At 40.6% G+C, this 128,607-nt stretch overlaps 1 protein-coding gene and 1 pseudogene across 3 annotated transcripts; both read right to left on the bottom strand.

Moving 5' to 3' along the window:
* Nucleotides 1-39,407: 39,407 nt before the first annotated feature.
* On the bottom strand, nt 39,408-119,660 carry CUNH1orf87 (chromosome unknown C1orf87 homolog). 3 transcript variants are annotated; one of them, XM_073896013.1, is made up of 12 exons: nt 119,212-119,660; nt 118,030-118,162; nt 100,154-100,388; nt 84,317-84,457; nt 83,485-83,748; nt 80,978-81,099; nt 77,150-77,336; nt 70,485-70,582; nt 56,858-56,922; nt 48,443-48,522; nt 44,713-44,920; nt 39,408-39,803 (listed from the first exon to the last, which is right to left on the bottom strand). In XM_073896013.1, exons 2-12 carry the CDS (start codon nt 118,134-118,136, stop codon nt 39,643-39,645), a joined length of 1,668 nt encoding a protein of 555 aa, XP_073752114.1. In that variant the 5' UTR covers nt 118,137-118,162; nt 119,212-119,660; the 3' UTR covers nt 39,408-39,642. The 3 variants fall into 3 exon arrangements, with proteins under 3 accessions (XP_073752114.1, XP_025727677.2, XP_073752115.1); XM_025871892.2 differs by having other exon boundaries at nt 77,150-77,312; XM_073896014.1 differs by lacking the exon at nt 83,485-83,748.
* On the bottom strand, nt 114,983-116,238 carry LOC112824045 (SWI/SNF-related matrix-associated actin-dependent regulator of chromatin subfamily E member 1 pseudogene; annotated as a pseudogene).
* Nucleotides 119,661-128,607: the final 8,947 nt, after the last annotated feature.

Here is a 128,607-nt window from a genome sequence, read left to right as displayed (position 1 = left end):
GAAATACAAAGAAATATAAGAATATATTATGAGCAACTCTATGCCAGCAAATTAGATAATCTGGAAGGAATGGATGCATTCCTAGAGATGTATCAACTACCAAAACTGAACCAGGAAGAAATGAAAACCTGAACACACCTATAACCACCAAGGAAATTGAAGCAGTCATCAAAAATCTTCCAACAAACAAAAGCCCAAGGCCAGATGGCTTCCCAGGGGAATTCTACCAAACATTTAAAGAAGAATTAATACCTATTCTCCTGACACTGTTCCAAAAAATAGAAATGAAGGAAAACTTCCAAACTCCTTTTATGATGCCACTATTACCTTGATCCCCACACCAAAGACCCCAACAAAAAGAATTACAGACCAATATCCTTGATGAACACAGATGCAAAAATTCTCACCAAAATACTAGCCTATAGGATCCAACAGTACATTAAAAGGATTATTCACCATGACCACGTGGGATTTATCCCTGGGCTGCAAGGTTGGTTCAATATTTGCAAATCAATCAATGTGATACAATACATTAATAAAAGAAAGAACAAGAACCATATGACCCTCTTAATAGATGCAGAAAAAGCATTTGACAAAGTACTGCATCCTTTCTTGATCAAAACTCTTCAGAGTATAGGCGTAGAGGGTACATACCTCAATATCATAAAAGCCATCTATGAAAAACCCATGGCGAATATCATTCTCAATGGGGAAAAGCTGAGAGCTTTCCCCCTAAGGTCAGGAATGCGGCAGGGATGTCCACTATCACCACTGCTATTCAACACAGTATGAAAAGTCCTAGCCACAGCAATCAGACAACAAAAAGATATCAAAGGCATCCAAATCGGAAAAGAAGAAGTCAAACTCTCACTGTTTGCAGATGATATGATACTCTATGTGGAAAACCCAAAATACTCCACCCCAAAACTGCTAGAAGTCATCCAGGAATTCAGTAAAGTGGCAGGATATAAAGTCAACGTACAGAAATCAGTGGCATTCCTATACACCAACAACAAGACAGAAAAAAGAGAAATCAAGGAGTCGATCCCATTTACAATTGCACCCAAAACCATAAGATACCTAGGAATAAATCTAACCAAAGAGGCAAAGGATCTGTACTCAGAAAACTATAAAATACTCATGAAAGAAATTGAGGAAGACACAAAGAAATGGAAAAACGTTCCATGCTCATGGATTGGAAGAACAAATATTGTGAAGATGTCCATGCTACCCAGAGCAATCTACACATTCAATGCAATCCCCATCAAAATACCATCCACTTTTTTCAAAGACATGGAACAAATAATCCTAAAATTTGTATGGAACCAGGAAAGACCTCAAATAGCCAGAGGGATGTTGAAAAAGAAAAGCAAAGCTGGTGGTGTCACAATTCCGGACTTCCAGCTCTATTACAAAGCTGTCATCATCAAGACAGTATGGTACTGGCACAAAAACCGACACAGAAATCAATGGAACAGAATCGAGACCACAGAAATGGACCCTCAACTCTATGGTTAACTAATCTTCGACAAAGCAGGAAAGAATGTCCAATGGAAGAAAGACAGTCTCTTCAACAAATGGTGTTGGGAAAATTGGATAGCCACATGTAGAAGAATGAAACTGGACCACTTCCTTACACCACACACAAAAATAGACTCAAAATGGATTAAAGACCTAAATGTGAGGCAGGAGTCCATCAACATCCTAAAGCAGAACACAGGCAGCAACCTCTTCGACCTCAGCCGCGGCAACTTCTTCCTAGAAACATCGCCAAAGGCAAGGGAAGCCAGGGCAAAAATGAACTATTGGGATTTCATCAAGATAAAAAGCTTTTGCACAGCAAAAGAAACAGTCAACAAAAGCAAAAGACAACCGACAGAATGGGAGAAGATATTTGCAAATGACATCAGATAAAGGGCTAGTATCCAAAATCTATAAAAACTTCTTAAACTCAATACCCAAAGAACAACTGATCCAATCAAGAAATGGGTAGAAGACATGAACAGACATTTTTCCAAAGAAGACATCCAAATGGCCAACAGACACGTGAAAAAGTGCTCAACATCGCTCGGCACCAAGGAAATCCAAATCAAAACCTCAATGAGATACCACCTCACACCAGTCAGAATGGCTAAAATGAACAAGTCAGGAAAGGACAGATGTTGGCGGGGATGCGGAGAAAGGGGAACCCTCCTACACTGTTGGTGGGAATGCAAGCTGGTGCAGCCACTCTGGGAAACAGTACGGAGGTTCTTCAAAAAGTTGGACATAGAGCTACCATACGATCCAGCAATTGCACTACTGGCTATTTACCCCAAAGATACAAATGTAGGGATCCGAAGGGGTACGTGCACCCCAACGTTTATAGCAGCAACGTCCACAATAGCCAAACTGTGGAAAGAGCCAAGATGTCCATTGACAGAAGAATGCATAAAGAAGAGTGGTATATATATATATGTATATATATATGTACACACACACACACACACACACACACACACGCACACACACAGTGGAATATTATGCAGTCATCAAAAAGAATGAAATCTTGCCATTTGCAACGATGTGGGTGGAACTGGAGGGTATTATGCTGAGTGAAATAAGTCAATCAGAGAAAGACATGTATCATATGACCTCACTGATATGAGGAATTCTTAATCTCAGGAAACAAACTGAGTGTTGCTGGAGTGGTGGGGGGTGGGAGGGATGGGGTGGCTGGGTGATAGACATTGGGGAGGGTATGTGCTATGGTGAGCGCTGTGAAGTGTGCAAGACTGTTGAATCACACAGTACCTCTGAAGCAAATAATACATTATATTTTAAAATAAAAAGAAGATGAAGAAGATAGCAGGAGGGGAAGAATGAAGGTGGGGAAATTGGAGGGGGAGATGAACCATGAGAGACTATGGACACTGAAAAACAAACAGGGTTCTAGAGAGGAGGGGTGTGGGAGGATGGTTTAGCCTGGTGATGGGTATTAAAGAGGGCACATTCGGCACGGAGCACTGGGTGTTATATGCAAACGATGAATCATGGAACACTACATCAAAAACTAATGATGTATAGTGATTATCATAACATAAAAAAAAAGTGACGTGATCTGATTTTTTTTTCCTGTTAAATGACCCTATACTGACCCTTGAAGAAAATGGGTTGTAAGTGTAAGAGAGAAGAAGGGAGACTGGCTCGGAAATCATTGTGGTAAGCAAACTGGGGGATAATGGCTTAGCATGGAGTTGTAGAGGGGATGAAGAGAAGCACTTAGGATCCAGGGTATATTTTCTGGAAGTAGAGTTGATAAGATGAGCTTGGTGATGGAAAAAGAATAATCCAAAATAATGATGACAATATCGTTTGGTATTTTACTCAGTCCTCAGTCCACATTACCACACTCTGAAATACATGCTGTTATGAACCCCATTTTACAAATGAAGAGATGGAGACGCAGAAAGGTAAAATATCTAATTTTTAACAATTAAGTAAAACTAGCTTAATGTTTTGATTGTAGGTAGTGGTATTATTTGTTAAGATGGGGAAAACTCAAGGAAGAACAGGTTTATAAAGAGTTCCCTTTTGGTCATGTTAAATTTGATGTATTCATTGACTATCCAAGTAGACATGTCAAATAGACAATTGAATGTTCGGGTCTGGTGTTCTGTGAAGAAGTGCATTTAAATTGTGGGATTGGATGATATCACTGAGGAAGAATATGTCTGGAGGAATTAAGAGGTCCCAAGAGAGAGTCTTGGGGATGCCAATGCTTAGGAGTGGAAGAGAGAAGGAGCAAACCAGCGTCCCAGAGTAAAGACCAGCCAAGTGGAGAAACAGAGAAAGGCTTTCATAATTGCTAGCATGAGGGAAAGTCTGAAAGGGCAAATGGTGGTTAAGAGATATTTTACCAAAAAAAAAAAAAAGAGAGAGAGATATTTTACCAGCCCATAGGCTGGTCATGAGAAAATAGGCATGGAGGAAGAGGGATACGAGATTAGGGCAATAGAGAGGGGAGCCAGTAATTCTTAGAAGTAGGGTAAACAAATCTGGAAAAGCACAGGCAGAAGTTGAAGTTTAGTAAGTAGCCAGAGAGTGTGTCAGCAAGTCTGGACTTCATTCCATGATTTCAGGTTTAGCATGAAAAGTTTGTAGGCTTCTGCCAATGTGTGGCAGCGGAGATCCTAAACCTACACAAGAGGTGGGAGGAGAAAGAGGAGATTGGCCTCAAGAGGACCTGAGAGGAAAGATTTTCCATAAGGAGGGAATTGTCAGTGTATTGAATCCATGGAGGTCAACAGAGAAGTGATACTTGGAGTAGTCATTGTGGAAATCATTGCTCATTGCAGCGTGTCCCCGGGGAGGGGCAAGAAAGCCTGATTATGGTGGAGCTGGAGGAGAGGAGGCAGTGTTCAGTGTTCAGAGTGAAGTTGCATATGTCCATGCATCTGTATTCCTGGTGCATACTTGTCTCCTTTTAATGTACATATTGTCGCTTACCACAGACAGTACTTGTAATTTTCAGGTACTAACATGTCTCAGCAATCATTTAATCTAAGTATGTGTAGATCTAAGTAGTTTTTAAAAATTACTCCAATGAACATTGGTGTTGTTTCTAGCAGTTTAATTATAAACAATGTTTCAGGGAAGGTGCTTGTGGTTGCGTTTTAAACATTCTTGTGTGAATATGTCTAGGGGATAAATTCATAAAAGTAAACTAATTGGATCAGAGTATGTTCATTTAAATACTGATAAGACCAGTTTTTCCAGTCTCCTCCACCTTTGTACAAGGGTGTCAGTTTACCTATTGACTTGTCAACGTGGAGCTAATTGTTATTTGCTAATTGAATTAATGAGGAATGATTGCATTTGACTTCAATTTTATTATTTATTATTTTTTAAAGATTTTATTTTATTTTAGACAGAGAGAGAGAGAGAAGGAGAGCATGGGGTGGGAGGGGCAGAGGCAGAGGAAGAGAGAGAGAATCCTCAAGAAGACGCCACACTGATGCGGGACTTGATCCCCGAGGTCATGACCTGAGCCGAAATCAAGAATCAGATGCTCAACAGACTGAGCCACCCAGGCACCCCTGTTATTTATTATTTTTAACCTTGTAAGAGACATTTACCTTAATTTTTCTCTGAAATCATGACCTTCACCCAGTTTTTTTTCTTATTGGTTAGTTGGTTCTCTTCTAACTAACTTGTATATACCAAAATGCAGTAAGGGAAGTAGACTTTTATCTCTTATTTCCATTGTTAATATTTTCCTCACATTTTTCCTGGTCTTTTGATTTTGGTTATAGTATTTTTTTTTATCATATAGAAATGTTTGTTTTTTTAATGTACACAGTCAGAATTACCAATCTTTTTTTTCAGGGCTTCACAGCTTCATGTCATTCTTAGAAAAACCATCCCAACTGCAATAATATAATATAATTTCCCCACTTTTTCTTTGAATTCTGCTGTGGTTTGATTTTTACTTTAACATTTTTGATCCATCTTACACTTATTTTGCTATGAGAAGGAGGTGTAGCTCTCACTTCATGTTTCCCTGGAATGGCTATCCAATTTGCTAATTAATTTATCCTCTTCCTACCAATTTGAAATACTCTTTTTTTAAAAAAGTACAATACTGTTTCTCCCTCCCTCTCTTTTATTTCTGTGTTTACCTGTGACTATCTAAGACTATGTGGGCCCTCCATCTGTTGTTCATTCTAGATAGAATGATCACTCATGATAGAATGATAGAATTAGCACTCACGTGCTAATAGAAGCCTTTGTTTTTGAAATTATAGAAGCTTATTTATTTTCTTCAATAAAGTTTTAGTCTTATTCCCCCTACTCCACAAACTTTCCTTTATTTCTTATTTTTCTGGCTATTATTTTCATTTTGATCTTGATTATGGACTTGGGAGTCAGCTGACCTAGCCGGTTACATATTGAGCCACACCTCTTATAGTCTTCCTGACTCTCAGAAGTGAGAAGTCCATCCTTCCAGGTTCTCAGGCAAAGAGCTTTTGAATAATACTTATTTTCTCTCTTTCTTATGCTTCAGATGTAAATCAGGATATCCAGTTGAGTCAATCTTCACAATACATCCAGAATGCAACCATTTCTCGGTGCCTCCACTGCTAACATCCTTTCAGAAAGGTTTTTTTTAAGGAGCTAGAAGTTTATTGAATACAACGCAAAGGAGCAGCAAGCAGGAGAGCAAAGGAGAGACTGCCAGGAGGCAGTGGTGGGGGGCTGTAGTTAAAGGGGGGGGGATGAGGAGGTATGAGGATGCATGGAATTTTCCTTCTTTGGTACCCATGCCTGGTTTTAAGCAGCCCCTTGGTCAGCTGGGGCTTATGGCTATTTTGAGGTGGATCACCTAAGAAGCCTGTTTGCATTCAGCTCCACGGTCGCTGTGGACCCTTCTACCTTACTCAGGTTTCCATGGCTCAAGCCTGTTGCCTAAGAGTGGCCTCTATGTTCCCCCCTGACAGATCCATAATGACATTTCTTTGGCATTTGGGTGGAAGTCTCAACTTTAGTAGCCACTTCATGCAGGCAGGGTGCAGTGTGCTGTCCCTGCCTAGACCTGTTGGCCCATCAGGGGTTCTGTGCAGTTGCAGACCAGAGCATGGTATTGTATTAACATGCCCATAGGTGATTTGAGTGAAATTCCCTGGTGGCCAGGTCCAAGGGATTTGGGGGAAGGGACCCTCCAATGTTATGGGCTTGGATCCTTGTTGAACCATCATTTGTATATGGAATTGTTAGACTCTGGAAGAGACAGATTTAACAGAGAGATTGGAGAGAAGGGGACTAATAACTAGGAGTAGGAGTATTGAGGCCAGGGGTCCTAAGAAGGGAAGAAGCCAGGAGACACATGACCAGGTTTCTTTCCAGGAAAACCATTGCTGTGTTGCATGGTCCCAGAGAAGGAAGCTGCTCAAATGTGTAGAAACGCATTTTGGCTGCAGATCAAGGTGGCCACTGGATCCAAAGGCACAAAGTAAAAAGGGAGGGTTGTGCAAGAAGCAAGGGGGCTGGGAGTCAGCCAGGGTCAGGAAAAGGTCCCAGTCAAGTCCATAACGTGTGCAGATTCACCCTGGATGAGTTTCTACTGCCAATTGTGCTGCACATTGGGAATGGAGGCCTCAGTGGGGACAGAGTGTGAGAGGAGAGGAAAGGGGTCTTTCGCCCTCATAGGCACGGGCAGTCTGGCCTGTTGGTCCTCAGAGCTTCTGACCACACCAGGGAGCCACCCTGGCCAGAGATCTTCAATTGTCTGCAGAGTACTAGGGTTAGGCCTCTAAAGGGCCGAAAACAGAAAGGAGAAGGAGGGAAGGATCCCTCTGAAGGGCAAGAGGTGAAATCCCTCACCCTTTCCAGCAAGGGTGGTCAGGCTGTTCCCCCCTGGGGCTTTAGATCCTCACCGAAGAGTAAGCTTGGCAGGAGGGAGTCAGTTCCCCGAGGAATCCTAGAGCCGGTCCACTGAGGGAAAGTCCTGAGAAATTCCTGGCGAATCCCCACAGTCTGGGGCAAGGCAGAAGTTCCCTGTGAGGGCCACCAAATGTGGGGGGACCTGATCGGGTGGAGGCCCATGGTGTGGGCAGCGAAATAACTCACTCAGGGCAGAGCAAAGGAGATGGAAGTTTATTGAATACACCGCAAGGGAGTAGTGGGCGGGACAGCAAGGGAGAGACTGTCTGCCCAGAGTGGTTCTTTAAAAAACAAGATCAGGTCATGTCAATCCGCTGCTCAGATAGCTGCTGACTGGCTTCAAGTCTCATGATGTCCTGAAAGGCGCAATGTCATCCGGGTCTTGTCATCTCCCTGACCTTCTCTGTTACGCCCCTTCTTTCATTCTGCTGCAGTCATGCTAACATCTGTGAATGTGCCAGGCACACTCCTGACTCAGGGCCTTTGCACCTGCTCTTTTCTCTGCCTGCAAAGCTCTTCCCCAAGATACCTGCATGGCTCTGTCCCTAACATCCTTCTGGTCTTTGCTCAGAAACTATTTCAAAAAAGATTTTTCTGACCACCCTATGTAAAATGACAACTTCTCTCCTTCCTGTTTCATTTTTCTTTAAAGCACAAATTCTCATTCTGTGTGCTACATGCTCTGATTTGTGCTTATTCTCTCTCCCTCTCCTCCCAACTAGAATGTTAGTTTGTTTCATTCACTGTGATATCACCAGTGACTAGCACATAGTAGATGCTCAATGAGTATTTGTTGACTGCGTCAGCAGATGAGGAAGAAGAAGAAGAAGAAGGAGGAGCTGGTGGTAGTGAAGAAGAAGAAGAGGAATTCACATTCTTGGAAATAGAGAAAATAAAGCAATCTGAAGGAGACATTAAGGTAGGTAGGTCAAATATTCAAAAAGATGGTGAAAAGACTAGCTCTCATAACGTAGAAATAAGATTTCTCATACATAGCAAAATAAAATAACAGTTATATTTACCTTAGCACCTGCAGAATTTCTAAATACAAAAACATAATCTTTGACTTAGTAACATCTAATACACGTGGTACTTTTTAAGTACTGGCATCATTGGAAGCATTTTAAAAAGAGTTGTCAAAACTAATTTAATCCGAGGAAGGTGAGATGGGGAGGCTGAGGCACAGAGGAGAAGCAGCTTGTCTAAGGTTATTCATCCGTAAGAGGTGAAGACAGGATTGGACCCAGATGACCTGTGCCCTTAATCTTTCTTATTGCTCTGCCTCTCCAGTTACTTGCATTTCCCAACTGTACTGTTTTCCCTGGCCATGGACCTGCTTGGGACTTAACTTTCTTATCTATAAGATGGAGGGAATGGGGTGAGGTTACATGGTGTCCTGAATCTTGTAAAGCAAGTGGTGTTTACGAGGTCTGTCCGTGGCCACACTGTCTAGTCTTACGGGATGCCATCTGTGCACTTTGAACATTAAAAGAACAGATAAGAATTTGACCTGGGGAATCCCAAGGACTATTAACGAAAATCCTAAAACACCCATAATTTCTGAAAAGTGCATTCTCCCAAAGACAGGCAACACAGAACAGCACCAGAGTGTGTGATTATTGGGGAGCTCGGGTGAAATCTCATCGAACTTCTGAGCTGAGCCAGAGCACTTCTGATATGCAATGGGTGGAGTCCGCCCCCATGTGGTCATAAGGTGAAATTACAGAAGCTTAGTTGCTGGGAGAACTCTTGCTCTGTCCTTGTCTCCTTCTAACCACCAAGTCCCCTGATCTAAGGCTATTGGTGAGAATCTAGCCATGCCAGTATTCTTTCAGAGAACGTCCCTTGTTTAAATGCATCACAGGATAAAACTTCCGTAGGGAGCTTAGTATTCCTAGCCTTTTGTGATCTGAGGCCAGCTAACTTTTCTATCCTCGGTTCCATCTAAGGGTATTTCTCTGTGTTCTCTGCCCATGTCAGGCATACTCCTCACTCTGGGCTTTTAAATGTATGATCCCAGGGCCTGGAATGCCCTTTGCCTCCCTTTATACTAGAGGAAGTCTCCATAACCTTTAAAAACCCAGCTAAAAAATTCCATGGGACCCCTATGTCCCTGTTACCAAGAGCCTGAGTTATTTTTAAGGGATGGAGTACTTCTTTGACCTTGCATACCCTAGACCCTAGTGCCACATAACCCACTAAGCAAATTGGTGCCCTCACTTTCAAATATTCTTAACTGCATTTTATCCTAAGAGTTTTAAACCATGGAAAAAGAATAATTCAGCTACCCTTACTTTCCCCCTTGACTACTGAAATATCCTCTTAAATGGTTTCCCTGTTTCTTTTCTTTTTCTCCTTCAGCCAGAGTGAAATGTCCAAAAATTGACATTAATAGGCTACTAAGTTACATGAAACTCTCTGCTGGCTTTCCGTTACTTGCTGGAGTGCCCTTCGAATGTTCTGATTATGCACATTTATTAGTAAAATGCTTTTCAGTGTGCACCCAAAACATAGATTTATTTACATATTTATAAATCCTATTAGGTACAACTACAGTCATAAATCATGTATGTTATAAAACACATAAAAATAAAATTTTAAAATAAGAACACTTCTTACAATGTTTTAATTAGCAGTATAAGGCTTCTTACTGTATTAATCACATTTTATTGTGAGAGCAATATGATTGAATGTACTTGATTATTTTTGAAATTTTTTTATTCAACACCATTATTCTGTTTTGGTTTATTTGGGTACTCCATTTCATGACTATTGTTAGCAAAATAATAGAAGTTCAAACAGTTTTTTCAATATCCCAGTGGAGAGCCTTGCGCAACACTTGGTACAAATGAAAATCCATTTGGAAACTACTGACCTAAAGAATGGGATCCGAACTCTCCCAAATGGCTTTCCGGAGTCTTTAAAGCTTGACACAACCCACTCTTCTGCCCTGGCTCTGAGCATTGTCTCCTCTGAAATACTTGATCTCAGACCTTCTGGACAACTTATGGGTCCCAAGCGGCACTGTACACTTGCACATTTCTGTGCTTTTGCATATGCATGAAGTGCCCTTGACCTCTTTTGTCTGTGGTGAATTTCTAGACGTCTTTCAAAAGTATGCATGGAAAAGTCATTTGTCTTTGAGCTTTTCCAAATTCCAAATTTCCTAAAGCCTAGAATCAATTGCTTCCTTGTTTGGTGCTTGGATAACATCTTTACATGCCCCCCAGTCATATTTTTTTAGTGTGTATTATAGATATTTGATTTATTTGCCCAATTTTCTGCAAGACGAGGGAAGAAACTTTATCTTTGACAACCTTCCTAGTTCATGGGAGGAGTTCAGAAAATGGTTTTATAGTGAACGAGTGAATGCCAATAACTACCATGAAGTCTGCAGACTGCCTATGTCTCCCAAATAATTCCATCATGAATAAACTTCAGTCACCTCCAATCACGAGGGAGGCAGGTCCTAATCTCTGTAGTGGGATACCTTGATCTCCCATGGCCAAAAGCCTTCATTACTGTTCCTTTGCAGGAGATTTCCTGTCAAGGACTTTTCACAGTGGCCCTAGTCACCAGGATTATTCTGCTCCATTGTCTATGTTCTGCCCTAGGACTGCTGCTATTAGCTGTGCTGTATTCCTTTCTCTCTCTCCCCTCTCTCTCCCCCTACCTCTCTCATTCCCTCTTTCCCTCCCTCCTTTCCTCTCTCCCCCCTTCCCCACTCCCTTCATTTCCCTTCCATCCTTCCTTCCTTCCTTCCTCCTTCCTCCCTCTCTCCCTCCCTACCTTCCTCTCTCTTTCTTTCTTTCCCTCTCTCTCTCTTTCTTTCTTGCTTTCTTTCTTTCTCTTTCTTTCATCCTGTTTTCTATCATCTAACCTGAGAGGATTTGAAGGGAGAGGGTAGGTACATGGTCGAATTCAAGAAACCAAACAGGAGAATTAAGACTTTCTAACAATTAAGGAACTGCATCTTGGGCTGCATGTACTGTTGTCAGCTTGATGTCACCAGCACTCCATCGAAGGACTCTAAGAAGCTATGGACTCCATTTGCTGGAATCCTCTTCCTAGGGGGTTTCTGATCAGAACTGACCAATGAGTGGCACTAGCAGGCGATTTGGAAGTTGGAAGAGAAGGAGAAGCAAAAGGAGAAGCAAGGGTCAGCTGCGGCCATAAGCAAGGGCAGATAAGGGATTCTTAGAGGTTTTTGGGCAAGCTCTTGGCACCATTTGCTATACTGCTACAGGCTGACACAGTTAGTGGGAAATTCCCAGAGATCTTTATCAACTTTATGGCAAGCTCTTTAGAACCACCCCTACAATTCCCAAGGCTGAGTCTTCAGTAACATTTGCTCCTCTAGCTGTTCCAGTGGATGTATACGTCCTGACTCCCATATTGAATTCCTTATAGCTGGAATACATGGAGTTGTTTCTGTTTTAATGACCAAACTCTGCCACCTCTTGTGGTAGTGTGATATATAGAATGAGTTAGATAGTTGGGCTGTTGACCAGCCATAGCAGGCATCTAAATCACCCCAAAACATAGGGGTTTAGAACAACAGCGTTTCATCACTCCCAATTCTGTGGGTCAGGATTTTGCACTTTCCAAGCTCAATGAGGATGTTCCTCTCAATTCCATGTGGTGCTGCCTGGGCTTGATTGAGACTGGAAGATCCAAATGGGGCCATTTAACACCAGAGGCCTGGATGCTGGCTGTCGGCTGGGGCACCTTGATTCTCATCCACATGGCCTCTCTCTCCACATGGTCTGCCACCACTCAGTAGTCCAGATTGAGTTTCTTCCCCTGATGGTTGGCTTCCAAGAGGAGAAAGCAGAAGTCACAAGTCTTCTTAAAGCCTAAGCCTTGATTGGCACAGCATCACTTTTGCCACATTCTATTGGCTCCTTAAGAAGGGAAGCGTGGCAAAGACACTTTATAGGGAGTAGGGGAGGGAATGTTACAGCCACATTTGAAAACAATCTCCACACTAGCTGAGAAACCTGAGACATAGAGAGGTTCAATAACTGGCCCAAGGTCACTCAACTGGAAGTGGCAGGGCCAAGGTTTGCCCTTGATCGGTTTGACTCCCATGTTTGTGTTCTTTACCATTATACAATACTGCCTTACAAGTTCCCTTTTATACATTATACAATACTGCCTTACAAGTTCCCTTTTCCTGACTATGTGTTTGTGTGTCCAATTTCCATGGGGCTTTCAAGGCCCAGAAAAAAAAACGCGATCTTATCTATTATTCTAACCTTGAAATAAACAGAATCAATTTCTTCCTCATTTGGTTCTTGGATAACATCTTTGCATGCCCCCTCCAGCCATATTTTTTTTAGTGTGTATTATAAATACACAGCCTTGACAGCCTTTCTTTTCAGGTCCTTGTCATTAAAAAGATAAAGCAAAAAACCAGTCTCTATTTCAGATAACTAAATCAGAAACTTCTGAGTGTCTCAATACTTTAGTGTCTTTAGTTTTTACTTAAACCTGAAAGAACCCTGTGGCTGGGCTTGGTTCTTCTTTGCCTCTCTATCTCCTGGATCATATAGCATGAGGTCTAGTGTATCATAATTAATTAACAATACTGAATGAAGAAACATGTGAATGAGCCCACCCTGTTTCTTAAACACCATTCTGGGTGCATGGGGAAATGTTTAGTCATTAGGAGTAAGCTCTAAGAGCCTGGGCCCTACTCTTCTTAGTCATTCAGGACACTCTTGGCTTCTCCCCTAATCTCGCTCTTCTCCTGTTCCATATCCAGCTAATATCTCGCCTTCAGCTTAGTATCTTAGCTTTGGCTCATTTTTTAAGTGATGGTTTTGACATTCTTGGTCTTGACCTTTAATGACCTCTGAGAACCACTTTGGATTGGATCTCCTACCTTGTTTCCCATGTCTGTCATTGAGACCTTGGTTTCGATGACTCCATTATAATCTCCATGAGAACAGGGACAGTGTCTGTTTTGCTCACCATTGACTCACTACACAACACAAAGTTCTAAAAAGTATCATGTATTTTGAACTAACTGGTGCCCTGAACCGGGCCCACCCTGGTCCCTGATGAGACTGTGCTTGAGACAGAGTGAATGACAGAAGTACATAATGAAGTGCCCTGGGGCTGCTTTTGCACTAGGGAGGTTCATGGGGGCAGATTTATCAGACGGGCTTCCCATGAGCCAGTAAGCTGAATAATTTCAAGTGAAGCATGCTTAACATAGCCATAATGAACCTTGTGTCAGAGGGGCCAACCGGTTGCCAATTCTCTATGCATATGGTGCTCTTTTTTGCTAAACTTCCCTGGAGCTCCTTTGCTTATTTAACTTTACTTAATAACCAGCAGATGGCTTCTGTCTGGGCAATCATCAGCTGGTACTTAGCAATGGCAGATTCAAGAGGAGGCATGGGACTTGTTAGGGGTGGGGGAATCCAGATGCCAACATGCAGAATGCCAGGTGAAGTTATCAGGCATTGTCTAATTGGTGTTCGAGGCAGTGAGGACAGCTGAGAGGGGTATTAGAAAGAACCCTAACCAGGGAGCCAGGCAGAAACAGAGAAGGCTATGGCAGTGGAAATCAGGAGAAACTCCAGAGCAGAAACTAGTTCTTTTCTTTTCTGAGTGCTCATTGTCTAGCACTATGATTACACATACAGGTATGCAATCAATGTACAGGGAATATGAACTGGGACCCGCCATTTATTCACATATTCTTCCATTCAACAAATATGTGCTGAGATCCTAACTGGGTACCAGGCCCCATCCAATGCAGCCAGGCACTTGAGATATAGAAGCGAACAAGACATTGATCCCTCTTGTATCTGTGACTGGTTTGCATGAACATAATTAAGTACACGCATGCAGTATCATAAGCAAACAAATGGGTCACTTAGCTTTAGAGGAAGAGGTTCAGGTAGACAGTGCAATTGGCATGGAAAGGATATTCAGCAACTGGAAGAGACTCAAAATTTGTGTTGTCAGCAGAATGAGAGAAATAAAGAAGATCATAGAGCTGGCAAAATCCTAGGAAAGTCCAGGAAAAGCTCTCCTCTGGTTGGTCCTAGTTGCTCTTGCTGGAGGTAGAGTACAAATGATGGCCAGGATGTATGTAAGCAAGTCAAACCCCTTACAATAGTGGGAGACTGCCCTTTGTCTCAGAGTCCAGGCCCGCTCTCCCCTGGAATGTTTACTAAGCCCCTGTAACCTGTCTTACTGAGGCTTATGTTCTGGTGCTAAGTGGGGGAGGCATTCATTTATGTGTCCAGCCAATGTTTATTGAGCATCTTCTCTGTGCTAGACACTGCTTGAAGCCCTGGGGCTACCATGATGAATTATATAGATACAATAAAAACAGACTGCCCTCATTCTAGAGGAAAAAAAAAAGAAAAAAGCAACAAATGAATGTCTGATATCATTTCTGGTACTGATAATTGCTGTGAAAGAAAATGGAGGAAGTGGCTAGAGAGAAATCACAGAGGGTATAGAAAGGGTACTTGAGTCAGGGATTTGAATGGGGCATTGAGAAAGTGGCATTTGAGAAAGTGGCATTTGAATGGGGACCTAACTGGACTGAGGCAGGAGGCCATGTGAAGGTCGTGGGGAAAGCATCCCAGGTGGGGGAAATTTTGTGTAAAGTGTTTCTGATGTGGTGAAAATTTGGTAAGTGTTAACACTTAGCAAGGAGACCAGTGTGGCCAGAGTATAAGCCAAGAAGGAGAATAGAAGATGAGCTTGGAGTAGCAGTCAAAGTTATATCTTGTAGAGAATTGTAAGCCAGAGTAAGGAGCATAGATTTTATTCCAGGAGTGACGGGAAGATGTTGGAGGGTTTCACAGAAGGAATATTGCAGGTGTCCGTAGTTCTGTGTGTTTCTGAATGCAATAAATGCAGGCATATTTTTTGTGACCTATGTTACATTTGAATTTAAACACATGAATAGAGCATTTTGGAAAGAGCACAGCACTGTTTCTTGAATGTCCAAATTTTGGTTATGTTTTTGTCTTTTTATCCAAACTAATTTTAATAGTTGAAATAATTTACAAGGAAAAAGAGGCATTTCCTCCTCTGCATTGGTGTGATACACCGTACAGGTTTTCTAAGTGCTAATTTATTCCAACTTCATTTTACCTGCTGTTTCAAAGGCTGGCAGCTTGTATTCATTATCCAAATGAATAATTGAATATTGATACAATTGGCCTTGCCCAGCGACAATAGACAATGCAGCACAATGAGCAAATGGTCAAGTTGGGGTTAAATTGGGTATTGCCTGAGTTCAATGTCTGCCAAAACACCAGGCTGACACTCTATCCCACAGGTTTAAAAGTGATATTGGCTTCAGTCTAGGTTGTTTCAACCATCTATTCTGGGGTATTTATCCCATCGATCTCTGAGAAAAGCCTGTTCCAGCTCTTTGCAACTATTCAGCTTTTGAAAACTTTTTTGTTCTCCCCTGTGAACTCAAAAGTGGTTCCAATGAGTGAGAACTGATGAGACACTATTATTTTTAATGTTCCAATAATTTTTAAAATTGTTTCATGTTATCTGGACATTTTGTTCTTAAACAGTTTTATTGACATATAATTCACTTACCTATATGTGTATAATCTCAAATTGAGATGCAATTTTCTCGTTGAAAGTATATGGTTCAGTGTTTGTTGGTATTACATTATCAAATTATATAAAATTAAGTCATATATAAATATAATATTACATATATTACGTATAATATGTATAATATATATTTTTAAGTGTACAATTCAGTGCAACCATCACTGCTAATTCTAAAATTTTCTATCACTTCAAACAGAAACTCTGTGAAACAATAAACAATAACTCCCCCAAACCTCTACAATGTAGTCCTCATTAACCTCTAATCTACTTTCTATCTTTAAAATTTTGGCTATTCTAGATGTTTCATATAAGGAGAATCATACAGTATTTTTCACTTGTGTCTTATTTATTTCACTTACGATAATGTTTCCAAAGTTCATCCATGTTGTGGGTTATACTAGGACTCCATCCCTCTTTAAGACAATGATATCCCACTGTGTATATGGAACCACATGTTATATATGCATTCATCTGTTGGCGGACGTTTGGGTTCTTTCCATCTGTTGGCTATTGTGGTTAATGATTCCATGAACATGGTCATGTAAGTATCTGTTCGAGTCCCTACTTCCATTGAGAAACCATCTTGAATTATAACTTACATGGAAGTGGGAGACAGGGGGCCTCAAGCCTAGCCCTGCAGCTGTCTATGAATAGCTATAAGTTCCTGAACAAATAACTTTCTCCTTGGGCTCAGTTTTCTCATCTATAAACAAGATAGCTCTAAAATTTTTTATTAGAATACTTTTAGATACTAGGGTTTAACATAAGATTTCACTTGAAAAATAAACACATAAAAGTTGTATTCTATTAGTAAAAGCATATTTTATAAATTCAAGTTTATAATGCAAAACAGTGACCATAATTTGTGCTGTTTTGATACCTAAGAAATGAAATCTGAGACTATTAATGGCAGTTTTTATCTATTTGGCCCATTGATGCATCTTTTTCTGAAAGCACAAGACCATCCACCTAATTTTTTCAAGTGCTAAGAGATTTGATCTCTGATTAATCATGGCACTAAAGAAAACCCATCTGAACTGGTTTAAGCAAAATGTGTGAACAGTATTAGGTAGGTCAAAGAAACTCCAGGTTGGATAGAGAATGGGGCCTAAGCTTGCACAGACAGAACAATATCCAAATGCCTTCTGGAATGCCTTTAATTGCCACCTTACCTCTACCAAGCACTGGCAGTGTGGGGGCTGAGTACTACTTGGAGAACTTCTGGCACTGATGTACATGGAAGCTCACATCAGAACTTTTTGCCATGAATTCAACCGGTGCCTGCTTCCTCACATTTTATACTATAAATGAAAGTCTTGCCAAGGTAGCAATTAATGGGCAGGCCTACGTCACATGCCTATGTCCTAGTTTCAAGGGAGACTGGAAAAATTGAGTTCTGGCTTCTACTTTGGGGAGATGACATGCATAATATGGGGAGTTCCCCAAATATAAGAGATATACTCAAAGTTCATGTTTGGCCACCAATTGGACTCATGTCCCCTGAAGTCCTGATTTCTTTCCTCTGGAAAATGGGATGAATATTCCATATTATGAATTTACTTTAAAAATTAGAGTTTGATTAATTCAGCAAAATTTGAGTGATGATAAAGATTTAAAAAGTGATTACCTTTTAAAAAGTGTATTTGTCTTTTATTCTGAATGCCATGGGAAGCCAATGGAAGGTTTTGATCAAGAAATAAAATGATATGGCTTATAGTTTAAAAGAATAACTCTTCATGCTATGTGGAAAGAAGATTTATATTGGGAGGGGTTGCTGTTGAAGCTTGGGGTCTGTTAAGACTCTATTGTAATAATGTATGGGAGCTTTGGCTAGAATGATATTTGGAAGGTCACAAGAATAGGTCAGAATGAAGATGTATTTTGAGACGGGAATTTATAGGATTTGCTGATGGAGTATACAGAGAAATAGAGGCATCAAGAATTATTCTGAGGTTTTGGCTTGATCAACTGAGTTGTCACATTTTTGAAAGAGGGTGGGGCAGGTTTGGAGTTGTGATGGTGGTAGGGAATTAGTTCATTTTTGGAACTGTTAAATTTGAGGTAATTCTTAGACATGCAAGTGAAGATACCAAGTAGCAAGTTGGATGCCAGCAGTGCAGAGGAGAGGACCGGGCTGGAATAAATGAGAAACACCGGATGTAGGTGGTATACAAATCCATGGGCTAGATGGAATCAACTGGAGGGTGTGTGTGGAGAGAGAAGAGCAGTGTTCAGAGAGCGGACACCTGGGTTCCTCCAACTCTATGCCACTAAAACTTAAGAAGAGAGTTATTATGCTTGTGAGAAAAGACACAGAGCGTGAGAGACCCTGTGAGTTGTCAGCCACTGCCACAGTGGTCTAGCTTGTCTGTTTGGCACATGGACTCCCCAGATACCCTTTTCCTGTGCCTGCTGTGTGGTTATCCTAGCATCAGCATCTCAGTGGAATGATAGCAGTGAGCTTGGTGTTATAGTGTAAATCTGATCATCACAGGTATTATGATTTTTTTAGTTGGGTAACTAGTGAGTTGTGTTAGCTGGTAACCTCCCATGTTTTTGGTGTATGGCAGGATTAATTTATTTTGGAAAAGTTGCGATGTTCAAGATCTACCTTCTGACATGTATTGTAGATCCTTACTTGTCCTGTCATTAGTTGACCCAGAAGCAAGAGGGTGGAAGATAGAAGTAGCTCTGGTTAAGCTTGACCCTCGGCCTGGGAGTAATGTAGGCTCAGCCCAATCTTCTTATGATGGTACCTCAAACCTCTATAGCAGTGCTCTTCTCCTTCCTCATTTTTTCCTGTATCCAAAGTCCTTCCTGGGCAGTCTTTACTTAGAGTCCTTCATGAAGACATTTATAAAAGGCATGCTACATCCTGGGTACCTTAAGAATATTTATTATTTCATTTAATTGAGAATCACCGTAGCAATCCTATGATATACATTTTCTTTAGTTCTTACTATCCCCAGTTTATAGATGAAAAAACTGAGACTCGGGTGGATCTTGCATCAAGTAAATGGCAGAACCAAGAACCAGGTACAGGCCTGTTTGACTCCAAAGCCCATGTTCATCTTGCTTTATTGCACTAATGACATACCTAATGCATTCAGTGCAGACGTGCAACAAAACTGTTAGTGGTTGCTGGTGAGGACTAAGTAGGTTTTCCCAGGAAAAATGCAGGTGGGGATGATAAAAAACAAACAAGCGAACAAAAGCTGGATTTCTTTAACAAAAAAAAAAAGATTTATTTACATATTTATTTTTAGAGAGAGAGAGTGTGTGAACAGGGGGAGGGGCAGAGGGAGAAATCTTTCGCATAAACTCCCTGCTAAGCAAGGAGCCCGAGGACATGGGGCTTGATCCCACAACCCATGAAACCATGACCTGAGCCCAAACCAAGAGTCAGATGCTTAACTGACTGAGCCACCCAGGTGCCCCAGCTGGATTCCTTCAGTAGGAATATCTTTGCAAAAATAGTGAGCGGGAACGAAGGCAGATGAAAACTCCAGTTGTGATTGTCTTCACACACCAACCAAGTTGGCTGAATTCATATCGGAAGAAAGGTAAATAGTGTACATTGTCATCCATGTCACCAAACCAAACACGTGGGATGGAGTTTTTTACTTTCTGGGTGATCGTTAATGCACTGTGAAGTCACGGTGTTTAGTCTCAGGCAGTGTTTGCGGTGGGTGGCTGAAAGGGACAAGGTATTTCGATCAAGGAAACCTGAGGTCTTCAGGCAGAAGTACTGCCCAAACCAATCATTTTGCATTTCCAATGTCTATCTCATCTTCTCCCTTTTTCTCCCGTTGAAATGTGACCTTGGCCTCTGTCTCTGAACCAGCCAGCCTTTGAGCAGATGCAGCTTTATGGCTTTGGTTGAGAACTCCAGATACAAAAGCTTACACAAGTTTTAAGAATGAGCTGTGATAACTACTAAAGAAAGCTCTTGCTGGAGGAGCCACAAAGCCAGGAACAAATCTCCAGGCCATGTAATCACAAGGGGTTTATGCAAACCTCTTAAAAGGAGGTTTACACAAATACACAACCAATTTCGTCTTTAGAAAGGGCTGTTCCTTTCCAATGAGTCAGTATTTAACAGAGCTTGGCAAAGCATAAGACTGTCAGCTGGAAGAAGATGGGGTTTTAAAACTCGACCTATTCTTTAAAGGAGAAAATAACCCTTAAGCTGCATTAACACGGCCTACCATGAGCAGCAGGGATGGGGATTCTGTTATCAAGGCATCCTCTTGGGCTGGCGTTTCGTTTCCAGGCTGTGGCAGCCTTGCTTGCCTGCACCTGCCTTGTTATCAGCCTCCTGCAGAGGAGACTTGCGTTTGTGTGCGCCGTCTCTGGGTATGTATCTGTGAGCAAGGCTTGGCTTTCTGGGCTTTAATTTTGAATGAGATGGAAAACACACTCAGCACAGCCTCTGCCTCCTGTGTCTACGTCGTGGGGCAAAGTTCACGCTCATGTTCGCATCTTGGGAGAAAGAATGGGCTGCACTGGGTGTAGACATGATGGGATTGTGCTGCAACATCCTTTTTTTGAGCGCTGAAATACTGGCCTTTTGGGGTAGTATCATATTAGTTTATTGGTATTTTTACAAATCTGAAATCTGAATCATTTGTGTCTTGAGATCAAGATCAAAGACTCAACTTTTTCAAGGCGTGTGAAAAGATACATTGCCAGACAGTTTCCCAGCCTGGCCAGGACTGCATGGCTCACATCCCCAGGAAGCCCCCAGGTCATATATCATAAAGCTTCTATTGAAGGAAATGATTCTTCTGGGCTTTCCCAAATGGGTGGAATGTGAACTGAAAGTGATGCAGGGAGTCCCATGCTCACTGGGATCTCCACTGGTAGATGGTAGCATTGAAGGAAATAGACACGAATCTAGAATGGCCTATCTGAAACCCAAACTATGCTCTCAGCAAAAACCTTGCGCGGCTGCCCCTCCTTGCCCCCTCCTCCCAAATATTTTTAAAAAGATCTCTAAAGTCATCAAACAAGAGATGGGATTATCTGAGTGGCATCACATGAAAGTATTTGAAATTATGTTATAACCCCATCTTTTCATCATTCTCTTTCCCCTTCCCCTGTTCCCCTCTTCTCTGTCCTCTTTTCTGTCTTGCATCCCCACTTCATTCCTTGCCCTTCTTGGTCCCAGTTGTCTCCCAGAAGGAAGTATCTAGACCCTCCTAGCGGAGAACAGCTGGGAGGGTTGGTGGAGAACCAGGGAGGACAGATGGGGAAGGGGGACAGGGCAGCTAGTTGCTGGCTTTCACTGCACAGGGTTTCTCCATGGAGGGTCCCAGAAGAGCCCTGGGGCACCGCAGTTCTGGTCTTCAACACTGACTGCATGGATGGGGGCCGTGTGTGTGGTTCCATGGACTGGTTGTCACCAGTCAGAGGACGGATCTGTGGGAGCGGCTGGGGAGTCATGAGGGGCACAAGTAAAGGGACAGGGCACACAAAATGCAAAAAGGGCAGTTACATGCCATTTTTTGTGATGGGCATGTACCTCTCCCCCTGTGGCTGCATCCAAGGTGGGACTCAGTGGCTCATGCTACATTCAAAAATTTTGAAACCACTGAAAAGTTTTAATCAGGGAAAGCTGATGCTCTATAGCCCTCTAGATGAGGGATAGGGCAGTTGTAATTTCGAGTTCCTTTCCTACGGGTAAGCTCCCTTGGTTGTAAGGATGCTCAATGAAGGCAATAAAAATCCTTCATATTGTTGTTTATTCTCAGCTTCTTGAAGACTGACCTGCTTCCATGAAGGAAGAAAACCATGGTGTTAACACCATGTCTGTTGAGTAGTGTAGATGCTCAATAAATATTTGATGATAGTTCATGTTCCATGGAAGTTTTGTTTTGCTATGAAAGCTAGTAATCCCATGGCCCAGTCTTTTAGGAGTCTGCAGGATGCTTGAAATTGATCTGGTGATGATTCTGTTAGAGCTCATTCAGTTTTAGAACTGAAGGGACCTCTGACACCACCTGGCACAGAGGAGGAGAAATGACTTGCCCAATGGCCCCCAGAGAGTTTTTGGGAGAGAAAGGAATGGTTCCTTGACTTACTGGGCAAAACTTCCCATATAACATTTGCATAAAGCAGGAGATGGGACCAGTGGTGGGTATTTCCACAACCCTGAGAGCTAATTTAAGGAGCTCTCTGACCTCAGCTTGCTCTTAACTATTCCCCATTACTGCCTCAGATATAGACTTCCTCACCCCATTTCCCTTACTGCTGTCGCTGTTGGTTAGAAACCCTCTCAGGAGCTTCCCAGGCATAATCTGAAGCCAGGCCCCCTACGAGTAGGGCAGGGAGAGCTGGAACCGAGAGGCATACCACTCCAGGTTGGTAGGTGGCAGTTTTAATAAGCAAAGGGAACTTACATGTGAGGCTTGCCTTGGCCAGGAGCCAGACGAATGGATCCCTGCCCCCGCCCACCCACCAAATCTTAAAAGGTGATAAAGAGGTCTTAACTGGGTCCAGTCACGTATGCCAGGCAGATGTTCTCAGCACCACGTTACTGTCTCAAGGCTGTGTCCTTGCAGCAGCTTCTGGGAGCAGGAAAGGGAAGCTGAACCTACATTCCAAGGACAGGGGGAGGTGGAAAGGAGCCTCTAAATGCCCCAGGCTAGCTCATTGGTCAGGCAGGGGTCACATTTTTTTGATGATGTTCCCACACAGTCATCTCCCTGGCCCTACGGGTTAGAGGTGAGAAGGTCTCTCTACCTCAGATGCTTGGGCCCAGGCATGGCTACATGTCCTTCTCCTTACGTCCTTAGCATGGCTGAAGAAGGCTGAGGATGGGGTTTAAATGAGATTTTACTAAAGGAAGGGGGTGGGAGGGATGGGGGATAGACTTGCCTCTTTCCAGATAGACCGACATCATCAGGAGTCAGGTTTTCCTACAGATCCCTGCAGGGTAATCCCCCATCTCACAACAACCTGGTGGGACATTCAAGCCAGAAACACAAATTTACAGCAGCGGTAGGGGTGAGGTGGATGAACTGCCTTTTTCTTTTTTTTAAACCAGAGACAATCCCCTACTTCCTCTTCCCCCTGTATCCTGTGTTTATTTCCTGCAGATTTCTCTTCCTTTACACAAGAGGGCGCTGGAGCCCACGGTACCGCGCGCTTGGCTTGAAGACGAAGATCCAGGGAAAGGCTGAAAAGCGGCTTGGGTGTGTTCCAGGTGATGGCACCGGCCCTGCGAGCTCGAGGTTTCAGGTACTCAGTGTGTACCCGTGATGCAGAGACTGGAAGGGAGCATATAAGCCCCAGCTGGCATCCAGGAGCGTGGGGTCTGGGCCCGCCTGTGAGAGAGGCATTGGCCATAGCTTGCAGGGTATCCGGCACGGGGTTCCCTGCAGGAAGTGGCTCTGTGAGAACACACGGAGGGACTCAGAGCCTGTTGGTCCAGAGAAAAGGAGATTGGGGTGATGGGATCTGGCTCTGCGTTTTTGAAGGGCTTTGTCTGGGAGAGAGACTAGGGTTATTTTATGGGGCTCCAGCAGCAGAACTGGGACCTGTGAATGATACTGATCAAGAAGGAGATTTCACTTGACCACAGGAAGAACTTTGTAGGTGTGGAAGGCAGCATGGTTCAGGCAATAAGCACGGGCTGTGGAGGAAGCCCTGAGCTCACCTGGCCGGCTGTTACTAACTCTGTGACTTGGACGAGTCACTTCCCCACTTAGTCTCAGTCCTCTTCTCTGTAAAATGGGGATAATGATGTCTACCTTGCAGGGTTGTGGAGAATCAATAATTTGGAGAAAGAATTCAGCATAGTGCCTAGCATTTCTTCCTTCCTCCCTCCCTCCCTCACTTCCTTCCTTTTTTAGCTCAATTTTTTGACAGAAGATCAAAGTAGCTAACCTTGAATGCTTATTCCATGAAAGGCATTGAGTCATCTCCCATTCATGATCTCTGAGTCCTCAAACAACCCGATGAGGCAAGCGTCCCTACCCTTATTTTACAAAAGAGACAAGTGGGGTTTGGAGAGGATAAGAGATTGGCGCAGGGTCTCAAGCCCGTGAAGTTGCTACGCTGAAACCCGCAGCCAGGTCTGTCTTCGGAGCTGTGCTCCTGCCAGGACACCATGCTGCCTGCCTGTGTCAATGTGGGGTCTTCCCCCAGAGGGCTCCTGGGTCTGGCGAGCTGTTGGCGGGTTTATCTATCACACACAATGACGCAGGGGCACATATGTTGTTCTGGCAAAGGCGAGGCGCATTTTCCAATGTCGGTCGAAGCAGAGGATGAATAATAATACAGGGAGAGGGATCAACAGAAGGGGCAAGAGGAGGCCAGAACCGCATCAATTCCCCTGCCCCCAACAGGGGCAGCAGAAGGTGCAGTTGGCGGGGCCCCGGAGTGGAGCCGCCAGCCCAATCATCTTGCTGCTGGGTTTTGCCCAGCTTTCCCTCTCCATTCTTTCTCGTTTTTGACACTTGTGATTATTACCAATCCTGGTGGCGCTGACGCCTGGGAGTGCAATGGTTACCATGGCATGCTTAATAGTGAGAGCAGATGTTTGGCAGGCTAGCTCCATGCATTCTAAACACACAAGGCGAAAGTCGGTGGAGGGCGTAATTGATTTGCTGGCTGCAGTAGGGAGCCTGCCCGTGCCCGTGCTGGGCCAGGGCACCATATACTTGAACATCACACACGGTCTCATCAGGAACTGACCCCTTGCAGGCCCCTCTGGCCTCACATGTTCTCAATTCCCACCTGCTCTCTTCTCTTCTGCCTTGCTCAACACCTGCAGCCCCACACACAAGCTCGGGTCTGTCTCCTGCCTGGGTCTTCAAATAAACTGTTGCCTCTATCCAGGCCCCCATCCTTCGTCACGTGGGCAGTGCCCACAAGCCCCTCAGTGTCAGCCTAGACATCACTCTCTGGCATGCCTTCATGAGGTCCCACTTGGCAGGATCACCCCGTTCCTACCCTCTCACAGGACTTGTTGCGGTGCTATAATTGCTCGTTTGTCTACCTTCCTGATAGAAGGCGGGTGTCTTGAGTGCAGAAACCGTATTTACAGGAATGATTTTGACTATAATTCATAAAATTACATGAAATAAAAACTTCCATCCTTTATCATTCAGTATCACATTTCTTGCAAAATACATCACAATTGGTCATGACAGCAGGTACCCATGTCTTCCCCTCAAACAGGATTATTGTTATCTGCGCACAAAGTACACTCTCCTACCTCTGAGCCTCTGTTGGTGGCATTGCCTCCATCCAGAAATGCGGTGTCCTTCTCTCATTCACCTGTACCTTTTCAAATCCTGTTCCTCCATCAAGACAGCTCTCAACTGCTGTTTCATCTTCTCCAATATACCCTCCCCCAAGCAAATGTGATCGCCTCTCAACCACAGACCCCTTTCTAACACCCCCACTTCCACCACACACTAACCCCACAACATACTCTGTGCATCTCTTTCAGTATCTGTGACTTTACAGGATTCAGTCAAGGGCAGTGGAGAGCCCAGGCTCTGGCCTCAGGCTTGAGTTCCTGTCCTGAGCCTACCATTTACTTGTTATGTCTGACTTTGGACAGGTTGAATGACCTCCCAGCTTCATTTCCCCCCTTTGTTAAAATGAATATAATCACACCTATTTCACTGGGTGGTCATGTGGATTAAATGAGATACTGAAGAGAAAATATATAGCTCAGTGTGTGGAACACAATAAGAACTCATTAAATGGGGGAGGGTGCCTGGGTGGCTCAGTCGGTTAATCATCCGACTCTTGATTTTGGTTCAGGTCATGATCTCAGGGTCGTAAGATCGAGCCCCATACTGGGCTCTGTGCTGAGCCTGGAGCCTGCCTAAGAGTCTCTCTCTCCCTCTGCCCCTTTCCCCCGTGCCACTCCTGCGCATTCTCTCTCTCTCTCTAAAAAAAAGAAAAACTCATTAAATAGTTGCTATTGTTAACTCACTATTTACATATTTGCCTAAAGCCACCAAGGGGAGTGCCCTCCTTGAGGTCAGGTGCTATAATACCTCTGTACACCCTGCAGCCTGATCTAAGCTCATGGCTGGGTGAGTGGAGCAAACTTACCCACGCTGCAGACCTCTACTTTCCTTGTCTGTAAATTGGGGTTATGAGATCATCAAGAGCACTAAATATCTGAGTCCCTTTTAAACTGTAAAGCTCAAAAGCAATTTGAATCAACTTAAAAGAGTAGTCTGAGAGGAAATGCATGGAGCAATTGGAGCATATTGATTTCTGCTTCACTTTGAAGATGTTGGGGCTGAGGCTAGTTGGTAGCTGATTATTGCCCTGGTGACACAGGTGGTTTGCGTTCACCTCGCCCAACCAGTTCTGAATCAGGTAAGGAAGAGGCAGAGAAAGGAGAGTGTGTGTGTTTGTATTTGTGTATGTGTTTGTAAGTGTATGTGTGCATTCATGTATGTGGTTATGTGTTTTGGGGAGGGAAATGGCAGAGAGAGAGAGAAGGTTTTCTGGGGACACAACCACTGAGAATTTGCCTGGAGGAAAAAAAGACACTTTGGTTTTGACATTATTTTCCAATAACCACAACTAAGAGTAAAGAAACTACCAGCTTTATGATAGTGACTCAAATATCAAATTACTAAAGAAGAGTCAGAAAGCCTTTCCAAATGGTTTAATGTAGGGTATTGACAAAAGTGAACATTTGTGAAGGTCACTGAGCTGGCCCCCAGCTGGGTGGTAGGATGGGGAGGATTGTGTCATTTCTGCTATACCAAAGTGTTCACAGCCTTTCCCCACCCCTATTTTAATAAAAATTCTTTGATTTTTAAAAACTGCTTCAAGAGGATATAGCCTGGCCATGGTCTCAAATTATGAAGTGGATTTTTTATGTCAAGTTTTCAACATTTGGCATTTCCACCTGTTTTGGAAAGTTACAGGGGATACATAGTCCTTCCCCACTAACGCAGTGCTCTCTCGGTTCTGTGCTTAGGTGCATGGACCTCAGGTGCTTCTGAGCACAGTGTGGGCTAGAGTTAGCTTCTTCTGACAACCTCACTGCACTGTGTCATGTGAGAGCTATGAACGAAGTCTCTGTATTATTGCCTCTCTCTACTTTAAAGGCTTCTCTGGCTCCCACCATGGCATGATAGGCCCACAGAACTCTGAGGTCCGGAGAGCTGGATTCTAAATCTGGATTCCTCAGATCTGTCATACCAGATTTGTTACACCAAGAATGTATTTTCTCCACCCCAGGCCTCAGCTTCTCATCTGGAGAACACCAGGTGATCATACAGTTTTTCTTCATTAGTCTGTTGATATGGTGAATTGCGTTGACTGGTTTTTGATTGTTGGACCAGCCTTGCATTCCCAGGGTAAACCTCATTTGGTATTATAGTTTTCATGTATTGTTGCTTCATTTGCTAATATTTTGTTCGGGATTTTTGAGTCTATGTTCATGAAGGATATTGGTCTGTAGATTTCTTTGCTTGTTATGCCTTTGGTTTGGTATCTGGCTAATTTAAAAAATGAATTGGACAGTGTTGCCTCCTCTTCCATATTCTGGAAGAGTTTGTATAGAACTGGTAGTATTTCTTCCTTAAATGTTTGGTAGAATTTTTCAGTAGACTCCATCAGTTTGAAGGTTTTCATGTTCTAAGCAGCTGCAGAATAAGTGAGGGTGCTTCCTGGGGTAGGTTTGGAGGGGTGGCCCACCTCAGGCCCTCCAGAAACTCCCTGTGAATAGAGGAATAGGGGAACCACTTTCCTCTAGACCATGCACGGAAGGCCCCTCTTAAGTCACTTCTGGTGCTCTCTCAGCTTGTAGGCCACGTTCTTCCCAGAATGATTTTGAGTCTTTGGGAGACAGCATGGTGTGGTGGGAAAGCTCAAGTCCTTGGCCCTGGCGTGTGCCAGTCATGTGACTGCAGGCCCACGCTCCTGAACCTCTCAGAGCCTCGGTTCCTGGGGCCTATAACTGGGCACGGCAAATTTTAGCTGACCAGGCTATTGTGAAGATTGAAAGAGATGATACTTAAAAATGCCTGGCAGAGTAGATTTCCAGTGAGTGCTAGCCTTCTTCCTGAGGAAATGGGAACACCCTGTCCCATTTTACTCAGGCCATGGGACCCATCTGGATATAAAGCCTGGTTACTCACCTCTGAATCTGGGAGAGAGATTTTCTTTTTTAAGGGAGTCAGAAATACAAAGACAGACCTTATTTTTATTTATTTATTTATTTGCCATCTGTTAACAAGATGAATGAGTTTACCTTGAAGATAGTCACATTACAAAATGATTGCTGGATGGGAACAATTTGTTATAATGCTCCAATTCCACTGCTTCTTTCCCAGTGGGGAGAATGCCCTCTTCAGTTACTGAGGCTCCAGAGTATTGCTTCCTAATGGGAACTGGAGAACAGGCAGCTATTCAAATTCTAACTAGAGCCTAGAAGGATGGTTCCTTTTGATTAAAAAAAAAAAAAAATGAGTCAGATGCTTAGGAAAATGCCTCACTGATGATATTAGTACATAGAAGCAATTTCATCCGTCTGGGAAGTGCATTTTCAAGAGGCAGATTGGCAGGGCAGGAAGGACAGAATATTAATGAAGCTGTCCGAGGGGACAATAGTGCTGTTTGCGTTCTGGGCAGCAGAGGGAGCTGTTGTTTCCCAATCCTGAAATACATATTTGGCAGGAAGGTGACCATCTTGGAGTCAGGGAGCATCCTGACCTCTCCTTGTTGGCTGTCGTAGAGTTCCACGATTTACTTAGGAACATTGCATTTGGATGGCTCTTAGACCTCACTAGGAAGAACCAGAGGGCAAAGGATGGTTAGTTACAATATTAGCTAACACTCTGCATAAAATTTGCTATGAGTCTGGCCCTGTTCTAAGTACTTCATGTACATTAACCCATGAAATTTTCACAACAGCAGTATTGAGGTAAGTAATAATATTACTAAGCCCATTTGGGGATGAGGAAACTGAGGCAGAGGGAGGGTAAGTGACTTCTCCAAGGTTACACAGCTAATAATTGTCTATACTCTTAGCCATTAATAACAAGTTGCATTTGCACTTTTGATTTTATTTGATCTTACAGAAGCTCTATAAGATAAGTACATTTTATTACCATTATTTTATTAGTGGAGAATCTGAGGCCAAGAGAGAGACAGACAGAGACAGACTGAGAGAATAAGGGAGAACGAACTTTGCAGACTTTGGGCTTGGAGTATTCAACAGATACTTTCAGTGCTAATATTCTAGGCTCCCTATAATTGACCAATAACACAGAAAAAGAGTCAGAGAGCAGGACTCAGTTCCAAGCCTAATTGTAAGTTCACAGCTTCTTACTGCTACCCTGTTTCCCACACACCTCCCTCCTCTGTGCTGGGCTCTGTGGGTGTGACGGGTCAAGAGATGCAGAAGTCTAGGCTCTGAGCTGCAGGTGCCCTGGACTATGTTGACCTCTCCCCTACTTGAGTTTCTCAGTCACTGGATCTGGAAACATGGGGTGGAGTTTTAGCTCTCTCAGTTGGTAGCCTGGTGACTTTGACCTTGGGTTTCTCTAATCAGTCCGGGGAAGTGTGTTTTCAGGAGGCAAGACTGAAAGACAGAAGAAACAAAACTATCATTTCCATCACTACGTGAGAGAGGAGACGGGAAGTCCTTGCCCCTCTGAGGTTTACTTTCGGTAAAACAGGTATTTGTACCACACAATGGTGACTCTTATGGTCAAAAGTCTCTTTTCGGGCTGATATTCTATGAAACCACAAGTTTATGTAAAGCCCGAAGTTTATTATTAAATCTTCATATGATGGCAGGAGGTCTCAACCGAAAGGAACGACTCTAATGCAAGATTCTTCACCTTGGCACTATTAATATTTTGGGTTGGATAATACCTTGTTGTGGGGGGTGTCCACAACAGAGGGTAGCCCTCTGCCCACGGGATACCAGTAGCACCGTAACCTCCTTGAGCTGAGTGGGTTGTACCACAACCAAAATACCACCCCTAATAGTGGGAATGTACACACTGTGGTAGACAAGGAGGACAGATGCTTTAGGTTGATGATGATGACAAATAACACTTTTGCACTGGCTACCCTCTCCCAGGCCGTTTTACAGAGTCACACCTGTAGTCACGGTCTCTTTTCATCTTCGTGACCTCCCTATGAGTTTGGTATTGTTGTATAGAAGAGGAAACTGAGGTACAGAGAGCTTATATAACTTGATCAAGGTCACATAAAGCTCATAAGTAGTCAGCTGAGACTGTATACTCCAGTGTTTACACCATCTGCTTTCCTTGAGGTAGTCTAGACGGCAAGACTCAATGTGTGGGCCACAGACGGGTGCTGGCCAATAGACTGTTTTGCTTAAGTCTCTGCTGGAGTAAATCATCTGCATCACTAAGCACACCATTTAGTTCAACTAATGTTTTTTTTGTAGCCAGACTTTCTCAATGAAGGAAGGATTGCATAGATTTATACACTGACGCAAGATCCTTATCTTGTTGCAGGCAAACATTTTGTTGCAAGCAGGCACAGAAATGAAAATGTCATCTAATACTTGCATAGAATTTTACCATTGACAAATTGTACTCCCGTCTATAATCTTACATGCTTCTTATAGATGTGCCTTTCCACACCCTTTGAGGTTCACTGAAGAGGCAACATAGGGTAGATTCACTTTCCAGTTGAGGAAACTAAGGCTTTGGAAATTAAGTGATTTGTTTTTGCTATTAAGATAAGTTTGGGGTCCAAAATATGAATCCACGTTTTCTAACTCATAGTTTACTGTTCTAAGTTCTAAGATAGGACTGTATTCTGACCATATCAATAATGACTCTCTTCCTCTCTCCAGTTCCATGTCATTGTAAGGACCTAAAAACGGATTATCTTTCCTTCATTGGGTACTCTTCTATTATAAGATGACATGGTTATCCAAAGAAACAACATCATAATTCTTTGGTCAATGTACTTTCCATTCAAAAAGCACAGTGCTCCCCTGAATATTATGGAATTGACATTATGGAATGAGTCTGAGTTTTGGACTCAGTCCTAACTCCCTTATTTACAAATTATGTGATTTTAGGCACTTTTTAAAGCCCCTCAGACCCTCAGTTCCCTCATGTGTCTGATGGACCTAATCACATTTACCTGTTGAATTGTTATAATGGTCAAATTACATGTGTGTAGTGCGTACAGCAGTGCCTATAAGGTCAAGTTCATGGTGGGAGTGAGGTCAATGTGACTTTTCTCTCCTTCCTTTTATCTAGCATGTTTTTTGGTCCACTTCCAGATCTCTAAAACTGTCTCCTAACAAAGTAACTAATAATGGTGGAAACTAATCTTTATTACTAATGCACAGTCCATCTGGGAGAAAACCATTCCTTCTTAAATCAGGTCTAATCAACGGGGCCTCAAGACCCAGCTCCGTCCTACCATGAGCTCCTAGGAACAGATGGAAAATGGACTGGGCAGATGGAAAAACTCCATTTTCCAACAGGAATTATTTATTTGTGAAGTTGGAACCACTTGGAATGAATATTTTGAATTAGGAGGATGAAATATTGTAAGATTCACAACGGGGCCATGAAATTAACTAATGCACTGTGACTACCAGCGTCACTGTGAGGCAGGGAGTAGGAATAATAATGGGGCCTTCAAAAAATGGTTCAAACACATAAATTATTTACTTGTGTGTGCGTCAGTGTCAGTGACTCCCCTGAAGCTGTTCTGCTGATGGCATTATCCTTCATGCCCTTCCTAAGAAAGGCTGTTCTTATTGCAAGGTCCTTTGTCTTTGTGATCAGGTTATTATAGAACATGAATATTATAAAATACATAACTATCACTTTATGAGACCTGTTTAGTGTTAGACACTGTGTGTGCTTTCCATATCTTATATCCAGCCTTTATAATGATCTTGCAAAATAGGTACTTTAAGGCCCTCTGTTTTGCAGATGAAGAACCTTAAATTCAGTGATATTAAGTGACTTAACTCAAGTCACATAATCATATGTAAGAGGTTTTCCTGCCTCTGTTCTTGCATCTCAGAACTTTCCCCCAAATGGCCCCTGAGCAATCGAAACATTCATTTGATCATACTACAGCCCTTTGTGCTTCGTGTGGAGTCTTGGCTGGGCATTAAGGGCCTTCAAGACCTGATTCTACCTTCTCCAGCTTTGTCTCCTCCACTTTCACCTGGAGCATCATGCTTGAAGTGTATGTAACCATAATTCACAGTTCCCAGAACAGAGGGTAGATTCATGTCTCAGGGGTTTTGTTAATCTTCTTTGGCCTACCAGGAGAACTCAGTCCTGCCACCCAAGCATGCCACCCCCATCCCCATTTTGACCAGTTGCTTCTCCTTTGCCAGAACGTGGCTCAGTCACAAATACTCTAGGAACCCTTCCCTGACAACAACCATGCTGCTATCACTGGGCTGAGCTGTGTGCCTCTCCACTGTGGCTGAGTACTCCTGGCTTTTCTCTCGCATGGCACTTACACTCTGTTGTACTCAACATTTTTAGTGTCTGCCTTTGCTTACAGACTGAGTCCTGCCTCATTCACCTCCATATGCCAGTACCCAGCACAGCTCTAAGCACAGTGGGGTGTTTGTTTTTGTTGAACCGATGAATGAGTAAATGAATGAGTGGATGAATAAGAATGACAAATGCTTCCTGCTAAAATATCTATGCGGTATATCTGTGGTTTTCATAATGGCCTCAGACCAACAAATAACTAAGTTATCCATATAGGAATAAATCACTAACGCGTCATCAAGATCCCAGAAAGGGCTGAGGGAAACCATAGTGTTGGCTGAGTGGTGTTCTCGGAGTGAGAAGGATTAAGTGGGGAGAGAGGTAAATGGGAATAGGCATTCATTTTTCTGATCTACTAAGAGCCAGGGAGAGAAGCTACCAACAGACCAATTCCAGACAGGGATCAGTATTAGAAGGAAGTCCAAGTCAGTCAGTGGTGTTTGGGCAAGGGCATTTTCTGGGAAGTCTAGAAATATTTTAGGAAATCCATGCAAACTGTTTATGGAGGCCTGACCATGGTAGGTGCTCAGTAAATACTTGTTAAATAAAAAATAGAGAACTGTACAGGTCTGAGTTCCTCTTTTCCCTCCCTAGACACAAATGACCCTGGGTTATTAGAAGCCCCAGAAGGAAGCAGCACCCAGGCCATTTCTGCCCCCCATAGGCAACCCAGCGTAGGGGTCATCACAGGATTTGGAGCTGGGAAAGTTTGTGTTAAATCATGTCTCTACCACTCTTTTGCTGAGCCCCTGAGCCTCAACTCTTCATTCATGAAGTGTGAATAATTCCCATCTCTAAAGGCTGTCATTAGTATTAGGTGAAATCAATAGTACCTGGCCCACAGCATGTGTTCAATACTGAGAGCTTCCTTCCCCTTCCCTTGGTTTCAGGGAACCTTGGTCATGAGGCAGCAGGACACAAATCCCAAGGCTTATAGTGTGTGGGAACACAGTTTCTTGCACCCTGCCAATCTGGCTCTTGGAATGGGGCAGACCTACAGCTGGCAGCTGGAAAATAAGCCAGGATGAAATGGAACTGGCAGGACTGGCAAGGAATAGCCCCTACGAACTGTGTGAGGGAAGGAGAAGTCTCATCTCTGTCTCCAGCTCCTCCCTCACCTTTAGCAAAGCCACAGAATTTCTCAGAGGCTCGGCATGCTCATCTGCAAAATGCTCACCATTCTTCTTGCATTTCACTCTACTCCTGGCCCGTTCTTCTATTTTTCCCCACCTCAGGATAGAAACTTTACCTGGAAACATACCCTAGATACTGCACAGGGCATCACAGCTGACCTGGGCAGAAATCAGTTCCTTCAGGAGGTGGGATAATGAGCCCCAAATGTGTCTTCCAAAGGCCGGGTATAGATTGGATCTCAGGCTCTGGAATCTCCCATTGTGCATAGGTCTTTGTTTTGGGTCTGCCTGAGAAATAGCAGGGGTCTGATTAGAACAGGCTTCCGGACTGCATGCGGGTCAACTGAGGAAAATATTGATCGAATTACAAGTGTGATGATGGTCACATAAGAACAGAGGAGACTGAGCCTGTCTAGGGATAGTGGTATCTTCTCTCTCCTTCTCTGCCACTGGGAGAAGGTGGCCAAGACCTGGCAACCTTTCTGATGCTTCATAATCCAAATATTCTGTCATTTGTGTTATCCTGTACTTGGAAGGGACCACTCCTCTTTTCCATCACTGACAGATTTTCATCCATCTCAAGTGCTTCTGCGGACAGAAAGCTACTGACCTTAGGGAGCAGCCCACCTTATTGTTTATCAGTTCTAATCACTAGCATTTTTTTTCTCTGGTTGAATCAAAATCTATCTACCTATCCAGTCCTCACTCACTCATGGACCCAAAGAGGGACAGAGTGCCTCTCTTACCTGCCTTTCTGTTTCTTCGCTCTCTGTCACATGCTGAATACAGGGGCGGGTGGTGCCACGGTTGAGTAAGGAGTAAGAAGTGTTGTTAACCAATGGCAGTGGGTGGGGATATTCTGAGGTTGAGATGACTTATTTGGGATGAGTTGTTTATTCAGAGGTACATACATAGGAAGGTGAAAATGGAGAGTGTAGGTCAGGGTATGGATTATGGAAAGCTTTATACAGTAAGGGCCCCTTCCTGAGTTCCCTCCCCAACTGAAGTCAGTTCTGGAAGAGAGAAAAAAAATCCCCCCCCCCTTTTTTTGTTGGTGCTGGGTTTTTTTGTTTGTTTGTTTTTAACTCCCTGATGCCTAGAAGGGCTGGACACAGGGTTAGTGCAGGTATTGCTGCCATGATTGATCAAACTTTACATCCTCTTTGGCCACAAGGGAGTGTAGAAAGGAGATTAAAATAGAGACCAATTTTAGAAGAACAAATTGGAGCTGTCTGGAGAAGGCATTGTCTTAGAGATGACAAGTAGTGAGGTCCACATCCTTGGAGGCGTTCAAACATAGGGAGTCTGAAGGAAACTCTGCTTAGGGACAGCATGAGAACGTTGAAAAATGGTTTTGTTGGTTGAACTCTCCCAGGGATTGGCCTATTGATCAGTATTTTGGAATTCCAGTGGGACAGAACCTGGGTAGGGGTCCCCCATGGAACTCTTGAAGATTGTATGGGAGAGCGGGATATGTGTTTCGAGCAAGGGCTTGGTGCAAGTCACCAATTGCTTGCTCTCCACCAGCTAAGTCTTCGTCAGAGCTCAATCTGCTTGTGAATTTGTCTGGAATCCATTCCTGGCAGCACCATCTGTTTGCGATTATCCTGCCATCTGACCATTTACCCTCTGTCGACTCTCTTCCTCTGGGCACTCCCACTGCCAGTTAGAGTCTACCCATTGTCCAATCTGGATAAACTGAGTCTGAGGAGAGCCTGGACAGCAGAGAGGGGAGGAGGAGGGGAGACCTTCCAATGTCTTGGCATTCAGGGCCATGACGTGTCTGGGAAGTCCCCCCCAGGACTTCACACAGAACCTGGGGAGAGAGCATGGGGCTGAGCCAGAGCCATATTGTTCCCCAGGCACTCTGATGGCTTCACAAATAATATTGATGCCTTTTGTTTGGAAACTTTTTTTGGAGGCTTCCCATTTCCCAACAAGGCATGCTAAATGCTGGGCCTCCCCCAAGCCACTGCCTTTTGCGTGGTCCTGCAGCTAACTGTGCAGGCAGATGAAGGGCCCTGAATGCTAATGAAAGGAATGGCTGGCATTCCTGAGGCACCCCAGCTCTGGGACCCCCGCCTTTGTTGCTAAGGAGCATTGGAACTGTAGCTGAAAAGCTCTAACGAGGAAGGGCAAGGAGAGAAAGAGAAGAAAGGCCAGCATTCGTTTGCAGAGCTCCACAGTTCTCTGGCCTGCTCCAAAGCTGTCCAGTTGCTGATTCCAATTAGAATATCAAACCCTGTATTGTTTCTCTTAATGATCTTGGGAAATTCCTCTGAAGAGTCAGGGAGCACTTAGCAAACTCTTTGGACGGTGTGATCTCTACAGTTGTGTTTCTGCTTGTGTGAACACACAATGCCAAGAATCCTGAAAACACCTTTCATTTCAGTCCCCACAAGGCAGTGATGTAGCTGGGAGAGCCGGAAGAGGACAGAAGGCCATGGGGCTTCAAAGGTTTGATTTGGGGGCTCCATTCTACAATGTTTTCCAGGTGCCCACTTGGGGGTGAATCTGTGCTCTGTGCTAGAAACAAGGCTGGGGAAGACCTTAGCCCTTTCTGGGAACAACCTCCAGACTTGCTGGGGAGACAGACCATGCCTACTAGAGAGAATTTTGCAGGTTATTTGCTCTATGACTTGCAAGCCACTGTTGGACTTGAAGCTGTGCACTGGGTTCTAATCCTGCCTCAGTCACTCAATAGCTGTTAGCTCTTAGGCAATTACCTTGACGACCCTGAGCTTCAGTTTCTCATCTGTACAATGGGCATAGTAGTAACACCAGCTTAGTTGGGTTACGGGGAGGAGTCAGAGCAGGTGAGAGAAAGAACAGGAATGTGGAGGGCATGGTCTCTGCCCTCTGGGACCACATGATCATTGAGCCATCTGTTGGCTTGGGAGGGGCTGTACTTAGAAAAGGCATTTAATGATTTGGTTCATTGAATGGGGTAAATTGAGATACTGTATAAGAATAAAATAGGAAGCCAGTTTCCCTTTATGGAGCAAGTCTATGTGATAGGTATAGTGCTGGGCAATTTGCACCATTATCCCCTTTAATATGAATGACTCTGTGAGATAAGTAGTGAATTGCTCAGGGTCATACGTCTGGGAAGGAGTCTGCCCAGCTGGTGAGATTCAGCCTCTGTCATGTCTTCAGTGATCCATCTTTAGAGGCTGAGGCTTTCAGACAGTTGAGGCAGACACAGTTGACCCTGAGTCTCTCCAGGGCATACTAGAGTTTGAACAGTCCACTGCACACAGACACCTATGTAGAAAGGGTCTGCTAGAGAAACCTGGTCAAGACCACAGACACCAGACCTTCTCTCCCTAGTGTTAGAAGTTCACAATGACACAGTCACAGAGAGTACAGAACAACATTGATCTGAGGGGAAAAGAGAGAGAGAGAGAGAAAGGTAAGAGATTTTCCATAAACAAATCATGGAGAAGTCCTAGGATAGAGATCAAACCAGATTCTAAAGCATAATGACCTCATAGCATTTTCCTGTCTGTGTCCAGTGGTTTGCCTCATGGCAAGGCCTCTTTTAACATCTGCTGTCACATTGTCACCTTGATATCTTAGCTTTATCGTTGACTTAAGTTGAATTTTGCTTCTTTTAATTTTACTAAGAGAAAAGCTAATGAGTATTTTGCAAAATGGAAGTCTTGCAAATATGTGCACGTGCCTGTGTGTGCACATGCACACACACACACACACACACACACACACACACACACACCTTTGGGTGAAGTAGTGGACAATTCCAGACAAGAGATGATCCAAGAACAATTGTCCCTTGGTTCTAGAAGGCAGATATATCTCAAAATTTGATTTTGCTATGGGGGTAGCCTTATGTCCCTGTGTCATTTCACAGAGACTGTTGTTCAAACATCCTGATGCTCAGCAGCTAAGGGAAGGGGCACAAGAAAGGTCCATCTCTACCATGTGCAAGAACTGTCCAAATGGCATGACTCTCAGTGTTTATAACACTTCTGTAAAACACTCAGTGTTTATATTATTCCTGTTACAGTTGAAGGAACCGAAGTTCAGAGAGATTAAACACTTGCCAAGGCCATCACCTACTAAGTGCCGGAGCTGGATTTGGGCTGGTTTTAAAGCCTTTTCTTTTTCTGCTCTCTGTTGAAGGGTGGGTAGTAGTGGTGGGGTGACTGTGGATCCAGATATGGCCATTGACACCCCACTTCCAGAAGCATTCAGTCAGCCAGCTCTACAGGAGTACAGGGTGTGCATGACCTATAGTCGCATTGCTCTGGGGTACCTTTCATGTTGCATTCTATGTCAACAGAGTCTCCTCCAATTGTGTGAGTTGGTGGGTGCTGAGGCTATCCATCAGGAGCCAATCTAGATGCTGCACACAAAGAATTGGGTAAGGTAAGGTTACACCCTCCAGAACCTCATGACTGAGTCTGATAACCCTGGCTTCATGGTTAGGGCTTCCCATCATCCAACCCTCTTTCCAGTCCACTTCCCCACAGAGATGTAGGGTGTCAGGGCATTCTTAGGTATGTGACCAGTGTTCTCCAGAAGGCTCTATCCCTCTGCCCAGTTATCAACAGGCACAGCCCAACAGCTTTTCTATCCTTTGCTTCTTTGAGCCTCTCTTTCCTCAACAGTATTGAGTACCACTTAACTCAATATGGGAAAACCTGCCACATTGAGTTGTCAGAGCTGGATGAAACAAAATATGTCCAGTTCCCAGCACACGTTAGTTGCCCAATGTATGCTGACTTATTTGATCTAATATTCTGACATTTTGGTAGCATGAGAAAGCCATGTTTATTTGTTTACTTCTCTGACCTAAAAGGTAGCTAGCAGGTCCAAGGGTTCTAGAATGTTAGAGAGATGGTCAGCTGCCTCAGGAGGCATTTTTCTGGGTTACTCAAGGTTTATAAAAACTAAAGCAGGTCAGACTTGGAACCCTTAGAGATCGCTGATGTTAATGGATCAAAATTATTTTGTTCTTAAGGTTTTGTTTATAAGATTTTATGAGCCCCCCCCATATAAAATGGATAAAAAGGGATGCTCAGAGAGTTACTTTCCCCCTTGACCTAAGTCCTTTGTCCTGTCTCCCACACAAATTTGAAAACCAGAATTCAGGTCACTCAGCATTAATGATAGTTCTGGGAACACATTTGTCTCTGAAGTCCTGGGTCAGTATTCCTTCGGTGAGCTCATGCTATCTGTCTGGTGTGATGTGCATGTGAGTGTGTGTTCTGTGGGAGGTGCAAAGTTGGATAGAAGAACTATGGGAACTTGTGGAAAGTTTTGCTTGATTTTCCTGCCAGAGAGAACAAAGATGTTACCTATTTCCAGAACCCTTTGTCCCAGGTGTCAATCATTAAAACTCCTATCTAATACTCTGGGAAAATACCCTTGGGGACAGTGTAACATCATCTGGGTTTGTACTAGAGAAAATATCTCACTTATTCAGAAAACTCACTTGGAATTCTGCTTGCTCCTACCCTTAGTCTTAATATATTGTTAATAATTTTATTTTTCTTATAATGTGGATATCCTTCCTAGAATAGTGACTAGAGGAAAGGCTAGTTTACTCATCCAAAAATGATGTACCTAGGTCTCTTCTGTGACAGGCATTCTGGGGAGTTGACAACAATATCTAGCATATTTTTTACTCTATGGAATTGTAGGGTTTGCAAAAACAAAGTTTCATTAGCAATATAGAAAAAAATTTATATAATGTTAATAAGGAGCTTTATTAGAATAGGAGGGGACTTTAAGAAATTGGTCTCTTGCCACCTCAGGAGACGAAACCCCGTTTTCTCGGGTCACTCTGAGCTGCTTATGAGGAAGGATCATAGCCAGAGAAGAAGTCCAAGTCCAAACCATCTCCAGTCCCTGTATTGGCCTCACTCAGGCCGGGGAGAAACACGTGTCTGGGTAAAAACGAAGATAAAGGAAACATCTGTTCTCACAATATGGGCTTGTTATCATAGCTCCTTTAAGTACCGAAGTGCTGGCTCCAAGAGCATATTTTCTCCCACACAGAATCTCCTCAAGGCTTGGTCGATTTTCCGAGGGCTCAGGGACAGGTTGTAAATGAGATTGTAGTTGTGAATGAGGCGTCTGGCCCTTTCCTTCTCCAGAACTCCTGTGATTGGGTTGGGTGGGTGGGAAGATTTGAAAAGAGGATGGAGAAAGCAAAAAAGAGGAAAAAAACCTATATTAGCTTGAATGACTTCTGAGTAAAAACAAAATGCTAATATTTTGACACTTTCAGCTTCTTAAAGCATTTTAGGCTTATTCTTTGTGGCCATAAAACTTTAAAGGCTAATTTTTAAAACAGGCGGGGTGCCTCCTAAAATAAATTTCCAATTTTTCTGGTTTATTTTTTATCTTATTGAAGTAGCCAAACATGCTCCTAAATATGCAGGATTCAAACAGCTCATTTTATGCATTTTTGGAAATGTATTTACTGTGACTCCCTCCTGCTTGCTGTACGATCACAGGTAAATCATCTCATTTCTCATGGCTCAGAGTCTACATCTGTGTAATAGAGATGGTAGTGTGTATCACCACAGGGTGTGCCCTGGTACCCATGCATCATATGTATCAATGCCAAGGTGCTTTCCAAGTTAAGGTTAGGTGGATTTGGGTAGTTGCAGAGAGGAGTTTTAAGTGGAGAGAGTGGCATCAGCAAAGACAAATAACTCATTCATAAGCCCCTAATTGGGAGCTCATATATGTCAGATACAATGCTTAGGAATATAGAAGATTTAGAGAAGGAACCTTTTACCTCAGGAAGATCCCCAGCCAGTCGAGATGGTAAGATATGCAGAAAATTAGCTAGAGTATCACAATAGCGACTGATACTTACATAGGTATATAACATTTACTGCATTTCAGGCATGCCTCCAAACATTGTACCAGTAGTGATTCATTTAATGCTCACAACAACTCATTTTCCAGAGGGAGAAACTGAGGCACTAGCTAATTTTCTGTGATGGGTGTTCTTCACAGTGGGCTACAGACAGGCGGGGTCCTAATGTGATTTATTCCATTCAGTTCTATTCGGTTCTATTCTGTCCCATTCCATCCCATCCCGTCTCTGTTTATTTTCTGTTCTATGTAGGTTTGTTTATTGTCTCTCTCTTCTATTAGAATGTTGATCCTTTCCTCTGCAGAAATATCGTTCTGTGAGTTGGCCAATCTGTGAGTTGGCATCTTTGCATTTCTCTGCATTGGGTGGCTGCTCTTGGTCTGGTCTAGGTTAGATCCCTCATATTCTGCCTCTGGAAATATAAGTCATGAACTTTGGAGTAAGTGTCTGACTGAGGAAGGTACTTTAACTTTCTGAGCCTCAGCTTCCTCAACTTTAAAATAGGGATAATTAAACTGTATGAAAATCAATAAAATAATGAAAGCTTAGCACAGTGTCCAGAACTATTAAGCACTCATTAATGCAAACATTATTATAGGATGATTATAATAGTTATAGCACCAATATTATTCAAAATAAATAAGTGTCTTAATAAGAAGAAAATTTTTAACTGCATAAAATTTAGTTTATATTTTAATTAAAAATTAAAAGTAGTGTTAAAAAAAATACACATAGGAATCACCGCTGGTGTGTGTGGGGGCATTTTGTACTATCTTCTAAGCTTTACCACTGGTAGAGGATTCCTAGTGTCAAACAAAAGTTCATTGGCTGAAATTTGTATCTGTCTAATTTACTGTCATTAGGGGCTGCCCAGGACAGCTGCATAAAATAACCCTTACAATCCATCTTAGTGCTGAAAAGCCTGTTCTTATCCCACCAGAACCAAAATGAAAGGAATAAGAAGAAGAACCTCTTTAACATCCACTTCATTCTCCAGTTTGCAAAGAACTTTCAAATCTCATGTGATCCTTTCTCCCAGCGGGGAGGTATGTTTTATTATTATCAGTCTTATTTTATAGATAAGGAAACAGGCTCAGAGAATATAAATAACTGGCTTTCAGGGCTCAGCAATTAGTCAAGTCGGGACTTGAATCTAAGTCTTCCAGTGAAAACAAAGACACAACCAACAAAGCAACAAGCACAATCTCGCGTTCTTTCTGATGTGTCCTGGGAGTTTAGTATAGTGGGAAGTCCAATGGAACTGGGTTTGAATTATGGTTCCATTTCCCACTGGCTTGTCTTTTACCACTTTGAGCTTGGCTTTTTCCTCCGTAAATAAGGCCATTAATCCCTTCAGCATGTGGTTGATGTGAGGAGTTAGTGATTCACTGTTTGTAAAGTCCAGACTCATGCAAAGAATGTCCTTGAGGACTCTCATTGCATTCTGCCTCCTTGAACTGGAAAACATTTTCTATCTAGCCTTCAGTTCATTGGGAAAATTCCAAATCTACCATTCACCCAAACATTTATCCCAACCGCCCTTCTTTCTTTAGAAAACATGACCAGTTATTCACAGTCATTTCTTATTCTTTCTCCTCAAGGATATTTTCTTGACAACTCCTGTTAGGACATAAGCACAGGGTAGGTTCCCAGAAACACTAATTTGATGATGGATGGTCTGTCTTCACCCTGAATGAAGAACACCCTGGCCTACATATTTCCTTGCACATAATAAAGAACACTGATTCATCAATAGGCAAAGTAGGTATCATCTGCTCAGTGTCTTGAATGAGGCTGTGGTGGTCAGCTAAATGCTGTGGTTAATAAACCAACTAAATGACCTCAGTTAATCTTCTTTCCTCATTAAAGATAGTTATAGATGTTCCCAGATCAGGCTGACACATTCCCTGGCTGATGAGGCACTAACGAATTTCATAGAAACAGAGAAAACAGGCATAAATAGTGAAGAGGCCATGAGAGAGGCATTTCAAATCTGCTGGATCTGCCTCCAAAGTCAACAAAACTCTGTTTTTCCTCAGAACAGTTTAGAAGTATGAGAAAGGTCCCCGTCATTGGGGAGTCTCTTAGCAACTAAGTTTATGATCCATCATCCATCACTGCAACTCAGCATTTGTTTCTTTAGAAATGTCTTCCCTCTCCACCTGATGTTTTTTGTGCACATGGTTAATAAGTTTAATAAACTAGATGAATTTTTCATTTAAAATTTTTATCTCCCCCACTCTTTAGGATGATTATTAGAAGTTCCTGGGTATTTTATGGTAGTTATACTTTATGTGGTCTAGAGTTAAGTGCTTTGGAAATTCAAAACAAAATGAAACAGAAACACACAGAGAATGAAAATGCATTGCTACTGTTATGTGATTACTTCTAGAGAGTGCTAACGTATCCACTATTTTTTTGATGAGATGTAATTGACATATACCGTTATACAAGTTTAAGGTATACAATGTGATGATTTGATACATGTATATATCGGGAAATGTTTAACACAATAAGGTTAGTTAGCATATCCTTTATCACATGTAATTACCATTTTATTGTGGTTGTTGTTGTGGTGGTGAGAACATTAAAGCTCTGTTGTCATAGCAGCTTTCAGGTATACAATACAGCATTGTTAACTAGAGTCATCATGCTGTATGTTGAATTCTTGGAACTCATTCATCTTCTAACTGAAAGTCTGTGCCTTTTGACCAATGTTTGCCATTTTTCCCGGCAACCACCCTTCTACCCTCCACTTCTATGGGTTCCATGTTTTTAGGCTCCACATATAACACACTAACTCACCATAACTACAGAACATAGTTAAGTACCATCATTTCAGTCCATGTGCTTTTGTATCTGCTCCCTCTTCCCCAGGTTTCTGACCTTGTTCTGGACTTCATTTTCAGTTGGACATTGCAAATCCTTACTCCTTTCCCTACTTTCAGTTTCTCCTTCAATCTGCACACAGCCATCAAGGATCCTTCTGAAATACAACTTCATCATACCACTTCCCCGCTTAGAAACTCTCAGTGCTACTCACTCTTTCTGAACCAAATCCAAATTCCTTGGTCTGGCATCTAAGATCTTCCTAGATCTGGAATCTTATATTTCTACCTTTATCATTTAACATTCTTCTTAATAGCCCTTATAGTCTTTCTAATCAAAACTTCTTGCACTGAGCTTCACACATAACACTTTGCTTGGCTAACGTATGCCTTTGCCAGAAAGGTCTATGTCATTCCTTTGTATGTAAACTGCACCTTATCCTTAATGGTTAATTTCACACTATTATAACCTTCACTGATCACCTCACTAAGAAGGAATACTCCTTTCTCTGCCCACATTGCACACTGTAATGGTATTTATTACCTTCCATCTTGGATTTATTTATGTATTTACATTCATTCCTTTCTTCGTTCCCTCAAAAAGAAAAAGTTGAACAGAACTGTGCAAGGGTGAAAAAAGAAATATAGTCTACTGGTAAGACTGTAACATGTCTCCAAATGAAAAAAATATATATCAAATATGATAATGATTGTTAAAGAACTCTAGGAGGCCAGATAAAGCTTAGCCTAGATCTGTCTGGGGAAATTTTGGGAGTCTCAGAGCCTGAGTTCTAACCTAAAACATGTTTAGGCATGAGCTAGCCAGGTGGACAAGATGGGGTATTGGCACGGGTGGGGTAGGAAGGGGAGGGGCAGACAGCTCAGATGGAGAGAGTAGTGTGAGAAAAGGAGCAACCACAGGAGAAAGCATGGCATGTTTGAGGAAGGCAAGTTATTCATTATGATAGGGTAGGATATGCTGAGAGAATACCAGTTGAAGGAAAAGAGACCGGTCAGGTGGACAGAACCAGCTTTTGCCTTGCTAAGGAGTTTGGAGTTCAGCCTGTCAGTGGGCATGCTGAAGATTTCAGCTGGGAGTTACAAGATTGGTTTATAGGTTAGACACCAGTAGTTGAATGGAGGAGGATCAAAGACACAAAGAGACTGTGAGTAACCTGGTAGGGGATTCATGTCTGATTCTGATTCATCTTTGTATTTCCCAATTGTGCTCCCAGTGCCAGTGCACATGGTTTATATACGAAGTGTATTTGTTAAGAAGTGAAAGGGAGGTGTCCCCTTCCAGACTAGAACATAAATAGAAAGGCATATCAGCTCTAAGCTTCTCATTTCACCTGTATTACTCAGATCACACAGGTAGAGGGCATTTTCCAGCTTCCTGAACCTGTCGATCCATGTGTCATATTCTTCAGATTCGTTCTTCATCGTCGGACTCACAGGAGGCTGTGAGACTGGCCTGACCTTCAGAGCACTCAGGGGATCTTTGGGAGCTGAAATCTCAGCAGGAGGGTTTTCTGGTTGCGGCTCCTCTTCTGGAGTTTTCTACCAAAACAACACAAGCATCTCACTGGCAAGACATTCACCACACAGAGCTCCTCCAGTCTCTTGGCCAAAGATGAGGCCACACAGCTAGCAAGATTTATTGCAAAGTCTGGCTTTGTAGAATTAGAGGATGTGTTTCAAATTCTCAGTGCCATAGGACCATAGCTGCCAATTCTTGCTGGATATGAACTACTGTGTTGAGTTTTTGTTGTTGTTGTTGTTTTTCGTTTTTCGTTTTTTTTTTTTTTTTAAGGGAAGGGTGAAATCATGACTTTATTCAGTTTACATTTCTGATTTACACAAAACAAAGGTTTTTGTAACTGAGACTTTTCATGACATTCTACACTGTTTTATACTAGTGGGATACACAGGGTATAGGCTTCAGGCAATGCTTATAATTTCTTGGTGGGAAAACCTCTGCATCATGTGTGAGATTCTTGACAAAAGGTGATTGAAATAATACTGATATTATCTTAGGCTCATGGGCTCATTCTAACAAACCATAAAGCACCTCTGTGTTCTATCATTCTTATTCATTTAAGAATAGGCTGCGGCCTAGGGAGTGGGCTTACTAAGATCATATAATCAGTGGTAGACACAAAACTAGAAGGAGGGTGTAGAGGTTACGTCTAGCTCATTTTGGTATTCTAACTCCATGTCCAGCACAAAATGAGATGCTTTTAGAACAAGTAGACAGATGAGTCCCTGCTGCACCATGTAAGACATCCTATCACCTACCATGAAGGGAGAGAGCGGACATTGCCTGTTTGATCTGCCCAATCCCACTGCTTCAGGAATTGCCCATCCTCCCTATCTCCATGGCGGGGGAGAGAATCGCCATGTATGCAAGTACATGGTGCAGGACTGGGCATCTAATGCCAAATGGGCCAATAAACATACTGTGCAGTTGTTTTGGAGCTATTTGTGAGAGATAAAGACAAAGATAGAAAAACAGAGGTCATTCTGTGTGAGATGTAGGAACTCTAACAGGTTTTCCACTCTGTGTATTGGAAATGAGAAGAAAATGGTCTGCTGAGAAAGAGAGACAGATGGAAAGATAGGCAGATAGAGGATATGAAGCTGACAGCAGAAAGAAGAGAAAAGATACAGGAAGTCATGATGTTGTCCAAGTTTCTGATTTTAGTTCATTGTTACGGTTCTGTCCTTAGGTAGCATAATATGCTTGTCTATCCTTCCAGTGTATGAAATTGGTAGAGTTGGTTCTGTTCACCTCAATGCAAATAATCTTAACTAATTTGCCATAGAATTATGTCTCTAAGTTCTTTAAATCTGTGCTTCCCCCAATTTTCAAATATCTGAATTTCTCGTTTTGTACCTTTGTCTCAAACTTCTCACATATAAGTTGTGAAAATCCCATAGCTCTAAAGAATGGAAATGGCAATAGGACACTAAGTTTTGAGTTTGTTAACAAACATGCATTAAGCTGCTGCTGGGGAATGTGAAGAACTGTTTTGTTTGAAAGAATAGAATGCTGGGACACCTGGGTGGCTCAGTTGGTTAAGTGCCTGCCTTTGGCTCAGGTCATGATCCCAGGCCCTGGGATTGAGTCCCACATCAGGCTCCTTGCTCAGCGGGGAGCCTGCTTCTTCCTCTGCCTGCTTCTCCCCCTGCTTGTGCTCTCTCTCTCTCTGACAAATAAATAAAAAAAAAAAAGAAAGAATAGAATGCTACATGAAATTGTAACCATATGGATGACCAGCAACCAGTAAATTTTAAGAGATTAATATAAAAGAATTCCACTTTGATAAAATCAATTTTGAGAAACAGCTGAAAGTTTTCATAAAGTAAATAAATACGATTATTATACTTTTTAGAGCTTTGGACCAGTTTAGAAATCCGATGAATACTTTAGATAATCTACCCAGCTAAATGTACATTTGCATAGAGTTTGGTGGATGATTTTCGAGAATTCAAAGAGGTCCTTGGATCTGAGAAACTGATTTTAAATAAATTTTTGTATTCTTTCAGATAGTTCAACATTCTCTTTGACCACTAAAGGCAGGGAAAGGGGGGTTTGTATGGACCTGAATTAGGCTCAACTAAATAAGTAGTAAGTAAGTAAGTAACACACTCTATTTGTTTGGTCCCACTCTATCAGGATAAAGTCCAAATTCCTTACTTGGCCCATAAAACCATTCAAGTTCCTGTTCTTGCTTCTCTTTTTTCAGCCCTATGTATGCATTTTTTTCTCTCATCTTTTTCCAGCCACATAAAACCAGAAAAAAATGAAGCTGTATGATGCCTTTATGCTTTATACATGCCGTTCTCTCTGTCGTGAGAACCCTTCTTACTACTCATGTCTTGATTGGTTGGGCTTCTTACTCAGACCCAACTCATATTTCACTTCTTGTGGGGAGCCTTCCCCAAAGCCCCAGGCGGGGTGAGGGGTGAGTCCTTGTAGCCCCTTTATCCATCACAGCATTTATTAGAGGATATTGTGACTGTTACAGTATCTCTCTCCTCTACCAGAGATGTAGAGACTGGGCCTGTGAGGTAGTCATTTGTGGACCTTGAAGGTCTGGTTAGTGGCCGGCGCATAGTTAGTTATAAAGACATGTTAACTGAACAAATAAGGGAATGAATAAATGATTTTCTCTGGGAAAAGAGGAAATGTGCTTTACCAAACTTCTGCTTCAATTTCACTCTCAAAAACTGGGGCAATGAATGCTGCTTATAGAGGAATGTGAAAAGAATCAATTATTGCAGAGATGCAGTAAAATCCTCAAACAAGAGGCAAAATAAAAGAGCAAAGTGTATTTTTTATAATCTTATTCACAACAGACTTAACACTCAAGGAGAAAAGCATTTGCTGTTGTTTCTTGCGTGGCAAGAGGCTTGCCAAAATGGATACTATTTTCTAAAATATTTCAAAGTGTGAAGTGCATGAAGAGGCCTCCCGTCATTTTAAGATGAATTATGTTCTAATCCGGGCATTTAAAAAACAACAACAGAAAAACTCAGGCTGTTTTTCAATTCTGTCTGCATCTTCTTTTGGCTAAGTGCTGGGAATATTAAAACGGATTTTAACTGCTTGCCAGATTTTTTTTTTTTTTTTTTAAATCAGAGAGCCCATTACATTTTAAAATGTGATGTCTGGGGAAAAGGTCACCCTCAGTTTCTGGAAGCCGGGCTTAAGATGTTAAAATAGGTCTCATAACCATCTTTTATTTTGATGGCAGTTGGTGGATTGGTCACATGATTTGGAAGGACACCTGTATACATGCTACAAATCCAGTTTCTTGGGGCAGAAGGTGGGCCCATCACCGCGTGTTGAGAGATTTCTGCATGCATACCAGCTGGGACAGAAACCAACCCACACACTCTCAAGAGTTCTGCCTCCCTTCTCCATTGGAGCAGAGTCTCAAAGTCAAAGAGAGCCCGACATCAAGGTGTTGGGTGGAAATCAAAAACCCAGAAGGGAGGGCCCCACCCAGCCTCAGAGAAGAGAAGGCAAAGGATGGGCAAAGCCCTTCCTCCGGCTCTGTGTAGCCAGGTGCCTACCATATGTTCTGTTTTGCCTGGAGACATCTCAGGGACTTCAGCCTGCTTTGCAGTGCCAGAGGTTTTCTTTACATTCTTTCCTGGACAAGAAAGAAGAAAATGGAAGGGTTTAGTTTGGTCTCCTCATGTTAGCACCAACACGTATGCACCCAGACCGAGAGAATGTGGAGGCTCCGTTATGTGGTTGGCACTGTGTTAGGTGATAGGGAGACACTGGTAAATAAAAGCTCCGGTACCTGCCGTGGTGAAGTTCACAGAGGGCAAGTAGATGCTAAATGACTACTCAAAATTATTATTTGGTTACAAACGACCATAAACACAACCCAGGAAAAGGTGAAAATATTTACACTTATTTTGAGATGGGGCAGGAGCTGGGGAGGATCGGAGAAGGCTTGCTGGAGGAAGTGACACTTAAACTGGGGGCCTGAGGGATAAATAGGAGTTTCCAAGTAGAAGTGATGCTGGCAGAGCCTCCTGCACTACAGATTGTTCCAGATAAGCAGAGACAACAGCCTCTAGAACCACCTTGAATCAGGAGGCCTTCTACAGTCTGGAGAATGGCAAGGGGGTCTCTTTCCATAGCTCTGCCTCTTTCCAGAAAAGCAGGAACTTCTGCCCCTCTCTCCATACAGGTATGTGCCTGAAGGATCAGGTAAAAGCTTTGTCTTCCCCCTTCCTTACTCCTTTCAATGTTCAGAGGTGCTGTACCAGAAGAGGTTTGACCATTATCCCTAACCCGGGAGAGTCTCCAGCCCAGGTACTACTTGCTCAGGCTGCTGCCTTATGAATAGAAATTTCCTTAGGGTCCAGGAAAAAGACATGAAGAGCTTCTGCTCAGGTCCTTAGGCTTATGATGGGTGTCATTCATTTGTCACTAGCACCTTTGGTGACTTACTCATTTATTTTACAAATCCATGCAACGACCACACAGTACAGATATCTGGGAGCTTTAGCTTCTGTATTTAGTGCATAATTCAAGTATGCCATTAACAAATGCATTTTGCTCCTCACGCTTTCAATGAAGATGGTTCAATTAATACGTTTTTTAAAAAGGTAGAAAGTGGCCGTGTAACATCGTGGTGGAGAGTGGAGGTTCTGAAGCCAGACGCCCTGGGTTTGAATCAGTCCTGGCTCCTTTCTCTATGCTCCTTTCTCTCTGCGTGACCTTGGGCAGGTTACTTGTCCTCTTTGTGTCTCAGTCTCCACTTTTGTAAAAGGTGGCTAATGCCACCCATAGATTATTGTGCGGATTAAATGCGCTAGAAACTGTAAAGCAAACACCTGGAACATAGCAAATGCTCAATAAATGTTAACTGATAGTGTCATCTCTATAAGGACGTTCACGTAAATTAACTTACATATCAGATTAAAAAGCCTTTTGTTGCACCTTTAATATTGCACCTATGAATCATTATGAATCTCCCCCCTCAGTCTCTTGATGAAGATAATGTGACTTCATAATATCCGAAGCCCCAGCACCCAGCATTAGAATAAGTACTCAGTGCATGCTTGTAGACTACATGAATGACCATATGCCCTGATATGGAGTCTAGAAATTAAAGTCGCTGAATATATATTTCTATTTCTCCCAATTCCTTTTCGGACCCTGCAGGAGGAAAACTCTTTCTCTGCATCTCTTTATCTTCCCATACCTAACCCAGATGCTATATAGAGTAAAACTTAATAGATGCTTAATGAGAATCATGATAGCCAGTTAAGGCAGCCCCTTCAAGGCAGATCTGTTTTAATCGCTGAAAATTTGTCATGGGAACCCATCATCACCTAGTAGCCCTGGCCCCGGTTTATTTCACCCAGTATGTGAAAGAAAAGCTTCCTGGTTGCTGCAGGTGGAAAAACGTTCCAATTACTGTGAATTATCAAGGTTGAGAGTTAAAAGGATTCTAGAAGCAGTATATGGCATATAAGATAAAATTTGGTGCCAGACCTGAATGCTAATTCTGATTCTTCCCTTTACCAGCTGCAACCTTTCAGATCCTAATTTTGTCAGTTGTGAAAAGGGAACCAGCAGTTGGCAGAAAGATTGTGGAGATTAAAAAAAAAAAAGTTACCGACCAAAAATACTTAACACAGGGAAGATGCTCAGTGCGAGGGATTATTGTCTGTTACTGTGTTATCATTATTATATGATCTTAAATGAATCTAGCTTCCCCAGAAGAGAAGACTTAACGTTATCATGTGCCGAGCAGTTTTCTGGGCACTGTTCCTGTACATTATCCCTTTTAGCATAAGATCTAGAACCTAGTCCTTGTCCCAGGCCAGCTTCTCTCTGGTGTCTGCACTTCTCAAAGTTACATTAGGAGAAAATACATGCTAGTCTCCCTGGTCTCTCTTTGGATTCCCTTTCTCCCTTCTAATACCTAGGAGCATATAAAAAGGTAATGGTTTGCACATGTAAAAATGGTTTGAGAAACCCGAGGCAGAGCTAATTTTTTTTTTCTTTCTAACACAGCAGGAAGGATAAATAATAACCATCTGTCTAGTCCGCCAGTTGATGATTTGTACTGGAGGAAATAAGCCAAGCTGGCTTCTAGAGATTTCCAGGTGTTGGAAGGGCCAGGTTTTACAGGGCTTCCAGTGGATTCTGATAGTCACACAGCCAGCCCTCCCATCCCAGCCCCCCACCCCCAACTAATGACTTGAAATCAGTGGTCTTCAGCGCAGGCTGCTAACATGCTCCCACCTGGGGAGCTTTAAAAATTACCAGTGCCTGGGCGGCACACCAGACCAATTAAATCAGAATCTCGAGGGGTGAGAACCCAGCTCAGGATGGCTGAAGAATTCCCTAGGTAATTCTAAAGTGAAGCTACAGGAGAAAACAACAGATTTAAATAAAGACTTCTGGCCTCACTGGACCTAGTAAATGAAACTTTTGTGAGAAGGAAACAAACATATGTTAAATATCTATATATTCCAGACATTTTTCACAGGTTTTCTTAACTCAATCTAAAGAATAATCTTGTGAGGTAGAAATTATCTGCATTTTACAAATGAGGGGACCAAGGTAACACCAGGTTCAGTTTCTTGCTTAAGACAACAGAGGTAGGGTTAGGTCTGGATTCTAATTCATTCACTCACTCAACAAACATTCCTTAAATGCTAACTGTGATACAACAATGAATAAGACAGAATCTTCCCACGGAGTGCTCATTCCAGTGGTGAGGGCAAACAGAGAGATATGTAATGTCAAGTAGTGATAAGTGCTAGAAACACAGCTCAAGCCAATTATGGGGGTAGAAAGTCTTGGCAGTTGCTATTTTAGGGAAGGAATTCACCCAAGTCCTCTCCAAATGACATTCAAATAGAGCCCTGAGAAACATGGGAGAAAGCCATGCAAATGTCTGCAGAAAGAGCGTTTCAGGAAAAAGCTATCATAAAGGCAAAGGTCACAAGGGAGGGAGGAGTGTTTGGTGTATTCAGGCAATAGCGGAGAGGAGAGCCTAGCTGATAAAAAGGGAAGAGAAGGTTAAGTATTCACAGAACTGAAGGGCCTCACGGGCCATGCATGTGACTGGAATTGATTTATTTTTTTCTTCCATCATTCATTTCTTCTCTGGCAAATGTCCTCTTCATTATCCCCTTCTAGTGATAGCAGCTATATTTTACTTTGTGGGGACCCCTCCTCCCCATTCTAGTGATGTGGTAAGACTGACACCCAGTTCCAACTCTGAGGTTGGTCTCTGATTAGTTGAAGACTATCATGGTGTCCTAATCACAGTCTTGGTTCTAAGGTGGACATAAAACTCAATTTAGTCTAAGCTCTGACACTAGAGGAGACATCTGCTACAGTTTCTCAACTCGTAAAATTCTCTCCTCCTGGGCAGGACCGGCCAAAAGAGAGTGCTGTGAAGATATGATGACCTTGACTACCATAGCTATTTTGTTATTGAAGAAGTGTCTGGAGTAATTGAGGCACCACCATGTAGAGCCTAAGATGATGTCAGCACCATATACAGCCGAGCAGAGAGCCAGAAAGAAACCAGATCCTGGATTTTGACATTTTTAATGACTACATCAAACCAGCCTGTAGCTCTTGCTGCTGCCAGACTTTTTATTTACATAAACCAAACCTCTTTATTCTCTAAACCAACTGAGCTAGCTTTTCTGTCCCTCCATTATAAACAGTTCTAAGTAGGAATTACTATGGATATTTTTTTTCCTTAATAAAAGGGAGGTTAAACTCTTAGTCATTTTTCTGTGTTGTCTTCACGAGATGTTTGAGGGGATCAATGAGCCCCTGAGGCTATGATTATTCCCTCCAGTTTCCCCCCATTAGCAGCCTTGCTATAACCCTGCTCTGTGCTTCCTGCTTTTTCTTCCTCTTTCTCACTCACAGACTCCAGAGTGAAGAGATTGAAAGTTGGAGCCATACTTCATTTTTGAGAAATACTATTTTAGACCTCAGACCATAGCATGTTTGGAGGGGTCTGAGCTCTTTTGTATTTGTCTTCATGGGAGTTCACAGCACTTGGATCTGTGGCTCGAGATCTTTTATCACTTTTGGAAATTTCTTAGCCATAATTGCTTCAAATACTGCTTCAGCTCTATTCTCTTCCTCCTATCTTTCTGTGACTTCATTAGATGTATACTGAATATTCTTGCTGTTTCCTATATGTCTCATACACTTTTTTTGGTATGTTCTATCCTCATTGTTCCTTCATGCTTCAATCTGGATATTTCCTACAGAACTATATTCCAGTTCATTAATACTCTCTTCAGCTACACTCAACCTTCTGTTCAACTGATCTAGTGAGTTTTTTAAATTTAGTTTTTATATTTTTCAGATCTAGATATTCTATATATCTAGAGGGAGGAGTGTTTGGTGCATTCAGGCAAATTCTATATAAATTCTATATATTCTATATAAATTCTATATAAATTCAAATGACTTGCTGAAATTTTCCACCTTATCCATTTTCTTAAACATATTAATTATAGTTATTTGAAAATTCATGTCGTGTTTTGTATCATTCCTGATTATTTTTAACTGAATGCTGGACATTTTGTATAAATAATTCTCATGATTTTATATGATGTTAACTTCTTCCAGAGGGTTTTTTCCTCTTTTCTTTCTGGTATTCAATTTGAATTCCAAATAATATCTTTCAAAGAGATGTTTTGTATTTTATCTAGTCTTCTAGTTGATCTTGCCAAGAGGTTTGGTCTGCTGTAAACTAGTCCATTCTAGACCGTAGCCTAAGTCACAGATATTAAGTATTTATGTGACTATCATGTGTACATTAAAAAGACAAGTTCATAGGATTCTTGGGGGTCCAAATGAGTTAAAGTTTGTGATATAAGGCAGTATATATAAAAATGAGTCATGTTAATAGGTTATTATGGAATCTTTGAGTTGAAACAGGCCCCAGGAATGAAAAAATTCACAATTCTTCACACCCAAAAGGAGTAGCTGCCTTTAGTTTTTTTATAATATACCTTCTTTCAAGAAAACTGGCAAATAGAATGCCCCCTTTCAGAGCCTAGGAGCACTTAATCATCATAGCTCCAACAATACAGAAATGGGAAGAGATCAAGGCATTAATTTTCTCAGTAAGCAACAGGCTATCACAACAACAATGCAACAAAAGTATCGTCAAAGTCCTGTTTTGCACTGTGGAGTGCAATATTGCCTAAAAAACTTTGTCATACCTGTAATCACCCTATCAGAGCAATAGAGCAGGTATTTTTTTTTATTTCATATTTTCAGTTCATTTTAGAGATGAGAAAAATGAGTCCAAGAGAAGTAAAATAAGTGTTCCAATATAAGGTGGTTATTTAGTTGCAAAAGTGAGACTTTGACTCATCTTTTTATACACTTTTCTATGTCATCCATTATGGGTTGAATTCTGTCCCTTCCAAATTCGTATGTTGAGGCCCTAACCCCTAGTATCTCAGAATGTAACTGTTTTTGGGAGACAGGCATTTAAAGAGGTGATTCAGTTCAATTGAAGTCATTAAAATGAGGATACTAATCTTCACCATGACTGGTGTTCTTACGAGGCCAAAAATTTGGGCACACAGAGAGACACCAGGGATGTCCATGCACTGATAAAAGACCATGTGAGGACATAGTGAGAAAGAGGCCGTCTTCAAGCCAGGGAGAGAAAGGCTTCAGAAGAAACCAAACTTGCTGACACTGGGACTTTGAACTTTTAGTCTCCAGAACTATGAGAAAATAAATATCTGTTGTTTAAGCCACTCTAGCAAATGAATGCATCAAGTGACCTGGATTTATATTAGAAGAGAAAGAGAAAGTATTTGGTTTAGACGTTTGTTGTGATCACCTTTTGATGTCCTTGTTTTGTCTTTTCAACAAAACTGAGTTCTCTGAAGTTATAGACGACATCATGAAAAATGAACCCTCGCTTTTTATCACCCTGTTGTCTTCTAGCACATCCCTTCTATCTCTTTTCTATAATGCTGGGCTGGGGAGCTACAGCTACATTTCCCAGATACCCTGGCCCACTGGCTTCTGGCTAAATTCCAGCAACGGGAGGTGCTTGGAGGGAGATTAGACTGTGGGGAGAGTAGAAGTACTCTCTTCTTGTTTTTGGAGTTTGTTAGTATCTGTCCAGAATCAGGGGAGAGCTACTGCTGTTGCTAAGATTTGAGCTGTCAGAGGAGCCTCCTGGATCTCACTCTTGGGTCTGAAGGAGACTCCTGAAGTGTTTTTCAACATTCTCAGCACAAGTCAAATGTGAAAACTCAAAATTTAGATGAATAGCCACAGGACAGACATCCCATTCAGTAGGTGCAGCATTGACCACATGGTGTTCTGTCAGAAATCCAAGCACCAGCCCCCTTTGTGAAACACTGAGTTTCAAACTATGTGGTGTAACCAGCTATGTGGCATCGCCTTCAAAATTCTTTCTCTAGCTCCAAGCTATATTCTTGGAGATCCTAGAATCAACTATGTAGTAGCACTCACCAAGATTCTGCTAATAATACACCTTTCACTATGTTCCCTCAGCCCTAAGGATGAGAGCTGCTTTCTACAACTCCTAAGCTCTGGGTTACCTCAACTGTCATGGGTTGAACTGTGCCTTTGAACATAGCTACCACTGGCACCTGTTAATGTGACCTTATTTGGAAGCAGGATCTTTTTATATGTAATCAAGTTAAGATGATGTCATTCTGGGTTAGGGAGAACCCTAAATCCAATGAATAGTGGTGGCTTTATATGAAAGAGGAGCTACAGAGACACAAAAGAGACAGAGTTGGAAGACAGAGGCAGACAGTGGAATTAAGCAACCATAAGCCAAGGAATGCCTGGAGCCACCAGAAGCTTGAAGAGGTAAGGAAGAACTCTTTCTTAGAGCCTTCAGAAGGAGCATGGCTCTGCTGACACCTTGGTTTCTGACTTCTGGTCTCCAGAACTGTGAGAGACTATTCTCTCTCTTTCTGTTATTTTAAGCCATCCAGTTTGTGGCATTTTGTTATGGCGGCCCTAAGGAAATGAATACACACAGCATCCTCTTTTTGCTCTTTCAATCTAATGCTTGTGCAACCAGTCCCCCAATCCTCTGTTGTAAATTCCCTGTTCGAAATACCCAGTAAGGTTTTTGTTCTGCTGAAATGCAAACAGAGATGCCACCCCTCCTCTCAAACTTTCAGTACCTTGTATTTTGATCCAAAAGATAATCAGTAAATGGTTGATGAATATAGTAAATAGAGAAATTGCAACAGCAGATTAATATCAATGCATATTTTTTCACCTGTCATATTTAAAACTTGCTAATTGCTAAATATTTTGCCCAAATTAATCTTTATAATTTTACTTAATAATATGTCTTGGAAATCTTCCTGTATCAAGGCCAGCCATGTTATTTTACAGCTGCATAGCTTTATCAATTGGATATACTGTAATTTAATTGTCCCTGAAGGATTTCTCATTGTTTCCATTCTTATTTTTAATTTTTTAAGAAAATGTTTATTTCAGTTTTTAGAGGCATTTACCAAAAAATGCTACACTAAACTTTTATTTTGTTCTGTTTTATTTTATTTTACTTTAATTTAATTTTTTTTTTTTGTGAGATGCCAGTAAGGTAATTACCTAGCTGTAGCATTCCTAGATATGAGGGACTGTACAACTGAAGTTCTAATAAATATTGTCCACTTCTTCTATAAGTGCTGCATTCATCTGAAAGGGCTCTCACTAGAGAAGGCTTCATGATATAATACAACTTGGAGAATTATGCCTTTAATGAGCCCACTGGCCTAAAAGAATAGCCAGTAGGACAATTCTGACTCCTACTTTTTCTGCGCTGCTGAGCCATTTACATTTCTGAGAGCAATGAGATGAAACCCAACAAGCAAACCACCAGAGCATAGCAGCAGAGTCAACAGTAGCTCTGAGAAATGGGAGGTCTCTCAAGGAAGAAAATCGCAAAAACTCACCTGTAGGCAAATCATGTGACAAATCAGAGGAAGCTTTGCTCAATAATTCAACAAAATTCTGCCATCTGTGCAAGAAAGGGAAACAGAGTATTGGTGATCAATGTAGAAAGCTCTGGAAGAATGTGCAATAAAGCTCGAAGTTTCTATTGATTGATATTGAAGGAGCTTTTTTTTTTTTTGTAGCTGAAGGAATTTTTATTTTTATTTTATTTTTTTATTATGTTATGTTAATCACCATCCACACTGACCAAACTATGGAAAGCATAGTCTTTATCCATTCATCTGTCCATCGACAGATGGATGGATGGATGGATAAAGAAGATGTGATATATATGTATATTAAAAATTAAAAAAAAAAAATATATATATATATATATACACAGTGGAATATTATGCAGCCATCAAAAGGAATGGAATCTTGCCATTTGCAATGATGTGGATGGAACTGGAGGGTATTATGCTGAAGGAGCTTTTTGATATCTGTATCGTTCAGGGTATAATTCAGGAAACAGAAACTACTTTAGAAGTCTCTACTAGAACAGGGCTTTAGTATAGGAAATTAGGTGCCTACACAATTATTGCAGGGGTTAGTAGAATGGAGGTTGGCATCTGCTGCTAGGCTCAGGATTAGTTCTCACCAGTTCTGGAGACCAGTAAACTGCAGGAAGTTCTGACTGACGTCTCGGTTGTCCCTGACTATGAGGTTGGTGACTAGGCAGTACAAAATGCATTTTGGCCACTGCAAAAACTGATGCCTGCCAGGGTCTGGGGTTGCTACTACTTCAGGAAAATAAATAAATACTTAAAATGTCCCCGCCCCCACCCCAACACCTTCTGCCTTTTAAATCACACGAAATTGCATCTCACTGATGGAGCTTAAATCAGTTCCAGAACCTTGGTGTTTTTTTGTAGCTTCCCCAAGAATGGGAAGTATTGCAATACAGGAAAAAACATAGGAGGGGATATAGAAATGGGTTCTGAATGCAAATAGACAATATTTAATGAAATCTCCAAGCAGCAACTGCATTAAACAATGTATGTACGTGGGACAGTCAGAGAGTCATTGAAGGCTTACTAGTACTTTAGGAACACTTTGGTAGTGAAAATCACCTGTATTTGCTTGCCTGGCATCTATCCTCCATTAATATACAAATATGTTCTTCTCTGGGATGATGGACTATAATCAATGCCCCATAGCCTACCCTGGCCAATGTTGTGACTCACCTTGTCTAATCTCTATTTATCACTTTCTCCACTCATCCCTCCTTACTTTCCTCCCTCTCTCCCATTCCATATCTCTGTATCTCTCATTAATTTTTGGTTCTGATTCTTCCCAAAGTTTTATTTTTCCCCAGTTTTGTGTATAACTCCATATACTTTCAAAATATTTCTTTTTGCTTATGTTAACAAAAGGCAGTTTCTGTTGCTAGCAACCAAACTGCAACTGATCAGTATTGTTATCTCCTTCTTGCCCATCAGAAGTCAAGCAACTATAAAGCCCAAGTTGTGAGATACAGAAGCCCTGAATTTTCTAGAAGAGTTCTAATGTCATGTGATTTTACTCTTTAAATAAAAATGATTCATTTTTTGCTTATACCTCATAAAACTTTTCCTATGCATGACATCTCAAGTCAGAAAATTTCTTTGGTTGGTATGGAAATATGGCCTCCAGAGCTTCATGTCAGTTTGGGCACAAGAATAGATAAGGTGTAGGTATGCAGAATCATAAGCCTGATAAGCTGATGACTCTATCAGCTGCTGAAGGGATACACAGGGAAAAGAAAGTTGGAAAAGCAGCACTGTTGAGAAATATCAATAATCATGCAAAGGTCTGATATTAATACAGATCTGAAAGTGAGCTGCAGTGGAAGCCAACTCCTGTCTTCGATGCTTGCTGCAATTCTGTCCTCTTAGGAGGGCCAGGCTTAGGCCTGCACTATCTTCTGATTCTTAGAAAAACAGCCACAACAACACAACAAAAATCTAGATCCATCAATGGTTCCATATTGCATAACATTTATTTTTCAGAGCTGTTAGGAGTTATCAAATATGAGATAAGACATCTGGACCAACAGCATCAGAAACTCTTCTGCTCCTTCTTGAATAGTACTGATAGTAGGGAGAGGAGACTGTGAGAACATTTTGTTAAATATTGAGCCTGGACACTGCCTGATTTAAATGGTGTGTAAGACTTATGTGACCAGTGAAATCCTTGAGATCCTTCTAATTATTTTTTCCTTTCTTCCATATTCTTTCCATTACCCTAGGACCTTTGAAGAGCCAGTGATAATTTAAATGTGAGAATGGGTTCCAGTTACCATAACAGGCACTATAAATCTAATCACAGAAGCAGGTGCCAAACTCCCAATGTTGAGTCAGAGAGTTCAGGACTGGAGGACAAGGTCTGTGAGCCTGATTTTAGACTCAGGCAGATCTGAGTTCAAATTCTAACTTCCACTAGGTTATTAAGTTAAAACGGCCTTTAGTAAGCATTCTGAGTACTTTGTGTGCATTATCTCATTTAATCGTGACAACCATCCTATGAAACATGTAAATGAGTTGCCCAAGGACACACTGATCAATGGAGTAGCCAGAATTTAAACTCTGGCTGTTTGACTCCAAATCCTGCATGCTCAACCATTGTATTATATGGCCTTACACGTGAATGTAATATTTGGTTTCAGTTACATTTTTTTCTCATGAACACAGCTCCAGTGTCTTCTGATATTCATTATTTCAGAAGTTTGAGGTCAGTCTGATTTGGGTTCATTTAAAATTAATGTTTTCCTGCCTTTGCTTTGGTTTAGTTTTATTTTGGTTTTGGCCTGCATCCTTAAGTAGTTTTCTTTGTCTCTGTAAAAACAAAACTTTTGTCAGACATGATACATTTTTTTTCTTCATTTAGCTTGGTCATACTGAGTCCTTTCGATCTGTACACAGAGGGTTTTTTCTTTTTTCCCCATCTCTGCAAAGTTTTTTCAGTTGTGGCTTTTGTTGTTAGCTCATGTTCCATTTTTTCTAGTTTCTTCTTCCACAGTGTCAAGGCCTCTTAGGTTCAATTTCTTTTTTTCTTTTTTTCTTTTTTAAGATTTTATTTATTTATTTGAGAGAGAGAGAATGACAGATAGAAAGCACGAGACGGAAGAGGGTCAGAGGGAGAAGCAGACTCCCTGCTGAGCAGGAAGCCCGATGTGGGACTCGATCCCGGGACTCCAGGATCATGACCTGAGCCGAAGGCAGTCGCTTAACCAACTGAGCCACCCAGGCGCCCTCTTAGGTTCAATTTCTATTCTTCCTCTTCTATGTCTACTATCCTCTCTCATTTTTTTCTCTGTTTTTCTTTTTTAGATTTTGTGGAAACCTCTCAAGTTTGACATTCTGTAATAGATTTTCTCTGTTACTTTTACTTTTTATTGATTCCTGGTTACCTCTTTTATTTTTGTAAATAATATTTTCTTGGAGGGTGCCTGGGTTGCTCAGTCGGTTAAGTGTCTGATTCTTAGTTTCTGCTCAGGTCCCGATCTCAGGGTCGTAGGATTGAGCCCCACGTTGGGCTCCACATGGAGCATGGAGTCTGTTTAAGATTCTCTCTCTCCCTTCTCCCTTGCCCCTCCCCCCACCACTCACGCTTGCTCGCTTTCTCTCTCAAAAAATTAATTAATATTTTATTGGAATACAACCACAGCCATTTGTTAGTGTTGTTTGTTGCTGCTTTCAGGCTACAGTGACATAGTTGGGTAGTGGAAATAGACTGTACGCCCACAAAGCCCAAAACATTTACTATCAGGCCCTTTATAGAAAAAGTTTGTTGACCTAAAAATGTAATACAAATATCTTAATATCATCAAATATCTAGCAATCAGATTTCCTTGATTGTCTCATAATTTTTATTGAGATATAATTGATATGTAACATTATATTAGTTTCAGGTATACAACATAATGATTCAATATATGTATATATAGAGAAGTGATCCCAATTAGTCTAGTTGACGTACATCAGCACACATAGTTACAATCCTGATTACCTCTTAATTTGGCTTATAGAAGCTTCTGTTTCTTGAAACTGTCCATGTTTTACTAAGTTCTTTCTAATTTCTTCTGTTCACTTTAGTGCTTTCTAAATTTCATTTTATTTATTTATTTTTTATTTTTATTTTATTTTTTTTAAAGATTTTATTTATTTATTTGACAGAGAGAGAGAGACACACACACACATAGAGGGAACACAAGCAGGGGGAGTGGGAGAGGGAGAAGCAGGCTTTCTGTGGAGCAGGGAGCCCGATGCGGGGCTCGATTCCAGGACCCTGGGATCATGACCTGAGCCGAAGGCAGACGCTCAACGACTGAGCCACCCAGGTGCCCCTAAATTTCATTTTAATAGCTTATTATGCTTATTACTTTCCAGTTGGTTTCAATAGAGGACATGACTACATAAGGCCTACAGAGAACACCAATGGCTTTCTAAAGGTTTCCTAGTTTTTAGAGTAGATCATTTTCAAAAATTTGCTGCTATTTGGAGTCTGCAGGATTGTCATTGCCTCTCCATGTTCTGCAGTATTTTTTAAAATTAGGCCTCATATTTGGGGTTTTCTCTATTCACTGTCAAATGAGGAACTGTTCACATTCTGCACAACCCAACAGATTGAGTTGCATAGACTTCCCTTGGCCCTGTTTACTGCTCATTTAGCCCTACAGTCAAGGAATGAGTAACAACCCTCACTGATGCCTGGTGTCCCTTCACTGGGACCACCTCAGAGATGGGTTGCGTATCAGACATGAAATTAGCCTGTATGTCATCATTGATACACTCAGCATATACAATTACTAGGATCTCCCTCCCTCTGCAGCAACCCACCTGCTTTATTGCTAGGAATTATGCCTCATCAAATGCAGACCTCACACCCAGGTTGCCCCTGCCCACCCCAACTTTCTGCCTTGTCATTCTTGGAAGTTGAGCTTTCTGCATAGGTACAGAAAAGCAGCGTGTGGGTAAGCCTGTGTGTGTGTGGCCTTGGGTGGGGATGGACACAGGCTGACAGTACTCAGGCAGCTACAGAAAGCAGTGCCTGTGTCATTTTCTAGTGGGTTAAGACTGGGGGCCTCCAAATCAAGGGGAAGTCTGATGAAAGGATGAGAGATCTTCTGTCAGCTGTACTTCTCACAGGTAGACAGGGCAAAACATGGGGGCCAACTCACTGATTTTCCCAGATTCCATTTACTTATAGTTAGTGGCTATTCCTTCTAGATTTTGACACTAGAGCGCTTATTAGTTTTTGCTGCTGGTGGGGTTTTTGCTTCTTTATTTACTTATTGGAATTTTAATCACGGATTGATAAGTGGGTAACATTTTATACAATAAGTGGATGACATTTTATACAATAGGTCATTTTATACAGTAAGTCTTATATATTAAAAGAAATGAAACAAAAGCCTAAACATACCAAACATACAAAAGGTGGGCTATTTGATAGAAACACCCCGGTAATCTTGATGAAGTTAATTATAGGTGACATGTTTCTATATGAGCATACCGGCTTAAACCAAAAGTGTGCTGGTGCTTACTTCCCAAGCCCATTGCCTTTCTCCAGCTTGTGAAATGTATGCTCCAGCCATAACCAATAGCTCATAGTTCTCCAAACTCGCGACGCTTGCTTCTTTGTCTTGGCACATACTGCTCTTTTTCCCTCTGAGACACTCTTCTCCTTCTCTTATCTGGTTAGTCCCTACAAGTCCCCCCAAGCTCAGCTGAAATGTAGAACAGAATAGCGCTGAGGTGCCAGCTGTATTCAGACTGCTAGAATCAAAGGTTAAGTCCCATGATCCGAAGGATTTAATCATTATAACCATTCCCTTAAGGATCCTATAATCTCCTTCACCTGAGAGGGTACAGAATATGCTAGAAGGAGGAGGCAGGTAGGCTGTCATAACAAAATACCATAGACTGGGGGTTAAACAACAGAAATTTATTTTCTATGGTTTGGAAAGCTAGAAGTCCAAAATCAAGGTGTCAGCAGGTTTGGCTTCTTCTGAGGCTTCTGTCATTGGCTTGCAGATGGCTACTTTCTCGCTGTGTCCTCACATGGTCTTTTCTCTGTGTTAGCCCATCCTTGGTGTTTCTGTTTCCAAATTTCTTCTTCTTATAAGGATACCAGCCAGATTGGATTAGGGGCCACCCTGATGGCCTCATTTTATTTAACTCAACTGCCTCTTTAAAGGCTTTATCTCCAAACAGGGTCATAGTGTAAGGTACTGGAGGTTAGGGCTTCAACACATGAGTTTGGGGAGATGCAATTCAGCCCATAACAGAAACAAAGATTCAAAGAAGCCCAACTTTTGGGACAATTCTTAAGGTCTCTGAACCTCAGTTTACTCATCTGTGAAGTGGGTATAAAAACATAACTCGTGGGACTGTTGGGAGAATAAAATGAGATAGGCCATGTAAAGCATTTAGTCCCATGCCTGGGGCATATTAGGTGCCACCTGCATGGATCCCTTACAGCCTCACGTCAGGAGGTTATTTTGGTTATGTTATTTAACTCAGCCACTGGGATGCTCATTCCACCCACCATCTTCCTTTGTGTTCACCTTCTCGATTGTGGACCCTGCATTGTATTCTTCTTGCCTTCCAGTTAACTGTGAGAAGTACAACCCTTCCCTGATTCATAGGCAACAAACTTTCAAATCCATGCAAAAGAATTCTTTTTTCCATTTGACAGATGAGGAAATTAAGGTTAAGAGCAATTAGTTACTAGCCCAACTTCCCAAAGCTAGGGCATTTCAGAGCTTTCTATCTAGGCCTGCATGATTCCAGAGCTCTTGCTGCCCTTCCCCAAGGACAGGGGCTGAAGGGCTGGGGGAGGTGCTCAACCACTGATGAGACGTTACCTCCTGGGCTGGTCCCTGGGCTTCTTTGGACCATGCCTTCCCCTGGAACTTAAGCGCCTCCTTGCTTTTGTATCTGTATCTCACACCCCTCCTGGGTCTTAGGGGAGAGGACAGAAGCTACTGAGCTCCTCAAATCCAGACTGCTCAGCACCAAGCCAGCCATGGAACTCGGTGGGTTTGCCTAAAGCCCCTGTGCTTAGTCACTATCCTAGAAGCTTCTGAGTTTCCTAGGACTTGTATGAGAGTCTGCATGGTGTATTGAGAGTGAAGACTCTGAAGCTAGAGAGCCTGCTTTTGACTCAGCCTGATGATGAATTCATTTATCAGTTACCTATTGGTTTTACCCTTTCTGTGCCTTAGTTTCCTCTTTTACAAAAGAGTAGTACCTACCTCCTGGGGCACTTACAAGGACTAAAAGACTTAATGTTTATAAAACACTTAAGAGTATTGCCTGTAATATAGTAAGCAGTATGTAAATGTTGACTCTTAATAATAATAATAATATTAATGCTATTATTATTATTATTCTCACTCCATATAGATATGGACTTCTGCAAGAGAAGACGAAATTAATGAACTCTTAAAAGCCAGGTCCAGTTCCCAAGACCCAGCCGATGGGCAGATCCATAACGTGTCTCTAATTGCTCACAATCTACCAATTTTCCTATTCCCATTTACAAGTATTTGCGGAGTCAGACACCTCATGTTTGCTTTAGCTCCTAAAATCCTCTGGGTGTTCCTGGGATTATCAAACTAGTCCTTTTCAACCTAATTGCACTCTTCATAATGGGCCAGATGTGTATGATAAGTCCTACTTGTGGCTGTGTCAATTGCTGCATTCTATTTATGCAGCTTCCAGAGCAGCTTCATTATTTATCCCCTCCCCCAACACAATTTGGCTTGTGTGCCAGTGTTTTAAACCCGTGTGAAGCATTTAATTTTGCCAATACAATTTTAGGGTATTAGTTTGCCTCCTGTTCTCTCTCTGCCCTCCTTAATTACCATTTATTGCAAAGTCACACAGAAACATTAAATGCTAATTCTGACTTACGTGTTCCTGGCCAAGAACAAGGGTAATAATTTCCATCCAACACAACCTGAACTCATTTTACATAAGGGTGATTCAGAGTAGAGATTTGAAATCGTAATCAAGTCTTTCTCAAAATCGCCTTACCCTAGCAGACATTCACTAATGTCTCTGCTAATTGGTAGGCAAATGACAAAAAACAAAATCTCAGTGTTAAAAAAAAAAAACAATGCAAAAAACAACAACTTTGTAACAGCATTCGTGAAATTGCTCCTCTCATCAGCTCTTGCAACGTGACAGTTTAAGAAGGGAACACAACTCATTTTATTTGGTTAGATGGGGCTAATCCTACATCACCATAATCCCTCCTGATGTTTTATTGATTCTAAAGGACATTTAATCAGGAAGCAGCTCAGCACTAGAATCCTGCTAATTAGCAAGCAGCCACATTCCAAATGGGTTCCCAATTGAACAGCAGATTAATGGACAATATGTACTAAAATAATGATTCGTGTGTTCAGCTCCTAAAATGTGTGTCTAAATTGCATCTTTAATCTCTAAAAGATATAGGTTTGTATTCAAAGCCCTTAACGGAATGGATTTAATTCAACAGAAGAAGCTTTAGCCAATGACTGTTTAAGGATGAAACAGGTTTATCACTTATAAATGCAATTCTTCACTGGTTCTCATGGTTTGATGTCCTTGAACATTCAAAGGTCAAAGACAGATGAATAAAGAAACCATTGTGCTTCTCTGATATGCACATAAAACAGTGGGAAATTGAGAATTTTGATATACATAGCCTAACTTCATTTGCTTCCCAATCACTCTTATTCTCATATCTGTTTCCTGGAATCTTGGTTCCAGACCCCATCTTTTAATCAAGTATACTATATACCAGGTATAATGTGAGGTCTGATACTTGCATTTTTATCGGTGCCTTTTTGGGACTCCCAATTTTAGATTATTGGTTTTCTACTTGGCTCTTAGCCCACTTTTCTGCTCTTGCTGCTTAACCACCTCCCTCCCCCTTACCCAAACACCCCCAGGGTTTTATAAGGGAAACTCCCATGTCCCGAAGCTGGTCTGGTGGAAATTCATTGGCTAGGCTCAACCTCCTTCCCTCATTTATTTATCAGTTGATGTTTGCCTGTAACCTCCACCATTCTTTGCTTTTCTGTATTGCTCTTATCATCATGTGATATATGTCACATATTCCAGCTTATTTATTGTTTCTCTTCCCCATTAGAATACAAGCTTCATGAGAGAGGAGACTGTTCCATTCATATCTGTATTCCCAGTGATTAGAGTAGTGCTTGGTATACAGTAGCTCGACAAATATTTGTTAACTAAATTAATAACTGGATTAATCAAATGTTTACTGTGTGACTATCATGTGCCAAGTACTGGCCTATAAGATATTGGGGATATAATGTGAGGGAAACAGTCATATTCCCTGCCAGCATGGAGATGACTATCTAGACATTAAAGTAACAAATCACACAAATAAATGTATAATTACAAATAATGATAAGTTTTAGGAAAGAAAATAGCTGAGTGCTAAGAGAGAGTGTAGCACAAGGAACCTGATTTTGATGAGGTCTTTAGGAATGGCCTTCCTCAATTTGACCATGAGAGGGACTAGTCAGAATTTGCAAATCTGCATGCCTCCCTGAGAGTATTTTGAGACTCTACCCCTTTCTTAGTTCAGTTCAATTTCACAAATATTTATTGAATTCTAATATGTGCCAGGCAGTGCTCTAGACACTGGATACATCAATGAGTAAAACAAAGACTCAGCCTGCCCCCTGGCAGTATAGCTTATAGTCTATCAGAGATTGACAAATAACAACAAATAAACATCATACATCAGCAAATCACCAAATACATTAGAAGTTGGTAAGTGTGTAGAAGAACGCAGAAGGAAAGCAGGTTAAGAGGAAGAGGGGCTGAGAGACTACAGATTTAACTAGGGTGGTTAGTGTAAGCCTCATGGACAGGGTGACATTTGAGTAAAAAATAAAATAAAGAAGATGAGAGAGTTAACATGAAGATATCTAGGGAAAAATTGTTTTAAGTAGAGGAAACATTCAGAGGTTAGTTGCTAAGGTGGCTATGTGTTTGGTATGTGTGAGAAAGACAAGGATCACAGTGTAACTGGAACAGAATGAGCAAAGGAAGTTTTAGATGGAGCCAGAGAAGTAATGGGGGAGCAGATCAGGTAGAACTCTTTATAAGGACTTGGCTGTTTTTTTTCTTTTTTTTCCTTCTCTGAGTGAAATAAGATTCTCTTACAGTTTCATGAGCAAAACAATGACATAAACTGTTCTAGGTTTTAATAGATCACTGTAGCTATGGTACTGAGGATAAACTAGGGGCAAAGGAGAAGTCTAGTTCAGTTAGGAGGCTATTGTACTAATCCAGGAGAAAGACAATGGTAGCTTGAATGAAGTGTAGTTAAGTAACAACAGAGGTGGTGAGAAGTGATCAGATTCTGGGCATATTCTGAAGATAGAGTTGATTCATTAATGAATTTTTGATGGATTGAATAGGAAAGGTGAGAAACAGACAGCTAAGAATTACAGGTATGTTGTGTTTTCATTTTAATTCAGTTCAAAATATTTTCTAATTTCCCTTTTCTGTCTTAGCATAGGTTATTTAGAAGTGTGTTGTTTAGTTTCATAATGTTTGGAGATTTCCAGTATTTTTGTTTGTTTGCTTTTAATTTCTAATTTAATTCTGTTGTGGTCAGAAAACATATTTTATATGATTTCATCATTTTAAACTTACCAAGACTTGTTTTATGGCTCAGAATATGGTTTATCTTTTAAAAAGTTCTGTATGATTAAAAAGAACTTGTATTCTGCTATTGTATGGAGTGTTCTGTAATTGCTACTTATATCAACTTATTTGATCATTTTTCCAATTTTTTATATTATTACTGCTTTTCTATCTCTATTCTATCAATTACTGACAAAGAGATATTATATTCTCCAACTCTAAGTGTGAATTTATCTATTTCTCCTTTGAGTTTTATGTTTTTGCTTCATGTAAATTAAAGCATGTAAATTATTAAGGACATGAACATTTAGGTTTGTTATGTTCTCTTGGTGAATTGACTTTTTGGCATCCCTTGCTTTGTAATCCACTTTGTCTGACCTTAATGTAACCAAGCCAGCTTTCATTTCATTAGAGTATATCATGGTTTATCATTTCCATCCTTTTACTTTTAGTATGTCTATGTCCTTATATTTTAAATGGGTTCATTGTAGACAGCATTTAGACAGTTGAGTCTTGCTTTTTTTATGAAATCTGAAAATCACTGCCTTTTAATTGGTGCATTTGGATCATTAATACTTAATGTAATTCCTGATATGGTTGGGTTTAAATCTAACACCTTGATATTTATTTCCTATTTGTCTTGTTTCTTGTTTCCTTTTCCTCTTTTTAATCTTTTATCTTTTAAATTAGTGTTTTAACTTATTATATTCTTCCTTCAAACAAAATTATAATACTTAATTTATAGTATAAGAACCTTATCAAGTACATTTTCATTTCCCCCTTGCAGCCATGTATGCTACTGCCAAATGTTGCACTTATGTTATGAACCTCATAGTGCATTATTCTTATATTTGCTTTAAGCAGTAAATTTTCTTTTAAAGAATTTTTTAAATAAGAAATGTATCTTTTATTTATCCATACATTCACTATTTCCAGTATTTTCATTTTTTGTGTAGATCCAAAATGATCATTTTCCTCGGCCTGAGGACTTTTAACATTTGTGGTACTGCTCCGATGGTTATGAATTCTCTCATCTCCATCTCATCTTTGTTTTAAAGTCTATTTTGTCTGATGTAATTATAGCTCCCCCAGCTTTCTTTTGGTTTCCATTTGTGTAGAATATCTTTTTCCATCCCTTCACTTTCAGTCTGCACGTTATCCTTACATCTGAATTGAGTCTCTTACAGGCAGTGTATAGATACATCTTGTTTCTCTCTTATACATTCATTCACTCTTTATCTTTTGATTGGAGAATTTAGTCCATTTACATTTAAAATAATTATGGATAGGTATGTACTTATTGCCATTTTGTTCATTGCCTTTTGGTTGTTTTGTAATTCCTCTGTTCCTTTCTTTATCTCTTGTTATCTTCCCTTTGTGGTTTAATGACTTTCTTTAGTGATATGTGTAGATTTCTTTCTCACTATCTTTTGTGTATTTGTGGTTACCATGAGGCTTACATATAACAACTTAGATTTATAACAGTCTATTTTAAGTTGCTCTGAACTATTCCCAACCCTTGTGCAAGACCTAAAAATTTTTCTGTCTCTTTCTTTTGTTCTCTCCTCCCCCCACCCCCCTGCCTTGGGTAATTTCCTCAAATGGATACATTAGCCAGTACTCAAGAGCTCTTTAGAAATCTCCAGAGGGGACTCTCTGGGGATCTCTCTTCTCCACTACTCTGTACTGTGCCTTCTAGCCTCCTTTGCCTTCTTGACCTCCAAATGCCATCTCTTTAACTGAAGAAGAATTCAGGGCTCTGGATTTCCTCTTCTTGTTCAGTAAGCTTAGCTTACCTCATTTATTTTTCTTTCTTTAGGAATCACTGTTCTGTGCTGCCTGGTGTCAAATGTCTGAAAACCATTGTTTCATATATTTTGTCCTGTTTTTTCATTGTTTGACTCTTGATAGTCTATAAAGGTTGGAATTTGAAGTTTCCTGCTTTGTCTTTCAATGACCAAGGAGACTCTGTCCTTAATATACGCAAACATTCTTTAAGTATCTTTAGTAATGAAATTGATTACTTCAGCGGTGCCTGGGTGGCTCAGTCAGTTGAGCGTCTGACTCTTGATTTCAGCTCAGGTCATGATCTCAGGGTTGTGAGATCAAGCCCTGCATCGGGCTCCATGCTCAGTGGGAAGTCTGCTTGAGATTCTCTCTCTTCCTCTCTCTCTGCCCCTCCCCCACTCATGTGTGCTCTCTCTCTAAAATAAATAAATAAATCTTTAAAAAAAAAGAAATTGGGGGCTGGGAGGGATGGGATGGCTGGGTGATAGACACTGGGGAGGGTATGTGCTATGGTGAGTGCTGTGAATTGTATAAGACTGTTGAATCACAGACCTGTACCTCTGAAACAGGTAATACATTATATGTTAAAAAAAAAAAAGATAGCAGGAAGGGAAAAATGAAGGGGGGAAATTGGAGGGGGAGACGAACCATGAGAGACTATGGACTCTGAGAAACAAACTGAGGGTTCTAGAGGGGAGGGGGATGGGGAGATGGGTTAGCCTGGTGATGGGTATTAAAGAGGGCACATACTGCATGGAGCACTGGGTGTTACATGCAAACAATGAATCATGGAACACTACATCAAAAACTAATGATGTAATGTATGGTGATTAACATAATAAAAAATAACAAAATTATTTCACAATAAAACTTCTAAAGGCAGATCTCGCGGGTGCCTGGGTGGCTCAGTTGGTTAAGCGACTGCCTTCGGCTCAGGTCATGATCCTGGAGTCCCGGGATCTAGTCCCGCATCAGGCTCCCTGCTCAGCAGGGAGTCTGCTTCTCCCTCTGACCCTCTTCCCTCTTGTGCTCTCTATCTCTCATTCTCTCTCTCTCAAATAAATAAATAAAATCTTAAAAAAAAAAAAAGATCTCGCTGTTTGGTATCCTAATAGAGGACTATGTGAATAAAAAATCAACTTACTTTATTTCACCGTGGTACCCCAAATCTTGATGGTTTAGCAATGTTTCCAGGAGATTCGAAGTTAGATATAATCCATGCTTTCCACATATAGCCGTGACCTGCAAAGTAGGAAAGGATTTGGAGTTTCATTATAATGAAATTAAGATTTGAATTTTAGCTAACATAACACTGTATGTTAACTATACTGGAACTAAAATGTAAAAAATTAAAATAAAAATAACAAATTTTTATTTGATTGCTGCAGAGGTATATTTCATTACTCGAAGCCAATGAACTTTGAAATGTTGATCTTAAATTTTTGCCAGCAATGGAATGGGTGGTCAAGGCCTAGAAGTTATATATACTTATTATACAGGTAAATTGCAAAATATTTTTGTGTATTTCCTTTGATTTATAAAACAAGCTTGATGTATTAGCTTGGCCAATGTTGCCATCTGCATTTCATATAGGATAAAACCAAGACTTAGATTAAATCACTTCCTTGATGTTACACAGTTCATAAATGATGGAACTTAGTCTAGAAACCAGATGCCCAATAAATTTTTGTTGGATCAATGAATAAAGTGTCATTGTAGTTTCCCAGATATTTAATATTTTCTGAGTCTAGCTGACAAATCAGTTCAGTTCTCAGGTTGGTGGGTGGGTGACACTTAGATTCAAACATGTCAGACTTTTAGGGGTATGATAGCATGTTTTGTGTGTTTAGCATATATATATATATATATATATACACATGTGTATATATATATATTTAGAGACAGAGAGAGAGAGGGGGAGAGCATAGACATGTGGGGGTTGGAGGGGCAGCGGAAGTGGGGGAGAGGGGGAGGGAGAGAGGGAATCTTAAGCAGGCTCCACGTGGAGCCTCATGTGGGGCTTGATCTCATAACCCTGAGATCACGACCTGAGCCAAAATCAAGAGTTGGACACTTAACCAACTGAGCCACCCAGGTGCCCCTAGCATAATGTTTAAACATAGACTTTGGAATGAAACAGGACTTATTTTGGACACTAGATCTGTTGTCTGTGATCTGTCTGACCTTTCTATGCCCAGTGTTTCATGTACTAAATAAGACTAGTATTTTCTAATTCCTAGGGTTCTGTGAGGGTTACATGAGAAAATAAGCAGTTAGAATAATGCCTCGCTTTTAGTACACATTTGATTAATATTTGTTGAAATGAAGAGATGAAGAAAGGAGAGAGAGGAAAGAGGGATGAGAGGAGATGATAGGAAAGGAGAGAAGGGGAGAGAGAAAACAAGAAAAGGAGAAAGAAGGGAAGAAGGTATGGGAGGAAGGAAGGAAGGAAGGAAGGAAGGGAGGAAGGAAGGAAGGAAGGAAGGAAGGGAGGGAGGAAGGAAGGAAGGAAGGAAGGAAAGGTAAAGAAAAAGAGATGTCTAATTTGTGTTTGGACTGAACAGTAGCTACTATTATTACTTTGAGAGGAAGTTCAGTATAGTGACGTATTTATTATGCATGTTTTTTTACTCTTGATGATTTGACATCCAGGGCTGTGCTGACTCTGGAGTGATTGCCCCTCCCAGGGCTAGCCAGTTCCTAGAGAGGGTAAAGGACTGGCTTTAAAGTGTGTTTTTCTTTCATACGCAAACCAACCTCTTCTTTATGGGGGGGAGGAGGTCTCTCACCCTGGGGCCACTATTTCCCTACCCTTATTGCCCCAGGGTCAAGTACTAGGCAACTAGGGATAGCCCCTTTGCCCCAGAGCAAATTATTATTAATTTGCTATATATTAATTATATATTAATTATCCAAACTAGCCAATCCTAAACCTGCTTACCCTGCCTTGTCCATTCCACCATGAGGGCTCCTGCCCACATTTCCCCCTCATCCCCCCTGCCTCCTGACTAGCCCTGCTGCTTCTGGTAGAGCCTGTGTGGGTGTGCCATGCTCCCTTGCCTTGGAAACTGTGTTTAACAAGCTATCTCTTCAGTGGCAATCATCTCCTGATCTGTTGGTCTGAACATAGCTGAATAATATATAAAACCTGGATTTTAAAACAGTGACAAAAAACTAGTCTTTGTTTATCTTTATGGAAGAAAACAAACAACAAATCTAGGTTCAAAACTTGTACATGTTACTTCCTAGGTATAGAGGAGTCCTCTCAGGGATGCTTAACAGAGAAAAAAAGATCATCAATTTGGACCATAAAAAACTGAGTAAGGGTTCACCAGAAGAGTAAGGGGTCAGGGAAAATTCCAGGCTGAAGAAAATCATGTGTGATTAATGGATGAGAAAGGGTATGGTGCTTTTTAGAAACTGCATATTTTTGACATTATCCACTCTACTATAGTTTTATACCCTTTTCCAGGCTGGGCAGTAATGATCTGGTCACTAGAGCCTCTCTACAAGACACGGGATTACTGAGGGCTGCAGCTGTGTTTCATTCATTTTTCTCACCATTTGTTTAGCACCGTGTTGAAAAATAAAGTATCAATAATTATTGAACAAATAAATATGTAGATGAACAAGGAAGTGAATGAAAGAGTTGAAGACAGTCAAGAGTAGAGTGTCTATGGGCAGAGATTGGCAAAAATAAATTTAGAGAGGTAGAAATTAGTCACATTATGCCATTTTACTCCTTAAATAAGAATTGAATTATCTTCATGATTACAGCATATTAATGTATTTTTAAACATCAGTGTACGAGGTTATTCTAAAAACAGTTCATTTACTTCTGGCAACACTGATTTTGCTCTAGGCTAAAATGAACAGCAGATTAGAAATAGTACATCAGGGTTCCTAGAAGCAGATTGATTGATGGCTGCTAAGAGCTGACAGTTATAAAGGAGCAAAAAAACATCTACCAGGAAATTCTGGCAACTTAGTGTTATTCAGGATTATTACTAAAATTGTTTAAAGCTTGAATATTCATAATGATGACCCTTGTTCAAAAAGAAAACATTTCATTATGTGCAGTTTCTTCTGTTTAGTAAGGAAATGTTTTTTAATCAAATGTAAATAAAATGTCTATGTTATTTAGAAAATGACATGTGAAATAAATATTCATTTCCCCAAAATGCTCCTTGAAAGAGTGGCACACAGATGCTCTCTCAACTTCCTCTCTTCCCACTTAAGGCTCCATTTGCATTTTACCCCATCACTGTACTTAAACTGTATTTGCCAAGTCACTGGTAACTTCCATGGTTTGAAATTGCATGAGTACTTTTCAGTCCCAAATATTGGTCTCTTCACAGCATGTAACATGACTGATCATGCCATCCTTCCATAAATCTCTTTTTTGGCTTTCTTGACCACTCCCATGCCTCTTGTGATTATTTTTAGTCTTCTTTGTTGGCTTCTCTTCTTCTACAGTGTCCTCCTCTACTTTCCCTTCTTACTTCCCATTGTGTCCTTGGGTAACCCTAACTACTCCCGTGGCTTCAACTGTATATCGAAGATCTTTAAATCGTTACTTTAGCTTTAATCTCTCAACCCAGAACAATGTATTGAAAACTGAGCTCCTCAGCCCATCCTCCACCCCTCCAAAGCTACTCCTTGTCTGTTTTCTATCACAGAGAATGGTACCACCACTCACCAAGTTGCCAAGGCCAGAACCTTGGGAGTCATTTTTGATTCTCCCTAATTCAGGGCCCATATTTAGTTAGTCACCAAAACCTACTTTTCTACCTCCTTAATATCTCTGTCTCTCCTGTTAACTGGCCTGGTTTAAAGCCTCCTAATTTCTTGCTTGAATTATTGGAATAGCCTTCTAAAGGGTCTCTTGACCTCTAATTCTTCATATTCCATTAGACTGCTTTTTTCAAATTTCAAATTTGATCATATCATTCACTGTTTAATATCTTTTGATGATCCCTTTGGGCCTTCAGGATAAAGTTCAGCTCCTTCGAAAGCCCCTTCATAAACTGGCTCCTAGTTTCCATTCTAACATCAACTTGGGCAGCATCTCCCACCATCCCCAGCCACCACACCTCTACTATATTATGTCTGTATGAATGACTTCCAGTTCCCTGAATTAGACATGCTTTCTCTCATTTCAGTCCTGTTTCACATTGTTCTTTTTACCTAGAATAGCTTTTCCTATCCCTTCCTCTGCCCCTCCTCCTAATTCTTTGCCAAATTCACCTGTTCTCTAAGATTTAGTATTTGCATCATCTTTTTGGAGGGGTTTTGAGCCAGGCTAGCTTGTTGTTCTTTCTCTGTGTTCCAAGTTACTGCCATCACTGCATTTGTCATACAGAAGTGTGACATGTTTAAAATGTCATCTTTCCCCTGAGCTCCTGGAGAACTCAGGAACTGAAATCATAATAGTCTCCTGTCCTTAGTGGCGTATTATAGTGCTCAGAACACTGGATGTGGATCTATGTTGCCTCAGCAATCCTGCCGAATCCATCATTGCATCAAAGATGGGCTAGAGGAACAGGAGGACCGAGTCCACAGAATGGGGATGGTAGATATTTGACATGTTTTTAGACTGTTCATTGAGAATGGAAAGTTTCATTCATTTGAGTGGCAAGACCCACAGATTATCCTTCAAGACTGCATTTATTTATCTGAGAAGCTACAGATGATCTGTGAGCCCTCTGAAATGGCTGTGAGGATGGCACCCCCCCAAAAAAACACACAAGGGCACAACAGGGTGCATAGATTTCATGAGAAACTTAAGGAGGTCTGTGATTCTTTCCCCTACACTCCAAGGAGATTAAGAATTGCTGTTCAAAAAGAGAAGCCCTTCCAACTCATAGCCTTTCCCTGTCTACCCTGAAGTCCTATGTCTAGGAACATGAATGTGCAGGCACAGCTGCTGTTGCTTTTTGTATCCAATGTCCCTTGGGCCTCAATTTGTCTCACGTTCTGGGGAAACAGAATTCTATTTTACATGCCTCCCAGACTGCAATATACTTTGAGTGAGTTCCAGATGTCTTAAGAGATGCCAGATGGCTCAAGAGAGACAGACCAGCTTCAAGGAAAATGTGCCCCATTTCCTTGGATATGAACCACAAATTTAAGCTTTCAGGGCCAGCTCTGATAGCCAGTGCTCAATGTGGCCATCACTTGACCCTGGAAATATCCTCCTTCCTTGGGCTGTTTTGAGTAATAATTTAACCAAATACTGATTTTTTTTTTATAATGAAAAAGAAACTAGTGTTTACTGAGTGCCTCATATATTAGCGTGGTAAGTGCCTTCACATACTTATCTTGTTTAATCCTCACAATAGATGCAGGAGATAGATATTTGAAACCCAGTTTGTTTGTTTTTTTTCCAGCTAAAAAATCTGAAGACTCAAAGAGTTTAAGCAAATTTATTTTGATTCATAATTTATTTATGTTTTATTCTATTAGTATCACCTGAGAACATTCAAGCTTCATTGATGGTATCATGTAATTTCCAATCTAACAAAGAATTGCTGCTTCTTATTCTATTTCCACTGATATTATGAACACAATAAAAGCCATTTATGTTGTGTGGAATCTCCTGCAGTGTGCTCTCTCTCTCCCTCTTTCCAGTGAAACATACTTGCATGTGTAATATTCACATACATACACACACATGTACACACTATCATGACCTTTGCCTTTGCATGGTTAGCTGACTGTGTAAATGAAAGCACAGAGAAAGCTGCTTCTGTCCTGGAATAAGAATCCACTTCCAGCATCCTGTGTCCTTGACTTTCTTAGTAGAATGTCATGTGCTCCTCTTAATTCTCTCAATTCTAACCCCTGTTTACCTAGATGAAAGGCATTTTCCAATCTTTTCTATAGCACTTTCTTTCTTTCTTTTTTTTTTCCCTGCAATTATAAATCCCTTCTACTCCTCTGGAATTCTAAGTCTTATATCCTGGACTCAAAGGATAATTCCAGATATCTTTTGCTCAATAGAGTTCCAATTCTGGCTCTTAATATCCAGTACTCTACTGTACTTTGAACCCTGGCTCTGCTGCTTGCTAGCTGTGGCCCTTAGGTGATTCAATTGGCCTGAGACTCAGTATTTTTCATTAAATGGGTATTATAACATCTATCTGGATTTTGTAGTTATCTGTAAATGTTAAATGAGAGAATGTAAATAAAGCATTTAGTGCAGTGCTTCGCACTTAGTAAGAACTCAGTAAAATCTGGTGGTGACAAGTTGTTGTTGATGAAATTGTAGTAATAGTCATAATTATTATTTTACCTGTATACAAGGTAGCCTCATGACTAGGGTTTGTTTGGCTAAAGACAACACTTGAGTTTATATGGTTCTGGATCCTCTTCCATAAAACACGTCTGCACTGTTAATGCTCTTAAACAGCATGCTAATCTCTATCAGCAATAAATCACATTAGTTCCTAAAAATTGGGTGTTCTAAGGAATGGGATACCACATGCTGATCTCACTGGAAGCTGGTAGAGGGTGTGAGAAATGAACATTTGGCCCTGGAAAAATATTTGTTATCCATTATGAAATATTATTTGGGTGTTATCCTATTCTCTATTATTAACATAGAACATATCCCCGCGTAAGTAATTCCTGGACCAATTCTGCATATTCTACAATTCCTTTTTGCTTTTGTTTTTCTCCTCTCAGGCACAGAAAACAAACAATTGTATAATGTCATCCACAGGCAGAACACAGATCATAACTGAGCTTTCTCTTAGACCTTGAGGTAGGCTTTGGAGACAAATATATCGGAACTCTAAATTTCGTTACCTTCGCGGGGGGCAGGGAGCCAGAGAAAGAGTGGTCTTCTTTCTGAAAACCCAGACTGAGGCCCTCTAGGTCGAGTTTTCCATGGGTTGTCCTTAGTGCCATCAGGATCTCCAATAGGTCCTTGCCCACTTCTGACCGAAGGCTGGCATCTCGAGGAGTCGTACTGCATGGAGGGTCAGGGGAAAGCCTGTGAAAACATGATCCACCCAAAGCCACTGCATGTTTTCATACCACATCTCTCAGCCCTGACATACACCGTGAACCCAGAGAACCCACCCAGTAAGGTCTCCTAAGTCTCAGGAACCTGGTCATGAGGTCTGCACATAGAGATTTCATAGATTATCTCCAATCTGTTCCATTCTACTGACCACTAGAGTCTTCTCCAGGAGGCACCAACCAATTCGGCTAGAACAGAAACCAAAATTTGTAATCCACTCTCACTCTTTTTTCCAGGTTGAGAGGAACAATTACAAGTGACCACAGTAGTTTACTTTAGCTGCTTGATCTTACTTCTCTTAAGCCCAGATAATTATTGATGGCAAGTCAAACTTCCAAACTGTCCCTTGCCACAGGCAAAGCAAAGTGGATCCTGCCAGATCCCCTATAACCATGGAACCTCTCTGTAGAAGGAAATCTTGAATCAAGTGAACTTCCTGTGTTCTCCTTGACTCTGCAATTTTTATCTGGAAAACCGAGAAAAGTTTTGGGAATAATGATCTTGCAAATGTTTGTAATTATTATGATGGTTTATCTCACTGACTATTGTTACTTTAAATAATAGGTGAAAACCCAAGGGTGATAAAATGTTAGAGTCATTTATTTTATGAAACTAGTTTGAGATGTTTACTCATTTAGCATTCAAATGATGTGTCATTCCAGATCCAGCTGAACTATCTTCTTGGCAGTGAAGCTTTTCCTAATTTCCACTGTCTCAACGTAAAATGCCATTTCCCTACAGGGACAGTCTCTGACATCTCCCAACCTCCATTCCTGTAAATCAGCTTCCTTTCAGTGGTGTGTCAGTAAACTTAACAACCCACTGTCCAAGATAATGCCCTGATTTGTTGCATTACTAATTTTCATGGTTTAAGTACTCCCACCATGGCCAACTTCAAACTACAAAAAGGATGTCACTGAAAGACGATCTGGGAAGTGGTGCTAATTGGCCCTCAGTGATGCTCCAGCACCCCATGCTTGAGCAGCTCTTTCATAATTCCTTGTTCTTTTCCTAAATAAGTCTCCCTTAGGTTGCCATCACATCTTTATTTCTTTACCTATTGTTTCATGTCTGACTTCCCTATTAGACTGCTCCATCAGATGTGGCTCAAGTCTGTTTTGTTTCTTACTATTTCCTGGGGATCTTGTACAGTACTTGGAATTGATTATTTTTATATGTATTTAACTTTTACTAGAGGTCATATTGTATCTTCTTTTTTTCTTAAAGGATTTTATTTATTTGTATTAGGGAGAGAGAGAGAGGGAGCACACATGAGTGGGGTGAGAAGCAGAAGGGGAGGCAGAGGGGGAGGGAGGGAACCTCAAGCAGATTCCCTGCTGAGCGCAAAGCCTGATGTGTGGCTTGATCTCACGACCCTGAGATCATGAGCTGAGCTGAAATCAAGAGATGGTCGCATAACAAACTGAGCCACCCAGGTCCTCCTGTATCTTCTTTTTGCTCTGTGACTCTTACTTGAATTTTGGCCTTACAGCTCATATTTTCTGAAAGCTTGGTACAGGAAAGAAGGAGTGGCTGTTTGTCTTTATTTGGGTCATATAGTTTCTGCACCCTCCTTCCCAGTTCAGAATGTTCTCCAGCTCAGGAGTCTGCCTCTCAGTCTAGCAGGGGAAAATGCCAGCTATGTGCTCTACGAGACTCTCTTTGCTGAGAGAGCCCATGACCCAGACCTTGCCAATCAGATGTGTCTGTCCCAGATCTGAATCGCAAGTTTTCCTTCCTCTTTCCTTTTCTTGCAATGCCAGTTCCTGGGGGTAGGAATTCGTGAGGCTTTGGCCCCTGTATCCGAAATACAAGTATGAAATGGGCAGGAGTTGTATGGAACCCATTTGCTTCAGCTGGTGGGGTTTCTTAGGAAACCTGCTGTGGGAGGTGGTTTCATTTGGTCCAACTTAGGTGAGGAGAGCTGTTGCCACAGGTGATGCTGGAGGCTTTTTAAACATCACAGAGCTGCCCCATTAAAGGCTCTACCTGACAGAACATGGGAGGGCCTTTTCCTGAGCAGCATGTTAATTAAAAAAGAGCCTGGGTTCATTATAGGCCATCAGTTCTGCACTTCCACAAATACACTGTCTGGTTTGTATAAAGCAGCACCTTCTCTGATGAGTTCAAAGTGATCTCTTTGTGCACCATTTTTATAGAGTAGGTATCCAGATGTCTCTGCAAGTGGATAATTGGAGGTGCCAATTACATTAAAAAATATTCACTGAGCATCTCCCATGTGCCGGGAACGATGCTGGACACCAAGCTGGCCAGGGTAGACACTATTACTAACCTCAAATGTCAAGTGAGTAATTACAAATACAGTGGCTGTCAGGCAGGGAAAGGACTGTGGGGCCATACCACAGAAAGACAGAGAGATAAAAGGTAGTCTAGGGCTCAGAAACGCCTTCCTGTCCAGGACTCATTAAGACCCATATCTGCCAGTGGCACCTCACAGGGCCCAGATCTCATTGTCTGTGTTTTATGAAGTGTGGTTGCTGATTATTAAATATTTCTGGGGCTTAGGGCCCTCCATAGGACAGTTGCTCCCAGATATTTGACTGGTGTACCCACCTGGCTGTGTCTTTCTTTGCCCTTTGAGCCTTGAGGGAAAGACTGGGCCTTGCCAACCTCTGAATTCACTGCGCCCGGCAAGGTGTCCCTGGCAAGCAGCTGGTATTCAATGAGTATAAAAAGGCATGAAAAGGGCACACTGTAGAAAGGAAGCAAGTCCAACACTTGGCCCAGGGCCATTTTTATAGGAAACTACTTTCCTAGAGTGAAGTGATGAATTCCAATACCGTGGCTCTTAGCCACTGTGTCCCATTATTTGTAACTGAAAAGAGTGTCTTATGGTAGGATAGTTTAAAAATAATTAAAAAAAAATCTTATATAGCATTTCCTATGTATCAGATACTGTTTTTAAGAACTTTGCGTTAAGTTACTCTCCAAATCTATGAAGTGAAGGGAAATCTCTTATGGCTCCCATTTCACAATGGAAGCACAGAGAGGGTAAGTGACTAGCTCAAGGTTACACAGCCATTAAATGGCAGAAACAGGAACTGAGCCTAGGATTCTGGTAATGGAGGCTATGCTCCTAACCACTGCACTTTGTCAACTTTCTTGGAGAACACAGGGACTATCATGCTCTACTGTGCCTCCTCTCTAAAGATACTCCTCACATCCTATTTTTACTTTGTGTCATTTCTTTCCCTTGAGATTACATTATTGATTCTGGTACCTGAAACCCTTCTTTGCTAGTGCCTGTAAGCCAGAAGTTCATTGACCAAACATATTTCTGGAATCACACTTTTTAGACTGGAGCTCTGCATCAGTATACAATCATTTCTTATTCTATAATGAGGGTTTTCAATGTCATGTGGCAACCTCATAAAAAAAGACACATGCTTGATCTCAAGAAACCTGTGCAATTGGTGCAAATAACTTTCTGTGCTGGCCTGTCTACGAGAGAGAGAGAGAGGAAATGATAAGCATAAGGTGAAGGGCACAGTAATTCTAAACTGGATGAGCTTTTTGGGTGAATGGCCTCCAAAATCACATCCAGTTCTAGAAGTCTAGGAACGCTATGCCCAAGGAAAGAAAGAAAGTACCTTTGGCCATGATGATGACAACCCTGAGATTTCCTCGGGTTGCTGCCCACAGCTTCTTTGCTTTGCTGTGGATCCTCTAAAGCTGCAGCTCTTAAAAACCAGAGGAGCTTTCCATAATTCACCTGAAAATGCAATAGGAAAACAGAACATCCTCATTTAGTGTACACGTAAGAGAAAGAAAAGCCCATAAGTGAAATGCCTGTTGAGACAGAGCTTTTGGAAATATTTTAATAAAAAACTTTTATTAAGGGGTGCCTGGGTGGGTCAGTTGGTTAAGCATCCAACTCTTGGTTTTAGCTCAGGTCCTGATCTCAGGGTCATGAGATAGAGCTCTGCATCGGGCTCTGAGCTCAGGACAGAGCCTGCTTCAGATTCTCTCTCCTCCCTCTGCGCCTCCTACTTGTACTCTCTGTCTCAAATAAATATATAAAATATTAAAAAAATAACTTTCATTAAAAGTTTTTAAACTGGTTTTAAAAAATAGAGTATAATAATTATTAGTGCTCTTTACCAAATATTCCTATTATTCTCCCTTCCTGATTGCCCTGTGGTTGGGTAGGGCTATGGGAACATTTCTGGACAATGAGTTGTGAGCAGAAGTGACATGTGTTCCTTCTGGTTGAGGATTAAACTGCTCACACAAGATGCTCCAGAGCTTTCTTTTTTCCCCCTCTGCCCGCACATCCAAAAATACACCAGAGTTACTGCTTCATCAGCCTGGATTTTGGAGCTAAGAAAAATGACAATACTGTGACTGACTTACTATGGAAATGTAAGTGAGAAAAAACTTTTGTTGTTTTGGGCCACTGACACTTTGGGACTATTTGTTACTACAGCCTAACCTAGCCTCTAGCTTCTCTCTCTCTCTCTCACATCTCTTATATATTTATTATATAAAATATAGGCTTATTTTTCGATATATCTAGCAGATTATTTGAGGACAAAGCTTTATTAAGCTAAGTGAAGAATCTCGAGGACCCTCCTCCCCCACCACACACACGCTTTCTGCCCCCCGCCCCCAGGAAAGGACTGAGGGAATGTTGTCCATTTCCATTGCTGGTCTGGATGACATCCTAGGGACTCTGGTGGGCAGACAACTCCAGGGTGCTGGAGGAGGTAACATTTGGGGAGGGAAGCTATATAAGTTTCTGATATAAACTTGGTCTCAGTCCAGAGAATTTGATGGAACTGAAGATTCATAGTGGTTGTACTAAGTGACATTGTATCACTAAATACTTATCATCAATATACAACTAATTATAGTTGGTTAGAGATGGGCATGAGAAAAAACTAACATTTATTTGAGTACCTACTATATGCTAAGCTCATGACCAGGTAATTTGCATCTGTTATATTGCTAAATTCTCATACTACCCTTATGAGGTTGGTTTTGGCCTACTTTTCTTTCTTTCTTTTTTTTTTAAGATTTTATTTATTTGGGGTGCCTGAGTGGCTCAGTCAGTTAAGTGGCTGCCTTCGTCTCGGGTCGTGGTCCCAGGGTCCTGGGATCGAGCCCCATGTCGGGCTCCCTGCTCTGCAGGAGACCTGCTTCTCCCTCTCCCACTCCTGCTGCTTGTGTTCACTCTCTCGCTGTGTCTCTCTCTGTCAAATAAATAAATATCTTTAAAAAAAGATTTTATTTATTTATTCATGAGAGAGAGAGAGAGAGAGGCAGAAGCAGAGGGAGAAGGAGGCTCCCTGCTGAGCAGGGAGCCCGATGCGGGACTTGATCCCAGGACCCCGGGATCAGGACCTGAGCCAAAGGCAGACGCTTAACCATCTGAGCCACCCAGGCGCCCTGGCCTGGTTTTCTATCAGCACATGCTCACTCATGATTTACCCACTGCTATTACTTTTTCCTGTTGTAGAATATATTCCTCTAGAATTTGCTTGCACTTGGACCGTGCTTTGTATCCACCCACAAATGTAAGCTTGGAAAGTGCAGTGGTCAGAGCAAGAACCGTGGAGTTGTTACTGGGGAGCCTTTACCTCTGCCCTGGGTCTACCATTAATTTTCTGGGTGCACTGCATGATTTCCTTACCCCACTGTGGGTCTTGGTTTCCTAATTAGTAAAATGGTGGTCATAGTATATTTCAAAGATACCCCCCACCTCTAATCCTCTAGGAACTGTCCTGATACATCCTAGGCAAATTAACCATTCTTATCTCAGAATTTACAGACTGACCAACTTGTCAATGAGACTCAAGTGAGCCCATTATCCTAAATCTGAAACACCACCCCAATAGTGCTAGGAGCAGACAGTGAAAGCCAGGACAGGCAAGTCTTTGAAAAAGAAATCAAGCAGGCCTAAGAGACCTTAAACTATTTTCTATTCTCGTCTATTCTGATTAGAAATTTCCACATATGAATAAAAATAAGCTTTGTGTCTTAGGGTTCAATAGTAAAGGTTATTTTTAAGAAAGAAACTAACCTTTTAATTCTATTACTCTGGTGGGTACAAATAAAATAAAAGGAACCCACATTTAAAATAGCAAAATGGCTGTACCATTTCTGGAGAGTCCCTCCTAGAAAATCTCTGGCAAAGGATCGTGACTGTTGGTAACTGTAGAGGGACTTCATGCCTCAAGAAAAGGCGGCTCAGTTGAGATTGGAGAAGAAATCCTGAAGAGATAGGATCCAGGGTCTTCAGCTCTTTCTGGAAATTTTCTAGTAAGCCAGAACTCAAAGGGCATGATCTGAGTTCTCTTCTGACCAGGGCAAGAAGAAAAGCATCTTCTCTTGTTGTTCCACTTGGCCTCTGGCCAAAATCCTGACACAAGAGCAACAGCAACAATAAATTAACAGGGCTCTAAAATAAAAAGGCTGAAGGCCAATGCAAGGAAGCAGAAGCCTAGGGGGACTTGTATCAGAGCATCCACTTTCAGGCCTGGCCTAGAACAGGACAAGTTGGTAATACTGGAAGCAGGAATTCAATCTGGGTGTATTCATTAGTTTGCAATGCCTCGGGACCTTTGCCTTCAGGAGAAGAAAAGCAAATCATTTTAGAGTGCATACTCTGTTAGAAGGCTCCTTAGGTTATATCACAGGTCTTCTGTAAAATATTTTTTTAATTATAAGGGAATTTAGAATGCCAAGTCTTAGAGACCCATTGGATCTGGGAGGAAGAAGGTAGGAGAAAGATGAGAAGTTCAGGTGAGGCATTTGAGGTTTGCCTGTGAGCTCACCAGGGAGCTTCTTGGAAGCCGATTGGACATATGGCTTCTGATGTCCCCCCGTCCATCCTCAGATTGTCTCCTCTGCTCCATATTAAAATCTACAGGCATCAAATAATACTCTTCATCCACAATAGAAAACAAGTCCAGTCTTAGTATAGGTACCTCAGGTTGGTCAGAGCTGTCCCTTGCCATCTGTTCCAAGGGCCGGTCTCTAATGTTTCTCCTGGGGAGGCCATGGATATAGGACAGGGACTGGTCTCCAGTTGGTACCGAGCTGCAGCGGGCATTTGCCTGGCTGGGAATCTTAAAGAAACAAAGACAAATGTTAGTAAGGATCAGAAGGGGAGAGGAAAAGAGAAAGAGGAAAGAAGGGAGAATATGAGTGAGGAACCAATCTCTTAAAACACATTCCCAGTTCCAAATGACTTCAGCCCATATAGTCATTGAATCATTCGGTCCCCAAAGAATAAAGCTTGCCTCAACATCAGTCTCAGCATTATGTGATTAACATCTGACAAATATATTAACAATAAAAACAATGCTGTTACACTTGTGCAAGAAAGAAGGTGTCTGTTGCAGACAATGGAAAAATAGGTAGAATGTAAGGTATTCATAGGCAAAAGTAAAGTTCTTATTAGAAGTAAGGGTATCCTTAAGCTGTTTTATTTTTATTTACTTATTTTTTAAGTAGGCTCCATGCTCAAAGTGGGGCTTGACCTTACAACTATGAGACTGAGGGTCACCTGTTCTACTGCCTGAGCCAGCCAGGCGCGCCCTTAGGCTGTTTTAATTAGCAGGTTGAGGAAGGGCAGCAAAGGCAGTTGTAAGTTTTGTCAAGAATGGAATAGAAGAGATTAAAAAGCCCAGCATGTTATATCCTAAGAGCAATATTATTAAAGGTTACAATAGAATAAATGATGGAACAAAGGTCAGTGATAAAATACCATTCCCTCTTGCAATGGAGTATGGAGTATGGTATATTAATTATGTTTTTTTTTTAATTTTCTAGATTTTATGATGTTTTGACATCTTGGGCAGGCTTGCTGGCTGGAAGAGACTGCCCTTCCCAGGGTTAATTAATTTCTCTCCAAGCAAATATTTCCCCTGCCCAAAATCAACCCAGTCCAGATACTAGACAGCTGGGGACAGCCCCTAGGCTCAAAGCCTGCTGGAATTTTTCAGACTAGACAGTCCTAAGCTGTTTACCCTACCCTGCCTTGCCTTTCCCCTGGAAACCTCAGTAAAGGCTGTAGCCTATGCTTTCCCCTCACTTCTGTCTCCTGACTGAGCCTGGTGCTTCCCCATGTGATCCTATGCTGTCTCATGCCCCCTTTTCGTGGGAAATGTTAAGAAACTATTCTTTCAAAAGCAGTTGTCACTCTGTTACCTTGTCATACCAGATAAAAAAAATAACATTTTCGGTACAAATTGAGACACATGGTTATTTTTAATATCAGACAATTGAAAGGAGACAGTTATCAGAATGATTCACTGAAAACTGAATGTCTGTACTCAACTGATAGGCACGTTAAATAACCTGTCAGTATGGATAGCAACCTACAGGTGCTTTATAGTCACGAAGGATTTTACAGAAAAATCAAGAGGCTCTCTAGAGTGGGAAGAGTGAGCAGGAGTGGCAAAGAGTTCTAGAATAGGCATAAAAATAACAAGACACTTATTGGGCACAGACTCTGTACAAGGCACCATATGGATGCTTTGTTTATGTCATTCCGTTTAATCTTTACAACAAGCCTATAAGGGAGGTAGTGTCAGCATCCTTTTATATTTGGAAATCCAAGGCTTTCAGAAGTTAAGTATGTTTATTAAATATTAGTTAAGAAATATTCATGGCTTGCCTAACCTGGGCCAGGCAGGGTGATAGGCCCTACGGTGAACAAAACAGATTTGGTTCCTGCTCTCACAGAGCTCGCAGATGGTGAGGGGACAGCAAATACTCGTGACAGCACTGTATGGAGCAGTGAGGGTCACTGTCAGAACTGTCCACCGGTCCACCTGACCTGGACTTGGTGGCCCAGGTCTGGAGGCAATGACATTTAAGTCTAGGCTTGAAACCTGAGTTAGGTTTGGATTTGGATATGCTAACGAGTACGGAGGGAGGAGAAGAGAAGAAGAAAGGGCCCAGGAAAAGGAAACTGGATATTGAAAACCTCAAAGGTACACACAGGCTCCTAAAAGAGAGAGGAATACTTCCAGGGCATAGTTTAAGTTTTGAAAAAGGCAAAAGTTAAGGCTGCAGAGGGAGATAGGAGAAAGGGCGTGAATTGCCTCAAGTCCGATTAGCCTCTGTGCTTTCTTCTGAGGGAAATGGGAGCCACAGAAATGTTTTCAGTAGAGCTAAGACTAGGTCAGAGTTGTCCCAAATTTACCCCCTAGTAAATTGTGCAGATAAGACTTGAACCCTGCTTTGTACCACTACCCCCAGGATGAGAGAGATTCCACATTCATTCAGTCCACAAAGCAGATTCATCCTGTAAAATATTTGGCTAGGCATTTCAGGTACTTCTTAGATCAGTATGTTTCATTGGAAATTATTTGTAATAGAAAACATTTCCATTTTCAGCTACATGTAAATTTTTTTTTGCCTCTGAGAATTGATGCACTTCTATATTGCAGTATTCTAAAGGAGCATTTATCAATACTTCATCATCCCAATGGAGTAAAGGTGTCCCTTTTCTCATTTAAAACACCAAAGTTTATTGAGTGCCTTCGTTGTCAGCACTACGGATACAGGTGAACAAGGCAGGTAGGATTCCTGCCCTCATAGATCTTTCAGCCTAAGTATCACAGAATAAATTTTATGGCTTCTCCTATGGAAAGAGGAATATATATTCTACTCCCAGGATTGCTGTGAGCAATGAGTATTACAATGTATTTTAAACATTTTGTGAACCCCAGAACTTTGGCTATTTGCTGTATATCTCCCTCCAATAGAGCGTGAACGCTGTGTGGGCCAGAACGGTTTTGTGTCCTGTTGACTCCCAGCATTTAAGAATAGTGCCAAATTGGAACAGCAAATAGAGAAACACAGTTTCAGAATGGTGATGATGACTTGTTCAGGCCCAGCCTACGCGAGGCTCTAGATTTCTCTCTTCACTGACATCAATCACCAAGTGTATCTACAAAGTGTCAAAGAAGATAAAATGGAAAACGTTGACTAAGATAATCACCATGTTTCTGACTTCAGGAGTTGCCAGAGTAACTATAAAATCTCCGGTTGTATAGGTTTCTGTCATTTGCTTTACTTTGGATCACAAAATAGTGCTTGTGGATGACACAATAGCCTGAAATGAGTTTGGGGCATAATACTAGTTTTGTGATATTTACCTAGAGGAATTGTTACAAATGGAGCACAGAAATCTAACACAGATTTGGTAATTCTTCTTGGGGTGTTGGAAACTTGCAAGTGTGAGGAGTGTACACAAGTCTTTTTTTTTTTTAAAGATTGCTTATAAATTATTTTAAAGCGGTTATATTGTGGAATCTGTGGACACTTTCCTCCAAGACAAGTAAACACAACAAATTGTCTTAATATTGTGCAATGCATAGCTGGGACTTGGGAGAAAATCTGCAGAGACAGCATCAAATGAAGATATGAAAAGTTCTGTTTCTTCAACATTTTAGACCAAGTTGTTGAAGTGTTCTAGAAAGCTGTTAAATGGCTCAAAAAGGGATCCTATCTTGTTGATAAATACAACAAGAAAGATGCATATAAAAAGCTTGGTAGGATTTCTCAAGAAATGTAGAATTGAAAAAAAAACAGTATTTCCAAATTAATAGATTTAACATATGATGTTAATATATACCTTAAACTAATACAATATTAGAATTAATCATTTGACTATTTTATTTATGTTTGTGAAAATTTTTATTTTCTTTACATTTTAACTTTATGGAAAGTTATAATTATGGAAAACTTCAAACATAGGCACATGTGCCCAGGATAGTATAATGGAACTCCATATACTCATCACCAAGCTGTAATTATCAACTGACATTCTTGTTTTATTTATACCCACATCACTCACCACCAGAAAGGAAGTAAACCACAGATGGTGTATTATTTCATCCACATTTTTTTCAGCATACATCTCTATAGCAGGGGTTTTCAGAGTGAGGTCCTTGGGCCAGAAGCCTCAGCATCACCTAAAAATGTGTTAGGAATGTGAATTCTTGAGGCCCAGCCCCAAACCCCTGAATGTGAGAATTTCTGGGTTCGGGGTCCAGAAATCTGTGTTTTAGTAAGCCCTCCAGTACTTGTAATGCATGCTAAAGTTTGAGAACCACTGCTTTAAGGATAACGACTCTTTGAAAATATAACCATGATAACATTATAATACTTTTAAACATGGTAATCCCTTAACATCATCTAATTATCCAGTCATTTGTTCCAAATCTCCCAATTATCTGATAAATCTTATTTTTACAGTTTGTTTATTCAAAACAGGAACCAAATAAGATCCATATATTGCAATTGGCTTCAATCTTTTACATCTTTTTAAATTTCTACTTCTTCCTATCCCCCCGCTCCTTTTTGTACAGCTTTTTTCCTTTGCAATTTATTTGTTGAAGAAGCTGTGTTGTCTGCCCTACAAAATTTTCCGCAGTCTGGATTTCCTTGCTTGTATTTCTATGCTTTTTAACAAACTGTCCCATATATTTATTATAAAATAATAGCTAGAACTAGGGTCTTGATCTTCTTCAAATTCAGCTGTTTTAAGCAAGATTGTTACATAGGTGGTACGTTGCCCCATGCAAACAAATGCTGTCAGGTTGTCTTGCTTTAGTCCATTTTTTTTTTTTTTTCATTAGCGTTTCGGAAATGATGATATTCTTATCCTATTATCAGTTCTCATTTATTAATAGATTAATGGGAATACTTTTTTACAGAGAAACTGCCGTCATTAACTATTATCTAAAATACAGTTTGTATAGAAAAGGCAAACAATAAATGCTCCTTTGATTTAACAGTTTTAAAAATAGTTTGTTCCCTAGCATTCTTCAGAGGTGACCAATGAATTTTTGTTTTTTTTCTAAAGAATCACTATAAAGTTAGAGATTTAAACATATATAATGCATTTAAATCATTATAATTGCTATGTTTACTGATAGCCAAAATATAAGTGGTTTGGGCTTTTCTTTATTTCCTTTTTTTGTTTTTTTTATAGTGAGAGCCATTTTAAGTTAGATTCCAAGTCTTTTTTTTTTTTTTTTTGACAAGTCATGGAAGGTGTTTGTTATCTTAATTGCTTTTGGTATAAATAGATGTTCCAGGCTCAAAGCTGGGATTAGCCTTCAGAATTTACTGAACATGATGCAGGTGCTAGGGTACTCATTGCTATATGGTTGGTCATTGTTTCTGTGTTTTTTTTTCAGTGAACAAAGCTAGGAAATCTATTTTCTTAAAAGGAGTTCATACTGATATTCCCAATTCAAATGTAGGTCTTTGGGGTTTTATAAAATCTCATCAATCTTATATCTATATTTCATTTCTCCTACACCAGAAATCCCAAATGTAAAAACACCAAGATAATGACTCGTTTGCTTTATTCGACAATACATACACACAATAACAATATCAACATAATGGTCACTGAAAACATTTGAAGATAGTTTTTCAAAAACTATTTTCCTTAGAGTATACATCCCACTAGAGACACAGAGTGAAGTCATTATGTTTTAAAGTCATTTAAAGTCATTGCCTGGGTGGTTTAGTTCGTTAAGCCTCCGACTCTTGATTTTGGCTCAGGTCATGATCTCAGAGCTGTGAGATCAGAGTTGTGAGATAGAGCCCCGAGGCAGGCTTTGGACTCAGTGGGAAGTCCCTCTCTCTCTCCCCCTCTGCCCCTCCACCGGCTCACGCACATGCTCTCTCTCTCTCAAATAAATAAATACATCTTTAAAAAAGTCATTTACAATAGTTCCATTCTCTTTGGTTTTATTGCCAATTAGAACATAGGTTCACGTGGTACCCAGTCTCCAGGCTGGCTCTAAGTAATCCCTGCCTCCTAGGGCTCATGTTCTTGTGCAGTTCTTCCCCCACCCCTTTTCATTAGGATTATCTCTGTAACCAATAGAATACTGTAGTAGGGTGTGTCACTTCTGAGATTAGGTTATTACAGACATTGGACTTACTGCTGTGATTGGGTGCACACACTCTATCTTTCTGGGATAACTCATCTTTGGGATGCCAGATACCATGTCTTGAGCAGCCCTATGGAGAGGCCTAAATACAGAAAAGACTGTTCCCTCTGGCAACAGCCAGCAAGTAAATGAGGCCTCTGTCAGTAGCCACTCAAATAAGCCTAGAAGTGAATCTTCTTGTCCTGGTCAAGGCTTCAGGTGACTGCATTCCTGGATGACATTTGGAGTGAAATTTCAGGGGAGACCTTGAGCTAGAACCACTCATCTAAGCTGCTCCTGGATTCTCGTCCCTCAGAAACAGTGCAAGATGATGTATGGTTATTGTTTTATGTAGCTATGTTTTGGGACAATTTGTTATTCAGCAATAGATAGCTAACACCAACTTATTTTGTTTTTGATTTTTAGGAATTGATTTTTTAATTTTTAAATTTGTTTTATAGTTATGTGAAATATTTATGTGGTTCCAAAGCCAAATCTATAAAAATGACTTATTCAGGGATGGGTTGTTTCTGTTTTTGATCCTTCCAACATTTTTCCTTTATCCCCAAGAGATAACCACTTTTTAAAATCCTTTTTATTAATTCCTTCATTTTTTAAAAACATAAGCAATAGACAGATGATAGATAGATACCTCGAAGCATAATCTGTGTACTTTTCTTCACCTTGCTTTCATTTAGTTAATGCTATATCTAACTAGATTACTCCATACAGTGATAGGTAGTGATATTTATATACTTTAAAACTGTTGTTGTTTATATTGTGATATTCTTCATTTCTTTTTATAGTTTTAAAGGTTTTATAATACTCTGTGTGGATGAACTCTTATTTATTCAACTAGTCTCTTATGGATGAGAGTTTAGGTTGTTAATAGTTTTTTGTTTTTTTGTTTTTTTTGTAACAAGTAATGCTACAATGAATACTTTCTGCACAAATCTTTTCACATTTTTCCAGTGTATCCTTGGGACAGATTTCTGAAAGTGAGATTTTTCATGTCAACAAATAAATGCATATATAGTTTTGCTAATTATTGCCAAATTTCCTGCCAAAGTGGTTTTCTACTTTAAACTTCCTCTACCTTCCAACAAAGTATATTGTCAATTTTCTGGACTTTTGCCAATGTAATTGTGAGAAATTGTATCTCATGGTGGTGTTAATTTATATTCCTTTTATTAAGAGCAACACTATTTTTTGATATGCTTTAAGACCATGTACATTTATCTTTCTGTGAACCGTCCTTATGTTTTGCCCATTTTTCTAATAGTTTACTGTCTTTTTTTTCTTTTTTCTTTTTGATAGAAGATTCTATATGTTAGGGATATATTTATCTATGATATAAATTGCAGATTTCTTCCTCAGTTTATCGGGTATGTATGTACACTTTGTACACAGTGGTTCTGGCCACATATATGTGTAGTTAAAATTATCACTTTTTTTCTTATTGTATCTGCATTTTGAGTCACAGTTGAGAAATTTCCCCTTATCTCAGATTACAGAGGAAATCATCCATTTTCTTGCACTATTGTGTAGGTTTATTTCTTTTACATTTCAGCCTCTGATCCATTTGGAATATATCCCAGTGTACAGCATATGTATGTACAATATATGAGAGGCCCAATTTAAAATTTTCTCTGTGGCTATCCAGTAATCCCAGCATTACTTATTAAAAAGTCCATCTCTTCCCTACTAATTTGCAATATCATCTTTATTATATACAAAACCACAATATGCCATTGGGTCTGTTTGTTGATTTTTCTTTTCAATTCCATTAGTCTCCTATCTATTCATGTGCCAAAATCACGTTATTTTAGATATAGAGATTTTATATTTTATATTTGTTAATGCTAGTCCTACACCCATTGCTCTTCTATTCCTGACTCTTTTTTCTGGTTTTGTTGTTTCAAATTAACGTTTAATCAATTTGACTAGTTCCCAAAGAAAATGAAACAAAAATCTAGTACCATTCTTACTGGAATCACATTAAATTTATAAATTACCTCAGGGAGGATCAACATCTTGATGTTGTTAACTTTTTTTCCAGATTTTTTTATTGTGGTAAAATATACATAACATAAAATTTATTATCTTAACCATTTCTGAGAATACCGTTCAGTGGGATTAAGTACATTCCTATTGTGCAGCCACCCCCACATCCATCCTCACGGCTCTTCTCATCACACAAAACTGAATGTCTATACCCATTCAACAATAACTGCCTATTCCCTCCTCCCCCAAGTCCCTGGCAGCCTCTAATTTACTTTCTGTTGCTATGATTTGACTATTCTAAGTATCCTTTGTAAGTGGAGTCACATGGTATTTGTCTTTTGGTGGCAGGCCTATTTTACTTAGTAAATGTCCTCAAGGTTCATTCATTTTACAGCATGTGGCAGAATTTCCTTCCTTCGTAAGGCTGGATAATATTCCATCATGTGCATATGTCCCAGAATTTGCTTATCCACTTACCTTTGATGGATATTTGGGTGGCTTCCCCATTTTAGCTACTGTGAATAATGCTGCTATTAACGTGGGTATATAAATATCTCCTTGAGACCCTCCTTTCAATTCTTTCTCGTATATCCCCATGAATGGACTAGGTGGATGATATAGTAATTCTGTTTTTAATTTTTTAATTTTTTTGAGAAGCTACCGTACTGTTTTCCACAGTGGCTATACCACTTTACATTTCTACAAACAGTGTACAAACTTTCCAATGACTCCATATCCCTGCTAACATTTGTTGTTTTCTGGTTTTTTGTCTTCCTTGGTTGAAGCTATCCTAATGGGTGTGAAGTGGTATCTCATTGTAGCTTTGATTTGCGTTGCCCTAATTAGTGATGTTGAATATCTTTTCAGGTGCTGATTGTCCATTTTTAAATCTTCTTTAAAGAAATGCCTATTCAGGTCCTTGCCCATTTTTAAATCAGATTGCTTGTTTTTTGGTTGTTGAGCTTTGGAATTCTCTATGTATTCTGGATATTAATCTCTCATCAGATATGGGATTTGCCAATACTTTCTCCCATCATGTGGATTGTCTTTTTACAATCGATTGTGTATTGTGGCACATAACTTTAAAAAAATTTTTTTTTTATTTTGGTGCCTATGCTTTTGGGGTGATACCCAAGAAATCATTGTCAGGTCCACTCTGAAGATTTTTGCCTATTTTTTCTTCTAAGAGTTTTATCATTTTACATCTGTATTTAAGTCATGGATTCATTTTCAGTTAATTTTTGTATATGGTATTAGGTAAGGGTCCAACTGCAAAATTTGCATGCAGACATCCAGTTTTTCTAGTGACATTTCTTGAAAAAGTCATCTTTTCCCCATTGAATCATCTTGGTACCCTTGTTAAAAAAAATCATTTGACCAAATATGTGAGGATTTATTGTGGATCCTATTCTATTCTGTTGGTCTCTATATCTGTCTTTATGCCAGTACTATACTGTTTTTATTATTGTACCTTTGAAGTACCTTCTTTTTAAGGTTTGCTTTGGATCTTCAGGGTCCCTTGAGATTCCATATGAATTTTAGGATGGGTTTATATTTCTGCAAAAAAAATGTCATTGGGATTTTGATAGAGATTGATGATGTTAATTTTTTTCTGTATAGGGACATACTATACCTTTCCATTGTTCAAATCTACTCTTGTGTCTTTTAGGAGAGTTTTATATTTTTTCTCATAAAGGTTTGGACATTTCTTGTTAAGTTTGACTACGCATTTGATTTATTTACTTATTTAGTTAATTTAGTTATGCTTTTATTTGTTATTATAAATGCTGCCTTCCATTTTTTGTCCTAACTAGTTTTTGTTTATATATGTGAAGACCACTGATTTTTATATATTGATGAGATAATCCTGTTTTGCCAAATTCTCTTAGTGTTTTAGTAGTTTCTTCATAAGCTGTTTTGAAATTTTATATGTATAATCTTATCATCGGAAAATAGTATTTCCTCTTTCTTTCTAATTATTATGCTTTTAATTGCTTTCTTTTGTTTAATTACATTGGCAAATACTTGCAACATAATATTAAAAACCAGTGGAAATAACAGATACTCTTGACTTCTTCCAGACTCTAATGTGAAAGCCTCTAGTGTTTGTCGATTAAATAGGATGTAGGCTTTGGGTTAATATAGAGAGAGAAGCATTTTGGAAACAAAAGTGAACAAGGAAATTCTTATTCTCGGGATTTACAGACTTGTGGAAGGCGACAACGAAGCTTTTTTTTTCTTAATTTATAAAAGACGTATTTACTTACTTACAAGATTTATTTGCAAGAAATTTTACCATAAATTATGTGTTTATGAGAGGCATTATAGTGTAGTGTATGCATTTTTAAAAAAGATTTATTCATTTATTAGAGGGAGAGAATGAGAGCAGGGGAGGGGCAGTGGGAGAGGGAGAGAGAGGGAATCCTCATGCAGATTTCCCAGCTGAGCACAGAACCTGATGCGGGTGTTTGATCCCAGGACCCTGAGATCATGACCTGAGTTGAAACCAAGAATCTGTCGCTTAACTGCCTGAGCCACCCAGGTGCCCCAGTGCACCCATTTTTCTAAATGTTGTCCTTAAGGGGGCAAAAATTGGTTCTTTGGGGCAAATATTTCTTTTCTTAAATTTTTTTTTTAAAAATTTATATTTATTTGAGAGAAAGAGCACAAGTAGGGGGAGGACAGCAGAGGGAGAGGGAGAAGCAGGCTCCCCACTGATCAGGAAGCCAGATATGGGTATTGATCCCAGGACACTGGGATCATGACCTGAGCCAAAGGCAGACGCTTAACCGACTGAGCCACCCAGGCGCCCCGGGGCAAATATTTCTAAAATATTATAGTGGTTGGGCGCCTGGGTGGCTCAGTTGGTTAAGCAACTGCCTTCAGCTCAGGTCATGATCCTGGAGTCCCAGGATCGAGTCCCACATCGGGCTCCCTGCTGAGCAGGGAGTCTGCTTCTCCCTCTGAACCTCTTCCCTTTCATGCTCTCTATCTCTCATTCTCTCTCTCTCAAATAAATAAATAAAATCTTTAAAAAAATGAAAAAAAATAAAATACTATAGTGGTTTCTAGTGCTCAACTCTACTCAACAAAATAGTGTCTCTTGGTATTTAATTCCTCTCTCTTTAGGGAGAGTTTTAATTTTTCTCCTAAGGAGTGGGGTCCAATAATGAAAAGGAATTGAAAAAATTGGTGCTGTGGATCCAGACTACTTAGGTTCACATCCTAGACCCACCAATACTCGACTGGTTGTATGAGCTTTGGCGAATTACTTAATGTCACTGTATCTCAGTTTTCTCACCTATAAAATGGAGATATTAGCACCTACTTCACACCACTGCTTTTTAATTAATTTTTTATTTGAGTGTAATTGACGCACAATGTTACATTAGAGGAAACAGCCCATTTTCATAGTATAACAACAACTGCTATAGGGGAATGTACAGATTACAGATTGATTTATGAGTACCTTATGAAAAGCACTTAATCAGACAATGATGCTTCTTGGTAGAGTTGATGTCTAAGTTGAGCCCCTAGTGTAATTAGGAGTTAAATGAAGATGAAGGGAAATTTTCATACTAAAGGAATAGCATGGGCAAAGCATAGAAGATAAAATGGAACAGAACTCTACTGGGGAAACAGAGGTTATTTAGGGAAAGGTGGGTATGGGGGAGAAGTAGAGAATGGACAGAAGTGAGCTGGAATGGCAATCAAGGAGTCTGCATCTTATACCAGGGCAAAGGGGATTAAACAACGGTTTTAAGTGTTTTAAGTAGTGGCCACACTTGGGTACTTTTGAAGTTCCTCCTAAAAGAGGCAGAATATATATCCTTGCCCCCAGTGGTATTGTGCTTTGCCATGTGGCTTGCCTTGGCCAGTGGGATGGATCTTCATGGATATGACACAAGCAAAGACTTAAAACTTACTTGTGGTTGAGCCTGTCCTCTTGAAATGTTTCCATTACCATAAGAAGAACTTGCTTTGAGGAGCTCACTGGGTTCAGAACAATAAGAAAAACACAGAGCAGACCTGAACCAAATCTACCATCTGGAGCCAAGCCTAGAAAAGTCTAATTTAAAAAAAGCAAAAGCTATCTTAGCTCGTATTTGCAGATGTGAGCATAAATGATTATTGTCATAAGCCACTGAATGCTAGGGTGATTTCTTGCACAGTAGTATTATTATAATAGCTGACCAATACAGAGAGGGAAGCATAGAAAAGGACAGTCAGTTTGAAGATAATTAAAATCATCTTGCCGAAGTACTATGGTGGTTTGACTAGGATGATGACAGAGGAAGCAGAACTAAGAAGGTGTTTTTGAGAGATATGGGGGTAGAATTTAAAGGGCTGAGTGATATTAGACTCAGGGAAAGGGAGGAGGAAAGCATGCCCAGGTTTCTTGCTGGTGTAACTGGGAGAGTTGTGAGACTGTTCTGTTAGCCACAGACCATAGGAGAAGAGCAAGATCAAAGGTTCTGTTTTGAACCTGGTGAATCTACCAATGCACAGCCAAGTGGAAATGTCCTTGACGTCCGTCTGTTTGCCTAAAAATGAGGATGACATCATGTGCCTCTACCTACCTCACCAGGCTACTATACAGAACAAACAAGATAAAACACACAAAAGTGCTTCAAAAAGAACACATTACCAATCAGCTATGATAATTATTAAAATTAAAGCACTAACACTTTCATTTTCATGCTGCCAGATGCAAAAAACACACTCTAACTTTATTTTTGAAACCGTGCTACTGAGTTTGTAGCTAGTCACACATTCTTTTTTATTTTCTGAGAGAAGGCAGAGCTGATGCTTCTGAGAAATAATACAGATGATATTTGTATTTTCAAAGACACATAAGGAACAGAATTTGGAGAAAAAAGATTCTAGGGCTACTGTTGAGAAGAGCCAGGCTCTTGCCTTGTGAGACCTCAAACTAATCATTTAAGCTTTCTGGGCCTCCCCTTCTTCATTTCTGAAGTGAAGGTTTGTACTTGTTGATTTCTAAAATATCTTGCTGTTCTCGGATACATGAAACCATGGGTTCTCATAGCATTTTCAGCTTTACTTAACCTCCTACTAACTAATGATACTCTTCAAACTTGATCTGTAATTTAGAAAAGAGTTTCACACTTGCCTGTCCTCACCCACGTTAGCTCAGTCTTTATCAGCAACTTTTCTTTTGGAGCAAATTCAGGCAGTCCAGATTGCCTGTTATATCCCAGGCAGGAAAGCTTATTTTCATCTATGTGTGAGGGAGAAGGATCTAGAAGGAGTTCTGATTGGTTTGCTTCTTTCATTGCAGCAGAATTCCATTTACCACTTAGTCAAGGTGGTAATGAGGGTCTCCGTACCAGACAAATGTGGCTGCCATCTGGCAGGCCAGCACCACACACTCGGCAGACAGAACCAATTAATCAGGCCCCACACCCCGCAGGAGGTCTTGCTGTATTTGGTGGCTGGGTGTCAGCTCTGCTGAGTCTCCCACAAGAAGCCTCATTGAGTTGTGGGAGGGGAGGGGCAAATCATCTCCCTCTGGCACTACAGGGCTAGCAAAGAATCCAGATCTTGGAGGCCCCAGAACAGCTTATTCAAGGAATATTCTGCCTGCAATAATGGCAAATGCAGGATCTGTACCAGGAATGGACAGCTTGATGTGGTAGAGGGAGTGTTAAGAAACAAATTTCCATTTATAAGAGGAAAACTAGAAATGACTTCAATGCCCATCAGTAAGGGATTAGTTAAATGAGCCATGTTATATCCATACAAAGGAATAAATACAATTGGTGATTAAGGACTTAGGATTTGGGCTTTAATTATGGCTCTGCCACTTCTCAGCCTTTTGACCTGGGCAAGGCACTTGACCTTGTTTTTTAGTTCCTTCATCTATGAACTGAAGACAATACGAGTTCTTACTTCTTTGGGTGCTTGGGAGTAGTAGGTTAATACATGTAAAGAACTTAGAATGGTGCCCAGCACATAGTAAATGCTATTTAAGTGTTCGTTTTGAGTATGATTCTCATAGAGCCATTCAAGATGATGCTTAGGATGCATTTTTTGAAGCCAGGGTGAAAATTCTTAATATGAAATGAATCAAGCAGGATAACAAAGAATATATACATAATGATTCTCATTCTATATCTATGTATAGAGAAAAGAGAAAGAAATATATTATTATTTGTCTTTCATTGAGTTTTCTTTTCTTCTAACTTATACTCTCCATCTGCCAATATTGTACATGAGTATGCAATACTTTATAATTAAAAAGATGACTTTTTTAAAAATGGAGGAAAAGACTGGAGAAGAACCCCTGTATATACATCTTATCTCTCTACACTTAAGAGTGACTTCAACTTTTCTCAGCCTCAGTTTTATCATCTATACCATAGTGATAGAAAAAACACTGGTACCTACCGCAAGGGGTTAATTACAAGGAGCAAATGATAAAATTTACCTGAAAGTAATCAGGCAATATTAAAGTGTCTTATTACTATAATATTATTACCAAGGTCATCCTTGGGGAGTAACAACAAATACATTAATGCTAGAGACAAAATTATGTAAAAACTCAGAGGTCTTCAGAAGTTCAGAATGGATCATTTCACCTCTACAGATGCACTATATCCCGCTCCAACCAGGCCTTAAATTCAAGAACTACTTATAAGACAGTCAAAAGAGGGGCTCCTGGGTGGCTCAGTCAGGTAAGCATCTGCCTTCAGCTCAGGTCATGATCCCAGGACCCTGGGATGGAGCCCAGTGTCAACAGGGAGCCTGCTTCTCCCTCTCCCCCTACCTCCCTTCCCTGCTCATGCTCTCTCTTTCTCAAATAAATAAGTAAAATCTTAAAAAAAAAAAAAAAGTCAAAATAATGCATTACCTGGGGATTTCGAAAGTTCTAGTTGCAGTATAGGCTGTGCCACTGACGTTTTGGGCAAGTCACTTTTATTTCTGGACCCATGTTCAACTAGACCTTGCAGAGTATGGTCTCAGGTCCATTGCGGGGCCATTAACCACTTTAAATTATAAGCTTTGCAGAGTTCTTATGAGCAAAAGACCACAAATCCATAGGCTTTTATTTTCTCAGATGACTAAAGACTAGCTAGTATCTGAGTGATTTAGTAAGGGCTATTAAAATTATAAACTAAAAATAGTTATGTTAGAGTTTACTGCAGACTCTAATTCAGTATTCTACTAAAATATTTGGCTGTCACTTAATGCTTGGCAGCACTGCAAAACTCCTACTCTATGTATCCGTCTAATTGCAATTTCAGCAATTTTTGGAAATGGTACTTTGTTATCAATGAATCATTAATTTTGTCTTGATTTGGATCCAGTTTTCAATTGCTGCTATTCTTGCTTTTTAATTACAAATTACTAATCATATAGATTCATCATTATCAAGTTAGTTTGTTGTGGATTGTTTGGTTGATTTTTAACAGAGTACAGTGATGTATATTTCTATCAAGATTTTGGCTGATAATTTTTTGATATGTAGACATGGTTGCATTGGATTTTGAAAATAAATGATCTCTTTCTGTAATGTTAAAGCAGACAGACCTTCCCCCTCCAACACAACCCAAATTTGCATGTACATTTACTTGGATCACTGTATGAGTGTCACCGAGTTAGCCGCCGATAGAGTAGGTTGGCCAACTCAATTAGTGGTCAACCAGGATGCAATATACAAAATGACCTAAAAATTTAGTTTCAGATTTAAAAAAATGAACTCCAAGTCTATCTTATGCAAAATATATTAATTACCATTAGTACAAGAGCGTGTGGTGTGAATCTGTTTCCAAACTAATTCTGAATTTTCCTGGTCAATTACCAAGAAAAGTTTGGGTATTTGTCACTCACTTTGCCATCCAGAAATCTGCTCCTGAGTGCTCCTGTCAGGAATTTCTGGTTGTTCTCTGGTTTCTGATTGTTCTCTGGGTGCTTGCTTTCTTCCTTATCATCTGAGTTATGATTGATTTGATGATCAGTAGGATTAGTAGGAGCTGGAGAGTCTCTGCTCATCTGCTTTGCACCACCAGTCACGGATTTCTGGAGTACTGTTTGAGTTTCTGCCTTCAGGTTCTCATATTCCTTGCTGTGAAGAAACAGTTTTGCACTTTGTTACTCACAGGGCAGACTCTGCATACACTAGGCTGGCATAAGAAACAGAAGGTGTTAGTCTGGTGGTGTGAACAGTGGTAACTCAGCATGGTGGAATGAAGAGTAAACATTGATTATCTGTGTATGACTCATTTACCATAGAGAGACTGTATTATTATCTTCTCAGAGTTGAACTTCTCCTACCCTCTTCCTCATATTGATAAAGAGAATCTATCCAGGGGCGCCTGGGTGGCTCAGTCGTTAAGCGTCTGCCTTCGGCTCGGGTCCTGATCCCAGGGTCCTGGGATCGAGCCCCACATCGGGCTCCCTGCTCGGCGGGAAGCCTGCTTCTCCCTCTCCCACTCCCCCTGCTTCTGTTCCCTCTCTCGCTCTCTCTCTCTCTGTCACATAAATAAATAAAATCTTTAAAAAAAAGAGAGAGAGAGAGAATCTATCCATCTGCTCTCAGACCCTTAATGTAAGTAACGGCAGCATCAAAAATGAACACTACAGGTTATCACATATCTTACTGACAAATCTAATGGGTATTTTCAGTGTTTGCAACTAGAAGAAGAACTCCAGTCAAGGGGGGTTGCTAGCTCTAGTCCTGCTCTCTGTCTCTCAGGTGCCTCATCCTGTGGCTTCTTTTTCTCCCAGTAGTCCTCCACTCAAGTTTAGTATTAAATAGAGAAAAGAGAAGGAAAAAAAGAAACTGTAGGAATGATTCAAAAAATACAAATAATAAACACAATTTTAAAAAGATTCAACCTTGTTTAATAACTAAAGACTCACAAATCGAAACAATTATATAAGACATCGCTTTAAATTTAGGAAACTTCTTTGGAAATTAGAAAGTCAAATGCTAATGGCCATAGAAATAGACATAATTAACATAGTGGGTGACCTGAAAAAACATATGAAGAGTGAGTCAGGAAGTTGCAATGGTTTAACCTACTAAATCAATATTTAAGATTGTGTATTATGGGAAAAAATACGGAAGAAAAATTTTAAACTCTAAGTATTTAGTAATAGGTGAGTATGTTGAGTATTTTACTCTATGTTCATATGATAGAATTTATAAAGCTATGAAAATAGTTGGGAATAATTTTAATGACACAAGAACATGTCCAGTTATACAAATAAGTGAAAAATGTAATTATCTCTACTATGTAAAACTTGTGTGCATAATATATGTGTTTATGTGCGAGAGTACATAGTATATCTAAAAAGAAATATGCCAGAAATGGACAGTAAGTGTCTCTGGGTAGTAGAGCTCAGAATATTACCGTAATATCTTATAACATTATTATTCTAAATTTTTTACATGACAAAATATTATTTTATAATCAGGAAAAATCAATTTCAATATAGCTATAGAAAGCACTCTATAAATTCTAGCTGTTAGTACTGATACAATGGAAAAGATCCCTTTTATTTTATTTTATTTAAGTTTTATTTTATTTTATTATGTTATGTTAGTCACCATACAATACATCATTAGTTTTTGATGTAGTGTTCCATGATTCATTGTTTGTGTATAACACCTAGTGCTAGAAAAGATCCATTTTAAAGCATGACACATTATCTGAGCATAAAACAGTCGCTCTGATACTTGTTGATTTGAAAAAGTCAAACCACAGTCAATGATTTGAATGTGTGTATATTTTTTATGGTAATCCTCTTGGTCATGGCAGCACAGGCCAAAAAGAAGGCCTAAAAAAGAACTCTGAGGAACACCTAGATTTACAGACAGAAGAGCTCTAAAAGGAGATTTAGAAGAAATTCTCAGTAAGGTAGAAGGGACACCAGGAGCATGGCGTCTTGGAATCAAAGTGAAGAGGATGTTTCCAGAGAGAGGTCATTGTCAACAGTGTCAGGGGCTCTGGAGAAGGGTGAGGTCTGAAACGTGTCCATTGGATTAAGCCACAAGAACGTCGACAGGCATCTTGACAAAGGAGCTTCTGTGAGCTAATGGAGGTGGATGCCAGACTGAAGCAGGTTTGGGAAAGAGGGGGCCAAGAAACCGAATACCAGAAGTATAATCTGTGAAGAAGTTTGGCTGCAAGAGCGGAGAGAGAGAGAGGATTGGTGACTGGAGTGCAATATGGGTTTCAGATAGGGCTTTATTATTATCATGTTGAAGGACTGTGGGGACTTTAACACATTAAGTACCAGTGGTGAAGAACCCACTGAGCCAGAGGGAAAGAGAGGATAGTATTGATGAAATATGATGAACCCTGACAAAGTGAGATGAGAGAGAACAGAGATAAATGAAATGGAATGAAATGAAATGAAACGTCAGGGTAGGGTTGGTAGGGAGATAGGTGAGGATATAGGCAAATTTATTTGTACATTTGGTGGCAGCTTGACTTTTCTCTTTGATATATAAGGTATGCTTACCTGTTGGCTCTCAAGGGGGAAGTGCTAGGGAAGGAAATCTGAACTAAGGGCAGATGGCTTGAGATAACTGCTATGAAGAGTGGAAAAGAGCTGATAAATAAGTAAAAAGGTCAGCTGGGTACAACCAAGTAGCCATGAAGGTTGGAGACCATAATTTTGTGGCTTCAGTGTGAGAGGGTGCATGCTCTTCCCTAGGATTGCCTAGGAGTCCTAGTGGAGATGCAGACAGGGATTTGGCTGGGATTTGCCAGACAGGTGCAGTAGAATGATAACAGAGCAAGATGGGAATGTGAGAACAATAGTGTATATATAACAAATAATTCTTGCAATGAGAGAAAACATAGAACATATGATCTCTGACCTCAAGAAATTTAATTTCATTTGGCTGTCCAAAAACAATACAAATAATAAGTTAACTTGCTTCTAGAAGTCAGGTCGATAGCTTCTACATAGTGGTTACCTTTTTAGGGAGGTGTAGAGCCCAGAAGGGAATGCTAGGGCCTTCCATGGTATCTGCAGTATTCTGGTTTTTTTTGTTTTTGTTTTTTTATCTTGGTGTTTGTCGCAAGGGTGTATCACATTTGTGAAAATTCAGTGAGACTATATATATGATGTGCGCTTTTATGTGTCTATATATGATAAATACATAGATATATTCCTATAACATGCTCAAAGAAATTGGTATAAAATTTGCATAAATATGAAACATACCTAATTAGTGTATAAATCAATGTCAAGTGAATATTACAAAGAATCAGTGCTATTTGAAGTTCATAAGAAAGAGAAATAACTATGATTTGCAATGGTTGCAAAAATATTACTGAGCATTTAACTACACGACAGTCACATTATAGCCACTCACATACACTAGTTAGTTAATCTTCAGATCAACCCTATAGGTAAGTGCTTGTATTATTTTCATTTTAGGATGAAGGAATTAAGACTCAGAGAGTTTATGTGATTTGTCCAGTTGTACATGGCTTTTCAGTAGTGGAACCAGAATTTAAACCTAAGCTGGCCTGACTGCACTGAGCTGCCTACTTACTGCCAATAGAGTCAGGAGAGAATCCATGGAGGTTTATATTATATGAGGAGCAGAAAATAGAAGAGGAGGGAGTGCAGATTTAAAGGCAAAAATGGGTTTGGGGCAGAAAGTTAACTCCTCTGGCTGAAACAATCAGCTTTGCTTTAATCACCTTCAAAATCATTTTGTGGGCAGTCTCAGGACAGAATTGCCTGAGAAACGTGAAATGTATCTGCCTGCCTGTTAAAACAGTCACAGTAGATGTAAAAAACCAAAAATAACCTGTTAAATCTGTTCAAAGTAAAAGCTGTTTTTTTTTAAAACATACATAGCACTTTAAAAGTATCATGAAATGACTCCCCAGCTGAGAAATGGCATGTGCCTGTTAGCACAAACAATTTGTCAACACACATTGGTTGTTACGCTGTTCACAAACTCACAGTTCTTTCTTCTAGACTTGTGCACTATCTACCTGAAGTACTGAAAACAGAAGTTTGCCATTTCAAAAGAAAGAAAAAAAATGCCATAACACTCTCTTGGAAGCAAGGCATAACTAGCTTCTTCATATGTACTTCTGACCTCAGCTGCTGCTCTTAGGGATGCTGTGAAGAGTTTAGTGTCATCCTGGAACTACAGCAATTAGAGAGGATTACTGTATTGCTGGATGATAAATAAATGAGGCGAAAACTGTTCAGTTGTCTCCCGTCACAGTGGGCTCTTCCTGCAAACCAACCCTACAGTGCCACCCTCTACTAGAGCTCAGAGTCTCAGGGTTAGAAACAAACATTGCAAGGGCATCTGGTAGCATCCTCTGCCCAAAGCAGTGCAGAGACCTCCCATCGGCCCACCTCCCATGTAACTCCAACTCACCAGATCTCACATTTGATTTGGATTACACCCCTGCTGAGAACATCAAATCTCAAATGGAGGACCCAGGGGGCTCAGCAAAAAGGTCACCAGATGCCATCTTAAAGGTCTGCCAGCCTTGGCAGCGACTCAGTGCCACCAATTTCCAACTGTGCGCCATCTAACAGGCCTCCAACCCTCTGGAAAAGACAGTCCTGAGTGTGCCAACCAGTGAATGGGGATCTAATTTCAGTAAATGAAAGCATGTTCTTATTTGGAAGTAATAGCAGATAATCAACACAACCAGACTTTCCTTTTTTAAGAAGACAACAACAAAATAAAAATATAAAATGGGATTGGGGAGGGGAGTGCAGCTGAAAATCTCACCAAACTCCATGGGGAAGCTGAAATGTGAAGTCTGTGCTAATGTAGCAAATGTTATTGTGATGAAGTGTGAGGGTTTTTTTTTTTTTTCTTCCTTTTTTTTTTTTTTTAATGCCAGGGAACCATACCATGTATTATCATAGAAATTTAGTCTTCAGAAAGATTTTTAAAGTACTTTAAGTTCCAAACCTATGCCCAAATCATCTCTTCATCAATGGAATTATATGAGCTAACATTCTAAATGCTCATATGTGTCAGATACCACATATAAATTTACATAAATTCTTTCATGTTATCCTAATAATCCTGAAAAGTGGATATTATTTTTTTAAAGATTTTATTTATTTAATTGAGAGAGAGAGATAGAGAGAGCACAAGTAGGGGGGAGGGGTAGAGGGAGAAGCAGACTCCCTGCTGAGCAGGGAACCCGATGTGGGACTCTATCCCAGATCCTGGGATCATGACCTGAGCCGAAGGCAGATACTTAACTGACTGAGCCACCCAGGTGCCCCAGAAAAGTAGATATTATTATCACTATTATGCAGATGAAAAAATGGACGATCAGAGAGGTTAAGTACATTACTCAAGGCCTCCTTGCAAGTAGAGATCTCAGACTCATAGTCCGATCTGTGTGGCTCTAAAGCATGCGCCCCTTCCTCTGCATTACTCCTCAATTTTATACCCATAATATACAAACTGTCTGTTTTAAACAACAGGATTTTTATTCTCTTTTAAAATGTTAATAAAAAAGAACATATATAAAGGCATCTAGTCTATCTTCCCAGCTAGACTTAAAGTCCCTCTACAGAACACTTAAATGGCTGACATTCAGCTTTGGTTTGTAAACTTCGCAGGGGCAAGGGATTCATTATATTCCCAAAGTTATTTACAAAGTATCCCATTTCTTTCCTTATAACATCAGCCAAATTCTGACATCAATGAAAATAACCAAAGTTTATTTTTTTCAGGGCAGAATAAAATAAAAGCGTGATTTTAGATGCAAAATTAGCAACCCATCCAATCAACAATTGTTCTTTGTTAGGATTCACTTTTAGCTTTTAGAAAATGATATCCCAACACACCTACTCTGTGTCCTTCTTCCTTCACTTACATGCAGTTCTACAGCATGAGATATATATTTATACCATAGATGTTTTCTTCTCTCTGACTTGTCTTTCAGCTATGCATTACTACCTTATTGGTCAATGTTGTATTGGGCATTCAATGGACTGTTTTGTCTCTAGATTTATGAAAAATAGTGTGATAACTGAAAAAATAGAGGATGAAAAAAGGAGATCATAGAGGAATTTCAAACGAAATCTGCTTAAGGAGGATGGAAATGATTCCATGAAGGTGTTGACCAAGAGGAAGAGGCTAGAAAAGCAAGCAAAAGCATTTGTTTGGGGTCTTGAGGGATTGCAATCTCAGAGACACAGGGTTGACTGAAATTGAAAGTGCGCTCCAAATTGCAAACAGATAGTGAAGGCTTAAAAAGGCAAAAACCACAAGATTATATAGCTTGTTTTGAAGGAATTTTGATTAGTGCTGACAGAGTTAAACTAACACACAAGTGGCTATTTAGTTGATAGATATTACATTATATCTGTTTCCATCCAAAGGTCCAAGGTGTTCCAAAAATTGAAACAGGAGACTGTGCACAGGCCTTGCTTGCTTCCTCAATATCCTCCCCTCCCTGTTTTGAATGCTTCTCTTAGCAATGCTAACTTCACTTTGGAATCTTCTTTCACGAAGGAATTGACATATAAAATGTAGTTGAAAGACGAAATGAGAGGTAGAAAAATACCCCAGGTTAGATGAAATGCTTATACTTGGAGAAAATGACAGTGATTTCTAACCTTTGAACTTCAGACCACCTGAGGTGAGAATCATTCAGGATTCTGGATAATAAAACACAAATTTGGATAACACTGAACTCATTGAATTGGAATTTCTGAAAACAGGACAAGAAAATTTGTATTCTTAGCAAACATGTCAAATGATTCCTAGGTACACTAAAGTTTGAGAAACAACAGCATAAAGAAAAAGGAAGTCCTTTCCATAATTGTGCAAAATTTGCCCATAATTACAAGCAGTATTAGTATAGTAGTTGAGGACATGAACTATCTGTCCCATGGACCTGATTTTGAATCCTAGCTCCAAATGTCATTTGACTTTGGCAAGTTATTTCACATCTCTAATTTTCAGTTTCTCATCTGTGAGGTTAGAAAAATAATCCTTATCAAAATAAGATGTATAAAATATTTAGCACTGAGCCTGGTTCTCAGTCAACCCTTGGCAAATGATAATTTTATATTAGTCATAAAGTATAGTGCTGTCTCCTTTATAAACACCTCCCTCGTCACCTGAGTACAGAAGGGAGGCTCTTTCCTTTGGGACCTCTGAACTTTATTGATAGGCAAAACTAAAGTTCAAAAGACCAAAGTTTTGTAGTACATAAGAACTGAGGAAAATTTATTTAAATAGGTAAAAAGAGATCATGTAATCTAACTGAGCACCTTGTAATTTACGAATAACAGTGAATACAAGTTCTAGAAGTCACTCACTTTAAAAAACAATGCAGATTAATCAGTATCAAAATCTGCTCTGATTAAGCACAATTTTTCACAATCATTTTCCTCGATTTTATAGAAAAAATAAACAACAGAAGCCCAAACATTGTCTCATCATGATGTCCTCAGGTGGATTATACCTAGGAATTTTGCAGACTGGGCTGCTTTTAAATCTTTGAGCCAGACTTTATCAGCTTGAAATTTAATGTCCTTTGCACTGCATTCTAGCCTGTTTCACTTTTGTGAAAGTCTAAGCAAAGTGATCGTGCAACTGGCTCACCTTTCTCCCAGTTATCTCAGTGCTTTGAGGCACAATTTCTGAGTAGGACTTCTGTCCATATTGTGAGAGGATGTAACACAAACAGTTCTCTCTCTGGACTACCCTCTGGATACATCCACATGGTCTATGGGAATGGGGAGTAATAATTATTGCTGTGTTATTTTGTTTAATTAGGTTGAACAAAACTGGGGTATCAGGAGATCATGGATTTAAAAAAAAGTGTACTATAGGGAAGGAGGAGAGGGATGAATAGATGGAGCACAGTATTTTTAGGGCAGGGAAAATACTTTGTATGCCAATATAATGATGGATACTTATTATTGTACATTTGTCCAAAACCTTAGAATGTAGGACACCAGGAGTGAACCCTAATGTAAACTATAGAGTTTAGGTGATCATGCTGTGTCAGTGTGAGTTCATCAACTGTAACAAATGTCTCACTTTGGTGGGGGATGCAGATAATCGGGGAGTTGATGCATTAATCTGAGCAGAGGGTGTATGTGGTATCTCTGTACCTTCCTCTCGATTTTGCTGTGACTCTAAAACTGCTCTAAAAAATTAAGTTCTAAAAAAAGGTACTACACAAGTATAAATCTGTGATTCCTCAAAATTATAAGTGGTTAAACTAAATGTGGCAAGGTATTATATTATCTCTTTGTAGAAAATTTCCACATAGGCACACAGGAACTTGTTTTGTTTTGCTTTTAAACCAAACTAGGATTATACTGTTTTATAATCTTTTAAAAGAATTTCCAGTCCACAATTTAATGCAGATATTGTTACACATTGATACTTATGTCTCTGTGAGAACATTTTAAATGTCTTAATCATATTTCATTGCATGCAGATACAAGAGTTTATTTAACTGGTCCTATTTTGTTGAACATTTACTGTTCCCCCGTTTTTACTAATTTAAATATTGCTGTCTTACTGGACATATTCCTTTGCTGCTAGCTCCCTGCCTCCTTCCTTACCCCAGGAAGCTGATCTGTGTGGACTAATGATCTGCTCTCATGCCTTCTGATTCTGGCTGGTTTTGGCCAATACGTAGCCCTGGCAGAAGATGGCTCTGTCCTTCAACATTGCCTTAAGGTCCCTATGTTTCTTGCTCAAAGGTCATTACCTTTCTCAAGGTGGCCTGAGCTACAGAGTGTTCCCTCCTCGGCAGCATTCTCCTCTTTCCATTTCTGCAGACTGAAAGCTGGTCACAACTTTGCCTCTGCAAGCCTGTGGTTCCTGCTACAGCTTTTACATTTCTCCTACTCTTATAAACAAACCCTTCTTGAATCAACCTCATCTGAATTAGGTGATCTGTTTCCTACTGGACCTGGCTTGTACATTATTATGTAAATTTTTGAAACCAAACCATATATCCATCTATAACTGTTTCTACAGAATTGAGTCATGGATAGAGCTCTTCTGCCAAAGTACATACACTTTTTTAAAAGTTTTTATTTAAATTCTAGTTAGTTAACATATAGCGTAATATTGGTTTCAGGAGTAGAATTTAGTGATTCATCACTTACATGTAACACCCAGTGCTCATCACAAAGTACACGTACTTTTAAGGCTTCTGAAAGTATACTTAAAAGCCAATAGCATATGAGTACTCTTTTCTTCTAAATCCTTGTCAACCCTGGATATTTCCATTATAAAATATTTCTGGTTTTATTGGTAGAAATAATGTCTCCTTGCTGTTTAAATTTTTTTTGTGCCAATCACATTGAATCTCCCCCGCCCCCATCACACACATATCTAATGTTCATTTTTATTTCTTCTTTTGTGAATTTCCCATCTAGATCTTCTGCCACTTTGTGAAACTGGGCTGGCTGCTCATCCTTTTCCTACTGATTTGCAGGAGCTCTTCATACATTAAGAGGATTAATTTTTCCCCTGTCATAAATCTTGTAAATAGTGTATTGTTTTTTCTGTTTATTTTTATTCTATTTTTAAAAAATATTTTTAGTTAATATTTCAAATATTTAGGATTGATAGACACCTATTTTTTTTTATATCACTGATTTGGCATTCATTCACATAATGCCATATACTCTTACTGAAGGTTTTATGCCTGTGTCTTGCAACACTTTGTAGGAGATTAATAAAGAAACAGCTTCCTGTAGTAAAAAGGCATAAAAGAAGTATGATTTTAAGATAATACTCCATCACTTTGAATTTGTGAAAATGGATATAATAGTGTGTGCTCTGATGTTGCTCTGTTTTAAAGAAAGATTGAGTTCCTGGATATTAAGGTATACAGATTATATAGCAAGAAAAGCAATAAACAAAGATAAGGCATTATGATCAGTTATTTCTTTTCAAAAAGGAATAAGTAGGGTACTTGAATTCTTTTTTTTTAATTTTTTTATTGTTATGTTAATCACCATACATTACATCATTAGTTTTTGATGTAGTCTTCCATGATTCATTGAGTAGGGTACTTGAATTCTTAAATCACAAAGTTTTATCCAGGTTTTCTATAGAGACTATAATTGGTCATTTCTACAATCTCCTGTGTGGATTACCATAATGACTCCCTAAATAGTCTCTTTCTTTTTACTCAGGTCTCTTCCAATTTATCGCCCACACAGCAGCCAGAACCATCCTTTAGACTGTGACTTCTGGTGCTCACAATTTTCCAATGGCTTCCCATTCTACATAGAACAAATCCTAAGTTCCTACCATGGTCCACACAGCCCGAGATCTGAGCCCTGCTGGCCTCTCCGACCTCATTTCCTATCCCCTCGCCCCTTGTGCACTCTGCTGCACCAACATTGGCTTCCTTGCTCCCCCCTAAACATGTCGTGAGGCTTTCTATTCGCCGTTCCCTCTGCCCACAATGTTCTTTCCTCAGGGGATTTGCGTGGTTTACTCTCTGAGCAGATCTGTGGAGGCACCAGGATCATGGCGAGCACCTGTGGTGTCACTTGGGAAAGGCTGAACCTCCTCCTGGGCAGGATAGCGGCAGCTACGTGGGTACCCTGATCTCTGGGTACTGTGCTCCTGGAAAACCATGTTCTCTCACTTTTTATGAAGTGAGCATAAGGCAGCCTTGTACAAAAAAATTGGCTTGGGCTCCAGGTGGTCAATTTAGGTGCGGTTTGTACCAGGTGCTGTGTACAGCGGTTGCTGGGAAAGCCAGATGTCTAATATTTGCAGAACTTGAGGCTGTGGGAAGTTGCAGCCTCTTCTTTGGAGGCAGGAGCAGGAAGAAGAAACTAGAACTGCTGGTTTTATGGAAAGCTGGAATCCAGTGAGTCATGCCCTCCAGGCTGAAGTCAGACCACTCCTAGCCAGCTCACTGCTAACTAATAACTTGCTCAAAGAGGCCTTCTGGGAACACCCTTCGAGACTGAACATACCCTTATGATCCTCCCCTATTTTTCCTCACGGCACTATGCTCACTTGAACAGTCATTATTCATATGTCTACTATGTGTCTTCCATCATTAGAAGTTTAGATATATTGCTGTATTCCAAGGCTTGGCACTCAGTAGGTGCTCAATGTTTGTGGAAAGGATGTTGATGGAATTCCATATATGCATTAATTTCTAAAACTGTTAACATTAGTGATTTTAAAAAGTTCAAGAAAGAAAAAAAATAATGTATTAATATGAAGGGCTTTGAGGGATCAAAAAATAACAGAATATGGGCTCCAGGATAATCATGTGGGAAAACACCAAAACTTTTATTTCTAGGCTATCATCAACACACATTATAACAAATATCTGCTACCTTTTCCCATAAAAATTTGTAGCCAGCTTCCCCTGTATTGAACAATACTGTACCAACAGCAATGTAACTATGGAATGAAGTGCTTTGGGTCACTGATTCTTGGCATTCGAAGGAACTATAGAGGCCACCTTTATTCACTGGAAGCATCTCTACTCATGGGCATTTCTTGAAATGGACCCAATTCCTCTTTTATTTAACAATTCAATCCCCAGATTCTGTAAATGTTCCCCTAAGCCATAGTTCATACCCTGGACCTTCCATCATGCTACACCTTTAGTGCCCACACTTTTAGTGTGCCAGGGTCCCTCCTAAAAGGTGGCATGCAGAAGGAGGTACAGTATTGCCCTGGTGGCATATCCAGTTCTGAATACATTGGGCCTCCTGCGTCCCTCCGTGGATCCTCTCGGCTCACGCTGAGCACAAACAGAAATGTAAAGGGGAAAACACTCCATTTTATCCTCTACTCTCTACAACTACCACATACGGCCAGTCACCAAATGTGTGTGGGTTTCCCCCCACCAAGCAATTCTTCAATACTAGCTGGGTATCCCTACAATTCAATCCAGTTCTGATACCATCTACCTAGAGTTAGCACAGACCCCACAGGTTCAGGGCTCCGTCCCACAAGACTGACCCACTCCCTTCAGACATCAATCACAAGTCTGGGTTATTCCCCGTCTTTCTGATAGCCCTACTATAAATCAGGATTCTCACAACCCCCTCCTCAGGTTTGATGAAATTGCTAGAGCAGCTCACAGAACTCAGGAAAACAGTTTACTTACCAGATTACTGATTTATATAAAAGGATATAATTTAGGAATAGCCAAATGGAAGAGATGCACAAGGCAAGGTATGTGGGAAAGGGCATGGAACATCTATGCCCTCTCCAGGTACACCACCCTCCCAGCACATAGATGTGTTTGGCAATCTGGAAACTCTTTGAACCCCACACTTTTGAGATTTTTAGGGAGGCTTCATCATGTAGTTATGCTCAATCATTAACTCAATCTCTAGCCTCTCTTCCCTTTCCAGAAGATGGAGGGTAGGGCTGAAAGTTCTAAGTTTGTAATCATGGCTTGGTCTTTCTGGTGACCAGCCTCCATCCTGAAACTGTCCAGAGCCTATTGAGAGTATCCTCATGAGAGCAGAGACACTGCATCACCCAGGAAATCCTATGGGATTTAGGGGCTTTGTGTCAGGAACCAGGGTCAAAGACCAAATATTAGGACAAAAGATGCACCTGGTGCTCTTATCTCTTAGGAAACTGCAAGGGTTTTAGGAGCTCTCTGCCAGGAACTGAGAGCAGAGACCAAGAGATATATTTTCTATTATTTCACAACAAGTAAACCTCAAACATTTATTCAATATAATCATTTACATGTACTCTTATCTGAGGACAGATTTTGCGTATATCTCCATTGATTTCATCTTGTTGGTTTTAGCTCATTTTTCTGCCAAGGCTTTCCAGCATTCTTCTACCTACATGTTTACTGAAGTGATTTCAGTTATGGATTAAAAAATGTTGACTAAAAACAGGGTCACACACAAATCCTCTCAACCTCTCCACCTCTAACACAGAATGTTGACATCAGTTGTTCAATCACCACCATGTTGGCATAATCTGGTTTTAGTCAACATGTACCAACCCTTAGTGACCATCATTTTTGTGTTTTTGTTTTCACAACTAATATATTTATTTCTTTGGCCTGCAATTTTGCCAGGGATTGTCCACAAGCCTCAAATTTTGTGGTTTTATTACCCACTTTTATCTCCTTTTAGAAAATGGGAATATTTGTCTCCTGTCAGTTGGCATTATCTTGCTTTCCATGAGCTATCAAAGATTACTACTTAGGGGTCCTATGGTAATATCTGCATGCTACTTTAGCAACATGGGCCTTTAGACTTGGATTGGAAGCAACTGAGTATTATCTTTCTAGATCTTTATTTTTCTTGGTACCCATTGTGCTGTAGCTAATTTATTAGGTTTTCAATATGTATAAGACTTTGTACTTAGTGCTGAGGGTGCGGTTGTGCACATGGGCTAAATAGAGGAGCCAGAAATGCATAGGAAATCGTCACAGAGTATAACAGTCCCTTAAGGGTGCTATGGAAGCCCACGGGGGAGGGAGTGGGTGAATCTGAGGCTAGAGGTGGCGGCACCTCATTAGATCTGCATTTTAGAAAGATGATGCTGGCCGTACTTCCGAGAAGTGGGCTTCTCAAACTGTAATGTTGCATAGAGTCACCTGGGAATTGACAAAAATGCAGATTGTGATTCACTGTGTCTGGAGAGGGGCCTGTGATTCATCAGGTGAAGCTGATGCTGGTGGTCCATGGATTACCCTTTGGGGAGCACGCCTTTATAAAATGGATTAGAGAAAGAGAGAAAGAGCAGGTTGGAAGTCTGGTGGAGTGATCTGGGAGGTAAATGCTGGTGGAAAAATTCAGAGACACTTGTTTTGCTCTTTGAAGCCTAGAGATTGATCTCTTTTGTGAGGAACTTGACTACTAAATGGGTATTGAGTATTTTCCTTTCATCTGTCAATAACTGTACAGGCTAAATTAAGGATAGAGAGAGGGAGCTCGACTCCAGTCTTAGTTCTTAGTAACTGGCCTCACTTCAAGCCCAACCAAGGCCTCAGTTATCTCATCTGTAAAACAGAAGATTGGTTGTTATGGGCTGAATTGAACCCTAAAATTCATAGGTTGAAGTCCTAAACCCCTGGACCTCAGAATATGACCTTATTTGGAAATAGGGTGATAGCAGATGTAATTAGTTAAATTGAGGTCATACTAGAATAGGAAGGGGCCCTAATCCAATTGACTGGTGTTCTTATAGAAAGGGAAAATTTGTACACAGACACATATGCAGGGAGACTGCCATGTGAATTTTAGAGTTATGCTGCCATGAGGCACAAGACTACCAGAGGCAGGGAGAGAGACCTGGAAGCTCTCCTTTTGGGGCAGCTACAGAGGGGGCACGTCTCTACCAACACCTTGATTTCAGACTTCTAGCCCCCAAAACTGTGAGATATTTCTGTATTATCTAAGCCACCCAGTTTGTGGAGCTTTGACACAGCAGCCCTAGCAAATTAATACACTGATTTATACCATGAAGATCACGTTCAAGTCTGACATACTATTCCAACCTCTCCGCATATCCTGCAGAAAATCTGAACTAAATGTGGTTATACAGGAAGATTTCTGTTTTCCATCCATTATTCATTTGTGATTTTTCTTTTTAGAGACTTCTTCATTTTTTTTTTGGCTTTCACTTATTTTTTTTTTAAACTCAAAAAACATTTTTTTCCATTTAAAAAAGTATTTAGAACACATCGAACAAGGCGACATTTATTCTGTCTTCTCGTCTTCCGGCATGGGGTCTGTTGGTGGCTCCTCCACTGTGGCCCTGTGGCTCTCTGAGCCGGTGTTACTCTCACGGGCCCCTTCCTCAGCCATACTGTCCACCCCCTCCTGTCTGCTCTCCTTGTCCTCAGGAGTAGACATGCCTTCTTCACCATTCAGTTGGCTTTCTGTCACTTCTTCAAGGCGCGTCTCCTCTGTCTCCATTGGGATGCTCTTGTCATCTTTCTTCTCCTTGGTCTTCCTCGCAGCTTGCTCTTGCTCAGGAACCATGCTGCTTTGACCAAGTTCAGCTTGCTCTGCTGCTTCTTTCTCCCTTTCCTCCTACCTTTTTTAAGCCTGTTCCCCTGCCTGTGCAATTTCAGCCACAGTTTTTTCCATGTCCACTCCGACTTTCAAACCACACAAACTTTTAAGTTCACTGTTCAATGAATCTGTGCTTTCCAGGAATTTCCTCTTCTTTTCCTGGTGTCACTCCTCTATTTGAAGAAGTTCAGCTTCTAGTTTTCACTGATGAGCCATTAAGGACTGGACCTGTCGTTTGAGGACTTGCATTCTAGCTGTTGTGACAACTGACTGAATGTCTGGCACCACTCTCTCACTAAGGATTTCACTGATGAGGCGGCAGTTTGGGTGGTGGCCTTGTGCGTCACTGCAAAGCCATCATCAGGATCATCTGGATTTTAGCAGGCTGAACACTCATGTAAGGTTCTCCTTTTTCCATGTGAGACTCTCTGTTGACTTTCTTCCTCAAAGCAGCTTCTGCATGACTTTTTGCGTTTATGTAAGCAAGGTATGTGGGGGGGGGATTATGATAGGCCTTCATAGATTAATTGTACTCTATATTTTCTGCTTCATATTCATTTAAATATTCTTGTTTTTCTTCATCAGTGAGATCTCGTCACATGCCACCAATAATCTTGCCAATCTCCCACAACTTTAGATCAGGTTTGGAAGATTTTACTTGATCCCAGACCTTTCTGCTATACCTCATGTAGGCCATCAGTGGCTCATCTGGTGGCTTTGGGGGTTTTGGAATTGTAATACCAGAAGATGCCATGACCTGACTGTTGGTTCCCGGGTTCCTTCCCAGCCTCTAGTTGTTGCAGGTGAGATGACTGAATGGATTGTATCCCATAAACCCTGGTGGGCATTTGTGTTGCAGGAGCTGGAGTGGGAGGTGGGGCATAAGATGGTCTTTTTGACATTTTGGAAGATTAAGTTCTCAGTTCCTTAAGAATGAATCTGAGACACCACAGGCAGAAAAAGCCTCACTTATGTTTCTTACATAGATATTTTACTAATGGACTCAACAGATTGAGTGGGAATCAACAGATTCAACCCAAAGAAAAAGCCCTCTTGAGGCTCAGGCTGGAAGGTATAGATGCAACACAACTAAAATGCTTCAGAGACAGATTTTGGGACATGCATGGCATGATAGTGGTGGGTCTGTCCTTACCTCAGCAACCAAAACCCTTTTGAGAATCATTTATTTTTGAACCATACAGAAATATTTTAGCAAAGCATGTTAATGGTCCTTTGTCATTCCAGCAACAGTAACATCAAACCCATAGAAAACAGAAACAAAGCAACCTATCTTGATATTTTTTAAACTTTTTTTTACAGTTATCATAGAAGAAACAGAACTGTGTCTTTTATTTCACAATTTATGTATCTAATCTAATGTTTTTTTATTAAATGTCTTATATCCCTGGAAAGATATTCTTCAATAATAAAGCAGAACCACTGACTGAGCATGCTGAATATACTACTAGGCACTGGAAAGGGGTTTTGCATACTATTTTCTCATTTGGTCCTCACAACAACCCTATTAGATACATGTCTTTTAGCCTTACTTGAGAGATGGTAGAATCTGAGGCCAGGGATATTAATTCACTTTTTCAATGTTGAAAGGCCAAGAAGGCACAGAGCCAGGATTCAAATTCACATCTCTCAGCTCTCTAGGGATCCCAGATGCAGGACTCATGGGCTGCAAAGCTCACTGCCTGTGCCAGGACAGACATTACTAATTGATTACAGCACTCACTTTGCAATTTCTCTGGGCTGACAATACTGATGGTAGAGAGTTAAACCAATTTGCCCTGCTAATTAGCCTGTGCTCCCTAACAGTGGTCTCGATGGCCTCATCTTCAGAGATTCTGATTCAGTAGGTCTTGGGTTGGACACCAAATCTTTATTTTAAGGATTTTCTAGATGTTTCTGATGACAGCCAGGTATGACATCCACTACTTTCTTCACCTATGTTCTGTGAGGCCAGGTCTTTTCTGTTTGTCTATTTGTTTTGTCTGTGGGTTTCTGAAATAAAGGCAAAAGCTATGGCCATAATCTTGGGTGGGAGAGGCACCTATTGACTGCTGCTACTTATGGAATGACTACTTCATGAAAGGCGGGTCTAGTGCCTTCTTTTTCTTTTGTGAACCACCAAAATGCTAGAAGGGAGACCTAGTCATACCCTTCTGTGCCAAGTACCTGGTGAATTTTAGAGATACCTGAGTGTCCTTCCTCAAATATGACTGTGATGAGCTTGAAGGGAAGAAAGACCCTTTAGCTAGCTAAGGCCCTGCTTGGAGGAGTATAGAATATAAATAAGAATAAGTGAAAATCTTATAATTTATGATTCATTATTAATCCCACTCCTTTAATTCATCACAAATTAACTAATACTCTTCCCCCTCCCCCCCAAAAATTACTACATGTAGTAGATTACAACGTGATGAAAAGCAGCAGCAATACCCCATTAATAGTTATAAATGTCTCAAGGCTTATATTCCTCATCTATTTGGAGAATCTGCCTAAGTAATTAAAGAGTAAGGGGAATTAAAAAGATGAAAAATATCAGGAAAACAGGGTGCATGGAAGTTATCAACACTATTTTACTTCTACTGTTACTTCTTAATGGCTTAATTTTCCATGGACAACATTTTAAAAAATGTAAATTTCTAGATTAAAGAAAAAAAGCCCCAGACTTCATTATCTTCCCAGCAAAACAGGTATTTGTCAAACAGTAAACTTACATCTTTGGCTTCTCCGCAAGGTACTGAAAGTGTTTACTTCCAATGATTTTCATCACTGTCTCAGGCATTGCTTCTGATCCACCGGGAGTCTCCCAAACAGAAGGCATGCTTCTTCTCAAAGCCCTTTCAAATCCTTGGGTTGGAAAATAAGTAAATCTTTCTTCCTCTTGATTTCCCATTAGTCAGTTTAGTATCCTTGTCAATATTAACAAAAATAACAGCAGGACCAAGTGCTTTACCTATCTTATCTCATTTGACATTCCTAATAAAGGCATGAGTAAGATATTCTCAATTACTATTATCATTCTTGTCCTACATTTGAGGGAACAGGCATAATGTAGTTATGTAATTTACTCAGTAGCATAGAATCAGTAATGAGCAGAATTGGGAGTCCCACTCAAGAGGTCTGCAAAACAGGTCTACTGAGCCATTTGGAAACTCTACCTTCCTGATACCAGATGGGGTTCTTGTGAGGTCAGAGAGGAAACCAGGGCTTTAGTGTGTTATATGAAGATCTTATGTTCAGCTCTCACGCTCAGTTTCCCTTCTTACAAAACCGGGATAATTCCAGTTCTACTTTCTGGGATTTAGGGTGAATCCAATAAGATAATGCATCTGAAGGAGTGCTGTATATAGGAAAGAGAGATTTTTGTTGTTGTTGGTGTGTGTTTCTGCAATAATCTGGTGAATCTGAAACTGAGATCCCATATTAGATAAATACTGGGTGTTTATACAGGTCTGACGCCAAGGGCAACTTAGAAGTTCTATAAACCTGGCCCCAGGCTGATCACTGTCTTTCAGAGACCCTCACAGACTGAAAGCTCCTCAGAGATCATTCTAATCCAAATGTTGGCTTTACAGATTGGTAAACCAAGACCCAGAGAGGGTGTATCATTTGACCAAACTCACAGAGCGAGTGTGACCAGACCCGTTTCTAGTGCTCAGGTCTGAGGTAGACCAGCGCTTTTCCCAGGACCCCAGCTTCACTTAGTGTGTGGTCTGCACGAAAGAAAGACCTGCTGTGAGAGGGCAGTCCTATCCAGCGGGGCCTGCAGCCTCTTTGAAGATGTCTGGAAACTTCAAGGACCACAGTTTGTGACTGTGGGGTCCCCTTTTTCTGCTGAGCAGCTGCGCATCAGTCCTGAGCCCTTTCCTGGGATAGAACAGAGGGGTTGGTCTTACCGCTGAGGCGGTGTTTCCCCACCCAGGCAGCTCCGGGGTATTCCGTCTGTTTTCTCTCCAGGATCGAGACCCGCGGCGCCCAGCAGGGAGCAGGGCGGGCGATAGGAGCCCAGGAGTCAGACCAATCACCGGGCGCGACTCGTGGGGCGCCCTGCCCGGGTCGCTAAGGACGCAGAGGCTGTTGCTGGGCGGAGACCAAGTTTCCGTTTCCCTGGCGGGTGGCTGGGGGCCTCCTCCGCCGGGCGCCCGAGAGCTCTTGCAGACAGGCGAAGAGTATCTGTTCTCAAATCTGTGCTTTGGAGCTTCTCCAAGATCTGTGAGCATCTTTCTTGAAGCTCACCTCGCTCACCTGTGTAGTCACACTTGTCCCGCTCTTTCCCTTAAGCTTCATTTTCCCTTGGTGAGATTGGCAGGTAATTGGAATCTTGCACTTGTCCGTTCAAATCCAGGCCCTTCCACTGTATGGCTTTGGATAAATCCCTTCTTTCCTCTGAGGTTCAATTTCCTTATCTGTAAAATGAGGAAAAGTAGTAACACAGACGTAAAGGTAAATCGGTGATGAAATTAAATAAGAGTATAAAAAATTAATTTTATGGCAGATCCCTCATTTGAGCCAGACAACTATCCTTACCTTGTAAGTTAACAATTACCAGTACATAATTTTATTTATTTTTTAAAGATTTTTATTTATTTATTTGAGAAAGAGAGAGAGAGTGTCAGAGGCTGAGGGAGAAGCAGGATCCCCACCGAGCAGGGAGCTGGATGGGGGACTCAATCCCAGGACCCTAGGATCATGACCTTAGACAGACACTTAATCGACTGAACCACTCAGGTGCCCCTATATTTTAAAATTTAAAAAAATAGGGCTTGGGGTGTTGAGTAGTTACCCAAGACCCCACCGAAGCAATTGACAGAGCCTAGATTTGAAAATGTATATTCCTACACCTCCCAAATTTCCAGAAAATTTTTGTTAAGTTTAAGGACTTCAGCAAACATGGGTAAAGACACTTTAAATTGACTCCGAAGTGGTGCTACTATTTCCAGCTGCAGCAGCCCCAGCATCCATATTGCCTGCCTCCCACCCTCTGGCTCCACTGTGCTTTGTGGTTCTATATCATCTACTGGCACATGCGTGGTGATACACTCAGCTCCCTTCTAGGGCTCACTCTCTAGTGAGCAAGACACACAGGCACATTCTGTGCTATACAAAGTACCTCAGAGTAGAGGAAAGAGGGCAGCTCCCTATTTACTCTTCCAGCCCGGCTTCACAGGTCAGTCCTCCCAAGGCACAATTCTGATAAGCCCCCTCGAACCCAAGGTCTTAAGGGATTCCCACCAGTCATAGAGGTAGTCCATGGTTTCAAAGTCTTCTATGACCTATCCTCAGGCTAGCTCTCTAGTTTGATCTCCCACTACTTCTCCCAGGCTTGCTATATTCCATCCCACCCAGTTTACCAACTGGCTTGAATCTGTCTCTTATTTTTCTGCTTCTGTGCCTTTTTCATTCTGTTCTCTCTGTATAGGACCCTTCTGCTTACTCACTGTGTCAGCCTGCAATCCATTCTTTAAGTTTCATCTCAAATGGTCAAGAGTATGTACCTGGGAATCAGATACCTTGGGTTCAGTCCTAGCTGTGCTAGTTCAAAGTGATCTTTGGCAAATCACTTAAAGTCTTTGTGCCTTAGCTTCCCTCTTCTATAAAATGAGGATGACTTTTTGTGAAGATTAATTGAGTTATATAAGTAAGGTACTTAGAACAATGGCTGACACATAATGAGCAATATAAATGTTTGCTATCATCATTATTATAATTATCTGTCCAGAAGCCAAGTCAGATCCCAGAAGCTGAAAACGGTTTCTCCATTCTCTGTGTAGTTTGTGGTTTCTCTCTTTTATAAAATATATCTTTCTTTGCCTGATAGTATGACTATTTGTTTACACCAGTTGCCATACCTTCCTGAACTATGCTTGTGGTAGGCTGAATAATGGCCCCCCAGACATCCATGTCCTAATCCTTAAAAACCTGTCAATATTATCTTCTGTGGCAAAAAGGACTTTGAAGATGTGATTAAGTTAAGAATCTTGAGGTGGGGATTACTCTGGATTATCCAGGTGGGTCTTAAATATAATTGCAAGTGTCCTTAGAAGAGGGAGTCAGAGGCATATTTGACTACAGAAGAGGAAGGAGGAGATGTGACCATGAAAGCAAGAGGTTGGAATGATTTAAAGAAGGGATTGGGGCCAAGAAATGCAGGTGGCCTCCAGAAGCTAGAAAAGGACTCCAGAAGAAACCAGACCCTGCTAACTCCTTGACTTTAGCCCAGTGAGACTGATATTGGGCATCTGGATTCCAAAACTCTAAGAGAATAAAGTTGTATTGTCATGACCTGCCAAGTTTGTGATAATTGATGATAGCAGCCATAGGAAACAAATGCAATGCTATTGAAGGACCCACTTCTTTAAAGAACTGATCTCACTCTGTGGCTTACATAGGCCAAACAGAGTTCTTATTGAAGACCAATGTACAGGTGTTGGATGACAAAGAGGCCTTATATCTGTTGGGGTCACTAAAGTGTGAGGATAAGGTATTGAGGCTGTTGGCAGATATTTATGTCAATACATAAATATCTTTTCAGCCGATGAGGCAGAAGCCAGATCAGAGCTGAAAATGGAGCCAGTGTGGGAAGGGGATGAGAGCAAAGAGCGTGGATCCAGCTATGCCTGAAGCTAGAAAGATTCTAGAACTCCCAAATACAGAAGTGACAAATTTCCCTCTTTCTTAAGGTATTTTGAGGTGAACTTTGTTAATCTTTACCCAGAGAGCCCTGGTGAATGCAGAGACTTTCAAACTTCAGGTTGCTAAGGTTCATATGTGGGGTGCAGTTAATTGATTCAATGGCATTTTAAGTTTCATTGTTAATTCTGTGATAAAGCTTGAAGAAGTAAATCAATTTTGATCAAATCAGATATTCTACTAAAGACTCTCCTTTGACCTTATCTTGACTTAAAGATTTTATAAATGCCAACTTGAAACACAATGATACAAAAGGGAGGCTTTCCGTTGCAGCTCTTCTGTCAGTTTGAAGGTATTCATTTGAAATGTGATATATTTTTTCAGACTGGAGGGAACCTCTGCTTTGCCATTTCCTAGCCAAATGACTTTGAATAAGCAATTTCACTTTTATCTTTGAGGTGGAGACAAACAATAATTACCCTGAAGATTGCTATCGGGATTGGAGATAATATTCTTAGAGCCCCTGCATGTAATAAGCTTTCATAAATTGCATTCTTGTTCATAACAGTAGCAGCTAACATATAGTGAATATTTATTATGTGCCAGACATTGTGCTAAAAGCTTTCCATTTGGTATCTTATTTAATCTTCACAACAATCTTATGAAATAAGGACTTAATATCCTCATTTTAGAGATGAGGAATCTGAGGTTTAGAGAAGATAACTTGCTTAGAGGGAATGTAGCTAGGAAGACTCAGAGCTGCAAAAAAAATCCAGGTGTGTCTGATTCTAGAAGTACCTTTATAGCCACTACTCTTTACCTCCTCTGTGGAAGTTAGCCATTGTTGTTGTTATTATAATTATTACTATTATTATTAGTAATGTTTTCATAGGCACTGCTTTAAGGTTTTTGTTCCCTTTGAGAATGCTGATTCTACGGTAGAATTCTTAAGGAGGAGGGGCCTCTTCTTATCTGGGATTTTCTACTTCACACTCTGGTTTATGAAATGACACAACCAGGAAACGTCTCTCTGGTGGTTTATATTAAACAAGGCAAAACAAAAAGCTATGTAATAAATGTCTCCAGAAGATTAAATACTGTGGTTAAAACTTTCCTTGAATTCAACAGCTTTAGATTACAAGTCACCAGAGAAAGATTCCAGAGAAACATCTTCCAACAGAGTCGGCTCTCTTTCCGCAAAGAAAGATGAATAGCTATAATAAGGAAACAAAAGAATGCTCCCTCCTAAAACTTCATGATTTTACATTTACCATCAAATAAAGTAAGGAAAAGGAGAAAAAAAAATTGTCTCCAATGTTTTGTTTTTGCCTATATAAGTCAAAGTAGAATGAGTTTATAAATAGGAAGCAATAAAACACTGCTTTTTTGGGGCTCCTGGGTGGCTCAGTTGGTTAAGCGGTCGACACTCTATTTCAGCTCAGGTCATGATCTCAGGGTCCTGAGACTGAGGCCCAGTATTGGGCTCCATGCTCAGCGCAGCCTGATTGAGATTCTCTCCCTCTGCTCTTCTCCCCTGACTCTAAAATAAATAAATAAATAAAATCTTTTAAAAAGATTAAAAAAATAAAACACTGCGCTTTTTTTAACAGTTTAATCATAGATCTATAAAAATGAAGGATTTTGCATTGAGGTCCCTGTTCAAAAAATAGAGGGGACAGATACTGACATTAAACGGAGCTGTACTGCAAAGAATTTGGAGCATTATACATTTTTCCCCCCTAAGAAACATACAGGACCCAAGCCAATGATCTTTATGACTAATGGAGGACTTCAGGTAAAAAGAGCAACAACAGGCTGATTTTAGAACAGAGTGCAAACATGGCCAAGTTTCTTTTCCTTTTTAAAACCCTGTCATGGCTCTGGAGAAACAAGATCATGTAGCATACTCATTAGATGCACCAATTTTGGGCTCTACATTAATTTACTAGGGTTGCCATAACAATGTACAACAAAGTGGGAGAATTAAACAACAGAAATTTATTATTTTACAATTCTGGAGGCTAGAAGTCCAAAAAGGTGTCAGTAGGGTTGGTGCCTTCTAAGAGTGGTGTGGGAGAATCTGTTCCATGTTTGTGTCTTCTTGCTTTTGGTGGTTTACTGACAATATTCGGCATTCCTTGGCTGGTAGACTATCAGCCTCTATGTTTGCTCACGTAGTGTTCTCCCTGTGGCACATCTGAACCCACTCTACTCCAGGATAACGTCATTAACTAATTGCCTGTACAATCACCCTATTTCCATATAAGCTCACGTTTTAAGATACTGGGGGTTAGGATTTCAATTTGGAGGGGATAGAGTTTGCTGTAAACTCAATGTTTGTGGCCCGCCAAAAATTAATATGTTGAATTCCTAATCCCCAATGTGATGGTATCAGAGGTGGGGCCTTTGGGAGATAATTAGGTTTAAGTGAGGTCATAAGGGCAGGGCCCCATGATGGAATTAGTGCCCTTATGAAGAAATGAAGGGACGAGTGCTCCCTTTCTCTCTGGCCGGTGAGGCACCACAAGTCATACCTCTGCAAACCAGGAAGGAGGCCGTCTCTCAGAACTGAATTGTCTGGCTCCTTGATGTTGGACTTCCAGACTTCAGAACTGTGAGAAATGAGTGGTTGTTATTTATGTTATTTAATCTGTGGTATTTTTGTTCTAACACTAAGACACAATTCAACCCAATACAAGCCCTAACTGCTTGGGCTCCAAACCTGGCTCTGTACTTAGGATGGTGTTATTCAGGCAATCTGTAACTTTAACTACAATAATGGAAGATCAAAAGGAATTAACAAATGTTTAGAACAGTGTTTGGTATCTGGTAAGAATTTGTTGCTGTTAGCCTTACTTCCTTAATATAATATGCAGGCCCTTTATTCTAGCTCCCTTGATTGGGTCTTGCCCACTTCTCTACCCTTGTCTCCCACCCTCTCTCTCTCTCTCTCCCCACCTAATTAACTGAAGCTGCCCCATATTACCTGCAGTTCTTGAAAGCTTCCATAAGTTTTATCCCTTATGCCTTTGCAGAGGTGGTTGTGTTTGCTTGAAATGTCTTCCTTGTGGTCCCGTTTCTAACTCTGAAGATAAAGTCAAATGTTACCAACTCTGTGAACCTATCTATACTCAATATCCCCAGGCAGGTAGGTGTGCTCTCTTCAGTAAACCAGCAGTCTTACCACCCACAACTCTTCACTATAATTACTGGTTCAAGGTCTTTCTCCCCTGCTGAGTTGCTCCTGTTGATGGTGAGTGCAATGTCTTATTCGTTATGTGGCCAGTTCTAAGCACAGTGCTGGTACCTAGTACATGATCATAAATACATGTTGGGTAATTTTTAATAGTATAATAATGATAATGTTAAGTAACCACAATTTAACAAAGGATAACATCTTCTGTTTATTTAAGATTGACTATGTGCCAGTCACTGAGGGAGACACTCATATAATTTCAATAATGATTCGATAAGGGATATGTCATTTTTTTTTGTTCTGCTGATAAGGAATCTGGTCTTGAGTGCTGGATTAGACAGGAGTATTTGTGGTAAATGGCAGAAACTCAACTAAAGTAAATTCTAGCAAAAGGCGTGTTTGTCGTGACTCAAGTGCAGAAATGAACAGCCCTCTAACCCAGTCAGGGACATGGAGAAGAATTCTCTTTTTCTAACCCTTGTTTCTGCTCCTCTCTGTGCATCAGCATCAATTATTCTTTACTATGCATTGCTGTTTTCTGATCCCAAGACCAGAGGAAGGAAAGTCACCCATAACAATTCATGAGTTTACATCATTTCCATTCAAGAGACCAGTACACCTAGAATTTCTTAGTCCATTTACTAGGGGAAAATTATGGTTGGCCTAGTTTGGGTTAGGAGACATTTGAACAAATAACTTGTTGCACAGGGAGAAAGGAAGTAAAAGCAGAATCATGAATTGCTGGAAAAGCCCTAAGCTCTGGAGAATAGCTAGTATCCAGAAAGTTAAAAAGTACAGAAATCTGGTAGTGATTAACCAGATAGGAGGTTGAATAACTTGCCCAAGTTATGGTCTTGTGGCAAATAAATGGTAGAGCAATGGTTCAAATTCATATCTGTGTGACTCTAAAGCATTACATCTTCTCCTTGGAACATGGGTTTTAATCTTTATAGTATAACACAAGAGGCCTGGAAAAATGTGGCTGTATTCAAAGGTTCTAGAGAATGACCACAGAGAAGTTCGAAACCACAGAAAGCATTCTGGCCACCTCTGTCCTGGATTGTTAGGAACCTTACTTGCTTTTAGGTTTGAACATCTCTAAATCACAGAATCTCAAGGTTGAAACGATCATCACAAGTTACCTTGTCTAATCATTCCTCCACCCAGCCAGATGGAGCATGGATATTCTTTATAACATGCTTGCCTAGTGATTCTGAAGGCCTCAAAGAGGCTGTGGTAGAAGAATTCAGAGTATTGACTCCAAGGCCAGAAGGTTTGGGCTCAAATCTCAACCCTATCATTTACTATTGCATGTCTTTGGGCAGTGGGCTTAGCATTTATGCCTTAGTATCCTAATCTGTGAAAGGAGGATGATAACAATTATATCATTCTTTTTTTTCAAAGTGGTACTTATTGTGCACTTATTATATGCAGGCCCTCTTCTTAGTGTTTTATATTTTCTAACACATTTATCATCACAATAACTCTATGAGGTTGGGAGTATTATTTTCAATTAAGGAAACTGAGGTAGAGGAGAGTTAATTACCTTATCCTAGGTCAGCCAATTAGGCAAGGTTGGAATTTAAACATATGCAGTCTGGCTACAAAGCTTATGCACTATCCACCATGTTATAATACCTCCCTGCTGTTTTGGGGAAGAGCAAATAATAAACATAAAACACTTAGCATAGGTCCTGGCACACTCTATATTCTCAATAAATATCAGTGCAGTTGCTACCCTCCTCCCAGTCCCAATCTACTTAATGCCAACCACCAAGCCTGAATGCTTGTGGGAATGCTTGTGGGAAAAACGGGAAGGCTGCCCCATTTCCTAATACCGCTTTAGGGCCTAGAAGAAGGACTTGTGTAAATGTAGGATTTTTTAGTGCCCCAAACCCCACCAGCTACTAAGCATGGCTTGATTAGGATAATGCTGCTTTAATGAAGGGGAAGTAAGAAAGTGGTTGAGAAAAGGAATGCTTCTTGATAGTGCCCTAAAGAGATATGGATTCTATTTTATAGTATGAATGAAATGACCTCACCTACAGTGTTAGTCAGGAGAGTCCATGTTATGCTGTGGTTAGAGACCATACCTAAATCTCAGTGGCTTAAGAAAAGAAAAGTTTATTATTTTTTTAAATAATTTTTTATTGTTATGTTAATCACCATACATTACATCATTAGTTTTTGATGTAGTGTTCCATGATTCATTGTTTGTGCATAACACCCAGTGCTCCACGCAGAAAGTGCCCTCCTTAATACCCATCACCAGGCTAACCCATCCCCCCACCCCCCTCCCCTCTAGAACCCTCAGTTTGTTTTTCAGACTCCATTGTCTCTAATGGTTCGTCTCCCCCTCCGACTTACTCCCCCTTCATTCTTCCCCTCCTGCTATCTTCTTCTTTTTTTTTTTCTTAACATATATTGCATTATTTGTTTCAGAAGTACAGATCCATGATTCATCAGTCTTGTACAATTCACAGTGCTCACCATAGCACATACCCTCCCCAATGTCTATCACCCTGCCATCCAATCCCTCCCACCCTCCACCACTCCAGCCACCTTCAGTTTGTTTCCTGAGATTAAGAATTCCTCATATCAGTGAGGTCATATGACACATGTCTTTCTCTGATTGACTTATTTCACTAAGCATAACACCCTCCAGTTCCATCCACGTCGTTGCAAATGGCAAGATCTCATTCCTTATGATGGCTGCATAATATTCCATTGTGTATATATACCACTTCTTCTTTATCCATTCATCTGTCGATGGACATCTTGGCTCTTTCCACAGTTTGGCTATTGTGGACATTGCTGCTATAAACATTGGGGTGCACGTACCCCTTCGGATCCCTACATTTGTATCTTTGAGGTAAATACCCAGTAGTGCAGTTGCTGGATCATATGGTAGCTCTATTTTCAACTGTTTGAGGAACCTCCATACTGTTTTCCAGAGTGGTTGCACCAGCTTGCATTCCCACCAACAGTGTAGGAGGGTTCCCCGTTCTCCACATCCCTGCCAACATCTGTCGTTTCCTGACTTGTTCATTTTAGCCATTCTGACGGGTGTGAGGTGGTATCTCATTGAGGTTTTGATTTGGATTTCCCTGATGCCGAGTGATGTTGAGCACTTTTTCATGTGTCTGTTGGCCATTTGGATGTCTTCTTTGGAAAAATGTCTGTTCATGTCTTCTGCCCATTTCTTGATTGGATTATTTGTTCTTTGGGTGTTGAGTTTGATAAGTTCTTTATAGATTTTGGATACTAGCCCTTTATCTGATATGTCATTTGCAAATATTTTCTCCCATTCTGTCGGTTGTCTTTTGGTTTTGTGGACTGTTTCTTTTGCTGTGCAAAAGCTTTTTATCTTGATGAAATCCCAATAGTTCATTTTTGCCCTTGCTTCCCTTGCCTTTGGCGATGTTTCTAGGAAGAAGTTGCTGCGGCTGAGGTCGAAGAGGTTGCT

Source organism: Callorhinus ursinus, unplaced genomic scaffold, assembly GCF_003265705.2.
Source record: "Callorhinus ursinus isolate GAN/ISIS: 27379988/994484 unplaced genomic scaffold, GSC_fseal_2.0 scaffold9, whole genome shotgun sequence".
Lineage (NCBI taxonomy): Eukaryota > Metazoa > Chordata > Mammalia > Carnivora > Otariidae > Callorhinus > Callorhinus ursinus.
This window is presented reverse-complemented; position numbering and strand designations above follow the sequence as displayed.

Bases quoted from the DNA above. Each gene is read 5' to 3' on its own strand.
- CUNH1orf87 (XM_073896013.1), bottom strand. From the start codon at position 118,136: ATGCCTTCTGTTTGGGAGACTCCCGGTGGATCAGAAGCAATGCCTGAG. The intron at 81,100-83,484 runs GTACAGCCATTT...TTGCATTTTCAG, and splicing joins GGAGGGACTCTCCAGAAATG to GTGAATTATGGAAAGCTCCT. The intron at 77,337-80,977 runs GTACTTTCTTTC...ATGTTTTCACAG, and splicing joins TGTCATCATCATGGCCAAAG to GCTTTCCCCTGACCCTCCAT.